Source organism: Trichosurus vulpecula, chromosome 8 (genome assembly GCF_011100635.1).
Source record: "Trichosurus vulpecula isolate mTriVul1 chromosome 8, mTriVul1.pri, whole genome shotgun sequence".
Lineage (NCBI taxonomy): Eukaryota > Metazoa > Chordata > Mammalia > Diprotodontia > Phalangeridae > Trichosurus > Trichosurus vulpecula.
Window position 1 is genome coordinate 176,998,846 of NC_050580.1, and position 109,923 is coordinate 177,108,768.

The 109,923-nt window shown below is 45.6% G+C and overlaps 4 protein-coding genes and 1 long non-coding RNA gene across 7 annotated transcripts; 2 read left to right on the forward strand and 3 right to left on the reverse strand.

Moving 5' to 3' along the window:
- Positions 1-706: 706 nt before the first annotated feature.
- On the forward strand, positions 707-33,974 carry LOC118859071 (myosin-7). Of its 3 annotated transcripts, none has more exons than XM_036769499.1 (40): positions 707-750; positions 3,577-3,637; positions 4,106-4,314; positions 4,705-4,848; positions 6,492-6,648; positions 6,872-6,899; positions 7,344-7,452; positions 7,542-7,634; positions 7,740-7,803; positions 8,009-8,107; positions 8,307-8,410; positions 9,721-9,859; positions 10,585-10,703; positions 10,861-11,010; positions 11,329-11,499; positions 12,266-12,575; positions 12,881-12,948; positions 13,398-13,485; positions 13,733-13,850; positions 14,013-14,136; positions 14,543-14,679; positions 14,929-15,184; positions 16,370-16,612; positions 17,881-18,057; positions 18,640-18,785; positions 20,184-20,274; positions 22,238-22,627; positions 23,280-23,406; positions 23,720-23,838; positions 24,806-25,002; positions 25,811-25,994; positions 26,979-27,144; positions 27,390-27,514; positions 28,366-28,674; positions 29,630-29,833; positions 31,026-31,151; positions 31,255-31,530; positions 32,732-32,827; positions 33,025-33,159; positions 33,731-33,974. In XM_036769499.1, the coding sequence occupies exons 3-40, from the start codon at positions 4,114-4,116 to the stop codon at positions 33,740-33,742; spliced, it is 5,802 nt and encodes a 1,933-aa protein (XP_036625394.1). In that variant the 5' UTR covers positions 707-750; positions 3,577-3,637; positions 4,106-4,113; the 3' UTR covers positions 33,743-33,974. The 3 variants fall into 3 exon arrangements, with proteins under 3 accessions (XP_036625394.1, XP_036625391.1, XP_036625393.1); XM_036769496.1 differs by having other exon boundaries at positions 708-750; positions 33,836-33,974; XM_036769498.1 differs by having other exon boundaries at positions 708-750; positions 33,839-33,974.
- LOC118859072 lies at positions 2,982-14,408 on the reverse strand. The gene is made up of 3 exons (XR_005011039.1): positions 14,257-14,408; positions 3,872-4,049; positions 2,982-3,787 (listed from the first exon to the last, which is right to left on the reverse strand). It is a non-coding gene; the product is annotated as an uncharacterized LOC118859072 (long non-coding RNA).
- Positions 33,975-39,289: 5,315 nt separating the features above from the next.
- MYH6 (myosin heavy chain 6) lies at positions 39,290-85,467 on the forward strand. Its single transcript, XM_036769500.1, has 39 exons — positions 39,290-39,322; positions 40,500-40,538; positions 41,109-41,321; positions 41,964-42,107; positions 43,121-43,277; positions 43,376-43,403; positions 43,667-43,778; positions 44,147-44,239; positions 46,165-46,228; positions 46,812-46,910; positions 47,275-47,378; positions 47,497-47,635; positions 50,079-50,347; positions 51,658-51,828; positions 53,189-53,498; positions 55,320-55,387; positions 55,661-55,748; positions 55,856-55,973; positions 56,136-56,259; positions 56,692-56,828; positions 57,912-58,167; positions 59,118-59,360; positions 59,625-59,801; positions 60,351-60,496; positions 60,818-60,908; positions 66,882-67,271; positions 69,341-69,467; positions 69,616-69,734; positions 70,653-70,849; positions 71,681-71,864; positions 72,849-73,014; positions 73,128-73,252; positions 74,063-74,371; positions 75,595-75,798; positions 78,359-78,484; positions 79,095-79,370; positions 82,203-82,298; positions 83,212-83,346; positions 85,352-85,467. The coding sequence occupies exons 3-39, from the start codon at positions 41,121-41,123 to the stop codon at positions 85,370-85,372; spliced, it is 5,814 nt and encodes a 1,937-aa protein (XP_036625395.1). The 5' UTR covers positions 39,290-39,322; positions 40,500-40,538; positions 41,109-41,120; the 3' UTR covers positions 85,373-85,467.
- A 4,599-nt stretch (positions 85,468-90,066) lies between these two features.
- CMTM5 (CKLF like MARVEL transmembrane domain containing 5) lies at positions 90,067-94,453 on the reverse strand. Its single transcript, XM_036736361.1, has 4 exons — positions 94,219-94,453; positions 91,511-91,663; positions 90,489-90,581; positions 90,067-90,159 (listed from the first exon to the last, which is right to left on the reverse strand). The coding sequence occupies exons 1-4, from the start codon at positions 94,333-94,335 to the stop codon at positions 90,067-90,069; spliced, it is 456 nt and encodes a 151-aa protein (XP_036592256.1). The 5' UTR covers positions 94,336-94,453.
- A 1,715-nt stretch (positions 94,454-96,168) lies between these two features.
- Positions 96,169-98,413, reverse strand: IL25 (interleukin 25). The gene is made up of 2 exons (XM_036736597.1): positions 98,166-98,413; positions 96,169-96,430 (listed from the first exon to the last, which is right to left on the reverse strand). Exons 1-2 carry the CDS (start codon positions 98,411-98,413, stop codon positions 96,169-96,171), a joined length of 510 nt encoding a protein of 169 aa, XP_036592492.1.
- Between the last annotated feature and the right edge of the window lie 11,510 nt (positions 98,414-109,923).

The window sequence follows — 109,923 nt, forward strand, 5'->3', positions numbered from 1 at the left end:
CTCCACAAAAAGAGTTCCTATAAATCTTCATGTATATGTGGGCTCTTTCCCTCCCCAGGGCACATGCCTAACAGCATTATTGGTGGGTCACAGAGTGTGTACATTGGAGCATCTTATGTCCAAATTCTTCTCCAGGATGGCTGGACCACTTCAGAGCTCCACTAGCAGTCTCAACTGGCTTCTGACACTCAGCTCCCCACGCCCAAGTCATGAAGTTGGAAGAAGGGCCCAGGAATGTGGATCAGGGAGGCAGCAGTGGGGATAAAGGGGGGCAGTGACAGAGCTGGGGGCTTGAAAGGGTAGAGATGGCAGGAGGTCCGGGCCTGGAACCCCCAGGGGGAGGTTTTGGGAGGGTCTGCTTGTTCTCTCCCCTTTTTGGTGGGCTCCCTACTCCTGCCAGTTGTGGAATGTGAGGCTTGGCCAGGGAGATATTTTTGCTCCCTTCGGAGCGGCCCCCGCCCTCTGGAACTCAGACCCTGCGAGATCTCCGTGCCATAACAATGACGACCACTTCCAATTGTTTCCTATCCCTGGGGGGGGACGGGCAGGGGGGGAGTAGCTTGGAAAGGGGGGGAGGGGGACTGGGGGAAATGCTTCTGGTGACAACAGCTCTTTCTAAATCCGGCTAGGGACGGGGTGCGGGTGGGGGTGGGAGCACCCTTCGGTTCCATATATAAGGCCCCTGAGACCAGCGCTGCTTCTACATTCTTCTCTCCTTGTCTCTCTCTCTGTCTGACTTGCTAATCTCAGGTAGGAGTGGTGAGCCTGTGACCTCCCTCTGTTGTGCCTGGGACACCATGGATTGGGAGGGGGCAGGAGGTGCTCACAGGGAAGGGATTGGCTTAGAGAGGGATAGATCTAGTTATCCCTGTGGGTCTATGCACCTGTGCAGGTGTACCTGAAAAATGAAAGCAAGTGTATGGAAATATATATAATGGTTATGTGGCGCCCTAGTTGTGATGAGGAGGGCTGTCTGTGTGGGTTTTTGAGGGGATTGTGAGCATATGGAAAGAGGTTTCCAAGCAAGTTATGCACCTTGTAACCTGCATGGTATGTATCAGATACGTAAGGTGTGGGTGAACATGGCACGTGAAATTGTGTTTGTATAAATTTGTGGGTCCATGTCATGATAAATCATATTAGAGAAGGATATTTATGAGCATGTGTCTCTATAGGCATGCCCCTCTCCCCCCCGGCTTAGTGGAAGTAAGGATAGCAAGGAAAATGAGATTTTATATATTTGATACCACTTGTTGAACACCTGAAAGTATGAGACACATAAAAACATATGTCCGGGTATGTATAATGTGTGTCTATGAGCTTGGGTATTACGTGTAAACCTAAGAAGAATCCCACATGCATGCATGGATGGATGGATGACATCAGGTATACACATGCACTCAGGGATACAGGTCTATACTGAGACAGATACATAGATTCAGATGTAGACCTACGTCCCTGAGCACATATGTATACCTGACGACGTCCGCATATGCATGCAAGTGGGATTCACATATAGACGTATTTGTGTGTATAGGTGTACATGCAGTGTATATATATTATATATATATACATGTGTATATATACACATATATGAATGTGTATGTAAATGGAATACTAGTCTTGGAGTTGGAAAGCCTGAATCTCAGAAAAAACACTCAATATATTGTCAGAGGATTTGGGTTTGACTCCCATTTCTGCTCCTTACTACTTATGTGACGTTGGGAAAGTCACCAAACCTTTTTAGGTCTCAGTTTCCTCATCTGAAAAAAGGAGAAGCTTGGATGAGATGATCTTTAAGGTTCTTTCCTGCTCTAAATCCTATGATCCGATGACTTGCGTAGAATTTATGAGCTATACAATCCTGAGCAAATCGCTTAATTTCTCTGCACCTCATTTTCTACATTTGTTTTTTTAAAAGGCTAGTAACTCTTGTATTCCCTGGCTCCCAGCGTTGCGGGTGAAGTGCTTTGTAAACTTTAAAGCAATATAAATAAAGGAGCTATCATGATTATTATTATTATTAACTATATGTAAAGTACTTTCCCCACAGCATCCCAAGGAGCTGAGCATTGTGAATATTTTTGCTCCCTTTCAACAGACAAGGGAACTGGGGGACAAGGTAGTTAAGTGACTTGTCCAAGATCACACAACTAACAAGGGGAAAAGCTGGTATTTGAACTCTTGTTTCCTTACTACAAATCGAGCACTATCTTCTAATTATCATCATGTAAATAAGTCTGCAAGATACATTTGAATCTGCTTTGTGAGCTTGTTGGGAGGGATAGGGTCCAGACCTGTGATTTCCTTGGTGTGGGGAAATCAGAGTGTGGGAACTCCTTTCACTGATGGAGATAGGCAAGAGCATTCATTCCCTAAAGCCATTTGAGGGGTAACCAAGCAGCTAACCTCTAGCAGCAAAGGAAAACAAAGTACAAGATATTTGTTCAGACTGGAGACACCCCCATTAGGGAGATGCGCTGGTGCTTTGGGTCCTGCTAGTTGAGGGTTGAGGCACCTGCTCAGGTTCACGCAGCTAGAATGATTCAAAGGCAGGTATTGAAATCAGGTCTCGCTCCAAGGCAGGCCACATATAATAATAGCCAGCATTTGTATAACACTTTAAAGTTTGCGAAGTGCTTTACGCATGTTAGTTTATTTGATCCTCATAATAATCCTGTGAAGCAGACGCTACTGTTTTTCCCATTTTATAAATGAGGAAACTGAGGCACAGATTGGTTAACTTAGCCAGGGTCCCATAGCTAGTAAGTGTCTAAGGCAGGCTTTGGACTCAGGTCTTCCTGATCCCAAGTCCTGAGCACTAACCACTAGCTATCCCTACACCACACTGCCTTTTCATAGGCGGTACATTGGTGTAACATTTTGGAAGTACAGGAATTCAGAAAGTGTGTGTATGTGTTTGGAATGTGTACATGTGTGTGTACACATGTGTATGTGTGTATGTGTGTGTGTGTGTGTGTAAGAGAGACAGACAGAGAGACAGAGAGGGAGACAGACACAGAGGGAGAGAGACAGAGACAGAGGGAGAGGGAGAGAACCCCTGTAAGGAGATGTGTGTGATGGGTGTGTCTGGCTGGGGATGCATGGTGTGTGGTGTACCCTCTGACTGTATGGATGTATCCATACAATCACTTTCACATGCTCTAGGAGTTTTTCCAGCAGAGTGGGACTGATAACTCTAGTGATTTATGGAAATTAGAGTTATTCATTAAGTCATACTTTCTATAAACTGGGAACAAATGCATGGAAAGGACCTTGGGGCAGGGGTGAGATTATCTCCCAGACTGGTATCTGAAAGAGAGAGGGAAATTAAGACTCAAGGCTTAACCACCTTCAGGACACCAACTTGCTGCTGTTGGGACTAAAACTTTGATCCTGAGGGTAGATGTCTGGGAGAAGGGAGGGGAGAAGGGATCGCATTAGTTCCCGAGGATAACCAGGCTGAAGGACAGTGAGGGGTTGAGCCAGAGAAAGGCAAAGATGATGGGATTTGCCAGGCTGTGGGGTGAGGGGCCTCCTGTTCCCATCCCCTGACATTTCCTTTCTGCTTTCCAGGTCCCCAGCAGACTTGTGCTCCTCCCTCCTCTCCCGTAGACTCTTTTGAGGAGAAGCCAAGGTGAGTGGTTGGGAGAGGGCTATTGAGATGGCAGGCCATGAGAAGAAGGGAGCAGGGGGGTTGAGTTCAGCAGCCCCAGAGCTTGGGGAGTTAGGGAGTTCCAGAGTTCTTACTTCTCCCTGCCTGCTACGGGGGATCTCCGATAGTGACCTGGAAACCATAGAGAGGGCATCAATGGAAGGATAAAATGCAGGAAAGGGAAAGAGACATAGCTAGAAAAATTCTGCAACCCACACAGTTCAGACCCAAAGCACCAGCGCATCTCCCTAATCAGGGTGTCTCCAGTCTGAACAAACGTCCTCTACTTCATTTTCCTTTGCTGCTAGAGGTCAGTTGCTTGGTTGCCTCTTTGTAGAAAAGGTGGGTTGAGGAAACAGGAGTCGTACCATGGGTTATAATCTGGTTGCAGAGACTGGAAAAGAGAAGAAGGAGGAGATAGGGAGATCACTCTGGTTTTTCCCCACTCAGGTATAGCCATGGGTGATGCTGAGATGGCTGCATTTGGGGCAGCCGCCCCCTTCCTTCGCAAGTCGGAGAAGGAGCGGCTAGAGGCACAAACCCGGGCCTTTGACCTCAAGAAGGATGTCTTTGTGCCTGATGACAAGGAAGAGTTTGTCAAAGCCAAAATTCTGTCTCGGGAGGGGAACAAAGTCACCGCTGAGACTGAGCATGGCAAGGTGGGTCGCAGGGCGGGTAGGATGGCCAGAGGCCCTAACGTGGGTAGGCTGTGTTGAATATAACCAAGGTCACACCCCATGAACCCAAAGGTCCCCCATTCTTCCCCTGTCTCAGGGATCTGTACTGCCCCACTTTCATTTGAATAATCCCTAACCTCAAACGTCCCTTCTCCCTTAGAGATCTTGGTTTTCCCTCCCTCCAGCTCCTTGTCATCCACCTTCCTCCAAAATATCTGACCCCAGTCCTCCAACCATCTCCAGTCTCCTCAGCAATCCTTATTCATCCTTTCCCCAGTTAATCTTAACTCCTGATGTTTATCCGAGACTATGGAAAGGATGAATCGGGAAAGTGTAACCTGGTGATGGCAACTGGGGTGGGATCTATTATAGACGGTGACAGTGAAAGAAGACCAGGTCATGCAGCAGAACCCACCCAAGTTTGACAAGATTGAGGATATGGCTATGCTGACCTTCCTGCATGAGCCTGCAGTGCTGTACAACCTCAAGGAGCGCTATGCCTCCTGGATGATCTATGTGAGTGCCCCTTTCCAGAACCAGCCCTCTTGGTTCCCTCTAGAGATATTCTCTGCATACCAACCCCTCTCCACAATGGAAAGTGGCATCATCCTTGGCACTATCATTATTTAATTCTATCTTCGGACTCTCCCACCTGTCCCCTTCCTTCTATCCCACTGTCACCACCACCCTAATTCAGGATCTGATTGTCTCTTGCCCGAACTATTATAATAGTCTCTTTATTAACCTCCCTGCTCTGATATCACTCCCTTTCAACACATCGCTGTCGGATTAATCCTCCTAAAGGACAACTCTGACCACATCACGCCCACATTCCAAAGCTTCAGTAGCTCTACATTACCCCATAAATCCAACCCAAGCTTCTTAGCATTTAAGGCTTTCTACAATCTGGCCACAAGTCTGATTTTTCCAGCTGTATCCCATACTCTAGCCAAATTAAGTTATTCGTGTATTCACAAACCCATCCCATACTTCCTAGGAGGAAAAAGTGTTGGACTTGGGATCCAGAAGATTGGAGTTCAAATTCTATCTCAGACGCTTGCTAGCTGAGTGACCACGGGCAAGTCCCTTGCAACCTTGGATTTCTCACCTATATAATAGAGATAATGGTAGAACCTATTTCAAAAGACCATTACCAAACTCAAATGAGATAATACATACAAATATTTTCAAGCCTTAAATCACTATATAAATATTAGTTATCATCATTGTTAATTATCATTTCCAGCTTCCATGCCTTTGTTTATACAAGCCCAGTTCAAATGTCATCTCCTCCATAAAACTTTCCCTGTTCCCCCAGCAAGAAATTCTCTTCCCTAAAAACAAATCTTACAACACTCCGCAAATCTCTCATGAACTCGTTATGTTCAATTTTGTATTATAGGTATTTGCATGTACCTTTCTTCCCCTACTGGGTTGTGAGCTCTTTGAAGGCAAAGACCGTATCTTATTCATCCTTATATCTATCTGCCTTAGGAGACAGACATAAATGACTTGCACATTGTCAACACCGCATAACTGCTTGCTGAATATGCTGAATTCAGCTGTTTTCATTCTGATCTACATCTTTTGTGCCCTTTGGGACCCAGATATTTCTGTGCTCTATGTCCAGATGCTATTATTCATTTATACTGCATATAATTACCTTTTAGTCCATTCTAACCTCTTAGTAGGCATAATTTTTCCTCGAGTGAACTCAGCATTTTTGCCCCTTTTACTCTCTTTGGATCCTTTTACATATGTGTAACATATGTGTGTGTATGTGTGTGTATAGACAGAGACAGAGATATACAGATACAAAGACATACAGAGATACAGTCACAGAGAGACAGAAAGAAGACTGAGAAACACAGAGACAAAGAGAGACAGAGACATGGAAAGAGAGACCCAAAGAGAGGAGACAGAGACATGCTGAGAGAGACACACAGAGAATCGGACCCAGAGAGAAACAGACAGGGAAACAAACACAGAGGGACAGAGAGGCTAGAAATATAGAGATACAGAAAAAGACAGAGACACACAGTGTTAGAAACAAAAAGAGACTCTGTGTGTGGGTGTATGTTTCCCATTTCTGAATCTATGGGTCTTCTTTTCCCTCCCTGTCTCTGACCCTCCCCTCTGCCCCTCTCTCTTGGCTGCAGACCTACTCTGGCCTCTTCTGTGTCACTGTCAACCCCTACAAGTGGCTGCCAGTATACAACGCAGAGGTGGTCGCTGCCTACAGGGGCAAAAAGAGGAGTGAAGCTCCGCCCCACATCTTCTCCATTTCTGACAATGCCTATCAGTACATGCTGACAGGTAAGAAAACACCTCATGCTTTCCTGAGCCTGGCTCAAAGGAGGACATTCCGATACTCACTTTCTTCTTCTTCAGAAAGAATAGGAAATTGGGAGATAGTGAATCAAAGGCAGGGACGGTATCTGGTTGTGGGGTTAAGGATAGAAAGAATGTCAGAGAGGATGAAGAAGTAGGAGTTACTTCTCCACTCCCTGACTCCCTCCTTCCCTTTTTCTTATGGCAGATAGAGAAAATCAGTCTATCCTCATCACGTGAGTAAAGCTCCTCCCATCTGGCCCTCTCTAGCACCCACCCCTACCATCAAACCCCCAAATCCAGGATCCCAGATCTAATCTTGAACCATTAAAACCTCTTTTTCCCTCTTCCCCCAAATCCACCTCATCCTCCTCTCTCCTTCATCATTCCCCTTCTAGTTTCCCTTCCCTTTAATTCTTCCCTTTTCTTCTACCACTTCTCATTTATTTCTGCCTTTGTGCTCTCCCTCTTCTTCTCTTCCCTTTATCTTTCCTCCCTACCCTCACTCTCTCTACTTCTGTTTCCTCATTTCTTTTCTTTCTCCTCTCTCTCTGGCTCATCTCTTATCTTCTTCTTTCCCTGCCCCCTCGACATTTTGCATTATCTGGTCCCTTGCACACAGTAGGTGTACAATAATCCTTTTCTGGCTGGTCCATTTGACCAATCGGTTGTCCCCACAGTGGAGAATCTGGGGCAGGGAAGACTGTCAACACCAAGAGAGTCATCCAGTATTTTGCAGTCATTGCGGCCATTGGAGACCGAAGCAAGAAGGAGCAGACCCCAGGAAAGGTTGGTTTGTCAGTCTCCCAGGGAGCTACAATTCAGATGAGGAGGGCAAACATCCTTCACTTCTGACTCCTCTCTCTCATTCTCTCTAGGGTACCCTGGAGGACCAGATCATCCAAGCCAACCCTGCCCTAGAGGCTTTTGGCAATGCTAAGACTGTGAGGAATGACAATTCTTCCCGCTTTGTGAGTAGTACCAGCCTCTCAGTTTGGGACTTGGGCAAAGCTGTGAGATGTCTTTTAATCTAAGCCTTCCTCTTAATTCTCACTTTTCTCCCCTCAACTCCACAGGGCAAATTCATTCGAATCCACTTTGGGGCAACAGGGAAGCTAGCATCAGCTGACATTGAGACCTGTGAGTGCCATGAGTTTGTCAGGTCTGACCCCAAGTTCTCTCTCAGCCTGCTCCATCCGTGATGATGTCTCTCTTCCTATCTCCCTTGGTCTTCCTATCCCTGCCTCTCTGTTGCTGTATTTGTCTTCTTTCCCTTCCTCCTCCAGCTATCCTCCTGTCTCTCTCCTTCCATTACCAACCTTTCTCTCTCCTTACCCTCTCTCAGACCTCCTGGAGAAGTCCCGTGTTATCTTCCAGCTCAAAGCAGAGAGAGATTATCACATCTTCTACCAGATCCTGTCCAACAAGAAGCCAGAGCTGTTGGGTAAGTCAAGGTTTTTGAACAAGATACAGCCTCTTCTGAGGCAGTATGTGGTCCCCTCCATTTGTGCTGGGCTTCAGTGTCTATTCCCCAAGCCCAGTGGTGCTTCATTCACCTTCTCTGCTGTGCTGACCTGAACAGGGCTGTTGTGGAAGAGTCAGAGGCTTGCATAGCTTCCTAACTCATTTATCTTTCTCTCTAGACATGCTGCTGATTACCAACAACCCCTATGACTATGCGTTCATCTCTCAGGGAGAGACCACTGTGGCTTCCATAGATGACTCTGAAGAGCTCATGGCCACTGACGTGAGTGAGGGGGTAGAGTAGGGTGGGTACTGGAGTTCCAAAGGATTGGAATAAGTGACGTTAATTCAGTTCCCTCAGATCAGATTGGGGACCAGGACTGAAACATTACCTCTTACAGGGTGCTACCGGATCAGCACTTAGGTGGTGCAGTGGATAAAGTGCTAGCCTTAGAAGCAGGAAGCCCTGAGTTCAAATCCAGCCTCAGATACTTACTTGTGCCCAATCCTAAGCATGCCACTTAACTTGTCTCCTTCAGCTTCATCCTCTGGAAAATGGGGATAATAATTACACATACCTCCCAGGGTTTCTGTAAGGATCAAATGTGTTAACATATAAAAAGCACTTTGTAAATGTTAGGGTACAACATTTGCTAACTATTATCATCAGGTAAATCAGGTTTGCCCTCTGGCCTTAAGCTAATAGGATCACTGGGGCAGCTAGGTGGTGCAGTAGAGCACCAGCCCCGGAGTTGGGAGGACCTGAGTTCAAATCCAGCCTCAGACACTTGACACACGTACTAGCTGTGTAACCTTGGGCAAGTCACTTAACCCCAATTGCCCTGCCTTCCCCCCTCCAAAACAAACAAAAAAAAGATAATAGGATCATTGACTTAGAGTGGGAAAGTAGCCCAAGACCTTAATTTTAAAAAATAAGGAAACTAGGGCCCAGAGGGTTTAAGTGACTTTCCTAAGGTCAATCAGACAGGAAGGGGGCACAGCTGGTCTTCAAACCCAAGTCCTCTGACTCTAAACCGAGGGTTCTTTCCACTGTACCCGACTGCCTTGTCACACCAAGGCATGAGAGGCTGGCCAGGCAGGACCAAGACTAGACCCCTACTCCCCACCCCCCCCATCTAAGCCAGAGGAGTCTGTTTCAGGCTTAGGCAAGTAAGATTAAGAACAAGGATTCTAGTAAGGCAGGGGAGGTCTGGCCAGCAGGCAGGGTACAGAATCTAGGAGACCAGGCTGGGCCTGGAGGTCTAGGCAGGAGAGGTAGAGAGAGGAGAGATTCCAGGTCAGCAAAGCCAAGGTAACAACACTAGTGAAAAGAGCCGTGAGTGTGGATTCTACAGAAGAGATGGAGAAGCTGTTTTCTCTCTGCTTCTGCACTCCTGGCTAGGAAAGAAACACCTAGCCCACGGGGGGAAGTCAGAGGTCTACAGGGGAATCCTGTTCTTGGATGGAACAGGGACGGAGAAGTTAGGCCTATCTCACAGGCCTGATGAACATGCATTTTATCAGCATCTCTGGCCTCCCAGAAATTTGGCCAACCTGTTTTTGAGGGATGTCAAATCCTGTGCCTGTTTACAGAATGCCTTTGATGTGCTGGGCTTCACTTCTGAAGAGAAGAACTCCATGTACAAGCTAACAGGAGCCATTATGCACTTCGGGAACATGAAATTTAAGCAGAAGCAGAGAGAGGAGCAGGCTGAACCGGATGGCACCGAAGGTGAGAAGATGGGCAGCTGAGCCTATGGCAGTAGCCTCCTAATTGGTCTCCTTGATTCAAATCTCTCACCTCTCCAATCTGTCTGCTTTGCTGCTGCCAAAATGATTTTCCTAAACTGTAGGTTTGACTATATCACCTCCTACTTGATAAATGCCAGTGGTTCCCAAACCCCTTGGTTTGGCATTTAAGGCCCCTCACAGACTGGTGCCAAACTACCTTTCCAGACTGATTACCAATTATTTCCCTTCAGCCTCTCTATAACCTAGCAGAAATGAATGAATGACTTTCTTACTGTTCTTCACACATGAGACCACATTCCCTTCCACCACATCTTTACCCAGGCTATCTCCTATGCCTAGAATATACTCCATACTCTTAGACTCCTTAATTTCCTTCAAGATTCAGCCTAAGACTCACTACCAAAGCCTTTCCTGATCTCCACAACTGTGGAGTCTCAGTTTCCTCATCTGTAAAACAGTACCTGCTATTATTAGCAGGTTTGTTGGGAGGATCACATAAAGCATTTTTTCCAGTTTTAAGGAGTTATATAAATGCCACCTATCATATTAGCTATTATTAATATTATAATCCCTGGCACATAGTAGGCATTTAATAAATGCTTTTTGATTGACCGCTTAATGAAGAAATAATAGAGTTGATCTGAAAGTGAGTCAGTTCTCTTACTGTTATCTATCACCATCCATCTCCACTGTCTATCTTTTCAGAGGCTGACAAATCAGCCTACCTTATGGGCCTGAACTCAGCTGACCTCCTGAAGGGGTTGTGCCACCCAAGGGTGAAGGTGGGCAATGAATATGTCACCAAGGGGCAGAATGTCCAGCAGGTTAGTCTTCTCCTAAAGGCAATGAGATCATGCATACTAGTGAGATGGGCTGGGGTGATCTGTTCCTAGGATGATAGACTTGATTTCCCTAAGTCTCGACTATGAATTCTACCTACTCTCTTTACCCTGATCGTTGGTGTCTTTCTCCTACCTCTAGGTGGCATATGCCACTGGTGCTCTTGCCAAGGCCGTCTATGAGAAGATGTTCAACTGGATGGTGACAAGGATCAATGCCACGCTGGAAACCAAGCAGCCGCGCCAGTACTTCATTGGTGTCCTGGACATTGCTGGCTTTGAGATCTTTGATGTGAGTGAGGGGAACCTGGAATGACAGTAGTTATGCCTCCTTCCCTCAGCTATGGGCAAATGGGCAGTACTATTTGTCATCAAGTGGCAAGAAAGGTAGGAGAGGTTGGAGAGAAGAACAGCTTTTTCTAATACAGAAAGTTCTCCATCATCTGGCACTAACAATTTCAGCCCTCCCTACTCCCCAACAAATCAGTTCAGCTCAACAAACACTACCTTTCTATTCTGCTGTGGGCAGGGTCCTGCCCATCTCACATATATGCCATGTTCACTGACTGAGTGACTAACCTGTCCACTCTTCCCCTTCTGTGCCCTTCAGTTCAACAGCTTTGAACAGCTCTGCATCAACTTCACCAATGAGAAACTGCAACAGTTTTTCAATCACCACATGTTCGTGCTGGAGCAGGAGGAATACAAGAAAGAGGGCATTGAGTGGGAGTTCATTGACTTTGGCATGGACCTGCAGGCCTGCATCGACCTCATTGAGAAGGTACCAGTCCTCACCTCCTTGGCCCAGGCCCCCCAGACAGATGGATAGCATCATGTCCGTGCCAAGACATGTAGTCCAAGGACAAGAAGTTAGAATCACAGCATCTTGACCCCTTCTTCTCACTCCTTTTCTTTTAGTCCCTTCTGGAATTACTAGGACCAAGAGAAGCCCTTCCTCTCCATCAGGGTACCTTTTCCCCCATGCCACTGATCCAGTACATTCAGCTGGTCTGACTTCCAGTTATCATCAAAAGAGGAAATTTGGGAGTGAAGCAAGGGGCAGGGAGGGCAGCTCACACTTTTTACCTCCAACAGCTCAAGAAGTTGGAGAATATGGTAGTGGCAAAAAATCATGGTGATGATGATGGTGATGATGATGACGGTGATGATGATGGTGGTGATAACTAGCTGTCACATTCTCACACTTCCACATGGATATCATAGGATTTTGAATAGGAAGAGACGTTAGAGGTCATCATGGTCCAAACTTCTTTTTACAGATGAGAAAACTGAGATTCAGAGAAGTCAGGTGAATTGCCAAAGTCACATAGATAATAAGGAGCAGATCCAAGATTCAAATCTAAGTGTACAACACCAACTTCATTGTTCTACAATGCACTGTCTCCCAGAGATTAAGACCTCCTCTTTCTAAAAAGTCTGTATCGATACCATTCGATATTCACCTTTAGAATAGGAATTCTACCTCCTATCATCCCTTACTTCCTTTCCTTCTTCCCTGCTTCATTTCCTTTCTTCCTTCTCCATAGCCCATGGGCATAATGTCCATCCTAGAGGAGGAGTGCATGTTCCCCAAGGCCACCGACATGACCTTCAAGGCCAAACTCTTCGACAACCACTTGGGCAAGTCCAGCAACTTCCAGAAGCCCCGTAACATCAAAGGGAGGCCGGAGGCCCACTTTGCCCTGATCCACTACGCCGGCACCGTGGACTATAACATCCTGGGCTGGCTGCAGAAGAACAAGGACCCACTCAATGAGACTGTGGTGGCCCTCTACCAGAAGTCTTCTCTCAAGCTGCTCAGCAACCTATTCGCCAACTACGCTGGGGCTGACGCACGTAAGAAGAGTGGGAAACAGGGTCCCCAGAGGACTATTCAGTGGAACCTGAGGAGATGACCCCCAGATATAGAAATAGTGGGTTGTTATAGAAATCCTGGTGTTAAGTTATACTGCAAGAATCACATATCCAGTGGGAAAAATAACGCCAAGATATCAGCATTTGACCTTTGGAGGGAGGGAGTAGTCAGTCCAACAGGCCACCTGGGTGGTGGAACTACAAAGAAATAGTCAATATTCCTCATTCCCTGCCCTTGTCTTTATGCTAAGACTAACTGTCTTCCTTCTTGACTGTCTTCTCTTCAGCTGTTGAGAAGGGCAAAGGCAAAGCCAAGAAGGGCTCTTCTTTCCAGACCGTGTCTGCCCTGCACAGGGTGAGTGTCTCCCTCCAACTCATATCAGATCCATGGCCCTCACACTTCCCTGACAGCTAGGCCCTTCTCTCCTATCAACTTTCTTCTTTTTCGCCCCTTCTTCCTCTCACTTCCCTCCGCACTTGTCTCCTTTGTTTATCGCTATTTTCTCCTCTTTTCTCTTTTCCTACTTCTTTTTCCTACTTCTCCTCTATCTCCTTTGCCTCTCCACATCACCTCTTCCATCTTACCTTCTCTTCACTTTCATTCTCCTTCCTCTTATTCTTTTCCACTTTCCCCTTTTTGTTTCTCCTTTCTCTTTTTCTTTCTCCTCTTCACATGCTTCCATTATTTTCCTTTCCCCTCTCTTTTTTTTTGCCTCCAATCCCCTCCTCTTCTTACAGCTCCTCTTCTCCTTTCTTCTTTCTTTCTCATTTTTCCCCCTCTTCCTCCTTCTGTTCTGACTTCAGGAGAACCTGAACAAACTCATGACCAACCTCCGTTCTACTCATCCCCACTTTGTGCGTTGCATCATTCCCAATGAGACCAAGTCTCCAGGTGAGACCAGGACCTCCAGGGGACCTCAGCCCATTTCTGGGCATGCACTGTCCAAGGACAATCCCTTGCTGAGACAATTCCCAAACCATTATCCTGGAGGGGCATCCTAGAAAAAGGGAGCTCTATTCTCCACCGTCATTCTCCCCCAAATCGCACAATGCTTTCCACCCCCATAGGTCTTCCATAGCCTCTCAGTTTCTCTAGCCCCTCACTCATCTGTCTTTTCTTCTTCTTCTCCTGTTCACAGGTGTGATAGACAACCCCCTGGTAATGCACCAGCTACGCTGTAATGGGGTGCTTGAGGGGATCCGAATCTGTAGGAAGGGATTCCCCAACCGCATTCTCTATGGGGACTTCCGACAGAGGTGGGTAAGGGCCCCCAGGGAAGACACTCGGATCTGGAGGGTGGGGTATGTCAGAGGCGGGGAGGGCTGCTGGTAGAAGATCTTGCTCCCAGGTAGCATCATTCTGCATTTAATCAAGAACCACACAAAGAGTGAGATGGCCATCTCCACCTCTCCCATCAGGTATCGGATCCTGAACCCAGCGGCTATCCCTGAGGGCCAGTTCATCGACAGCAGGAAGGGGGCAGAGAAGCTGCTTGGCTCCCTGGACATTGACCACAACCAGTACAAGTTTGGTCACACCAAGGTGAGGGAGGCAGGGCCACAGAGGAGAAGGTTTGCTGGGAAGAGGGGAGAGGGTCTGAGGTCACAGCTGGGAGAAGAGCAAAGAGAGGGAAAGAGACCCTGCTAGTCTTTTACTACTCACCATGTCTCACTTATTCCACTGGCGCCACCTTATTTCTTCTTTTTCTTCCCAATGCCCCAGTGCTCCTCTGGTGTCTGGGAGAACATACTAGGAAAAAGGAAATCGAATCTCCACCATTAGACTTTGGAATCTCATATATTATATCCTTCACAATGGATACACATCCTCAGCTCCCCTATGCCTTTACCCTTCCTCTCCTAATTTTTGCCTAGGAATATTATCGAAACTTCTCCCATCAAGATAACCTTCACTGCCCCTCTCTATAATGTACATACCTCCTTCTCAGGTGTTTTTCAAAGCTGGGCTGCTGGGTCTTCTGGAGGAGATGAGAGATGAGAGACTTTCCCGTATCATCACCCGGATCCAGGCCCAATCCAGAGGTGTTCTATCTCGTATGGAATTCAAGAAGATCCTGGAAAGAAGGTGAGAAATGTTATGGGAAAGGTTCCCCAGCCTCCACTCCAGTACTGGGCTGTGTCAGCGAAAATGTTTCCACTGGTCTTCAAAAAAGAAGAAATATAGACTCAGCATCCGTAGGGTTGGTGGCAGGGGTGGGCAAGTCCCATTTGTAGGAACTAGAAGGTGTGAAGAGAAGATTTTTCAGGCACCTGAAAAAAAAGGGAGTGGATGTGAGAGGCTTGCCCATTGACTCCTCTGTCCTGGTTTCCACAGAGACTCCTTGTTGATAATTCAGTGGAATATTCGAGCTTTCATGAGTGTCAAGAATTGGCCCTGGATGAAGCTTTTCTTCAAGATTAAGCCATTGCTAAAGAGTGCAGAGACAGAGAAGGAGATGGCCACCATGAAGGAAGAATTTGCGAAGCTCAAGGAAGCCCTGGAGAAGTCAGAGGCAAGACGTAAGGAACTGGAAGAGAAGATGGTGTCTTTGCTGCAGGAGAAAAATGATCTACAGCTACAAGTCCAGGCGGTGAGACCCCAGAGCCCCTCCCTTTTTTTCTTTTTCACTCTCTTTCCTCAATTTCCCTCTCAAGAAAGTTTTCGCTACACCCACAGCAAGATGCCCAATGTCATTGAATCCACCATCTTGGTTCCTTCTCCCTCTAAGAAAAGGTTTCTAGAAGCAACACCTTTAAGGAGCATTAGCAGAGGGTTCTCACTAAGCAGGGAGCAAATGTCCTGACTCCCAAACCCCAAACCTCCATGTCTCCCTTGCTTAGATCCCAATGGGACTGTGCTCTTCTGATAGGTTTATGTATCTGATAATCACATTTTTATTATGTTGAATGCTTTCCAATGCACCTTAACATCCAATTTCTCATTTGATCTTTACAATACCCCTGTAAGAAGAGGTATTATTAGCCCCACTTCTCAGATGGGAAAAGAGAGTTTCCAAGAGATTAAATAACCTGCCTCAGTCACCCAGAAAGTGAGAGGCAGAGCAGGGCCCAGAGCCCAAATCTCTTCATCCCTCACCAGACTCTCCTTTCACCAGTAAAATAATCACCTCTTTAGAGTAGTTGCAGTCTGCTCTGTAAGAGAGCTTACCCACACCGATGAAATCCCAGGTCCATCAAAATGTTGAAGCAGAGTCATTTCTTGAGATTCTTTTCTCTCTTTTCCTTGTCTTCACTCATTTCTCATTCTCTCCTTCTTCCTACCAAGTGGAAAGGAAAAGTAGGACAGAAAAAGAGATAGGGATAGGGATTAGACCTGTATTTTCATTAATACCAATGCAAGTCAGCATCTTCTCTTCTACCTAAAATCTTAGAGAATTGCCTATAACAGAAGATAAGTGATTTGCCCAGGGGCACACAGCCAGCATGTGTCAGAAGCAGCATTTGAACCTGGACTGGACCAGCACTTTATTCACTTCAAGAAATCCCTGTCCCATTTCCTCTCTAGTACTTCCATCCTTCTAAGACACACTGCCCCAGTTCCTGTCTCCTCCTGCCTTCTATGAAAGTTGATATAGGCTGGGAAGCCCCAGGAAAGTCTAGGATCTAAAGACAGAGGTTCTTGTCCATCCTGTCCAGCATATTTCCCCATAAGGACTGTGCCTCTTTCTCCTTCTCTCATCCTCCTCCTAGTTGGAGTGACCCCAGCTCCAACGGGCCTCCAAACTACCCTCAGTCACCCTCACTCTTGCCCTCAGGAACAAGACAACCTGGCAGATGCAGAAGAGCGCTGTGACCAGCTGATCAAAAACAAAATCCAGCTGGAGGCCAAAGTGAAGGAGCAGATGGAACGCCTGGAGGATGAGGAAGAGATGAATGCTGAGCTCACAGCCAAGAAGCGAAAGCTGGAGGATGAGTGCTCAGAGCTCAAGAGGGACATTGATGATCTGGAGCTGACCCTGGCCAAGGTGGAGAAGGAGAAGCACGCAACGGAGAACAAGGTGAGCAGAGGTTCCCATCTAGCTGATGCCAGCCAACGTGGCTGCTAGTGGTACCCAAGTTCACAGGATTTTAAATTCTCCAACTGTCAAAGATTGGAGAATAGCTTCTTTCTATATTTAGTTCCACAGACCTGAAAATAGTTATTATGTTCCCCATTGATCTTCTCTTTTCCAAGCTGACATTGGAACTCATGACAACCCAACAGCGAGGTGGTGTAGTAGATAGAGTGCCAGGTCTGGAGTCAGGAAGACTCATCTTCATGAGTTAAAACCTGGCCTCAGACATTTACTAGCTAGGTGACCCTGGGCAAATCACTTAACCCTGTTTGCCTCAGTTTCCTCATATGTAAAATGAGCTGGAGAAGGAAATGACAAAGTACTCCAGCATCTTTGCCAAGAAAACCCCAAATGGTGTCATGAAGAGTCCGACATGACTAAAAACAGCTAAACAAAAACAAATATATCAATTTAATTTTTTTTCCTTAAGAGTGCCATTTTCCAGCCTAATAAGTCATTTGAAAACCTTCTTTTCAAATTCCTTTTACATTTGCTATCTCCATAACATTGCATGCATTTCTGTCTTCTGAGTTCTCCCATTTCTCTGCATCCTTCATAAAACAGAGTCCAAAACTGGTCAAAGTACCAAAAAACAACTGACCAATTCCCACTTTTTCAAACCATACTCTTCATAGCAAAATTCAATATTATTCTACTTTCACAACAGTTCATGGCATTGACTGTCCACTAGGACAGCTATGATGATCTTCTCTATCCACCAGAATATCTACTTTTTCTAAATGTACATTGACCATGTTCACAGATGTGAAATCAGTAAATACTGATGCCTTCCCCTTCCTAACCCTTCCTTCCTTCTCTTGCCCCCCAGGTCACTAGACTAGGTAGGAGACATTATCATCATCCTACAGGAAATACATTCATATTCCTTCCCAATCTCCATCAAATTCCCTATGAAAATCTGGAGAAAAAATTTAGGAGAGAGAAGCAGAGCTGTTTCCTTCCTGTTCATTGCCTGATTTCTTTAACAACTCTGGGCTCATGGACCTAGCACTTATCATGGTACATTGGGTTTTCCCACATATAAGAAGCTGTCATGATTAACCAGGTTCCACCTCTGATCCCTGTGGTATTTGGGGACAAATGGTCTCTGGAATTGAATCTCTGGGAATTTCCTTTAAATACAACCTCATGGTACTACAAGTGGTGTACCACCAGTGGCCTCATGGCGATTGTGGTTTCTTGGATGCTAGGTCAAGAACTTAACAGAAGAAATGGCTGGGCTGGATGAGATCATTGTCAAGCTGACCAAGGAAAAGAAGGCCCTACAGGAAGCCCACCAGCAAGCACTGGATGACCTACAGGCTGAGGAGGACAAGGTCAACACCCTAACTAAAGCCAAGGTCAAGCTGGAACAGCAAGTGGATGATGTAAGTAGATGGTCTGTTGTGGGACTGGAATACCACATTAGTCTGGGCTTTGCAGGGTGGTGGGTAGGACTAGGGGAGAAGAATCTTTATTTTTCATGATATATTCTCTGGAGAGAAAATAGGGAGAAAAGAGAGAATTGTTCTTTGATCCTAGTCGTTAACCTAATCTCATCAGCATTATCAGAGGTGGGTGAGGGATCTCCATTGTCACCCAGGTTCAAGCCCATTTTTCCTGCCAGTACAGGAGTTTGGGAGGTTAGACGCACTGGGAAGGAATTGAAGTGCTTAATAATTGTATGAGTTTCATTTCAAAAAGGGATTGCTAGGGATCCTAAGTTTTTATATGAAATCTAATCTTCAGTGATCATTCCATATAAATTTGGGGGTTCATCTATAGATCTCTGGTGATGTCTGTCCAATAGAATCATGGTTAGTATCTTTCTAGAACTGGACTTCTCCCAAGTTGCAAATTGTCCCCCCTTGTGATTTCTCAATTCCTGGCGTAATTGACCTCACAAGATTCCCAAGACAGACTCTCCATCTCACTCTGAGTGATTGGCCTATTTTCTTTCTCCATGCCAGCTGGAGGGATCCCTGGAACAGGAGAAGAAGATTCGGATGGACCTAGAGCGGGCAAAGCGAAAGCTAGAAGGTGACCTGAAACTGACTCAGGAGAGCATCATGGACCTGGAAAATGATAAGCAGCAGTTGGATGAGCGGCTGAAAAAGTACAGTGTCCCCTGCCATCTTCCCATCCCTTCCTTAGCTAGGAAAGGTTATTTTTGTTATGGTATCACACAGATAGGCCCAAGCTTCTGCTTTCTGCCTTCTTAAGTGCGTGGGGGGAGCAGGGGATCAGTGAAGCCAACGGCTGTCTTTTTGTTATCCTTGGCCCTTCTGACATGACTAGCCATGCATCTTCTTCTAGTCATAGGTCTCTTTTTATGTCACTTCGTGTGCACTGTTTGGCCTTGATGATTTACTACAGTCTGCTTTTAACCACCCACTATATGTCCCTCTATAGCCCTCTGGGTGAGCCTCAATTTCCATTTTTTAAAAATTGTGGTATTCTAAGATTCCCAACTACCCAACCTCACTAGGGTTCGTTCATAAAAACAATACATTAAAATTGTGTAGCACTCCAAAGTGTTACATGGATGTAAAGCATAATCACTAGTCTTATTAAAATTGTTGTTCAGAACTATGAATGAATGAATAATCTTACTGCACTCTAAAATGAGCAAAAAAGTATGTAGGGCAAATATTGTTCCCATTTTACAGATTAGAAAACTCAGACCAAAAAAGATTAAGTGATATCCAAGATCATAAAATCACAGAACCACAGAATTTTAGAGTTAGAAGAGTACAGGTTATCTAGATTGTTTTCAATGATTTTTTTACAAGGAAATTAGACATCATTTAGTCCAATCCCTCATTATACAGATGATGAAACTGAGGCATAGTTGAAACTCCCCAAGGATTTAAGGGACTTGCTTCAGATTACACTGCTAGTTAATGACAGAACTTTGATTAGAACCCAGGTCTACTGACTCTATGATAGTATCCAATTCTCAATGTATAGAGCTGTAGGTATAAAAGATATAGGTGGGGCAGCTAGGTGGTGCAGTGATTAGAGCACCAGCCCTGGAGTCAGGGGGACCTGAGTCAAATGTGGCCTCAGACACTTGACACACTTAATAGCTGTGTGACCTTGGTCACTTGACCCCAATTGTCCTGTCTTCCCCCCTCCAAAAAAAATAGGTAATTGAGCTGCCTCTGTAGTTACTCCAGTATATCCTAAAGGTATCTGTCACTTCTCCATAAGTTTAGTTATTTCAGTTGTATCCAACACTTCATGACTCCATTTGGGGTTTTCTCGGCAAAGATACTACAGTGGTTTGCCATTTCCTTCTCCAGCTCATTTTACAGATGAGGCAAACAGAGTTAAGTGACTTGCCCAGGGTCACACAGTTAGTATCTGAGGCCAGATGTGAACTCAAGAAGATGGGTCTTCCTGACTTCAGGCCCAACACTCTATCTACTGTGCCACCTAGCATAAGTAGTGAGGTCTTTTCAAGACCTGCCTGCTGTCTCTATCTCTCATCCTCATACCCCCTCTTCCACAGGAAGGACTTTGAACTGAATGCTCTCAATGCAAGAATTGAGGATGAGCAAGCTCTGGGCAGCCAACTGCAGAAGAAACTCAAAGAGCTACAGGTAAGGCCTGGGAATGATACAGGTCCTGAGACACAGAAACCCTTTGTCTAGTTCTTGGCTTCCCCAACCAGTCCTTCCATGACTCTCCCTGCTTATATGATTAGACCTTGTTGGATAAGGTTGAGGACTAGAACTCTGTCATCAACCAATCAAGAAGAAAATGGAAATACACCAACAATCTCATGAAGGATTATCCAGCCCTTTCTTGGCTGAAAAGCAGGAACTTGCTATTCTCCTTAGTCCCAACTGGCACCATCACTACACTGTGTCAAGTTGTGGGTAGGGGAAGCAAGTCAACAGAAAAGGGACATCCAACCCATCAGACAGGGTTCTAATTTGCTTTCAAGTCCAACATTGTGGGAATTCAGAGGATGACAGAACTAGAAGGAAACTTAGAGATCATCTAACCCAAGTCTCCCATTTTTACAACTAAGGCTCAGGAAAGATAAATGATTTTCCAAAAACCATTTGGGTAGTAAGTAACATGTTCAAGAGTTAAACCTCGGTTTACTGACTACCAGTCCAGTGGATCTTTCCACTAGTAGACCATGTTAACTTTCTCCTTTCCTCCCGGGGGCAGTACTATTGCCTGATATTACTAGAACCTCCTTAGGGAGGACATTGAAGTCTGCTTATCCCGCTATGGCAATGAGAAGAAGGGAATTGTAACTCTTGCCAGTCATAGACATTCATACACTTGTACCCTGTTACCTCTCTCCTTTCTCCATCTTCTACTCCTTGGGCCAAAGAAGCCAAGAGGCTTTTCTCCACTGGCTTATATTTCCCAAAATTATAGTCATAGAGTTCTCTCCTTCTTTCTTTTCCATTCTCATCATGACAAATTCAGAATTTGCAAATTGGAAGGCCCTTAAGCAATCACTAAGTCCAACCCCAGCAAAACTTATCTTTCATTTCACTGTTCTCTCACTTGACCTTTATCACCTCTCATAGGATCAGAGATCTCGTTTTCTCTTTCTTCCAAAAATGGCTATAAAAACTCAACATTGGGGTTTGCCTATTCCAACTGGTCTCCATAATAGCATTTGGCCAGCAATAGGATAAAATTAGACCTATTTTCTTGATTTCCAGGAATTAGTGTTGAAAATGATGATTGTTTTTAATACAGGCAAAAGAAAAGCCTTCTCAAGAAGGAGCTGATCCACATTTTCACCTGATAAACCTTAGTTTTAGATGCCTTTGGGCCAAAAATATGTGGAAGCTTGGCCCTCTTGTGAGATAGCCTGTGACGATCAATAGTCATGAACCTCCTTCTGGAATATAGAGGGTTTGAGTTTATTCTCTGAATGAAGACTCTTTCACTAATCAAGAATATGACCTTCCCATATCTCCAAAGGCTAATACTTCCACCTGATTCTTTGACTTTTTAAAAGTCCTAGTTCAGATTGTTGGTCCTTCTGGTCTTCAGTAAGAGACAAATGACTCCCCCCTCCTCATTTGATACACTACAAAAATATTGTAAATTGCAATCGCATACCTTTGAACAAAGGACTTTAACCCACTTCAAGAGCTAGTTTCAATACCTTTCATCCTGTAAGCAGTGTGTTATCCTCCAAAGTCTTTAAAAACAATGAGGGTCCATTTCAAGGTGATTTTGCAGAAGTGTTTAGATCCTATAGAATTTAGGCCTAAGGAATGCTATAGGCAGAGAGGCAATTTGGCAGAGTAGATAGAGTGCTGGATATTAAGGCAGAAAGACCTAGATTCAAATCCCACCTCCAACACATACGAGCTGTGTAAGTCACTTAATGTCTCTGAGCTTTAATTTCCTTGTATATAAAATGAGGATTGGGTTCAATGAGCCCATAAATCCCTTCTAGCTCTAAATTTACGATCCCATATCTTTTAGAACATGACAAATTAGAACTCAGATGCTGACTTGGGAGTTCCATAATGGATGTCTCTGACTCTCTGAGTAAGTAATGGCTCTTCTCTCTGTCCCCAGGCTCGAATTGAGGAGCTGGAGGAGGAGCTGGAAGCAGAGAGGACAGCCAGGGCCAAGGTAGAGAAGCTGCGCTCTGACTTATCCAGGGAACTGGAGGAGATCAGCGAGAGGCTGGAGGAGGCCGGCGGGGCCACTTCTGTCCAGATCGAGATGAACAAGAAGAGGGAGGCTGAATTCCAGAAGATGCGGAGGGACCTGGAAGAGGCCACGCTGCAGCACGAGGCCACAGCGGCCGCCCTGCGTAAGAAGCACGCAGACAGCGTGGCTGAGCTGGGAGAGCAGATCGACAACCTGCAGAGGGTCAAGCAGAAGCTGGAGAAGGAGAAGAGCGAGTTCAAGCTGGAGCTGGATGATGTCACCTCCAACATGGAGCAGATCATCAAGGCCAAGGTGAGAGCTCCACAAAGGAGGCGTGCATGGCCCAGTCTCTCTCCCTCAATTTCCCCTACCTAGCTCCATCTACTCATCACCTCCTCTTTATTTCTCATCTTCTTTCTGGGAACCAATCTTGACATTCACTTTATTATCTACCATATATTTCTTCTCATCCTTCTTTGACCATTTCTTCTTTCCTTGATCATAAGCAGATAGGTGGCACAGTAGATAGAGCATGGGACTTGCACTCAGAAAGACCTGGGTTCAAATCTAGCCTCAGATGCTTACTCGCTGTATGACTCTGGGCAAGTCCCTTGCCCTCTGTCTGCCTCTGTTTCCTAATCTGTAAAGTGAGGATAATTATAGCACCTACCCCATGGGTAATTGTGAGGATCAAATAAGCTCACCTATGTAAAGTGCTTTGTAAACCTGAAAGCCTTATATAAATGCTAGCTACTGGTCTCTCTTTCTTCTTTCATTTTCTTCTCTTTCCCTACTCAGACTTCCCTTTGTCCAGCTGTTTCTTTTGTTCATTGACTCCTTCCCTTAGTGCCTCTTTGGCTATGCTTCCTCCACCTTCCACTCTTCTTTAATGCCTCACCCTGGGAGCCCAAATCTTTGAACCATGTCCCTATCCTCCATTCTCCATTGCCTTCTCCATCCTCAGGCTAACTTGGAGAAGATGTGCCGAACCCTAGAAGACCAAATGAACGAGCATCGCAGCAAGGCAGAGGAGACACAGCGTTCTGTCAATGACCTCACCAGCCAAAGGGCCAAGTTACAGACGGAAAATGGTGAGGTTGGGCTGGGCCGAGCTGGGGTGCTCCACGAGGGGTCAACACCTTCCCCCCCACCCCGCCAACATGAATGGGCTTGGGCCACCTCAGTCCCTAAATCAGTAGCATTGCTAGGTAGGCCCACAAGATCACCACCAGCAGCACTGTCCCCTATGCCCCCAATCCCTCCCCCCCCCACACACACACACACTACAAATCCCTGGTTCAAATCATTCCAGAGATCTGAGACTAAGGGTCAGGACAGGGTTTTTGGATAGGAAAGGGGATTATTGACTTTCAGGAGCTAAACAAGTACTCTTTGCTTCCCCAGGTGAGCTGTCCCGCCAGCTGGATGAGAAGGAGGCTCTGATCTCCCAGCTGACCCGAGGCAAGCTCACCTACACACAGCAAATGGAAGATCTCAAGAGGCAGCTGGAAGAGGAGGTCAAGGTGAGGCTGGGACTTCTCATCCATTTCCAGTCCCTTAAACACTCTTCTGGTGGAGGGCAGAAATTAGCAATCACCTCAGCTCCCCCATTTCCCTCTCACAGCCCCCAAAGTGAGACTTCCCAGACCTCCAAAAAGAATGTATCCCAAGGGATGGATGCTTGACCCCTTCTGTCCATCTTATTCACCAGCTTGAGGCCTCTGTTCCCACTAATTGAGTATGAAGGACTTAGATATGATTTAGGGCAGGGATGACGAACCTGCAGCCTCTAGGCCACATGTGCAGCAGGTTCCCTACACCCGATGCAGAGAAAGAAGGAGAGCTAATAGATAGCTGAGGATGAGAGGAAATGGAGAAAGAGCAAGAACACCCGTGGTGGAACATGAAAATGCAATGCCAGCTCTGGAGTCAAAAGATACAGCTTTGAACCCTGGCTCAACCACTTAGTATGTGATCTTGGCCAAGTTCCATAGTGTCTCTAGGCCTTAACTTCTCTATCTGCAAAATGAGAGGTCTCAAACTAGGATCTTGAAGAGTCTAGAAGCTCTAAATCCTAGAGACAGCATGGAATAGTGGATAGAGTACTGAACTTGGAGTTAGGAAGACCCAGGCTCAAAATGTACCTCAGATACATCCCAGCCGTTTGACCCTGGCAAGCTACTTCATCTCTCTGTGCCTCAGTTTCCTCATCTGTAAAATAAGGGGGTTGGACTCTATGGGCTTTGAGGTCCCTTCCAGCTCTCAACCCATGATCCTATGACACAGAGTAAGTTCTCAGTAAATCCTTGCGGATTTGTTTTAATGTATTGACTAAGGGTAAGGACTAAGGGTAAACTCGGAGAAAAAGTTAATGGCAAGAAAACTGATGGGAAAAAACCGTCATGGGGGATGGAAGATGTGATTTGTCCCACTATCACACCCAGAAATGGTACACATATTCTCTACCTTTTCCACCCACCCTACTCCCAGGCAAAGAATGCCCTGGCACATGCCCTACAGTCAGCCCGCCATGACTGTGACCTCCTGAGGGAGCAGTATGAGGAGGAGACTGAGGCCAAGGCAGAGCTACAGCGTGTGCTGTCCAAAGCCAACTCAGAGGTGGCACAATGGAGGACCAAGTATGAGACAGACGCTATCCAGAGGACTGAAGAGCTGGAGGAGGCCAAGTGAGTCCCTGTGGTCTCCCCAATCCCCTTTGTCACTACGTAGAGCATAAGCAAGGCTCAGATTCAAGGCTTAAGGCTCAGGGGCCAAACCTCTCTTCAAGAAGTTCTTTGGGGGTGGGAGACAAACCTCTTCCCCCATTCCTGCATCTTCTCCTCTCAGGGAAGCTTTTTGCTCGCGTTATGTTTTGGATTTGAATATAAGACGAACAAAAGGTTTGTCTGTGTGCAGAGAGTTACGACATGTGGCAGGGCATTGAAGCCCTGGGAAAGGCTGCATGGCCGGGTATATGAACTCAATGCAGGAAATGTACTTTTCCATCATATTTTTTATCTAGAACTTCATACCAGGTTATAAAGACATCTCTTTTTTGAGTGTGGTGTTGGTGTTCTTTATCTTAAGTGAATGTCGTGGAGGTAGCATGTCAATTTTGTGGGCTCCAGATTGTGCTGGTACCTGTTCTTAGATTATCTGTTCTAAGTTTCTCTAGCATGGGTTCTAGATCACTCCAGTGCTCTTAGCTCCTCTTCCAGTCACTAAGACATTTGCATGTTCTCTAGATCACTCTGATGCCTGGCCAAAGACTGTTTTAGGTTTCTCTAAGAAGGATTCTAAGGCTGCTGGTCTTCAGTCACTGTGCTGTTTATGTGTTGCCCAGATCACTCTAGTACCTAGCCTCGGGCTGCTCTAGGTTTCTCTAACAAGGTTCTGGATTAATCAAATGGCCTTGCAGGCCATAGGAGTGCCCAGAAATCATTTCCCAGATGGTTCATGCTGCTTTGCTTTGCCTCCTACCTCCACCCTGGTCAGGAAGAAGCTGGCCCAGAGGCTACAGGATGCAGAGGAGGCCGTGGAGGCTGTGAATGCCAAGTGCGCATCCCTAGAGAAGACCAAGCACCGACTGCAGAATGAAATTGAGGACCTGATGGTGGATGTGGAACGGTCCAATGCTGCTGCTGCTGCTCTGGACAAGAAACAGAGGAACTTTGACAAGGTGAGGACAGGCAGGATGGAGAGGGACTGCCACAGGGTCTGAGGGCTCATCCGGTCCAAGCTTTAGAGCCTGAAGGGATGTTCAAGACACTTATCACAATGCCTTCATCTTACAGATGAAGAAATTAACTTGCCCAATGTCATGCAGGTATCAGGCGGTAAACCCAGGGTTCAATTATGACTGCTATGACTCCAAGTCCAATCCTTTTACTGGGTGGGCCATTCTACAGATGAAGAAGGAACGAGAGACAAGGGGGTAGAATCTCCACAATGGGGCTAAAGTCAGAGGCAGGTGAACAGAAGGAAGAGAAAGCTGGATAAGAGTAAAAGGGGCCAAAGAAGAGCACAGAGGATCTGAGTGATGCCCAGAGGGTAGAGCCCAGGCATGGAGAAGGAGGCAAAGAGAGACATTTGGGGAGAGGAAGCCAAGGGGATGGGGAGATGGGAGGATAGGCGTGCCAAAGAAGATGAAGGCAAGGAAGGTGAGGATGTAGAAGAGAAATGGGCCAGGAAGTGGGTATGGAAGGAGGCCCCAGGAATAGGGTTGAGGGGAGGGGAGCCTGGAGACTCTGTTGAGTGACTTGGTCCCCATCCCTGGCCCTTGATAAAATTCAGAGAAACTTGGACAAGCTGTGGAGGAAAAGGAGGGGGAAGGGAACTAGGAAAGAAAAATGAGGAGGAAGATTAAAGATAAGGGGAATCCAAGTAGAGAGATGGAGGAGACGAAGAAAGAAGAAAGGGCAAGAAGGAGAAGGAATATGGTATAGGAATAAGGTGAAAAAGAAAGATAGCATTAGAGGGGCTAATGGAAGGGAGCAATTTGTAGTAAAAGGACCAGGAGAAACTCTCCTGGGGATGAAGGAGACAGTGCTGTGGATGGAAATACAAGCCAAAGATCATGGAACCCAGAACCCTTGAAGTGGAGGGAAGCAGCAGGGGGCCAGCCCTGGGAACCTGTCGAGTGATCTGGTCCATCTTTGCCTAGATCCTTGCCGAGTGGAAGCAGAAATATGAGGAGTCTCAGTCGGAGCTAGAATCATCTCAGAAGGAGGCTCGTTCCCTCAGCACCGAGCTCTTCAAGCTGAAGAATGCCTATGAGGAATCCCTGGAGCATCTGGAGACTTTCAAGAGGGAGAACAAGAACCTCCAAGGTGAGTCAGGGAGGGACCAGAGCAAGGAAGGAGGCAGCAGCAGATGTGGTGATGAGCCAGCTGGCCCTGTCACTGTTACCTCCCACCCACTTGTTCAACTGGCGGTTCAGGAAGGAAATGACAATACGTCAGTCACGGCTCTCCTGGGGAATCCTGATGACTCCTGCAGCCAAAGGCTCCCTTCCCTATGGGATTATACCAAGGATCCCAACCCCATAACCAGGTCTTCTGTCTTTGACCTACAGAGGAGATCTCAGACCTGACAGAGCAGTTGGGCTCCAGCGGGAAGAGTATCCACGAGCTGGAGAAGATCCGGAAACAGCTAGAGGCAGAGAAGCTGGAACTGCAGTCAGCCCTGGAGGAAGCAGAGGTGAGAGGCCTGGGCCCCCATAATGCCCTTCCTCTCCTCGTCTCCTGCCTTCCCTCCCCATCAGCTCAGGCCCATTCTCTCTTACCTCTCTTCCTCTATGTCCATCTTCCAAATTCCATCCACCTACTCGTCTTCTCTCCTGTCCTCTTTTCAGTATCTCCCAGATAGATTTTGAGCTTCAAAAGGCCTTAAAGGTCATCTGGTCCAACTCTTTTCTTTGACAGATGAGGAAACTGAATCCCCTAAATAACTGTCCCCAGGCCATCCAGGTAGTAAGTGGCAAGGCTGAGATTCAAACCCAAGGCCTCTGACTCCAAATCCAGGCCTCTTTCTTCTCCCTGACTCATGTTGTACCTGTCTCCTCTGCTTTGTCTCATACTGGCCACCTTCTTTTTACTCTGCCTCTCCTCTGTCTGTGAAGCCCCCATCTCCTTAGGTCTCTGGCTTTCTTCTTCTGTATCACCTCCACGACCCATTCCCTTATTCCTTCTTTCTTCTTTTGACTCAGCCTGTGTTCCTCAGGGAGGAATCAATGCAGATTTGGCAATCTACCTGTGTGGAAGGAACAATACTTGTTCTGCAATATATAGTCTTAGAGAATTAGTTTCCCGGGTCAACGAGGGGTCAAGTGCCTTACTCAGGTTCACTCAGTCGGTGTGTACCAGAGATAGTGTTTGAGCCAAGGCCGTCCTGTCTCAGTCCATCTCAGATCCACTATGCCAGGCTCTCTCCCCTTTCCCTTATGATCGACCTCACTCAGCATCCATAACTCGTCACACCCACCTCTCCATCCCATGTTCCTATGGCCCTAAAAACCACTCACTCTTAGCTCTTCTCCTTCATTCTCCCAGGCCTCCTTGGAGCACGAGGAGGGGAAGATCCTCCGGGCACAGCTGGAGTTCAACCAGATCAAGGCAGAGATTGAACGGAAGTTGGCAGAGAAAGATGAGGAGATGGAGCAGGCCAAGCGCAACCACCTACGGGTGGTGGACTCCCTGCAGACCTCTCTGGATGCTGAGACCCGCAGCCGGAACGAGGCCCTTCGGGTGAAGAAGAAGATGGAGGGAGACCTCAACGAGATGGAGATCCAGCTCAGCCACGCTAATCGCATAGCTGCTGAGGCCCAGAAGCAAGTCAAGACCCTACAGGGCTTGCTTAAGGTATATCAGCGTTCTCAGAGCCAAAGGCATTCTGTGCCCCCCTCCCCCTGCCGATCCCCCCACCACTGTGGAAATGAGTGGTTTGACAGATGTTTAGTGGTTCAGCAAAAAGAGCGGTGGATTTGGAGATGGAGACCCAGATTTAGCTCCTGCCTCCACTACCTAGGGCAAGTCACTTAGCCTCTCCAGGCCTCAGTTTCTCCATATGTAAAACAAAGGGCTTAGAGCAAATAATCATAATGACAATAATTGTTGTTGCTGTTCAGTAGGGGTTTCCTTGGCAAAGATACCAGAGTGGTTTGCGATTTCCTTCTCTAGCTCGTTTTACTGATGAGGACCTGAGACAAATAAGGTTAAGCGACTTGCCCAGGGTCACACAGCTAGTAAGTGTCTGAGATTAGATTTGAACTCAGATCTTCCTTCCTTCAGGCCCAGCACTCTATCCACTATACCACCCAGCCGTCCAATCATAATAATAGCTAATGTTTATATAATACCTACTATGTACCAGGCCCTGTGCCAAGCACTTTACAAATGTGCTATTATTATCCCCACTTTACGGTTGAGGAAACTGAGGCAAATAGAGGTTAAGCAACCTGCCCAAGGTCACACAACTAGTAAGTGTCTGAGGCCTGATTAGAATTCAGGTTTTCCTCGCTCCAGCCCCAGCCCTCTATCCACCAGCTGCTCTAGGTGGCCTCTAAGATCTCTATTGGGTCTAAATCTAGGATCGTATATTGGGAGCAAGTTCTGGTACAAGCTCTAGAACCCTGGTATCTGGAGCAGCAACTCAAAGGTCATAGCAGAAGTATTGGTCACTGCGTGGGGGAATGGGAACCCCAAGTTTTTTAAACCATCATGGATCTCATAGCTGCCCAGGTCAGCCCAGATGGGGTCCCTCTTGGTTGATGCTACTGCCATTATCCTATCTAATGCCGGTTTCTCTCATTCTTAGGACACCCAGATCCAACTGGACGATGCAGTCCGGGCCAATGATGACCTAAAGGAGAACATCGCCATCGTGGAACGCCGTAACAACCTGCTCCAGGCAGAGCTTGAGGAGCTACGGGCCGTGGTGGAGCAGACAGAAAGGGCCCGGAAGCTGGCTGAACAGGAACTCATCGAGACCAGCGAGCGGGTGCAGCTGCTCCACTCCCAGGTGAGAGGGGAACTCCACTGGTCCTTGTATCAGGGGTGTGCTGGCAAACATTTAACAACCGGCTCTCTGAAGAGCACCATACTTTTACATTTAATCTGCATCACTTTCTTAAGTCTGCAAATCAATAAAATAATAAACAAAGCCCTGTTTGTAGTTTGCTGATTTTTGAGGTTTAAATGTTCACTCTTAATTTAACAATTGGCTGTGGAGCCTGAGCGCATTCTAGCACTCCCTGATTGTGATTTTTAATACTACCAGAGAAAGCGGTCTAGAACAAAACCACTTGTTGAGTGTCGTCTCCCGAGTACAGAGCGTAACACAAAATTACAGAATTTTAGAACTGGAAAGGGCCCGGCAGTATCTAGTCTGATTAGAACTCTTCCAAAAAAGAAACCCCACTATACCATCCCCAACAAATGGTCATCCAGCCTATGCTTAAAGACCTCCAATGACAAAAAGCTATCGAATGGACTTAATGGAGCACTCTAAGTGTTAGATAGGTTGTCTGACATCAAGCCTAAATGTGTTTCTTTGTCACTGTCAGCTTCAGTTTCTCCATCTGTGAAATGAAGGCATTGGAATAAGTCCCTTCCAGGACTAGACCCTGTGATCCTTTGACTATATATCTGATTATGCCAGGATTATTCAACTAGGACATTTTGTTTATATCTTTTTTTGGAGGGGGGAAGGCAGGACAATTGGGGTTAAGTGACTTGCCCAAGGTCACACAGCTAGTAAGTGTGTCAAGTGTCTGAGGCTGGATTTGAACACAGGTCCTCCTGACTCCAGGGCCAGGTCTCTACTCATGGATATTTTATTTGTAATGGTAGCATAAGAGGAGTGGAAAGAGGACTGACATTGGAATTGGGAGAACTGTATTCAAATCCCACCTCAGATATTCAGTAGCTGTATGACCATGGGCAAGTCACTTAACTTCTGAGATCCTCACTTTACTCCTCTGTAAAATGGGGATAATAATCCTTGAGCTCACAGTGTTTTGCAAACCTTATAGTACTACATAAATATACTAAAAGATAACTGTAAAAATTACCATTGTTTATGTACTTTTAGATTAAGGAATTGAACTTGGTTCAGTTCATAGTTGGGGTAAACCACCCTTGGACACAGGACAGCCAATCCAGTGAGTCATGTGTGCCTTTTGTTTCCCTCCCCACCCCCACCCCCAATTTAGAACACCAGCTTAATCAACCAGAAGAAGAAGATGGATGCAGACCTGTCTCAGCTCCAGACAGAAGTGGAGGAGGCCGTGCAGGAGTGCAGGAATGCTGAGGAGAAGGCCAAGAAGGCCATCACTGACGTGAGTACACCAGCCCACCGTCTACTCCCAACCAATGTGACTTCATGGCCATTGGTGTGCCCAGGCCTTAAGGAGGCCCCCTCCCTCTATCCCCACACCCCAGGCAGCCATGATGGCTGAGGAGCTGAAGAAGGAGCAGGACACCAGTGCCCACCTGGAGAGGATGAAGAAGAACATGGAGCAGACCATCAAGGACCTGCAGCACCGGCTGGATGAGGCTGAGCAGATTGCCCTCAAGGGCGGCAAGAAGCAGCTGCAAAAGCTCGAGGCCCGGGTGCGGGAGCTGGAGAACGAGCTCGAGTCGGAGCAGAAACGGAACGCCGAGTCGGTCAAGGGCATGAGGAAATGTGAGAGGCGCATCAAGGAGCTCACCTACCAGGTGAGCCAAACAATGACTTTAGAACACTTTTAGTGTTCTGGGCTCCTTTGCTCTAGACCAGTGGTATCAAACTCAAATAGAAATGGGAGCCACTAAACCATACAGAAAGCTCCCTGCAAGCTGCACGTTAACTTAGAAAACCACATATTAACATCATCTATGTCCTACCAATTACATCTTAATTTGATTCCACTGCACTCAAGAATATTGCAGGCTGCATGTAACCTAGGATGTCTGATACCTCTTATTTAGAACCAAGTCCCCTAAGATAAAGTAAACCCTTTTTCCTTGGCCTTCAGCATAGCTAGCTCCTTCCTAGGGCAGAGAAAGCAGCAGCTAATGCCCCAACTCATAGTCATATTCCACATCATCAGTCCCTAGAAAGCCCAACCCTATAAACTCAACCTCATGGTGTAGCATCATGGGACTATGCCCCAAATTCTGGATGAAGATCATCCAACATAGGTCAAGACCACATTTTGGAAGAGGAAGTAAATATAAGGATCCCCTAAAGAGCTCTACAGGTCTCAGGATCCTAGAAACAACACCAAAATACTTTAAATCCTCTGGGCAAGGACCACTTTCAGCTCCAACTCTAAGCTTTCGTTCTCTAGAATCAGTTTCTGGAGAAAGTTCTTTCTTCCTAAAATTAAAATGCCGCAACACCTTTAGAACAAGGACTAGTGGTGCCATTTGTCCAAAGATCTGGAACATACCACTTTCCATGTAGCAATTCCATTTTAGGAATATCTGAGGTTCTAGAACCAAACCCAGCCTTTACCCTAGAGCAAGAGTCCTTAACTGGAGTGTGTGTACTTATTTTTTTTAAATATTTGATAACTGTATGTCAAAATAATTTATTTCCCTTGAATCTTATATATTTCATGCATTTAAAACACTACTCTGAGAAGTGGTTCATAGGCTTCATAAAACTTCCAAAAGGGTCCATGACACTAAAAAAGCTAAGAACCCCATCTCCAGAGCCAAAGCCCAGAACCTTAACTTTTTCACTAGACAAATCTCAGCTCATGCCTGGGTTACTTTTCCGTGAGACTAAGGAGATTACAGTGATAGTGAGTGAAAAGCAGAAAATGGTGGTTCCTAGTGGAGGGTTTAGTGATAAACAGTAAATGGATTAAAAAGAAAAAAAAAGGTCAGTGGGCTCTCCAGTGACTTCTTCTTCATCCCTGTTCCCTGGCAGACAGAGGAAGACAGGAAGAACCTGCTTCGGCTTCAGGATCTGGTGGACAAGTTACAGCTGAAGGTCAAGGCCTATAAGCGGCAGGCAGAGGAAGCGGTGAGTGTCCACTTCATGGGAGTTGGGAAGCCTGGGGAGTGGACACAGGAGATAGGAGTCTGGATCCAGGTAGCCCAATTGAAGCCCAAAATGGAAAAGGAGTTGGTTCCCCAAGCCAAAGATGCTTAGACAACTCCTTCTGTCCTTACTCCACCCCCAATCATTTCTTTCTGATCTTTTCCCTGCCCCTGCCACAGGAGGAACAAGCCAATACCAACCTGTCCAAGTTCCGGAAGGTCCAACACGAGCTTGATGAGGCTGAGGAACGGGCTGACATTGCTGAGTCGCAGGTCAACAAGCTTCGAGCCAAGAGCCGTGACATTGGTGCCAAGGTGAGCCCCTTGTAGGGTACATTGTACCTCCAATGCCTCCATACTCACCATATTAAACACACCCATCCTGGACCCCATTGCTTCTTCAGAAATGGCACCTCCCTCCAGAAGCATCCCTCTATCAGGCACCCTGTACATAGCTCTCCCCACATGGTTTCTCAAACATTAGGTTTTTTGTCCTCTGGGTCTCTCACACATTGGGCTTCACATCCCAACAGACAGAGACTCTTTTCTGAATCTAATCACCACTAACTAGCTGTGTCACCTTCAGTAAGTCATTTCTCAGTGACTGAGCCTCAATTTCCATTTCTATAAAATGAAAAGGTTTGACTAGAAGATTTTTAGAAGTCTCTTCTAGCTCTAAAATTCTATGATTCTATAAATATCATGCCCAGGCATATCATCATCCCTGAAACTGAACCCATTACAACCCTGGAAATTCTTGACCTCTGCCCCTTTGACCCTCACCATATACCCCTCGTGATCCAAACCCTGGAGAACTTTTACACTGATTCCCAAGAGACTCCCACACAACCTTCCTCCATAACCTCCATATCTGTCCTTTCCACAGAGTGCACCATAAGTTCCATCGAAGCCCAGAACCAGACCCTTCTCCCATAATCCTGGTCCCTGGTTTCCTTCCCTCAGAACTGACTCGGACTTTGTTTCCTTTCAGAAGGGCTTGAATGAGGAGTAGCCAGGCCACAATGTCCTGCACTGACCTGGAGGTGCAATTATGGGCCTTCTTAACTCCATGGTCCCTGTACAATAGACCCTGCCTAGGAAATAGAATAAAAAATTCTCCTAGAAGCTAAGACACTGGCTCCTGCCTTTTCTTCTGCGCCACTTTGCCCTAATGTAGAGAATGTGGGGAGACAGGATGAATTATTGGGAAGGAGAAGCTTCAGGGGAATAAGTTAGGAGGCATCCATGTATGGCTATCCACTTGAGTGGATGTCCACTCAAGTAGCTCCCTTCTCCCTATACTTTGGAATCAGACAAGGTGCCCAGGGCTTGGATTCTACTTTACATCCCATGGAGAACAACATGGAATAAGAAGCATCACGAAACAGTGGAATGAGTACTGACTCTGGATTCATAGGAGCTGGGTTCAAATCTCACCTCTAATACCTAAAACCTGTATGACCTTGAGCAAGGTCACTTAACTTTTCTGGGCCTCAGTTTCCTCATCTATTAAAAAACCCCAACTTCCAAGTCTTTTCTAGCTCATGGTCTAAGATCCTATGAACAGACCAAAGAGTCCTCCTGATGTTCCCTTCTGACTGGAGGCCTTGCCAGAAGATGGGACCCATTCTAGAGCCTGAAGAGAATAGGACTGCTCTGGAGTTTGGTCAAAGTCTAGAGAAAGCTTGGTCAAAAGATAAGGTTATCTTAGCTTTGTCATAGCATGGGACTATAGCTCTCGCTCTGAACCTGGGTCAATCATATTGACCTACACCCCATGGAGAAATCAAGCATCTGCTCATTGCGTTCCTTTTTTTTGTCAGATATGAGATAGCCTCTCATATCCATTGCCCTGGTTTACTCCTAAAGACATTGAAAAAGTTATGGGTCTTATAAGCTAGTTCTCCTGAATGAGGGAATAACCTTCTAAGTCCTAGTGAATGTCATTGTAAAGGGCAACAAGGACTTGGAACCCAGATGTGATGGGAGCCATGTTGGCCCCTCACCTATCATGCCATTCTGTCACTTAGTGAGATAATCACTACCCTACTCCACCCCTCCAAGTACCTGCTTAGAGGCCTCCTTTCCTTTCCACTCACCCAGTATTTTCCTCGGGGCATAAGGGGGTCTGCTTCCCCCTCCCCTTGCTAGAAATGAGGAGTCAAATACACAGCCCAGGGGCCAGATGTGGCCCACAACATTCCTGTGTGCAGCCTAAACCAGATTTAAGATGTAATTGGGAAATATTTAACAAAAATAAATAAAAATGCAATAAAACCTAAAATAACATTACATTTTAAAACTAAGTCAATACACAGCCTGCAGGGATCCTTGTTATTGTTTAGTGGCCCCCACTTCTATTTGAGTCTGACCCCCTCAGTCTAGGACCCTGCATCCCTTTTCACACCCTTACTTTCCTGAAGCTCTATACATCTCCTATCCCCACCCTTGCCCCTTCCAGGGCGGAGGGTGTTCTCTTGACCCATGAGGGCCAACACCTCCTGAGAGAGGCAGAAAAGGGGTGTCATAGAATAGAGGAATGGTGGGAGGAGACCTGAGGAGGAAGGAAAGTTGGGTATGCAGTTACGGAGAAGGCTGAGACCACAGACAAAAGGGAGGGGACGAATAGGCCTTGGAAGGAAGCATGTCTGATTCCAGCCCCATAGGATAGGATGGAAAGAAGGTGAAGGTGAAACCTAAAGAAATTCCCTTCTACTACTGCCCTCCAACTCCTAGCCCTAGCTGCGGGGCTGTAAGTCCTCGATCCTGCAGGCAGCACAGTAGCCCTAGGATAGAGTAAAAATATCTTATAGCCCTCCCACCTAAGGAAGAATACTTCATTCGGGTGGGAGCTTCATTGAGAGAGGCTAGAAAAGGCCTTTTTAACCCAAAAGATCCATGGATAGATTTTATGGGGAACTTGGAGAAGAAAAAAATTACATCTTTGTTTTCAATGGGAACAGCCTCTAGCTGAAATTTAGCATTTCTTTTCATTATAACTGTAGGCAACGGGTAGCATAGTAGATAAAGCAGTGGGCCTGGAGTCAGGAAGACCTGTGTTTGAATCCAACCTCAGAAACATGCTGTGCAACCCTGGGCCAGTCACATGATTTCTGTCTGCCTCCGTTTCCTCAACTATAAGATGGAGATAATTATAGCACTTACCTCCCAAGAGTGTTGTGAGATCAAATGAGATAATATTTGTAAAAAGCTCCCAGTGCAGTGTCTGGCACAGAGCAGGCACCCAATAAATTCGTGTATCCTTCCTTTTCCCTCACGAAGACATAGGGCCCATAGGCTTCACCAGACTGCCAAAGGGGACCATGACATAAAAAGATGAGGAATCCCTGGGCAAGCAGAAGTGGGCACGAGTGGAAGGGAAGAGGAAAAAACCAGAGAGACAAAAGTGATACAGAGAATGACCAAGGAAGAGTGACAAAGAGGAGAAAAGAGAAACAGAGGCAGAAAGCAGAAGGAAAATAGATTAGGCTTAGGGAGACGTTCCATGATCCACTCTCTCACAGTCTCTCTCTCTCTCTCTCCCTTCTTTTCCTCTTTTTCTACACTTTCTTTTTTCTTCTAGTCTCCTACTTATCCCCTCTCCCTCTTTCCCGGCATTTCCCCCCACTCCGTCTCTGATTCTCTCCTCGTCTCTTTGTCTCTGTCTCTCTCCACAATGAAGAGGCTAGGAAGTAGGAATGAGACTAGTGAAAATAGGAGAGAGAGATAAAGAGAGAGAGAGAGAGAGAGAGAGAGAGAGAGAGAGAGAGAGAGAGAGGAAAAGCTAACTTTTGTTTAAAATGAAGCATTTTAATAAGAAAGACAAGAAAGAAAGAGAACAAAGACAAAGGAGGAAAGAAGGATGCAAAGATAGGGGAGGTATAAGACAGGGGAGAAGGGGAGAGGAAGAAATGGAAAGGTGAATGGAGATACATGAGGATGATCCAAGAGGTCTGAAAGGTTGGGGGGAGATGGCAAAGGCAAGTACGTAGTCCTGGGTCATATTAGAGGGAAACCTCACACTTTAGAGAAAATCCAAGTCACAGACAGACCTGGAATGGAGAGGCAGACAGAGTCAGAATGAGAAAGAAAAAACAGACGGGAAGATGGAAACCAAGAGAGGCCGGCTGAGTCCCACAGGTGTGGAGACTGGAAGCGGGTCCTGCAGAGAGGAAGCCCCCAATTCCCCCTTACCTGTAGCTTCGAAGTGCTGCTCTCTGGGTCTAGCTCTCATCCTCCTAGTGATTGAGCAGAGCGGGGGAGTGGGTTTGAGAAGATAGGGACTAGGAGGAGGAGGAGGAGGAGGAGGAGGAGGAAGCCTTGATGAAAGGAAAGGGGAAGGGGAGGGGGTGGGAGGGCAGGGACCAGGACTGGAAGAGCAGAGCCTCTGAACTAGTCTAACCCCTCCCCATCCTCTCTCTTTTGTCAGGCACCAGGATCCCATACATCACCCATTCAACCACCACTCCCTATGCCCCTACCCTTATACCTTCATCTAGCCCACCAGCTTTCCCAGGACACAGGGTTCCTTGAGGACACACTCTGCTCTCACTGCCCTGACCTGACCTCGTCTAACCTGGCACTCTCAGCCCCCTTATCATGTACCCAGGCTGATGGGGGCTAAGGACAAGTAGTGACATATAGGGCTCTGGGCAAAACAGAGCCAACTATGACATAAAATGACCCTGAGTCTGCAGAAATAGGGCATTTGGTACATGGGGTGTAGGGGGGTGGTGAAGAGGAATCTGAGGTTCACATCTCCTGATAGTGGAGTGATCTGGGGCTCATGTTGGTTGGCAAAGGGAAGTTGTGAGGGTATGAAGAGATATTCTGGGGGGCATGCCTCTTGTGGAGGTGCATTTCATGTAGACAGCTTTTGGGGAGAAGGGAGTACATAATCCTGGGTAAGGAAAGGGGTCCTGGAGAGCTGGGAATAGCGTGAGAGTGTGACTACAATGGAAAATTCCATTATTCTGGGGTGCTGACCTCGGCTTCCCTCCCTCCCTCTTTCACACTCCTGGAGCTATATTGAGAGGTGGCAGGGGATAGGGGATGAGAGGAGGGGGGAGTCTGGGGAGAGTGTCCTGGCATGGGTTGGAAGGGGGTAGAATTCTGGCTTAGTTCCCTGGACACAATGTCCACTTAGTCACAACAGGCATGGTCTGCTGTGGGCTGACACCCACGGCCTCAATGAGGTAGCCCATCCCAAGGGCATAGACAAGGGTGCTCAAGAGATGTTGGGGGAGCGGTGATGGAAGAGATGTGAGGGCAAACACCCCTGAGGAAAGTAGAGTGGGGACCACAAAGGTATCTTCTTGGTGAGAGGGAGGGAGCAGATATAAAGGTTCCATCACTCTGCCAGCAATGCCGAACTCAAAGCCCAAGTGTTAATCTCAGAGCATGACAGGCTTCCCAGTCATCCCCACTGGCACCTATATCCCCCATCCCACCCCCACCTGCTCCAAGTGAAAGGGAGTCCCTCGTCACCACCCCTACCCTTTAGACCCTAGGATTAACACCTCCAGTCTTTCCTTGCCTACCCCACCTCCCACCAATACCAGGGACCGAGTGACAAGGGACAGGAGGGTGAGGGTGCCTGTGTAATTGTATGCATATGTATGACTGAGCAAATCTAAGTGTGTGACTGAGTATATGTATGAAAATATGTACATGTGGAAATATGGTATATGAGAGAGATGAGTGTATTGATTATGTATTAATATACTGGAAATAGTGATAGTAATAATCACTGTCCAAAGAGATTTGAAGGGGTGGGAGGAAGGGTATGAGATTGCTATTTCCTCCGGCTCCAGAGCTGTCAAATGTCTCCCAGAACCAAGGCACCCCATAGGTGCCAGGGAGACAGATGTAGGATCTCCTTGAAAAGTAGGAGGTGGCATTTGTTTTCCATCCCAAAAGGGGAAACTGAGTCAGAGGGAAGGGCCGGGGGTCTTTCCTACTTCATCTTATCATCCTGGCACCAGTCTAAAGTTTCCTCTCCGGTTGGGGTGGGGGAGAGACAGGGTTCCACGGTTGGAGAGTAGGGGGGATAAGCAACTGAGCAAACAGGGGAGAAGGTGACCCACAATGAGTTTACTTTACCTCACCCACCCTTTGGGTTAAAAATAACCGAGGTAAGGAGCATGGAGGGAGAGAGGACAGCGTTGAAAGAAGGCTGCTGTCTTACCATTATCAGCCCATCAGCCCCTCTGAGGTGAGGAATGCACCCAAGGCCTAAAAAAAGGTCCTAGAGCCAGGGGGCTGGGGCAAAGTACCTTTCATGGGCAAATCTGGGGGCCTGGCTGTCCTGCTGTCACCTCGAGGGCAAAGGGATCAAGGGAGGAACTAGGAGGAGAAAGGGAGGGGGGAGGGTCCCTCACAATGGGTCCTAATTTGGAGAGAGGGAGTGGGGGGGAGGTGGAATATAAAAGAGGGAACTCTGAGGACACAGACGCTGCACAGTCTGCTGTTGGCTTAGGTAAGAGAGGGATGGCTGGTGAGGGATATTCCCTAGATTCCTTCCCTCCACCTTGAGGGGAGGTGGGGAGCGATGACCTCCTTGGGACTGGGGTGTTGGTAGAAGGAGGGAGTGGGATCAGAGGAGAAGGCACCCTCACTCCTTTGGAACCCTCATGCCCACCCACACACCTGGGGAACTCCACTGGAAACTTTCTATCTTTATAAAGTTTCTTGTTGTGGGGAGGAGGGTGGTCAGGACACTGCATCAGAAAATAGTGGCCTTTGGAAGGGTTTTATTTAGAGAGAAATATTACTGAAAAAGTGAAAAAATATTTTTCCCCTCTCTCTCTCTCTCTCTCTCTCTCTCTCTCTCTCTCTCTCCCCCTCCACTTCCATCCCAAACCCCATCCTCATATCACTCTATCTTCCTGCATCACTGTCTCTGTATGTCCTTTCCCTCCCGGTATGTTTTTTTAATTACTATCCTCACTCTTACCCTCCTTTTTCCACCCCATCTGTCTCTATCTTTTTCTTTATTTCTCGCTGGCTCTATGTGCTTCCATCTCCTTGTCTGTATTATCATTTCCATCTCCAATTCCTGTGTTTTCTCACTTTCTCTCTTTTATCTTTTATTCTCTTCTCTCTCTCTCTCTCTCTCTCTCTCTCTCTCTCTCTCTCTCTTTCTCTCTCTCTTCCTCTTATGCTGTCTTCATTCTCTATTATTTTCTCCTTCATTTTCTCTCTCTTCTTCTTCTCTCTTTTTCCCTCTTATTCTATCCTCATTCTCTATTATTTTTCCCTCATTCTCTCTCCCTTCTTCTTTTTCTTCTCTTCTCTTCTCTCTCTCTCTCTCTCTCTCTCTCTCTCTCTCTCTCTCTCTCTCTCCCCCTCCCTCTCCTTCTCCCCTCCCCCATTGACACCTTGGGATCCTTATGTCTCCATCTTTCTATTCTTATTCCTCTTTCTCTCTTCATTCTCCGTTTCACGGTTTCGTTCTTTCTTTCCCTGACCATCTCTTTCTGCTCATCTCTGCATCATGCTTATTATCTTGGTCTTCTCTCTGTCTCTCTCTTCTCTGTCTTTCTGTCTCCCATCTCTCTGTGTCTCTATCTCTGCCTCCCTTCCCCAATCTCTTTGTGTGCCTGTGTCTCTGCCTCTTCTTTTTTTTATCCCTAACTACAAACTTCTATCCCCAGTGTCCAAGATTCTTCTGAATTCTCTAAAGATCTAACCAGGTAAGACCCAATCTTTCTTCTTTCCCCACAGCCACAGACAGCCATATGGTGGAAGCCAGGTGGAGGGGTCTAGGGATCTGCTTTCTGAGTTCCACAAAGACGAATCCAACCCATTGCCTTATCTCATTCCCTAGTCTCATGTTCATACTGTGGCCGCAACCCCCCCTTTAGCTTCAAGCTCAGACTTTAAAGAAAGGGTAATGTAGTAGACCTTTGAAAGAAGAAGAGCTAATACATGGAGGTAGGAACCCAGAGATAAATATGGCATCATGGATGAACTAGAAGGGAGGTGGAAGTCAGTCAACTCCGGGTGAAGGGAATCTCTAAATTCAATACTATCCCTTGAATATCTCAGAACTGAAGTTTCTTGAGACCCTATGTGTGTTTGAGTCCATCACCTCTTGGCCTTGGTGCCACCCGCTCCCCTTCAGGCCACTGAGTCCTTTGTCCTTGGAATGACATTTGGGTCACAGCTATTAGAGTACTTACTAGAGAGCCATCAACCCTCTCTCCTCCCCCTTTCCTGTCACTGAAAACTCTTACAGCTGTGTTCCTTGCCCTGTCCTCTAGTTCTCTGAGAAGATGGATGATGCCAATATGGCTGAGTTTGGAGCTGCTGCCCAATACCTACGCAAGTCTGATAAAGAGAGGCTAGAGGCACAAACCCGGCCCTTCGACATCAGAACAGAGTGCTTTGTGCCCGATGACAAGGAAGAGTTCGTCAAGGCCAAAATTTTGTCCCGAGAGGGGGGCAAGGTCATCGCCGAGACCGAGAATGGCAAGGTAAAAAGGAGGACCAGGAGGACCAAGAACAGAGAGGAGAAGAGAGGGTCCTGGGATGGTTTGCGGGGAGGTATGGATTTAGGATAGGATGGGAGGAGAATAGCTCTAAGGAACCTGGGTTCTGTCGTAAAAACAAAGCCGAGGATCTCACTGACCCACCGTCTAAGGCTTGGGCTGTGAGATTTAAGAATGGATTTGCACTGAGCCTTTCAAACTTTCAACTCTATCCCCCTGACGATCAAGGGCAGATAGTTATGAGTCAGTTAGACGTTGTTAGAGATATGATCTCTGACCAACAGAGCTAGCCCACAAAAATGGTGGTTAATCAGGAAGGTACTGGATTGGAATCAGAAGACATGGGGTCTGCATTCTGGAGGTGGGCACAGAGAAGAGCTAAGGACCTAGGAAGAGCATGAAAAAGGGATAGGAGGCAGGAGAGGTGGGAGAGAGCTGGAGGATGGCAGACAGGGAGGAGACAGGATGATTATGTGAGAGATGAGGCCTGAAGTAGTAAGCTAAGGGAAGAGCCTAAGATGGAAGTCCCTTAGTCACGAACACCGCCCGCTGCCATGCCTGCAAGTGCAGTTGGGGAGGGCAGAAAGGCACCATCAGTGCCACAACTGAGCTCCACTTCCCTGCCAGACGGTGACAGTGAAAGAAGACCAGATCATGCAGCAGAACCCACCCAAGTTCGACAAGATCGAGGACATGGCCATGCTGACGTTCCTGCATGAGCCCGCCGTGCTTTTCAACCTCAAGGAGCGCTATGCAGCCTGGATGATCTATGTGAGTGCCCACAACTGTGGGTGTTAGGGGATCCAGACCAGAGCATTGTGTTACAGTGATAGTCATACCATCACAAGCTAAAAGGTTAAATCATCCTGAAGGAGAACCAAAATGGGACATGATCCCTGTTTCCTGTCTTTCAATATGTCCCAAATTAAGCTCTGGACAGCTGTGGAGGTATTCAAGACATGTGGCAGGGCATCAGCTCCCATCTTATAGAGTGCTAGAAAAACAATCCAGGGGAAATCCAGTCTCCATCTCTAAGCTTAGGATTCCTGGGAGCCTCTGTCAATCACTCCCTCAACACCCTCACCCCCACCCCCACCCCCACACACATATAACACACACACACCCTGCTTAGCCTTCTCACACACACACATATACACACACACCCTGCTTAGCCTTCTCTCTTTCTCACACACACACACATACACACACACACATACACACACACACACACACACGCACACACCCTGCTTAGCCTTCTCTCTCACACATACACATATACACCCTGCTAAGCCTTCACATACACAGACACTCACACACACACACACATACACCCTGCTGAGCCTTCACACACACACACACACACACACACACCTTGCTTAGCCTTCTCACACACACACACTCCCTGCTTAGCCTTCACATACACACACACTCACACACACATACTCCACTTAGCCTTCGAACGCACACACACACACACACACACACACTTTCATCTCCATCAAGTTAGCTGTCTCTTACCTGTTCTAGAAATAGACCTTACACAAACACACACACACACACACACATACCCTGCTTAGCCTACACACACATACACATACACACACACCTTGCTTAGCCTTCACACACACACACACACACACACACACCCCAGAAAAACACGATAGCCATGTTCTGCCTGTTGCCTCCCCCATTTTTGAATCTATGAATCTTCCCTACTTCCCCTTCCTCCACATACCTCTATGCTGTCTCTGACCCTCCCCTCTGCCCCTCTCTCTTGGCTGCAGACCTACTCTGGCCTCTTCTGTGTCACTGTCAACCCCTACAAGTGGCTGCCAGTATACAACGCAGAGGTGGTCGCTGCCTACAGGGGCAAAAAGAGGAGTGAAGCTCCGCCCCACATCTTCTCCATTTCTGACAATGCCTATCAGTACATGCTGACAGGTGAGATACCCCTGAGGAAGGAACCCTCTCTATTCCTTCCAGTTCCTCTCTTATTTCAACATCCTAACCCTATCCCTCCTTCCTATTCTTTTCTTCAGACCGGGAGAATCAGTCCATCCTTATCACGTGAGTCTCCATCATCCGTCTAGCCCAAGCATACCCATTTCCCTCTTGTGGGTGGGTGGGTTTCAGGGAGAAGACCAGAGCACTAGGAGGAAAGAGGGCATCTGTAAGATACTATGGAGGGAGCTAAGTGATGATATGAAGATTTTCAGGCAATCAAGATTATGATCGATGGAATACTGGGATAAGATTGGAAGGGAATGGGGCAGGCTCTGATGAGAAGAGTGGAGAATTACTCAATTCTAATTACCTGCTGTTGCCTCCAGTGGAGAATCTGGGGCAGGAAAGACTGTGAACACAAAACGTGTCATCCAGTACTTTGCCAGCATTGCAGCCATAGGGGATCGTGGCAAGAAGGACAGTGCCAATGCCAACAAGGTACCCATGGGGACACGGGTTCCTGGGGGATCATACAGAATGGCCAAAGACACTAGGACTCCACTACCCAGAGGGAACCACTCAAGACAGGCAGTCCCTTCATTCAAAAGCAAATGATTGGGGTTATACCTCCACCTGCTACAAACTAGATTCCTCTTCCCTTGCAAGAGGTACTGAGAAGGCAGAGAGAGAGAGGCAGGGCCCTGTCTGCCCATCCTCAGCTCTGGCCCCATGACCACCCTGGCCTGGACATTCACCCACCCAACACCTCCCAGCCAAGTCAGATAGGCTCTTCAACCTCACCATCTGCAGACCTAGCCAAAATTGGGAGCATGAAATTTTGCTGGGGGTGTCTCCTCCCTCTACAGGGCACCCTGGAGGATCAAATCATCCAGGCTAACCCCGCCCTGGAAGCCTTTGGCAATGCTAAGACTGTGAGGAACGACAACTCTTCCCGCTTCGTAAGTAATAGTGACTCTCATGACCAAACCTAATAAAGAGGACACCATTGTTACAAAGCAGTGGTTATTCAGTCTGGAACTCAACTTAGAGTCAGGGCATCTCAGCTCAAATATATCATCAGACACTGTCAAGCTTCAAGAACTCAGACCGATGACCTAATTTCTGGGAGCCTCAGTTTCCTCATCTCAATAATAATGTGTACGTATTGACCTCACGGGGTAGCTATAAGGCAAACATTTGGCAAACTTTAAAGCATTATATAAGTATGGGAGAGGCAATCCATTAAGGTAGATGTCAAACTACCCTCGGATCCGGGCAGACCCGGGTTCAAGTCCTGCTGCTTACATAGACTGGCTGTGTGATCCTGGATGAGTCATATTAACTTTCTAGTGTTTTAGGAAACTAAGAATATAAGTTGCAGAAAAGATAGCAACCTGAATTAGTGAGCGGAGTTTCCTCACCTGAGATTTCCGTATACCGATGAAAACACAAGCTCAAGCCCGATCCCACGACGTGTGAATTCTGTTTTGTGATGTATTGGTTTGGGGCTACAATCAGAGATCTATATACGCTCACCCCTGAGGTACCAGGCCCCATACCTTTCCCAACTCAGCCTGGCTATCAATATTTTAGGATCTAGATGAAAACAGAGGAAGGGAAGGTTCTAGGTCACAGCTGAAAAGTGGATAATTGGGAGTTGATTATAAAAGCACATATTTCTCTGGTGACTTTATTTCCTTCTTCTGCCTTAGTTTTTTCTTTTGTTTTTACATCATCTTCATTTCCAAACATATCCCCTCCCTCCTGTCCCCAGAAAGACATTCCTTGTAACAAAAATTTTTAAAAGAAAGAAGAAAAAAGCAATTCAGGAAAATCTATCAACACTTAGGATCATAGATTTATTTTATTTTATTTTTTGAGGCAATTGGGGTTAAGTGACTTGCCCAGGATCACACAGCTACATTAGAACTCAGGTCCTCCTGACTCCAAGGCCAGTGCTCTAGCCACCTAGTTGTCCATAGGTTCATAGATTTAAAGCTGGAGGAGATCTCAGAGGTCTTCTTGGTCCTATCTCTTCAATTTACAGATAAAGAGACTGAGACCAGAGAAATTAGTGACTTAGCTAAAATCAGGACTTGAACCCTGGTTACAAAATGAGGGCTCTTTTCGACCTGCCGTGGTGGCTTCATTAATTTCTCTGCCAGGGTATGCACCATTCCACACCCACAGTCCCCCATCTCTGCAAATAAAGGAGGAAGGTGCATTTTTTTTTCTCAGCTCCTCTCTGTCACCAAGCTTGGTGGTTATAATCACACAACATTCAATTCCACTTTTTTCATTCCTTTCATTTACATTATTGTTCTTGTGCATGGAGTTTTCCTGGTTTTCCTTACTTTATTTTGTATCAGCTCCCATGCTTTTCTGAATATGTCATGCTCCTCATTTCTTATAGCATAACAATACTCTATTATGGACCACAATTTGGTTAGCCATCCCCACCTCACTCCTCCAATGGGCATCTACTTTATGTCTCTTTCTCTGCTACCACAAAAAAGTGTCACTGCAAATGTCTTGGTGCATAGAGGACCTTTTTCTGCCTCTAACCTCCTTGAGATAGACACCTTGAAGTGGAGGTGACTCTGGGTCAGAGTATCTGCACCTCAGTAATGACATTGCTTCCAAAACTCTCCTGCATCAGTTATCACACTGTTCCCGAGGTGGGAGGTGGGTCCAGCTGTTATTGTTTTTTGTGATTTTTACTTGCTCAAGGTCAAACAGTATATGTATGATGAGTACAATCAGGGTTTGTGGGGAGGAAGGAGAGGAAAGTCATAACTAGCCCTCCTGATGATTTCACTTTCCTTTTGCTTCCTCCTCCTCTTCCTCCTCCTCCTTCTCCTTCTCCTCCTCCTCCATCATTCAGGGAAAATTTATCCGGATCCACTTTGGAGCCACAGGAAAGTTGGCATCAGCTGACATAGAGACCTGTGAGTGACAAAATTCCCTCCAAATTCTTCTTCCCATCTTTGTCTCCATCAACCCTGCAGCTTTCCTGAGTCTCTCTCTGTAATTCTCAGGTTCTCTGTCCTCTGGGTCATATACTCTCTAATCCTGCATAATTCTGTGTCTGAGTCTTATCTCTCTCAGCCTATCTAGCTCTGATTCTGTATCATTTTACTAGTATCTCCTAGTGCTTCTACCACTGCTTCTGTATTTCTCTTTATATGTCATCGCCCAGCCTCCTTATCTCTGTATTTCCCAGTGTCTCTCTCTCTCTCTCTCTCTCTCTCTCTCTCTCTCTCTCTCTCTCTCTCTCTCTCTCTCTCTCTCTCTCTCTCTCTCTCTCTCTCCTTCTCTCTCTGTCTCTCTCTCTGTCTCTGTCTCTCTCTCTGTCTCTGTCTCTCTCTCTCTGTCTGTCTCTCTCTGTCTGTCTGTGTGTGTGTCTGTATTACTTTGTCACTCCGTCACCTTCTCTCTGTTCAATCTCCCCATCTGTCTCTCTCTCTCTCTCTTCCCTCCTTTCTTTGTCATGTCTCACTCAGCTTCCTTAACCTCTTTGTCCCCTCTCAGACCTCCTGGAGAAGTCCCGGGTTATCTTCCAGCTAAAAGCAGAAAGAAACTACCATATCTTCTACCAGATCCTATCCAACAAGAAGCCAGAGCTTCTGGGTAAGGCTCAGACCCTGAGTTTTCTCCCCTAATCACTGTACACACACAGATACACCCCATACACATATATTAAGTTCGAGGGAAGGGAGAGTTGAAACTGCCTCTGGGAAGAGAGTGTCTAAATGCCTAGACTGTAATTCACTCACCTGGTGGTTCTTCTCTCTCTATTCTTCATTTTGTTCCCCCCTTACCTCTCGCTTTCCTTGTTCTCTTGCTGCTGCTTCTTCTTCTTCTTCTTCTTCTTCTTCCTCTTCTTCTTTTCTCTCTCTCTCTCGCTCTCTCTCTCTCTCTCTCTCTCTCTCTCTCTCTCTCTTTCTCTGTCTCTCCTCTCTCTTATTTTCATCCTGACACATACCTGGAACAGACATGCTGTTGGTCACCAACAACCCCTATGACTATGCCTTCGTGTCCCAGGGAGAGGTGTCTGTGGCCTCCATCGATGACTCCGAGGAGCTCTTGGCCACTGATGTGAGTTGGTGGGAGCTAGGGTGGGGATGTGGATATAACAAGATGCTGAGACGCTCCACAGCTTTGCTTTGAGATTAAATTGTCCTCCTCTCTCTCTCCCCAACTCCCACCCACGCAGAATGCCTTTGATGTCCTGGGCTTCACAGCAGAGGAGAAAGCTGGGGTCTACAAGCTGACAGGGGCCATCATGCATTATGGGAACATGAAGTTCAAGCAGAAGCAGAGGGAGGAGCAGGCAGAGCCAGATGGCACAGAAGGTGTGAGAGATCAATGGGAGAACACTGAGGGGGGCAGAGGGAAGGATGGAGGGAGGGAGAGAGATATTGAGAGAGGGTGGGGAGAAAGGAGAGGGAGGGATGGAAGGAGGGCAAGAGGGTGATAGAGGAGAGAGAGAGAAACAGAGACAGAGAGGTGGGGGGGGAAGAGAGGGCAAAGAGGGAGAGAAGAAGGAAGGTAGAATGAGAGAGAGAGAAGAGAGGGGGAGGAAGGAAGGAAGGGGGCAAAGAATGGGAGAAGAGGAGAGAGAGAGAGAGATCATGTTTGAGGCGTTGGGTCAAAAAATGAGAACTCCAGGTTCATACATCATTTTCAACTCCAGTTATACTCCTGTTGTGATCATTCCCATTTAATAGCACAAGTGAGCCCAGCCAATTAAAAAAAATGGTGGAGCTCTGCCTAATGTGCCCAGCTTCAGCCCTAGCGCTAGTGCCAAACAGATTTGGTGGTGAGTTCCAAGGATAGAATATGGGAGATAAAGCACTGGGGAATGTTGGTAGAGATGGAGGTACAGAGAGGGCTAGAGGTAAGAGGTGGAAGGGACCTCAGAGGCCTTCTAGTCTAACCCTCTCATTTTACAAATGAGGAACTAAGAGTTCTAAAATGACTCACCCAAAGTCCAAAGTCACTGAGTGGAAGACCCTGGATTAAAACCCAGAACTCAGGACCTTTGACTCTAAATCCACCAGTCTTTCTACAATACCACAATGTCCCCCAAGCGAGACCTCCTATAACCCTCAATGAAAAAGCAGAGGATTCTCTTCTCTAGCTCACTGACTTTCAGCTCCCAACAGGCTCCCCACAAGGACAGTAAGCATCAAACTCTTTCTACACTTCTTTTTAACCAGACCTAGAGGTAAATCTTAATGAGGAAATTCCCTCTACCAAAGCAGATTGGCACCTTTTCTACAACTTAAAGTCTTAGGAAAATGCCTGGGGCTCTTAAAGGTTAAGCTGCTTTTCCAGATTCATACAGCCAATGCATGTCAGTGGCAGAACATGAACCCAGGTCCTGCTTTCTCTTAAATCTAGCTCCCCATCCATCACATAATGCTAGTTCTCAGCTCATACCATAGTAATTACATGTTTACATAGTGCTTTAAGGTTTACAAAGCACATTAGCTATATCATCTCATTTGAGTCTCATAAGCCTAGGAGGCAGGTGCTATTATTATCCCCATTTTTCACATGAGTAAACTGAGGCTGGGGGAGGCTGTGACTTACCCAAGGTGACACAACTATAAAATTCCAAGACAAGATTCAAACTCCAGTCTTTCTGACTCCAAGTCAACATTCTATCCACCATTCTATTTATGCTGTTTAGCATAACCCATGAGATAGTCCTAACTTGGGTTTTCTCAGCCGCCCCATCCATTTTATAGGGGTGACAAAGAGAGTAACCACAAGGTCAGACCATTTATAGAGTTACTTGTTTAACTGAGTATTCATGAAACCAGGCTTCATGAGTTAACAGTTGCTCACAAGCAAGAGGGTGCTAGTAAATGTTTAACAACCAGCTTTCTGGAAAAATGCACGCACAACACACTTTTAAGTTTAATCTGCATTATTAACATTTTTCCATCATCGTCTTATGGCTAGGCAATCAACAATTGATAAATGTCAGATAACAACAGATAAATGTCATTTCTTTGGGAGGGTCAAATGGGTGGGTAGAAGAATCTAACCACAGTTTGGTGCCAGGCAATCAATCTACCAACAGGTACCAACTGAGTACTTCCTGGGTACTCTGCACTGTTAGGCTCTGTGGGATATACTTAAGAAACATAACTCACGGTCTTAGCCCTCAAGCAACTTACAGTTTAGGAAAAAGAAGGAAGGAAACAAGCATTTATTAAGTGCCTACTATGTGCCAGGCCCTGTGCTCAGTACTTTACAAATATCTCATTTGATCCTCGCAACAACCCTGGGAGATAGATGCTATTAGAGAAGACTAATACACAAGGAACATTCGATTCAATTCAGTTCAACAACCATTTTTTAAATGCCTACTGTGTGCCAGGCACTGTGCTAGTTTCTAGGGATATAGAGACAAAAATGAAACGGACCCTGCCTTCAATGCACTTCCATTGTGGAGGGATGGAGAATGGCATGTGATAGGGATTCCAACTAATCAATCATTCAGCATTTATTCAAGGCCTACCCTGTGCCAGTCACTGTGAAGTCAGGAAGAAGAGCATTCTGGGCATGGGGGATAGTCTGTGCAAAGGTAAGGTAGACAATGGAACGCAAGCGGGTCAATTTACTTGGAACTTGAGGGCAAAGGGGAGTGCGTCTGTTTAGCTGGTTCTACATGGGCTTGGCTCAGTATTACCTGACAAATGAGATGAAATCATGATGGTGCGAGTTGGTAGAGGGCTTGGAGGGGTGACGGAGAGCATGCTCAGCTCTTTCTCTTTCCATCAGATGCTGACAAGTCAGCCTACCTCATGGGGCTGAACTCGGCTGATCTGCTGAAGGGACTGTGCCACCCTCGGGTGAAGGTGGGCAATGAGTATGTCACCAAAGGCCAGAATGTCCAGCAGGTGAACTACTCCATTGGGGCCCTGGCCAAATCTGTCTATGAGAAGATGTTCAGCTGGATGGTGGTTCGGATCAATGCTACTCTGGAGACCAAACAGCCACGCCAGTACTTCATTGGTGTCCTTGACATTGCTGGCTTTGAAATCTTTGATGTGAGTTGAGGGGCCTGGGTTGAAGAGGAAGTCTGGTTTAGAGGTGAGCCCAGTAGTGGTGCTGGGTTGAAAGCGGGTCTTCCCTAGGCAAGACACATCTTCTTTTAAGCCCTAATTCAAATCTCATCTCTTCCAAGGAGCCTTTGCCAAGTCAAGTGCTCCAGCCCACATTGATTGCCCTCTTCTCTAAATTCCTATTGTACCAATATTCTACCCTCCACTGCTTAGCCTTGATTGAAACTGACTGCTTTGTTTGGCTCTGTAAATTGTTTCATGTGTTTTAGAATTATCTCCCTAATAGCTGGATTTTTTAGTATATATTATTTCAGTTATCAAACATTTATTTTTCTCCCTCCCCACCAGGGGAAAAAAAACCTTGTAACAAATATGCCTAATCAAACACAACAAATGTCTGTATTCCTATATCCAAAAATGCATGTTTCATTTTGCATATTAGTCCATCACCTGTAGCTCAGGAGGTGCAAGGCTTTCCTCATCATCAATCCTCAGGAATCATGAGTGATCATTCCATTGATCAGGGTTTTAAAATCTTTCAAAATCATTTATCTTTATGATGTTGATGTTATTATATAAGTTGTTCCCCTGGTTCTGCTCACTTCACTGTGCATCAGTTCATACAAATCTTCCCAGGTTTCTCTAAAATCACCTCTTTTTTCATTTCTCACAACACAATAGTATTCCATTATAATCATATACTATAATTTGTTCAACCATTCTCCAATTGAGTTTCTAGTGTTTTGCTGCTATAAAAAGAGTTGCTATAAATATTTTTTCTACATACAATAACTTTTCACCTTTCTTTGATTCCTAATTGAATTGTAAAGTCCCCTAGGACGGGGCCTTCTCTTCTAATCCCTCATGTGTCCTTAATGGCAATGAGCCACAAATAGGCTCCAATACACACTTAAAATCAGAGACTGCCTAGACCAGGAAAAGAGACATTAGACAGGAAGTAGTCCAGTACCTTCCGTTAACAGTGAGACCCAGAGAGGAACAATTTGCCCAAGTTCATCCAGCTAATTAGTGGCAGAGCTAGAACTGGAATCCAGGTCTCTGGACACTCCAAGTGATTCCTCTTTCTAACACAGTGTGTCCGCTGTACTCTGGCTCCACCAACCTACTTATCCAACCTCATCTCATCCTACTCCTCAACACACCGATTCAATTTAATAAACACCATCCCTCCATTCAGCTGAAAAGCCAGTGTCTTCCCTGTCACACATATATACCATGTTCACTGATTGACTTAGTGACTGACCTGTCCACTCTCCCCCTTCTGTGCCCTCCAGTTCAACAGCTTTGAACAGCTCTGCATCAACTTCACCAACGAGAAACTGCAACAGTTTTTCAATCACCACATGTTCGTGCTGGAGCAGGAGGAGTACAAGAAAGAGGGCATTGAGTGGGAGTTCATTGACTTTGGCATGGACCTGCAGGCCTGCATCGACCTCATTGAGAAGGTACCAGTCCTCACCTCCTTGGCCCAGGCCCCCCAGACAGATGGATAGGATCACGTCCATGCCAAGACGTGTAGTCTAAGGACAAGAAGTTAGAATCACAGCTTTATGTCCCCTGCCTCCCTAATACCCAGAAAGAGGAACAAATCCTAGGAAGAGCCAATGCCCATAACTCGGAATATTATGTCCTCTTCCTCCTCCCAAACCACAATGTATTGTCTAAAGGGGGCTTCTTTACTCTTTGATAAATGAACACTAAGCCCATCTTTAGACATAGATACCTAGGTTGGGATCACACCTAGAGAGAAAGGAAAATAAGGAAGCTAGCAGGAATCCTCTGCCTGCTTTGACTCTTTGGGACACTTCACTGCCTTTTGCGTTTTCTCCATGTAGACCAGAGCCACCTACTGAGTAATCACCACCATTGAGTAATCCGTCCTCAACAATCTGAGTAATTTATTGGGAAGTGACTACTTCCCTATATGTTGAGATTGATAAGACGAGCAGATTGAGCAGATGAATCTGTAATGTATAAGTGTATTCTACATAGACTTAGAAGTCTCTAGAACACTCTGTCGCTAGCTGAATTAGTAAAACTTTCAGATAGATAGGAGCCTACCACCAAACCCACTAGTTTATTATTCTTGGGTTGAATTCTTGAGGCCCTTTCTGCCTTTAGACACCCAGAATGTTCGGGGGGTTCTTGGGTAGGAATTTTGCCTATCACATGTACCTTTCATGAAGGAAGAATGCAGAAGGAAGGAAGAAAATCTTCAGGGAAGCACAGGGGCTATAGAAGGAAAAATACTTTTCTCTAACTCTTCTGGGTATGGAATAGATCATCAAGTCTTAATCCCCTCATTTTATAGGTGAGAACACTGAGGCCCAGAGAAGTTATTGCCCAACATCAATCAAATGAAATAATATTCATAAAGCACTTAGCACAGAGCCTGGCCTTCTTTCGCTTCCCAACATCACACAGGTAGTAAGTAGAAGAGCTAGGATTTGAACCTAGGTCCTTTAATTTCTAAATCTAACATTCTCTCCATTGTGTCATGAAATAGGTTTGACCTGAAGTTACTTATATTTAGGTTAAATATTAGGAATCACTTCCTGAACTCGACGTCATTGACCTAATGGCCATCTAACCCCACTTTATCTGCTAACTCGCCCTCAGGTCATGAGCTAGTGGTACAGGTGACCAAAAGAGAATATGAAAGCTCCTGTAGGTCAGTAACAGACCAGGTACTCAAGAGTGGAGTGGACAAGTTAACTTCTAGAGGTTCCTTCCTGTCTGGGGAGTCTATGGCTCTGAGAACACTTGGAGGAAACTCAGCTACTTTCCCTCTTCCCTTCCCCACAGCCAATGGGCATAATGTCCATTCTGGAGGAGGAATGCATGTTCCCCAAAGCCACTGACACGACCTTCAAGGCCAAACTCTACGACAACCACCTGGGCAAATCCAACAACTTCCAGAAACCCCGAAATGTCAAGGGGAAGCAGGAGGCCCACTTCTCCCTAATACACTATGCAGGCACCGTGGATTATAATATCATGGGCTGGCTGGAGAAGAACAAGGACCCACTCAACGAAACCGTGGTGGGCCTCTATCAGAAGTCCTCCCTCAAACTGATGGCAACCCTCTTTTCTTCCTATGCCTCTGCTGATGCTGGTGAGAACCTAGGTCTGGGATTTGATAGTGGCACCTAGGAAACCTTATGGAATTCAGTGTCTGGTTGCCAGGAAATTAAGAGTTCCCAGATCAGAGGGAACCTATTGCTTGGGGGTGGTGAAGAGCTTTAGGAAAGAAGCCTCCAACTCCAAAGAGGGAAGGGGAAAAGATAAAATATATTGGGGAGGGGCAAGGCAAAGGGAAAGATGGGAAGAGAGTGGTGAATGTACTTGGGTGGGAAACTCTCTCCATAGACTAGAGCTAAAAATCTCTCATGATACAGACTAATGCCTCTTGTGCTGGGTAACTGGGAGGGTTGCTTCCTGAGGATTCCTCCTCGGGAAAGAGTCAGAAGTGTCATGTTACTTGTGCATAGCCTAGAGCGAGTAAGAGATGAATGGTGCCTTTCCCAAGGTGCTAGAGGCAAAGGTTAGGGTCCAGGTTAAAAGCATTAGTGCGGTGCCAGAGACCAAGAGAATATGCAAAGCAGGTGAAGAGACACAGTCTGGGACTTGGGTGGAGGAGTCCAAAGCTGGGAGAACAGAGTTCAATACAATTTGTATCACCCAGCTTGTCATGAGCATATTCATGTTTTATGGCAGGCTGGGCAAATGAGTCTAGCCTCAGCTTCTAACTTTCCTTAAGTAAACTGTAGCTTCCAATGGCCACCAGCAGCAACATTATGCTCAGGGCAAAAAGCAATCTCTAGGCTCTACGAATCAAGCAATCAACTAGCATTTATTAAGCACCTACTATGTGCCAGGCACTATGCTAAGTGCTGGGGATAGAAAGAAAGGCAAAAAAAAAAAAAAAAAAACAGTCAGTCCTTGCCCTCAAGGAGCTCAAAGCATGTAAACAACTAAAATCTATACAGGATCAATTGGGAATAATCTCAGAGGAAAGGCACTAACATTAAGGATGATTGGGAAGGAAATTTTGTAGAAGGTGGGATTTTAGCGGAGACTTAAAGGAAGGCAGGAAGGCCAGGAGGCAGAGATGAGAAGGGAGAGCATTCCAGTCAGTGGGGACAACTCAGAATTAGATTAAGAGATGTGTGACATGTATAAACTAAATCGGATTACTGTCTCGGGGGAGAGGAGAGAAGGGAAGGAGGGAAGAATAGAATTTGGAACTCAAAATCTTAAAAAAAAATGCTTTTAATTGTTTTAACAGGTAATTGGGGGAAAATAAAAAAAATTTAAAAAGAGAGCTCTGTGAGAGGAGCAGTAAGGAATGTTACTGGATCAAAGATAACATGGAGGGAATAAGGTGCAAGAAGATTGAAAGATAGGAAATAACCAGATTACAAAGGGCTTTAAGAGTCAAACAGAAGATTTTGTATTTGACGCTGGAGGCAAAGGGGAGCAATCAGAGTTTATTGACTAGAGGAGGTGATAGGGTCAGACCAGCACTTTAGGAAGACTCACTTGGCAATTGAGAGGGGGGTGGACTGGAGTGGGGAGAGATGAGATGGAGACACCAAGCAGCGGGCTGTATTGTAATTGTCCGAGTGTAGGGTAATGAGGACCTGTAGCAAGATGGTCGTAGCATCAGAGGAGAGAAGGGAGCATATATGAGAGATGTTTAGAAGGTATGGGGGGGTAAGAGAGAGTTAAGAGTCAAAGATGTCACCCAGGTGGCAAGCCTGGAGGACTGGGAGGACAAGGGTGTCCTTGACACCAAGAGAAGTTAGGAAGAGGAGAAAGCTTGAGGGAGAGAGGTAATAAAAAAGGAAACATAAGGAGAGAGAGGAGTGGGGGGAGGGGTGGAGGAAGAAAGTATGCCTTCCCTCCCTGACTGATTCTTTCCTCTCTCCAATAGCTGATGCCAAAGGCAAAGGAGGCAAGAAAAAAGGGTCTTCCTTCCAGACAGTGTCAGCCCTCCACAGGGTAAGAAGGGCTGGCCGCTGTGGGTAGAACTGGGAGTCCTGAGGGAAAACTTGGCCAAGCAGTGCAGGGTGAGATGGAACTGAGAGGGAAAGGGCCACTGGGATGAGTTACCTTAGACATGCAAATTCTGCACAGGTCATATGCAAACTCTAGGCTGTTAGCCTTGAGTCAACTCAGCTATAGTTTCAGTGTTGCTGGGGCTAGGCCTCAGGGTGCCCAAGAGATGGCTCTTATCATCTCTAATCCTCCTTGACCACCGCCATCCATCCCCAGGAGAATCTCAACAAGCTAATGGCCAATCTGAAGACCACTCATCCCCACTTTGTGCGATGCATCATCCCCAATGAGAGGAAAGCTCCTGGTGAGTAGTGGGTGGAGAAGGCAATCATAAAAGGTGGGAGGTAGGGAATGCTCTTGCCTACATTTACTCAGAAACATATCTTTTATCCTGTCCTCTGTTGCCTACAGGGGTGATGGACAATCCCTTGGTGATGCACCAGCTACGCTGTAACGGGGTGCTTGAGGGGATCCGAATCTGCAGGAAGGGATTCCCCAACCGCATCCTCTATGGGGACTTCCGACAGAGGTAGGCGAGGGCCCAAAGGGAAGACACTCAGATCTGGAGGGTGGAATAGGTCATTGGTGGGGACGGCTGCTTGTAGAAGATCTGGTTCCCAGGTAACATCATTCTCCATTTAATCAAGAACCACACAGAGAATAAGATGACCGTCTTCACCTCTCCCATCAGGTATCGGATTCTGAACCCGACAGCTATCCCTGAGGGCCAGTTCATTGACAGCAGGAAGGGGGCAGAGAAGCTACTTGGCTCCCTGGACATTGACCACAACCAGTACAAGTTTGGCCACACCAAGGTGAGGGAGGCAGGGCCACAGAGGAGAGGGTTTGTTGGGAATGTGTAGGGACTCCCTGAGGGGAGAGAGTCTGAGGCCACAGCAAGAATGGCAGAGGGAGGGAGAGACCCATCTTGTCCTGTGCAACCTATTATGGTTCCCTCTTCCCTCCAGTTTCACCCCCAGCTCCCTTTTCTCTCTTTTCCTCACCCCCAACATTCCAAGTCCTCCCTCTCTGGGAGGAAAGCTCCTAGTCCATACACTATTCTAGAGGAATCCTAGAAAAGGGGAGATTTAGGTTCCCTCCCATGACTCTGAAATCTCTGTAATGAAATGTCCCAGCTCCACCTATTTTCCTTCCCCAATCCTCTCCTGGGAGCACTGTGATAACTTCCCATGAGGGTACCCCTAACTCTTCCTTCCACATCCCCGACGTGTGAATCTTCTCTCCAGGTGTTCTTCAAGGCTGGGCTGCTGGGGCTGCTGGAAGAGATGAGAGATGAGAGGCTGGCCCGCATCATCACCCGGATTCAGGCTCAGGCCCGGGGCCAGCTGATGAGGATTGAGTTCAAGAAAATTGTGGAGCGAAGGTGAGAAAAGGGAAAGAAGGCAGAGTAAGAGTTGAGAGAGAGGCACTGGGGAACCACTGAACCAGGGGCCCTAATAAGTGGTCTAAGCAGAATTGAAGCTATTATGAATGCTAGATGATACAGTGCATAGAGTGCTAGACTTAGAATCAGAAAGAAATGGGATCTAGTATGCCTCGGATATTCAATGGTCCTAGGCAAGTCATTTAACCTCTCACTGACTCAGTTTTTTTCATCTGTAAAGTGGGGATAATAAGAGCACCTACCTCAAGGTTATTGTGAGGACCAAATGAGACAACTTATACAAAATGCCTTGTAGGTGTTAATGCATTATAAAAATGCTGGCCATTATTACTGGATGGTCTTGGGATAGATACTACGGGTTAGTCATGAACCCTGGAACTACCAAGGACATCGGGAGTCATAGTCATTAGGAAGCGATAGATACCTGGCCCCTTTATGGTCCCATCCTGATACTCCTCTCAGCAGTTATCAAGGAGGCACTTTGCTGCTGCTGAGATATGAGAAGGTTCAGGACAAAGTCTGCCGGGCAAGGGGCCAGTGATAGCCTGTGGTGCTGAGAGGAAGTAAAGTGCTAGACTTTGAGTCAGGAGAGACCTGACTTCAGATCTCATCTCTAACATTTATTAGCTGTGTGACCAGGGGCAAGTCACTTACCCTCTCTGAGACTCAGTCTCCTTCATTGTAAGGTGAGGATAATGACACCTGAGATACCTGCTTTATCGAGGTGTTATGAAGATCAAATGAGATAATGTATGTATGGAAAGCAATTTGCAAGTTTATAGCTGTATGCAAATGTCAGTTACTATCGACAGAGGTAACATGTGTTAAGTAAGTGCCTTGTGCCTAGCACTGTTCTGGGTCCCCTGTGGGCTACAAAGGAAGGGAGAGAATGTGCTCCTGCCCTTGAGAAATTTCCAGTCTTCCTTCCTTCCCTCTCAATGGTAGGAGGTCTCTTGAGACTAAGGAGTCTTAGTAGAAAGTGGAGCCTGGTTCATGGGACTGAAGGACAAAATTAATGGGTTTATGGAACCTCTCCTCCTTACACTGACTTTTCCCTCTTAGGGATGCCCTCCTGGTGATTCAGTGGAACATCCGGGCTTTCATGGGGGTCAAGAATTGGCCCTGGATGAAGCTCTACTTTAAGATTAAGCCTCTGCTGAAGAGTGCAGAGACAGAGAAGGAAATGGCCAACATGAAGGAAGAATTTGGGCGCATCAAAGAGGCCCTGGAGAAGTCAGATGCTCGACGGAAGGAACTGGAGGAAAAGATGGTGTCCCTGCTTCAGGAGAAGAATGACCTTCAGCTACAAGTCCAGGCAGTAAGACCATGTGGTCCTCCTTGATCTTCCCCACACTCCTTACCCTGCCCTCACTTAGGAAACAACCCATTCTCCTACCCAGGAAACCTCCTGGAACAACCTCGGCATTCTAGGTCTTTTTCTAATCCTCCCTCTTGGTCTTTCTTCTCCTTTCGATCTCTTGCTTTGTTTGTTTGTTTTTATTCTGAACTTAACAAACACCTAAATTAAATAGGCATTTCCATATACGTGCTAAAAAAGAAAAATAAAATTACTCATGAAACTGCAGGTATATGTTATGTATAGTTTGTTTATCTTTTAAAATGTATAATAGGTTCAACCTGTTTTTTTTGAAAGCTGTCTTGTTTATTTGTGCTTCTTTCTGGCTTTTCTTCTATTCCCTTCTTTGCATTTTAAAAAAAAACATGCTTCACTAATCCTCTTTTCTTTCATTTCATTTTTTTTTTTTGCTAGCCTTATCCCTGTCCCTTCCTTTTCTACCTTGCCCTCTTACTACCGCCCCCCCCCTCCACTGGGAAAAAAAGAAAGAAAGAAAAAACCCTCAAGGCAAATATGCAGTCAAGCAAAACAAATACCCACCTTGGCTATATCTAAAAAAATTTGCCTTATTCTATACCTTGAATCCATCATCCTTCTGTCAAGTATATAACATGCTTCATCATCAGTCCTCTGGAATCACAGCTGGTCATCGCATTGATCAGAATTTTCAAGTCTTGTTTTTTTTTTTTTATAATTTTGTTATTATTGTATAAATTGTTCTCCTGGTTCTATTCACTTCACTCTGCATCAGTTCATTGAGGTCTTCCCAGGCTTTTCTGAAACTGTCTATGTTGGCTTCTCTTATGGCACTATAACATTCCATTGCTTTCACATGTCGTAATTTGTTTGGCCATTGCCCAGTTGGTAGAGTATCTCTTCAATCTCTCATTTTCTCCATTCTCTGCTCCCAGGAACAAGACAACCTCAACGATGCAGAAGAGCGCTGTGACCAGCTGATCAAAAACAAAATCCAGCTGGAGGCCAAGGTGAAGGAGCAGACGGAGCGCCTGGAGGATGAGGAGGAGATGAATGCTGAGCTCACAGCCAAGAAGCGAAAGCTGGAGGATGAGTGCTCAGAGCTGAAGAAGGACATTGATGATCTGGAGCTGACCCTGGCCAAGGTGGAGAAGGAGAAGCACGCCACAGAGAACAAGGTGAGCAGAGGGACCCCTTCCAGTTCTACCCCTAGACCTCCATGGGACTCCCAGGCCATACTGGCCTCTGCCTTAGGGCCAGGCCACTACTAACACCCACAATCAAATATGCCTTTTCCCCAGGGGTCTATGATGTTAACATGAGCCCTGACATTGCACCTCGCAATGCCTCTTATAGACAATACCTTGGAAACAGTTCATCGGCTTGGGCCTGCTGTCCTTTGACTGAGATGGTGGGTGGGAAATGGGATTCTTATCCCACAGGTGAAAAACCTGACAGAGGAGATGGCTGGGCTGGATGAGATCATTGCCAAGCTGACTAAGGAGAAGAAGGCCCTGCAAGAAGCCCACCAGCAAGCACTGGATGACCTGCAGGCTGAGGAAGACAAGGTCAACACACTGACCAAGTCCAAGGTCAAGCTGGAACAGCAAGTAGATGATGTGAGTAGCTTTGTCCCCATCCCCTTATGTTGCTGAGTTAGCTCTTTCCAGGAGATTCAAGTGGTCTAAGAGAGCAGGCCTTTCATTCTGTATATGACCTTGGGCATGTCAGCCAATCTCCTTGGGCCTTTGGACTAGATGGTCCCTAAAATCTTTCCACTTCAAGATCTACGGGATCCTATGATCTCCGACACCTTGCATACTAACATGCACATAGCAAGATCCTAATAAGTATTTGTTTAATTGAACTAAATAAAATCCACTGATCTTATTCCTGAGGTCACTAGAACTTCTACGTTATCTGAGATTCTTATTCAGATTTTATCCTTGTTTCCTTTGACAACTTGACCTCAAGTCCCAGGTACTTAAGGACAGGAGCCCCACAAACTTTGGGTCTAAGGTTAAGGTTGAGAGAAAAGGATTCTGCACAGTAGATTCTTGGTCTTACTTGGAATAGTCTCTCTCTGATTGTTCATCTGTCTCTATCTCTCTGTCTGTGTCTGTCTTTCTCTCTCTCTGTCTCTCTGTATCTCTCTGTCTCTCTATCAGCTGGAAGGATCCCTGGAACAGGAGAAAAAGGTACGGATGGACCTGGAGCGGGCAAAGAGGAAGCTGGAAGGAGACCTGAAGCTGACCCAGGAGAGCATCATGGATCTGGAGAACGACAAGCAGCAGCTAGAGGAGAAACTCAAGAAGTATGAGCCCATGGTGGGAAGGAGGGAGGACATGTGAGATCTGGTCAGTCAGAGGGCATGTCAGAAGAACAGACCACCCAGCCTCCATTGTGCCCCCATTCTCTCAGAGGCATTGGGGAATGACTAATGTAACCCCTTCCACAGGGCAGATTTATCCCACGCATTTCCCTTCTCCCCATCCACACTCCCTGGAAAAGCTGGCATTGATCATTTACCTCTGGAAGGAAACTGGGTAATTCCAGTGTTCCAGAACAGGGGGAGAGAAGAGGCAGAAGTGAAGGAGGGGGGATGCCCAACACCCACCAACCATCTCTATTTCAGGAAGGAGTTTGACATAAATCAGCTGAACAGCAAAATCGAGGATGAGCAGGCAGTGGCTCTCCAGCTACAGAAGAAACTAAAGGAAAACCAGGTAATTGTCTGGACAACTAGGTAGAGGGCACTGGTGGGAACTGAAGGGTTTGGATACCTTAGAGAAGACACCTGGGACATTCTAGAATATAGAATTATTATATCATATATCATATATCATATCATATCATACACATCTATAATAGGGCAGCTAGGTGGCTCAGTGGATAGAGCGCCAAGCCTAGAGGCAGGAAGATCTGAGTTCAAATCCAGCACTTACTATCCGTGTGACCCTGGGCAAGTCACTTAACTCTATTTGCCTCAGTTTCCTTATCTGTAAAATGAGCTGGAGAAGGAAATGGTATCTTTGCCAAGAAAACCCTAAATAGGCTCTTAAAAAATCAGATATGACTGATAAAAGACTAAACGACAACCAAGAAAACCTCTCATCTAAAGGCAGAAGGACCTCAGAGGGCAGTCCGATGTTACAGATGAGGCCCATGGAGTTTATGTGACTTAACCAAGGTCATACAGGTAGTAAGGGTCGGAGAGGGGATTTAAACGCAGGTTCTAAGACTCCAGAGCGGGGCTCCTTCTATTGTACCACAGGGCCTTCCCTCCTCGAGCAACCTCAAAGTTAACTAACAGAGAGACTCAAGCACTTTCCCCTGAGAGTCTAGTGACTCTCTAGAATGCTAATTATTTCTCAGAAGAGAATAGCTCACTTTCTCTCCAGAACAGCCTCGGATTGGGCTGCTGTGGAAGCAGGGGTGGAGTGGGAATATCTCCTAACAATTAGCCAGTCTCTTCTTCTAAGATTAAAAAGTAGTGTTGCTTTCTTTTTCCTGTTCCCTTTGCTCTAAAGCAAATGATGGGAAAAGCCCCTTCCCTGCTCCCCTCCCCCATCTGTCCCCTTTCCTCCTATACAAAGGAGAGGACTATCACAAAAATAGGTAGGAAGCCTGGGGATCCCTCGTTAAAAAAAATAACTTCATAACCTTTAACAAGAAACAGAGTAAGATAAACATTCAAAACAAAAAGTAAGATCTCACATAGAACCCTTGGTATTTAACAAAGTAGAACCAAAGGTATTAACAACCATGAAAAAATAAACACATTTTCACTGTGTCCCTTTCCAGGTCTACCTAAAATTTTGTTACCTCTGGCTTTGTTTTCTTCTTTTTTAAAAAAAAAAAAAAGATATAGTTATAGTCTATGTATTTGCCGTTCAGGTGCTGTAACATGGCATCATTCTGTCTTTCCATATTTCTTTATGAGCAGCATTATCTTTGTATAAGGAATATATCTGACTACTACTACTGACATCTCATGTACCATTCCGCCCCCCTCCATGAGGTGAATCCTCCCTCCAGAGCACTCACTTACCCAAAGGCACTGCAGCCATCCACAGAGAGGGACTCTGCCATCCACCTGCTGTGGGCTCTGTTGATTTGGCCAGGATTCAATTAAATTTGGCAAATATTTACTAAGCACCTGCTGTGTGCACATCATCACGTAGGGCATGCCTTACTCATAGTAGGGCCAAATATGTGCCAGATGTGGGCAAAATGACAGTCACCCGCTGGCAAGTACATTGACTCCTTGTGGTTAGAAGCCCATTTTATCCTTACCTGGGTACAAAGCTGCCGGAAGTATCCTGGTATGACGGGGAAAGGGCTGGGAGTTAGAGCACTAAGGCAAAAACTGATTATAACAACAACAATAATCTTTGCATTCATATAGCACCTTAAGATTTGCAAAATGCATAATAATAATAATAATAATAGCTGACCTTTATATGGTGCTTACTAAGGGCCAGGCACAGTGCTAAGTGTTTCACAATTATTTTCTCATTTGATTCTCACAACAACCCTTTATTCTGTTATTATGACTCGCATTTGTATAGTTGAGGCAACTGTAGCAGATAGAGGTGAAGTGACTTGCCCAGGGTCATGCAGCTAATAAATATCTGAGGCTAGATTTGAACTCAGGGCTTGCCGATGCCAGGCCCAAGGCTCTCTCCACTGAGCTACCTACCATTATCTCATCTGATCCTACCTCTGAGGTAGATGTTTTTATTATTCCCGTTTTATAGATCAAGAAACTGAGGCTAAGAAAGGGAAGTTACTTGCCCAAGATCACTCTATCCACTCTAGCACCTAGGTGCTTCCAGCCCTGATGCTATAATTTACTGACTAGATGTCCTTGGGCAAGTCATATAACCTCTGTGAACTCTTAATTTCTATAACGTAAGAGTGTTAACATGGAGTGTCCCAAAGGTCTTGGTGCGGTTTTAAGTTGTCATTGTCGTTGGTGGTGAACAGCTTTAAACTGCACCCAGACTTTGTGGACACTCTGTGTTTGTCCTATCACCCTCATAGGCGGTGAACTTATTCAGTGGGATAATGCCAGCAAAACACTTAGTAGCCAGACAATACTGCATAAGGGGCAGCTGTTATTATTTTCCAGTCAAGTCCTGTTGGACACCTCATCGTGGTACGGAGGTGACCCTAGGTACCGGAAGACTATGGCAGCAGAGCACAGGCTCCAGCGGGTCCGATCAAGCAAGAGAGGCTTTGAATATTGGCCCAGCAGCAAGGTGTATCTGGCATTCGAGGACCAGAAGAACGACAGACAGAGAAAGAGAGAGACAGACAGGCAGACAGACAGACAGACAGAGACAGAGAGAGAGACAGAGAGAGAGAGAGCGAGAATGAGAGAGAGAGAGACTCACCCATCACCAGCAAGTTAGCCACCAAGTGCTGGTTGTTTGTGACCATAGCAACTCGTGAGACCACGTACTGAAGCATGTTTGGGGACAGGAGGTTGGAGGGTGTTCTGATCTGCATCCAGGAAGAGAGTCACCACACAAATGAAATTCCAGATTTCTTTAAAGTAGTGCTGATGTAAGCCGGAAGAGAGATTTTGGAAGGGGACAGAGAGACCTATTCTCCTCTTAGCACCCAGGGAAGAGGGCAGGAAGCATTAATATAGCACCTACTATGTACAGGCATCTAAGTGCTTTACAAATGTTATCCCATTTGATCCTCAAAACAACCCTGAGAATTAAGTGCTGTTAGTATCCATATTTGATGGATGGGGAAACTGAGGTAAAGTGACTTGCCCACGGTCAAAAAACCAGTAAGTGTCAGAGTTGGGACCTGAACTCAGGTCTTCCTGACTCCAGGGCAAGGGCTCTATCCACTGCACTACCCAAGAGGGGACACTGCCAACAATCTTTCAGGACTAAGTATGAGCTTGTCCACTGAGTGCCAGCGTAATAAAAACAAATGTCTCGGGCACTTGCTCAAGTTCATAGATCTCTCTCCTGGGAAACGCAGTTCTATTTTAAATGAAATCATAAGGTCATGGGACATAAGAGTTGGAAGGGACTGTAGAGATCCATTCCATTAAACAAAAATAATGACAGCTTGCATTTACATAGCACTTTTAAGGTTTGCAAAGCACTTTACAAATATAATCTCATTTTTTTTAACCTCAAGCAATCCTGAGATAGGTGCTAATATTATCCCCATTTTACAAATGGGGGAACTGAGGCAGGCATAGGTTAAGTGACTTGCCTAGGGTCACACAACTACAAAGGATCTGAGGCAGGATTTTAACTCAGTTCTTTCCCACTCCAGCCCCAGCGCTTGATCCACTCTGCTACCTAGGTGCCTGATCTTTTTTAATGTATTAAGTGCCTGCTATGTGCCAGACACTATGCTAAGCGCTGATGATATAAATACAAAAATGAAACAGATCATTAAGAGGCTTCATTCTGTTAATCATCTATCTAATCTAATCTCCTCCTTCTATCTACCCATCCCCCTCTCCATATTACAGATGAGAAAACTGAGGCCCAGAGAGTGAAAATGATTGACCCAGTCACATGGTTATAAATAGTAAAACTCATATTTGAACCCAGGTCTTTGGGCCCCTGTCTCCACTGCATCCTCCGGGAGTCTCCATCTGTGATTCACTGGCTGGATTTTTTTTTTCTGTAATAGGAAAAAGAGCCTTGTTTGGGTCTCCTCCCTTTGTTTTAATAGCATGATTGTCTTTAGCACTTTTAAGTTTACAAAACCCCTTCCTCACAACTCTGAGGTAGGTTGTACAAGTGTGGTCATTGTCCCCTTTGTATAAATGAGAAAATGGGTGCAGAGAATTTAATTGTGACTTGCCCAGAGTCACAAAACCTAGTGAGTATACGAGCCTGAACTTGAGCCCAGATCATCTATCTTCAAGAGCTATGCTCTTTCCTGTCTCCCCTTGGAAGAAATAGTTCCCGTCATTCGCTCTACGCTGCAAAACAAAAGCATCCTCTTCTCATTTCAATTGAGATGCTCCCCTCTGCTGGGAAGTGGCAAGAGTGGCTCTCATCTCCTGCTACCGGTTTCCATAGCACTGAAAATAAATAAATATGTATGCCCCTGGAAACCTACACCCTGCAGACACACAGGGCCACAGAGTTTAGACACTACCCTAAAGGAAAGGATCATAGCCTACCTTCTGCTTGGCCCCTGCTGCAGCCAAAGAACAAAGTAGTGAGTGGAACAAAAAGAAGTTCTAGGTAGAACAAAAAAACACAGTTTTTAGAGCTAGAAGACCTGAATTTGAGTCAGCGTTCCAGAACTTACTAGTTTTACAAAAATGATTTACCTTTACTGGGCCTCATCTTCTCCATCTGCAGAATGGAGATAATAATACTTGTATTCTCTGCCTTATAGGGGGAAAGTGCTTTGTGAACCTCAAAGCGCTAGGTGAGTGTGAGACGGCCTTTCAGTCAGACACATGGATGAGTGGATAGGCAAACAAGAGAAGTAGGGAAAGACAACGCCCTGCTAAAATACCCATAAAATTAGCTATGCTCCTAGAACTCAACATTAGAAAGTAAATACAATAAAATCTCAAATAACTAGTCAGATCAAGGAATCAGAGGCTGGGAGTGGGGAGGGTGGAGAGCCAATGGTTAGTTGAATTTTCTGGTTAGCTGAGGATAAACAGAAGCCACTTTTTGTTTCAGGTCTTTTCCATGCAGATCTATATAGAATGTACAAGTCCATGGTCCTGCCCTAGAAGCAGAGCATAATGAATCTCATGGAAATTTTCTCTGGTGATTCAGATATTATACTACCTCAGAGTTTTCTCTCTCTCCGAACACAAATTCTCATCATCATAGACTGTAGTCGTAGAAGGCATGAGAAGCTGGGTTGAAGCTATACTAAACTAAGGACATAGCCTAAAAATATTACTTTGTTTTTAACCAAGTCTTTGCTATTTTTTGTCCTTGTTTGATCACTCCCCCTAAAAATGGAGGGCAAAGAGGAAAGAATCAATCATTGAAATTAGGCATTAAAATAAGAGCCACCAGCATAATCTGAATTCCAGATGGAAGGCATGCCATTATCCAATGATTTAGATTCTAGGTGGGAGATTCTAGGTCATGGTATGGCAAAGAGATCATCTCTCAGAGGTCTTGGGTTCATATGCCAGCTCTGATACTGTGCAACCACGGACAAGTCGCTTTACCTCTGTGAGCCTCAGTTTTATTATCTGTAAAATGGGAGCAATCATACCTGTACCATCTACTTCCCAGTACTGTTGGGAGAGGGAAAAGAGGACTTTGTAACCCTAAAAGTGCTATATAAATATGCATGTGTGTGTTTGGTTTTTTCAGGTTCCAGTATTGATAGAGGATTGCCCATGCTATCTAAATGAGATCGGGCTTTATTGTGGCCCTTCGGTTCTAGAGTTAATGTTGTGTTGTTGAAAATCATGTCCCAGGATTTCTCTTGGCCTTGTTTTCTTTCCTTTTATCTTTTTTTGTTTGTTTTTCCCATGGCCTTCTTTTCTAATGTGATGGATCCATTTTTTCTGGCCTCCTCCTAATTCAGTGAGACTTGAAGTCCTTGAGTTAGCTTTTGACCCAAAGTTATCTCCTTTCTTCTCTTCTCAACTAGATTACAGACTTCTCCTTTTGACTACAACACCCAAATCTTCTTTATTCAAATTATCTTCTCTCTGTCCCCAGGCTCGAATTGAGGAGCTGGAGGAGGAGCTGGAAGCAGAGAGGACAGCCAGGGCCAAGGTGGAGAAGCTGCGCTCTGACTTATCCAGGGAACTGGAGGAGATCAGCGAGAGGCTGGAGGAGGCCGGCGGGGCCACTTCTGTCCAGATCGAGATGAACAAGAAGAGGGAGGCTGAATTCCAAAAGATGCGGAGGGACCTGGAAGAGGCCACGCTGCAGCACGAGGCCACAGCGGCCGCCCTGCGTAAGAAGCACGCAGACAGCGTGGCTGAGCTGGGAGAGCAGATCGACAACCTGCAGAGGGTCAAGCAGAAGCTGGAGAAGGAGAAGAGCGAGTTCAAGCTGGAGCTGGATGATGTCACCTCCAACATGGAGCAGATCATCAAGGCCAAGGTGAAGAGGAGGAAGAAGATGGACAGACAGATAGAGACAGACAGATAGACAGAGAAAGAGACAGAGACAAAGACAGAGACAGACAGACAGAGAAAGAGACAGAGATAAAGACAGAGACAGAGAGAGATAGACAGACAGAAAGAGAAAGAGGCAGAGACAAGGACAGAGACAGAGACAAACAGAGAAAGAGAGAGAGAGACAGAGAGAAAGATAGAGAAAGAGACAGAGACAGAGAGATGGAAAAAGAGGCAGAAACAAGGACGGAGAAACAGAGATACAGAGAGACAGAGAAAGAGACAGACAAAGAGACAGAGACAAAGACAGAGACAGAGAGAGAAAGATAGACAGAAAGAGAAAGAGGCAGAGATGAGGATGGAGAGACTCTTCTCAGATTATTTCCTACCACTCTCCGGCCCTAGCTCTCCCTCTGCTATGGTCATGGGCTAAGGCCCACCCCATACTTCACAAACAAGAATCTTCATTCTTTCTGCTCTAGGTGAGCTCATTCGTCAGCTGGAGGAGAAAGAGGCACTGATCTCTCAGCTGACCAGGGGAAAGCTCTCCTATACCCAGCAAATGGAAGCCCTTAAGGGACAGAGAAAGAGAGAGACAGAGAGAGAGACAGAGACAGACAGACAGAGAAAGAGACACAGAGAGAAAGATGAAGGGAGGGAGGAAGGAAGAGAGGGAAGGAGCCCCATTTTCTGGCTTGGTTTCTCTTCTTCATCCCCTCTGGTTGTTTTCTTCTCTTGTCCTCTGTCCTCTTTCAATAATCCAATCAGCATTTAGTAAGTGCCTATAATGCTCCGAGCAGTGTAGCTAGTTGCTGAGGAAACAAAGATTAAAAAAAAGTACTTCCTGTCCTCCAGGAGCTTATGATCAAACAGAAGTGATAGGCATAGCCCTAATAAGTATACTAAAAATAGAATGTAGACAAAATGTTGCAAGAAAATCCTGTAAGAGAGAAATTACCTTGTCCCTCGTTGTCTTTTAGCATGGGCCTGCTAATATGGAAGTCCGATGAAATGATCCCGGAGGTCCCTTCCTTGGCACCTTGTGTCATCGTTGAGTGTTGTCATAAAAAAGTACTAGCTTGGGAGTCAGAGTGGGACTTGAAGTCTTCCTACCTGTGTGACCTTGGGCAAATCATCTACCATCTCGGTGCTTTGGTTTGTTTATCTGCAAAATGAGGGAGTTGGATCACTTCTAAGAGCCCTTCCAGCCTCCTTCCTTCATGTTCCTTTCTCTTTGCTTCCTTTTTCACAAACATCCTCCTCTTTTTTTCCCTCCTTGGTAGCACTGTCCCTCTCTCTGCTAGGACACCTCATCCTTTTTCTTCTATACGTCTGCCTCAATCTCTCCTGCCATTCCTTTCTCTTTTTTCTTCCAGCTATTTATAGAATGCATCCATTTGCATTTCCCTTTTTCCTCTGGAACAGCTCAGCTGGTAGAGTAGCCATAGAGCCTGATTTGATGGAGCATCCTTAGATTGATGGTTTGATTCCAGCTCAAAGGAGGTGCTAACATTCCTTCTCCCAGTGGAATGTGAGCTCTCAGATAGCAGGGACAATTTTGTTTTTGTTTGTTTTTTGGCTTTGTAACTTCTAGCACCTAGCATAGTATCTCGTCCAATTTTTTTTTTAACCTAGACCTGAGATTTTAATCAATCTTAGGACCTTCCTCTACCAAAGCAGATCATCTGCTGCTCTGCAATTTACAGAGTTGCCCTGAGGCATCGAGAGGTTAAATGGTTTGCCCTGGATCACTCATCCTGTGTAGATGGGGTGGTACTTAAACCCAAGTCTTCCTAACTCCAAGGACTGCATCCTATCCACTACGCCCTGGGTCCTCTCCTCTTGTACCTAGTAGGTGCTTAAAAAGTGATCAGTGAATTGAATTCAACTGAACTTATTTCCCTACCTTTCTCTCGTTTTCACTCAGAACTCTTTCATTCTCTCTCTTCATTCAGTTCTTTCTCAATAATTAGATTATTCTACTTGGCTCCCCCCATCCCTAACCCCTGTCATACATGTTCACTGAGCCTTCCTTTCTCCCTATATTACCCACAGGCCAACCTGGAGAAAGTGTCCCGGAGTCTGGAGGACCAGGTGAATGACTACCGGATAAAACTGGAAGAGGCACAGCGTTCCCTCAATGACTTTACCACCCAGAGAGCCAAATTACAGACAGAGAACGGTGAGTGCCCTTCTCTTAGGTCCTTCCCTGCCACTCTTTTTGGATTATTTCCTACCACTCTCTGGCCCTAGCCCTCCCTCTGCTATGGTTATGGGCTAAGGCCCACCCCATACCTCACATACGAGAATCTTCGTTCCTTCTGCTCTAGGTGAGCTCATTCGTCAGCTGGAGGAGAAAGAGGCACTGATCTCTCAGCTGACCAGGGGAAAGCTCTCCTATACCCAGCAAATGGAGGACCTTAAGAGACAGCTGGAAGAGGAGGCCAAGGTAAGTCCAGGGTGGGAAGAGGACTTGGAGACATATGTCAGGTGTTAGCCAAGAGAGAATGGACCTGGAACATGAGGGGTAGGCTCTTGAGGCCACAGGAATACACTAGGTAGTAAAAGCAAAGACTACAAACACACAAGGTCAGGAGACCTGGCATTCTAGTTCTAGCCCTAGTAGCTGTGTGACCTTGGGCAAAGTGGACCTTTCTCCCCTCGGTTTCCCTATCTACAATAATAATGCCTTATATATGCAAGGCATTTTACAACTCATGAAGCACCTTCATATGCATTATCTCGTTTGATCCTGACTGTCACACAGGTAATGAGTTAACCCTGTGTGATAGATGAGGAAATGAAGGCCAAGAGAGGGGTGAAGTGACTTATTCAGAGTTACACAGCCAATAAGCACCAGAGCCAGGATTAGAACCCAAGTCTTCTTACACTCTAGGTAGGAAGATGACATAGTAGGAAAAACACCTAACTTGAGTCTAAAAGCCCTGGGTTTATTCCCTACTCTGCTACTCACCAACTGTATGGCCTTCGCTAAATTTGGTTTTTTTGGAGGCTGTCAGCGTTGAGTGATTTGCCCAGGGTCACAATGTCTGAGTAAGTGTCTGAATCCAGATTTGAACTTGGGTCCTTCTGACTTCAGGGCTGGTGCTCTATTCACCTAGCTGCCTCACAATTGTATGACCTTGAGTAAATCATTTAACCTCTGTTTCCTCATATATAAAATGTGGGAGTTAGAATAAATGCTCTCCAGTGTTTCTGCCAGTTCTAAAATTCTATAGTTCTCTGAGTTTCAGGCTAGGAGTAGAGTTTACAAATTGGGACGGAACTTGGAGGATTTGCATGCTTCTCTCCACTAGAGAAGGTAATCGGGATCTTCCCATCTCTCCCCACTTCTCCTTTCTCACAGGCAAAGAATGCCCTGGCACATGCCCTACAGTCAGCCCGCCATGACTGTGACCTTCTGAGGGAGCAGTATGAGGAAGAGACTGAGGCCAAGGCCGAGCTACAGAGGGTCCTGTCCAAGGCCAACTCAGAAGTGGCACAGTGGAGGACCAAATATGAGACAGATGCCATCCAGAGGACTGAGGAGTTGGAGGAGGCCAAGTGAGTCCTTAGGACCTCCATTAAATCCACCACACTGGTTACCAAATTCCACTGAGCTCTAGACACCAGGGTTCCCAGCAAATGTAATCGTAGTGAGTGAAGTAGACAAGGAAGAAGGAGAACTATAGACGGGTGATTCTGGGAGGTCCCAGCCTCCAGCTGGATGCATCAGTTATGGTCCTGCCATGGCCCATAGACTAAATCTCTCCCAGTCCTCCGAGTGAACTCACCTGCCAGCTCACAGAGAAAAGGCACAAACACCCCATCTTATAGCAGTGGGGAGAGTGTCTGATTAGGGGGAAGGGGCACAAGGCGGGAGAGTGATTACAGGATGAAAGGGAAGAGGAAGTAAGGGGAAAAAATGGAACCCTCAAAAGAAGGGAAAATCCTCTGGAACCATCCTGATCAGGCAATGAATGGTTGGAAAAAGAACCTAACCCCAACCATGTGCCCCTCCCCTTTGGCTGGCCCTAGTCCACTTCCTGTGACGGGCGAGCTTTTGGCCCGGATTATACCTGATGCACTTGTATAAGACGAGCAAAAAGCTTGTTGGTCGGAGGACCCATCGTCGGCCTAGGTAAGTACCCTGGGGGAGGGGCTGGAATCAAGGTAACTCCAGTCCTAGTATTGATCTTAGGCACTTGATCCCTCTAGAATGGGGTTCTCAGTCACTTTGGTTCTAGAGCACTGGTTCTCCATATCTCTGCTGTCTATTCTAGGTTATTGTAGAAAACTGACTTAGATAGGCCTGTAGCCGTAGTAGTTTCCTCAGGGGCTCACACTGCTCCTTCATAGATTTATTTCCATTCTTTTCCCGACTGCCTCCCTCAGGAAGAAATTGGCCCAGAGGCTGCAGGATGCAGAGGAGGCCGTGGAGGCTGTGAATGCCAAGTGTTCATCCCTAGAGAAGACCAAGCACCGACTGCAGAATGAAATTGAGGACCTGATGGTGGATGTGGAACGGTCCAATGCTGCTGCTGCTGCTCTGGACAAGAAACAGAGGAACTTTGACAAGGTGAGGACAGGCAGGATGGAGAGGGACTGCCACAGGGTCTGAGGGCTCATCCAGTCCAAGCTTTAGAGCCTGAAGGGATGTTCAAGACACTTATCACAATGCCTTCATCTTACAGATGAAGAAAGTAACTTGCCCAATGTCATGCAGGTATCAGGCGGTAAACCCAGGGTTCAATTATGACTGCTATGACTCCAAGTCCAATCCTTTTACTGGGTGGGCCATTCTACAGATGAAGAAGGAACGAGAGACAAGGGGGTAGAATCTCCACAATGGGGCTAAAGTCAGAGGCAGGTGAACAGAAGGAAGAGAAAGCTGGATAAGAGTAAAAGGGGCCAAAGAAGAGCATAGAGGATCTGAGTGATGCCCAGAGGGAAGAGCCCAGGCATGGAGAAGGAGGCAAAGAGAGACATTTGGGGAGAGGAAGCCAAGGGGATGGGGAGATGGGAGGATAGGCGTGCCAAAGAAGATGGAGGCAAGGAAGGTGAGGATGTAGAAGAGAAATGGGCCAGGAAGTGGGTATGGAAGGAGGCCCCAGGAATAGGGTTGAGGGGAGGGGAGCCTGGAGACTCTGTTGAGTGACTTGGTCCCCATCCCTGGCCCTTGATAAAATTCAGAGAAACTTGGACAAGCTGTGGAGGAAAAGGAGGGGGAAGGGAACTAGGAAAGAAAAATGAGGAGGAAGATTAAAGATAAGGGGAATCCAAGTAGAGAGATGGAGGAGAGGAAGAAAGAAGAAAGAGCAAGAAGGAGAAGGAATATGGTATAGGAATAAGGTGAAAAAGAAAGATAGCATTAGAGGGGCTAATGGAAGGGAGCAATTTGTAGTAAAAGGACCAGGAGAAACTCTCCTGGGGATGAAGGAGGCAGTGCTGCGGATGGAAATACAAGCCAAAGATCATCGAACCCAGAACCCTTGGGGTGGAGGGAAGGAGCAGGGAGCCAGCCCTGGGAACCTGTCGAGTGATCTGGTCCATCTTTGCCTAGATCCTTGCCGAGTGGAAGCAGAAATATGAGGAGTCTCAATCGGAGCTAGAATCATCTCAGAAGGAGGCTCGTTCCCTCAGCACCGAGCTCTTCAAGCTGAAGAATGCCTATGAGGAATCCCTGGAGCATCTGGAGACTTTCAAGAGGGAGAACAAGAACCTCCAAGGTGAGTCAGCGAGGGACCAGAGCAAGGAAGGAGGCAGCAGCAGCTGGGGAAGGGCATGGGTGTGGAAGGGACACCACAGTCCCTGAGGCTGTCCCATCTCTCCCTTCACTCAGAGGAGATCTCAGACCTGACTGAGCAGCTGGGAGAAGGGGGAAAGAACATCCATGAGCTGGAGAAGATCCGAAAGCAGCTGGAAGTTGAGAAATTGGAGCTTCAGTCAGCTCTGGAGGAAGCGGAGGTGAGAGAGGGGCTGACTTCTTCTGCTTTCTGTCTCTTCCTCCTATCTCTCTATCCAACCCCACTCCCATTCCCAAGGCCACATGGAAACCATTTCAGGCTAACTGCTCAATCCATTGGTTAAAATCTATCTCCTCCTTTGGCTCCAGCCTGGTGGTATTCTCTCCCTTCCTCTCAGATTCCACTTCCTTATACTTTAAGAAAAAGTGTCTCCCTGCCAGTTTCTCCCTTGTCTCTCACCTTGCTGAAGGATGTCCCAGGACAGCTATGTTGAGGTGCCATGTATGGTTGCCTCTAAGAAAAAGGTGACAGATACTTGAGCTAAAGAAAACACCATGAGCCGGGGGCAGGTGGTGATTTAAAAAAAAAAATTTCTATCAGAGGCAATGAAGAACAACTCACTTTATAAAACAAAGATGCTTACAACACACTTCCTAGCCATATCCTCATTTGACAATCACGATATCCCCTGTGGAGGAGATTGGGCTGGTTTTTTTAATCCTTGTTTTACAGATGTGAAAACTGAGGCTCAGAAAAATTAACCTCAGAAAGTCAATGGTAGAAATGGCACTAGAATCCAGGGCTCCTGCTCTCCTAGGATCCCTTCTACCACATCACTTTTTCAGGCGGCATATTCCTCTACTCTTGGCATCACACTCTGCATCTCCTTACCTCTTTATGTCTCTCTTGCTGTCTCCATCAACCTGTAATTCCTTACGTGTGGCCTTGCTGCCTGTCCCTCCCTCCCTTCACATGCCCCTTCGACATTAGAAGTGGGTTTTCAGTTCCTTTCTCTCCTCCATCCTGTCAGGCCTCCTTGGAGCACGAGGAGGGGAAGATCCTCCGGGCACAGCTGGAGTTCAACCAGATCAAGGCAGAGATCGAACGAAAGTTGACAGAGAAGGATGAGGAGATGGAGCAGGCCAAGCGCAACCACCTACGGGTGGTGGACTCCCTGCAGACCTCCCTGGATGCTGAGACCCGAAGCCGGAATGAGGCACTTCGGGTGAAGAAGAAGATGGAGGGAGACCTCAACGAGATGGAGATCCAGCTCAGCCAGGCCAACCGGATGTCCTCTGAGGCCCAGAAGCACTTAAAGATAGCCCAGGCCCATCTAAAGGTAACAGAATGAATGGCTTGGAAGAAAGTGAAACCGAGGCCTCCAGGCAAATGAGGAATGATAATAGCGGGTATTTATTTAGTGCCCTAAGGTTTATCTCATCTGATTATCACTATAACCCCCGGCAGGTAGGTGCTTATAGTGTCCTCTTTTTACAGATAAGGAAACTGAGGCTTTAGAGATTACATAATTTATCGACATCTCACAGCTACTATTTGGTAGAGGCAGGCTGCAGACTGAGGTCTTCTTGTCTCTAAGACCTTTCTTGCCACTTTACCCTCTGGCTGCATTTGTTATCTACACAGTAGGGCAGCAGATTGTGGAAGGTAGCTGAAGGGAAGGGAGCAATAAAGGCTAACGAGATTAACATATAGGTGAATGGATGCTGTCTAGTCAAACTGGAGCTAGAGACGTCAGTAGAGACCTAAGGGGAAAAAGAGATCAAGGCTTGAGTCCTGGGTCTCTATAATATGAAAGGGTTGGACCAATAGCGTCTCAGGTCCCTTCCAGCTCTAACATTTGAGGATTCCGAATATATTCCGGTTCTATCCATTCTGCGTGCTGACTAATTGGCCTTCAGGCTCACTGATAGATGGAGGGATGTGGACCGACTAGGCTGAATTATAAAAGCAGCACTGCAAAACTGAGCGTATGAGAGGCTGGCTAGAAGGTACAAGAGGAGCAAGATCGTAGATTTAGATTTGGAAGAAAACTTAGAAGTCTTTTAGAATTTTAAAGAAATCAACAAGTATCTTTTTTTTCTCTTCCTCCCACCTCCCTATCCCCATGGGAGGAGGGGAAAAGCTCTTGTAACAAATATACGTAATCAAGTAAAACAAATGTTCACTAATACATGAATGTCTTAGAGGTTATTTGAGCCAAACGCCTCATTTCACAGACATTAAACTGAGCCCTAGAGAGGTCCAGTGTCCCACCCATGGTCACAGAAGTAGTAGGTGATAGAGCCTGGATCTCTGCCGCAAAATCCAGCACTGATCCATGATTCCTGTCTCCCCAGGAAATATTGCTTTTCATCCTCAAGCCACAGGCTCCTCTCTCGTAGCAGGCAGAGAGTGGTGGGAGTGGTCAGTAACACAGAGGAGGTTTGGGATGATCTACTCTGTTCTTATTGTTGGTCCTTCATTTTTAAAAGAGGACCAGTGACGTCATGGGTGATGTCTTCAATTGTGTGTGAATTGGATTTAAGTGCCCTCTCCCCATAGGACACCCAGATCCAGCTGGACGACTCCATCCGGGCCAACGACGACCTGAAGGAGAACATCGCCATTGTGGATCGAAGAAACAACCTACTGCAGGCAGAGCTGGAAGAACTTCGGGAGGTGGTGGAGCAGACGGAGAGAGCCCGGAAGCTGGCTGAGCAGGAACTAATTGAGACCAGTGAGCGGGTGCAACTGCTCCACTCCCAGGTGAGAGGCTCACTACGCAGGTGAACACCTGCTGGATATCTTCACTCAGAACTCCCACGACACAGTCTTTTTTGATGAACATCTAGTATCCAGCGGGTTACCTGCTATGGAAAGATGGAAGTTTGAAGTGTTATTCTACCTCCTACCAAACCAGGATCCAGGTAGAAAACATCATGGCGCTGCTCTTTCCTAGAAAGCATCTAATTTAGTGATATGTTCTAGGATAGTTCTTTTGACCCAGTTTTTATAATATCATTATCTAAATAATGGTATTATTAATCTAAAAATATTACCTAAAAATAATATTAATCTAAAAATATTATAATGTCATCATCTAAAAATAATAACTCATAGTTCGTTATGGCTTACAAAGCACTTCCTTCACAACCACCTTGTGAAATAGGTGATATCAGAATCATTATGCCCATTTCGTAGATGGGGGAATGCAGGCTCTGAGAAATTAAATTGATCTGAGTCACAGTTAGGAAATATCAGAATTGAGATTTGAATCCAAGGCACCTGACTTCAGGCCTAATCTTTTTGTTTTCATGAAATACAGTGGAATAGCATCTTATATAAGTATAACAGCATCTTGTTAAGACCTAAAGGTAAGATAAAAATTACATATAGAGAAAATGGAGCTCCCTTCAATCCGCTGATTTTGAATTCCAACTCATCAGAAGGCTGTACAGGTTTGGCAAGAGGTTTGAGCTAGAGCTAAGATTTGAGCAAGGGCTATCTCACAAAGCACTGTCATGCAGAGGCACATATTTGTTGTTTATATCTTCCAGGTAAGGCACTTTTCAGTCTTCCTTCGTGCCCTCACAACTTTCAATTAGCCAGAACTGCTATTACTTTTCTTATTTAAATGGAACCTAACTAAAGGGGGAAATACCTCCCACACAACCCAATGACCACAATCAACTGGTCATCAAGCATTTATTTATTTACTATGTGAAAGAGGTTAAACTATAGGGTTCCCTGAAAGCATTTCCCCCATTCTGAGGCTCCCTGATAATAGGAGGTGCCTGACAAGTGCTTATGCTACAAGTCTCTTCTCAGGCCTGGGTGTGACCTGGAATTTACACACACCCTAGACATCACACCTGGGGGAGAAGGTTGTTAAGAGAAGCAAGGTTGTCAAGAGAAGCAAGGTTTTAAATAAATAAATAAATGAATGAATGAATGAATGAATGAATGAATGAATGAATGAATAAATAAATAAATAAATAAATAAAAAGATAAACAGATAAATAAATAAATACTTACATACATATGTACATACATAGATAAATAGATAGAAAAAAGAAAAATTTTTCAAAAAGAGAGAGAAGCAAGGTTTAGGAAGCCCCAGGAACTTTCACAGCCCAGCTGAGCTCCTGATCACTTGGTTTGGCTGGGCTGAGTAGAGGAGACCCTAGGGAAGGAGACCAGGAGGGAGCCGTTGGGCCACTGGCCAATGGAGCCATCATTCTGGGTCAGTTGTAAGGTTGAATTCATTTAAGTCAAATACATCTATGTTACTACGTAGGTACTACTCCGTAGATTACTGATATTACATCTATGTAGACAGTAATGTAGCTCTCTGCTTAAGACAATCATCTTAGACTTTGGTCCTAGAGAGACGATAGGATGTAGTGGAAAGAGTGCTGGACTTGGACCCAAGAGACCTGACTTCCTGTTCTAACTCTACCACTTACCAGTGCTTTATGACAATGGGAAAGTCAACTAAGTCTCTGAATCTTAATTTTCTCACCTATAAAAGAGGGATAATAATGCTCAAAATCTCTACCTTGAAGGTTTCTTGTTAAAGTCCTTTGTAAACTTTAAAATGCTATTGTTATGAGGAGTTCACCAATCTAGTAACCTGGGAAATAATACCATTTAATCAAAGGCTTAGTCCCTTTCTACATAACAGTAAAGACCAGTCCTTCCTCCTAGTACGAAAGCATCCATTACTCATTCATTAATTCTTTCTGTCACTGTAGCTCAGGACATTTCTATCGGGTTATTTCCATGCAACTGAAGACTAGACCATCTCTCTTTAAGCTTTTCTGTTCACTCCTAAGTCTATCCCTCTGACAATATCAACGTGTTCATACTGAGACTAGAATTTAAAACTCCAGGTTCTCTTCTATGTAAGGTCTTTCTCCAGTGATGAGTCAACTGAAAGAGCTATCTAGAATACTGGTGTCAAACTCAAATAGAAATGGGGCCACCAAATCATCCCAAGAATCCCTGAGAACCACATGTTGACTTGGAAAACCACATATTAACGTTATCTGTGTTTTGTTGTATTTTAATTTATTTTGTTAAATATTTCCTGATTACATTTTAATCTCTTTTGGGTACACTCAGTAGTGTTGGGTAGTATTCCTATTCCTGAGCCACATTCTGCTGTTCAACAATTTTGATCCAGAACACGTCCAAACATTCTCAAAGACTTTTCACAGGAGAGAGGAAGAAAGGCACATGCACATAGAGAAAGAAATGGCCTGAAACTATGTCTTAGTCAGAAAGCCTTGAATCCTCTTCCTTCTTTCTGCTGCCCCTATTCTAGAACACCAGCCTAATCAACCAGAAAAAGAAGATGGAGGCAGACCTGTCTCAACTTCAGTCGGAAGTGGAGGAGTCATTGCAAGAGTGCAGGAATGCAGAGGAAAAGGCCAAGAAGGCCATCACTGATGTGAGTTCCAGCTTTGTCCTCTTGCTCCTATATTTCCTCCTGGTTCTGGGGTAAAGATGCAAAAACAGAAGGACTGAGCCCAAATTACCATAACCCTAGTTTGAATGATCAGAGGGACTGAGGAGAGCTGAATCTAGGTCAGTCAAGTAATTTTGGATAAAAGATCTCACAGCTTGGAAAGACCTCAGAGGTCACCTAGTCCTACCTTTTATTGAATGGGAATCTTCTGTACCATCTCCCCAAAAAAGTAATCATCTATCCTCTACTTCAAGACCTTGAGTCCTGAAGAAACTACTATATCTCCAAAGTCAATCTATATTCCATTTTTGGACATATCTCTTAATTTTTGGGAAATGTTCCCTTAAATTAAGATGAAATGTGACTTTTTAAAGCTTTCATCCACTGTTAACCAGTTTTTCCCAGTGGGGCCATGCAAAATCAAATCTAACCCCAATGCCAAATGACAGCTCTCTCATCCAGTGGGTCTGGGCCTCTAGCTTAACTCCAGGGTGAAACCAAATGCTTTTGGGAGACAGAGGATAAAACATAAAACATTGGTGATCCTTGAGGGAGGGGCTTAGTCAATCACTATGTTCTTCCCATGTCTTAGGCAGCCATGATGGCTGAAGAGCTGAAGAAGGAGCAGGACACCAGTTCCCACTTGGAGAGGATGAAGAAGAACATGGAGCAGACCATCAAGGACCTGCAGCACCGGCTGGATGAGGCTGAGCAGATTGCCCTCAAGGGCGGCAAGAAGCAGCTGCAGAAGCTCGAGGCCCGGGTTCGGGAGCTGGAGAATGAGCTTGAGTCGGAGCAGAAGAGAAATGTTGAGTCAGTCAAGGGCATGAGGAAATGTGAGAGGCGTATTAAGGAGCTCACTTACCAGGTAAGAACACATAGGGAGCTCTAATTCTCAAGATGGCAACTGCAGAACCCCATTAGAGCATCTCCCTGTAGAACACAAGAGTGTTTACCCAATTAGAGCCACATCCAGGTCACTATGACCTAGGAGGCTGAAACTAGAGCTAGGCTTTCAGGAATGTCACCCAACTTAACTCTAGAATCTGCTACTTCATAGAGAAGCCACATATATAACTACTCATAGATATAGCATTTATTAAGTACTTGAGTATCTATTAAGTACTTTCTATGTCCTAGGCACAGTACGAAACTCTAAAAGTTCAAACAAAAGCAAGCAATATAATCCCTACTCTCAAGGAGTTTACATTCTAATGCAGTAAGGCAAACACTTAAAAGGGAAATAGGAAATGAAACGTCCTAGAAGTGTGGTGGAGACCCAGAACTGAGAAAGATAAAGCCAAAGTTGGCTTCTCAATGCCCCACATGGCTCCAGTGGTAGAATCCCTTTCCCATGTGGGGAGGGAGAGAGGATAATGACCAGTTTGGAGATGATGGCGCAAGAGGTCAAGTGCAGAGTACATGACTGGAGATGTTCTGGAAGTACTCTAAAGTCCAGAACTCCACAAATGTTCTAACAGGAAAGGGAAAGTAAGTGTATTTCTCCTTCCTTGACCTATTTTCCTGGTTCACTTCTTAAAGATGCCTATTCACTGAATGGGCATTACCTCACTCTAAAGTGAGTACATGAAAAGGCCTTAGCCTGAAAGGGCCAGGGTCCCCCATTGCATCCTGGATCATCTCCAGTCATCCTGATGAATATCTGGTCACTAGACCCAGATGGCTCTGGAAGAGAAAGTGAGGCTGGTAACCTTGCACAGCCCTCCCTCACTCAAATCAAAGTCAACTGCAAGCCATGTCATCATGTCCCTGATGCCATGGTCCTCTTCGAAAATGAAGGACAAACACAACAGTAATTTTCCCAAGAGCCCTATTAATTAGTATTGCCCCAGGTTTTTGCATGATTCCCATCTTTACCATGAGTTCCTTAGTGCCACATCTGGCTGAGTAACACATCCCACTTTCCACTTGCTTTTCAGAGCAGAAGAGAGGGTCATTGCCAGGTTCAGCCATAATCCAGTAAAAGACAGAAGTTACAGAAAATTCTGAGAGAACCCAAAAAGTTGCTGGGTCAGAAGAAAGAAAGAACTTAGAGAAATAAGATCTAGACTTTCCCTAGGCCTTTTTCTGTGAAATTCAAAGATCCTCACCTTTGTTTCACATAGTCTCACCTCATGCCCTAGAGGCAAAGACAAGGCCTCCTGTTATCCTACTTGATGGGAAAGCACAGAAAAGAAATGGTACTTGCCCAGTGACACACAAGCAGATCAGGGATAATACAGATAAACCTAGGTCTCCAAAATCTCAGCTCAATCAACCTTCTCAGACCCTGCTACGAAGAGTCAATAGACTAGGGGGATGGAAGGAGGGAAACAAAACAGAAAAATCAGAGGGAGAGAAATAGCTTGAGATTCTTCTGATTCAGCCAAAAGCAAAATACATTGTGGTAATATTCATTGCGGTTCTTAGGGGGCTACAGAAGACAGATCCTCTATCTAGAAAAAAGAGATGCCTGGAAATAATGTTGCCTCCATTAGACTCTAGACCAAGGGTTTTTAACCTGGGGTCCATAAACCCTCAAAGGGTCCATGGACAGATTTGCAAAGGGAGGAGACATATGAATTTGTTTAATATTTTGAGATCAGTATTTCAACATTTCCTCTATGATCCTATTTTATATTATACATTTTGAAACATTATTCCAAGAAGTAGTCCATAGGCTTTACCAAACTGCAAAGGGGGTCAAAGATACAAGAGTTTAAGAACCCCTGCTCTAAATCATTTTTATTAATCTCCTCACCATATTTTCTGTTCAAAACTTCTTTCCAGAAAAATATCCATTTAAAAATAGCTATTCTAACCCTGCCCTCAATTCTACTCACATCAAAACTATTCTAGTTGTCCTAGAATCTAGAACTACCTGGAACCTCTACCCAACTTCCTCACATGCCTCAAGAACATTTAATTTGCTGCTTTCATCCCCAAAATTGGAGTATGCTGATAGCCCCATATTGTCGCACCAGCCTACACTTTTGCCTTGGTTCTAGAATCAGACCTAGTTGTCTTCCCAGAGACATTCCACTTCCTTCCATTCTAGACTAAAGCACAGAACTGTGGTACTTTTTTGCTACTGCTTATAGGGGTGGAGAATGGGCAGCCTGAAGGCCACATGTGGCCTTCTAGGTCCTCAGGTATGGCCTTTTGACTGAGTGCAAGTTTTACGGAAGAAATCATTTTATTAAGGGAATTTGTTCTGTGAAGGATGCAAGTATAGATGAGAAAATGAAGACTGACAGAAGGAAATTTTTATGTGATATTATCTGCAAAGCACTTAACACAATGCCTGGCACATTGGTGGTTGTTCAGTTGTTTTTCGGTCATGTCCAATTCTTCATGACCCCTTTTGGGGTTTTCTTAGCAAAGATATTAGAGTTGTTTGCCATTTCGTTCTCCAGCACATTTTACAGATGAGGAAACTGAGACAAACAAGGTTAAGTGACTTGTCAGGGTCACCCAGCTAGTAAGTATCTGAGACCAGATTTGAACTCAGGAAAAAGCATCTTCCTGACTCCAGATCTGGAGCTCTATCTACTGTGACACCTAGCTGGCCCATGCCTAGCACATAGGAGGTGCTATATAAATGTTTATTCCCTTATTCCCTGCCATGAATCTCTGTCTTCACCCCTTCGTTCATGCACATACTCCCCATCCCCTGACCCGCTTCTTTTCCCTGCTGCAGACAGAGGAGGACAGGAAGAATTTGCTCCGTCTCCAGGACCTGGTGGACAAACTGCAGCTGAAGGTCAAGGCCTACAAGAGGCAGGCTGAGGAGGCGGTAAGCAAGGACTGCCCACAGTGGGACTTGGACACAACAGGTTCAATTCAACTCAACTCACGTATTTATCAAACATCTACTGTGTTGAACAAAAGGAGTCATAATAGCTCAGGCTTTATAGGGTTTACAGTTTATAAAATACTTCCCTTGCAGCTATCTTGTTAAGAAAGTAGTACAAATGTCATTTATCCCCTTTTATAGATGAGAAAACTAAGCTCAGACTGTTTAAGCGACTACCCAAGGTCACACTGTTAGTAAGCAGCAGAGCCAGGGTTTAAACCCAGGTCTTCAGAGACCAAGTCAATGCTGTTTCCCCTCTACCTAAGAACGGATATGACATAAAGTATATGTGACTTCAAGAGTGGGGGAATTAGAATTTGAACATACAAAGCGATCCCAGAATAACACAAGGCAGCTTTTGATTGAGAGACAAAAACGTGTAAGCATTATGGGCAGTGTAGGCAGACAGAGATCAGTATGTGGGTGACTGATCAGGAAAGGCTTCTAAGCTGAGGAGGAGAGATCCAAGCTGAGCCTCAAGGGATGGCCTAGAATTTAGACTGGAAGGATTCCCAAGTGAAAGCAACATCATATGTAATGGAGCAGAAGAGGAAATGGTGTATCCAGGGGATTGCCAAGAGACTGGTTGTGCACACAAAAGGTAGGAGGTAAAGTGGGCAGGTAAGATTAAGGAGTTTGGACTTTATTTTGTGTGCGATAGGGGACTACTGAACATTTGAAGCATGAAAGATATGTGATCAAAGATGTCTAGACCAGGGCGAGTGGCCTTCAGTCTGGGCAGTGAACCCAAGTCTTCAGAATGGGAAGGGAGGTGGACCGTCAGGATGGAGATGGCTTAAGCTCTTCTGAGATCTTTCTCCCCCCTCCTATTCTCTTCTTTCCTCCATCACAGGAGGAACAGGCCAATACCAACCTGTCCAAGTTCCGGAAGGTACAACATGAGCTGGATGAGGCTGAGGAACGGGCTGACATCGCTGAGTCTCAGGTCAACAAGCTTCGGGCCAAGAGCCGTGACATTGGTGCCAAGGTGAGCCTACCTCATGGACAGACACCCTCATACCCCACAAAATAAGGCAACAAGAGGGTCTTTCCTCCCACTCTAAGCAATATCCTTACATATCCCGACTCCCCATTCATGAGTCAGAAGCCCAAGGTGCTTAAAGCTTGACCCTTAAGAGGCCTAAGCTTAGGCCATGAGACGCCAATTTGTGATTCCCCAAGATACACTCCCTGAGTCCTTCCCAGCTTCTCATCCTATGAAGGAACATAGGGACCATGACAACTACCCAACAGAGCTGGTCCCAGAAGTTGTAGATAATTCCCATCCATCCTGCACTATCTCCCCTACATTTCTAATTATACAATCTTGCCAGCCAAAGGACCAGCTTCACTAGGGAACTGTTAAGCTAGAGTTATATATTCCAAAATGTCCACAGCCACTATACATGCCCATCTGTCTACCTCTGGCACCTTTTTTTCTCCTCTTGTCCCTTTCTTCAGTACCTACCACTATTCTTTAGCAAAGGTGTAATTAATGACAAGATCATGCATCCAACTTTACAAAATGGTAGCCATGATAAAGCACTGGATTTAGAGTTAAAGGACCTGGATTCAAATCCTAGCTCTACTACTTCCCAGCTGTGTGACTTTGGTCAAGTGACTTAACCTCTCTGAACCTCAGTTTCCTCCTCTGTGTAATGAAGGGAGTCAACCAGATGACCACTAAGATGAACTCTACGTCTATGATCCTATGATTCAGAATTTTAAACCATCACAGGGTCCCCATTCTTTAGTCGCATAATTGACCATCTCTGTGATTTCTAGACTAAATGACTCCAAGCCTCCCCAACTCTGGGGAATAGGCTCTGGCTGTGGCTTCATGCATATCTGCCCCCACTAGCTTCCTATCCACCTCCAGATCTTTTCCAGTAGACCACACATAGTCTTCAGCTCCTCCCCTCATAACTCATGTAATTCTGAAGTCACAGCCTCATATTAGCATAGTCCTGTACAGGTGACTAATGCTCATAACAGAGTAACTCGTGCAGGTTTATAAAGCTACAGGTATAAGATATTTAAAATTGATAGTAGATAGATTCCCCCCCAAAAAATATAGACCTTGTAAACTTGGGACTCTACCCCAAAGATCCTGTGACTCCTCTTAGGGACATCCCATGAGATCCTGAACTTGCCCAGGGAGATTTTCCTCCTCCCACCAAAAAAAAAAGAAAAAAAGAAAAAGAAAAAAAAAGTCCCTTGACCCCGATCTCACAGAGACATCCTTACACACACAAGCCAACAAAGCTATTACCTCTCAGTCCCAGTGAAACCCTCACCACACACACACACACACACAAACACACACACACACACACACTCAAACCTGTTGAGTCCCACACCCTCTGAATTAATAGTTAATAAGAGCAGCTAGATGGCACAGTTTAGAGTTCGAGGCCTGAAGTCAGGAAGACTCATCTTTCTGAGTTCAAATCTAGCCTCAGACACTTATTAGCTATGTAACCCTGAGCAAGTCACTTAACCATGTTTGCCTCAGTTTTTTCATCTGTAAAATGAGCCGGAGAGGGAAATGGCAAACCACTCTAATGTCTTTGCCAAGAAAACCCCAAAAGGGTCACAAAGAGTTCACTGAAAAATAACTAAACCAAAAAACAAAGGCATTTATTTAGCACTTTGTGGTTTGCAAAGCATTTTACAAATGTTATCTCATTGGATCCTCACAATGACCCTATGACTTAGGGGCTATTATTATCCCCATTTAATGAAAGAGGAAAATGAAAGGGATTAAGTGATTTGCCTAGGGTCCCACAGCCAACAAGTGGCAGAGACAGGATTCAAACCCAAGGCCTTCCTGACTCCAGGCTCAGCACACTATGAACTGCACCACCTCATCACCTTAGATACTTACTGAATTCTGGTATACCACATCCCCAAGCCCATCCAAGGACCTTCGGCTGTTATTCTCCCTTCTGCCAGAATCTCTCTCTCACCTCTCCTACTCTCTTCTCCTACAGAAGATGCATGATGAGGAATAAGCCTCCTCCCTGCAATTCAAGCAAGGCCCTCTGTTCTCCTCCATCCCTGGGGTCCAGAATGACCAACACACAATAAACATGTACTTCAGATCCAATGCCTTTGTCCTTTCTGCCTGCTCCCTGTCTTCTCTTCCATTACAAGAGACCCAAGGGTGGGGCAGGTAGGTGGCACAGTGAGTAGAGCACCAGCCCTGGAGTCAGGAGGACCTGAGTTCAAATCCAGCCTCAGACACTTGACACACTATCTGTGTGACCTTGGGCAAGTCACTTAACCCCAATTGCCCTGCTTTCTCCCTTCCAAAAAAAAAAAAAGAGAGAGAGACCTAAAGGTGCCTTTTACTGAAGATGGGGAAGACCCATCCGCTGGGGCAGTGGTGTCAAACTCACATAGAAATGTGGGCCACTAAATCATACATTAGAATCCCTGTAGGCTGCACATTGACTTAGTTTTAAAATGTAATATTACATATATTTTATGGCATTTTATTGATTTTGTTAAATATTTCCCAATTACATTTTAATCTGGTTCAGACCACCCTCAGGAAGGGCTTCATGTAGAAAATGGTACGCAGAGTACATCTCGAAGGAAGAGGGGGATTCTTTGAGTGTGAAGGAGGAAGGAATATGATCTAGGCACAGAACATAGGTAGTACCAAGGTTCAGAGGTGGGAAATGGAGTACTCTATGTGAAGAAAAAAGACAAGTCCAATTTGGCTTGATCATAGAGTGAAAGAGGGGAAATTATATACAATAAGGATGGGAAACGGTTGGGGTCAGGTGCTAACAAGCTGAAGACGCTTAACAGAGGACTTTATATCTTATCTGAGAGGCAATTAGGAGTCATTGAAGTTTATTGAGGATGGGAAAGACATAGTCAGATCTGGACTTAAAGAAAATCACTTTGACAGCTGTGTGAAGGGTGGCTTAGAGAGGAGAGAGACTGGGGGCAAGGAGACCTAATTAGAAGGTGTTGTTTGTGAAAACAGACCCCAAAAATCTGAAATCGTTTTAGAAAGAAATTTATTAGGTCGTTTGGTAGAGGAGACCAAGCCAGAAAGGAGCTATATGGCTCCCTCTCATCCAGGCTCTGGAAGGTTTACGCTATATAGAATTTAGACAAAGGTACCAGCGCATGAACCACGTGTATGTGGGTAAGCAAAGTTGACAAGAGGGCGATTTGAAAGCAAGGATGGTTGAGATAGATATGAGCAACTATAAATTTTCAGTGAAATTTAGGCGAACCCCAAACACAAGCTTGGGGGATCCATCACAAATCCTGGGTGTTGTAACCCCAAACAAGAACGCTTTGGGTGGATCCAGGACCAGGGAGAACCCAAAATGCCTTGTAGCCATCTCCAGCATTCTTAGAGAGTTATGGGGATCAGGAGACATTGTGAGTATTCACAGCCTTTAATTACATAGGGTTGGATTTAAGCAATATAATAATTTTTCCAAACAGTGTAATAAATCATTTTTCCTACAAAAGGCATTGAAATAATCTTAGTGAGAGCTGATGAGTGCCTGAACTAAGATAGTGGATATATCAGTAGAGAGAAAAGGTATGATTCAAGAGATGTTGGGGAGGTAGAACAACAAGATTGCCAAGTAATCACATGCGTATGGGTGAGGAAGAGTGAGGAGACAAAAAGAGTACTGGGCTTATGAACCTCAGAGACTGGAAGACTGATGGTGCCTTCCAAAGTAATAGGAAAGTTTGTTTACTAGCTGTGTGACCTTGGGCAAGTCACTTGAACCCAATTGCCCTGCCTTCGTCCTTCCAAAAAAAATAAGAAATAGGAAAGTTTGGAAGAGGGGTAAGTTTGGGGGAAACGACAGTATTGCTTCTATTTCTACCTTCATTGAATTCATTGCTCATCACCCAAATTCTTCATATTTCTTTCCACCCACATGTTCTCCCTCACAGCCTTCCTACACACACCAAACCAAGCTTTCACCTAGTGTGTTCCTTTCAAACAAGGTATCCCCTTTCTAAAGCTATATGCAGTTATGAATCCCACCCTCAGTGATACCTATGAGGTTAGATAGGTTTCTTTGCCTTGGGAAAGTTCCTTTCTTGAATTTTTTTTTCCTGGGAATTTCTAGACTCTTTAGGGCTATTCTGTTTCCTAACCTTGTAGCCACTCTTAGGTGGCTTAGCTTGGAGAATATACCTGTCAGTTTTTTCCTTCCTCCTTCCTTTTCAGTTTCAATCTCTAAATTTACACAATCTTCAGGCAAATGCTTGTAATTTATGACCCTTTACTGAATCTCTGAGTTGGTGTGAGGTCCAGCTCTCACGAACCCGGTTCAATTTGTATAGTTCTCAGCACCTAAATCTGTGGCTCATACCCCTACCCGGGGTTTTCCTGTGAACATCATAATTTGACTCAATTTTCTGCCCATTCAGGATGCCCCTGTGAACACTGGAATTTGGTTTTTGTCTCTCTAAGGCTAATGGTTCTTAGACCAGGGTCCATGCACTTGTTTTCTTTCCTTTTTTATATGTACTTTGATAACTTTATCTCAGTACAATTAACTTCCTTTATCTTATACATTTAAAAACATTATTCTGAGGAGGGGTTCATCAGTTTCACCAGACTGACAGAGGGGTCCATGACAAAAAAGAAAAAGTTTAAAAATCCTTGCTCCAAATCCCTTCGGCTCTCTTATACAAGAACTCAGGGTAACCAGACATTGGACACAAGATGAATTTTATTTAAATTGGCAGAACACAAAGCACTCATACCTAAGCATTTAAATAGTCAATATAACTTCTCTTCCCCTCCAATGGAGCACCATATTTCCTGAGGACCTACATAGTACTTTAGACTTTGTACTCTGATGTCCTGTCCCCACCATAAGGGTTTTGAAAGTACTTATTGTATTCTAGCACTTGGAGAATCAAGCAACCCTTTCCCTTTTGTGGACCTCCACCTCTCTCAAGGTGTACAGTCCTTATAGTCCTACCCTGGGAGAGAGAACAGGGGTGACACTCTCAACAAGAGGAACTCAGGGCCGCTAGGAAGTCCAGAAATCCCCTGTTTTGCTGGATCTTACTTTTCCTTGAGACCAACACAGTCCTTGTGATTCATTACCAGTGAAGAGATAGATCTGGGCTGGTCCATTCCTTGTCAGCTCCTTCTCTCCTTTCATATATCTCTGTCAGACGAAAGTTCTTTCTCTCTCTGCCTTATCCTTCAGAAGAACTCTCCATTCCCTCTCCAGAATTTGTGGTATCTCCAGTCAGTGGTACCTTCATTTCCCTAGTTTTTTCTGTGTCTCAATCTGGTACCATCGTTGGTACTGTGCACATGTTGGATTCGTAGAGGGACTAGACTACTTGGTTGTACCAGCCTCTCTCCAGGGAACTGAGTCCATGTCTGTATGTAGCCCCTCTGTCCTCTCTCCTTTTGTTTGTACACACAAACACACAAAAACACACACACACACACACACACACCCCTTCTGCAGGAGAGCCCTCTCATTTAAAGGTGAAATCCAAAAAGATGAGCTTTGTCAGCAATGAGGTGTCAACCCATTATTCCTAGTTGTCATGAATGCCAGAAAAAAAGAGACATAGTGCAATAAGGACTCAGGAGAGATGAATCACACTTTTTCTAGAAAATTCACATATTTTCCAGGACATGCAAGAAAGAAAAGGGATATGCTTTTCATGAGATATGTTTGAGTACACCATCTATATTCATTTTTACCATCCCTTGTTCGGAGCACTGTATCTCTGGACAAGAGCCCTTTATACTCATATTTCATTGGTCCAGAAATCCAAATAGTTTTCTCTGATACCATTTTCTTAACCAGCTATTTCACTATCCAAAGTGAACAAAGTTTTCTCTCTCTCTCTCCCTCTTTCCCTCTCTCCCTCTCTCTCTCTCTCTTTCCCTCTGTCCTTCTCTTCCCCTCTCTCTCCCACGCAATTGGTTTTTCTTTCCATATCTGCTTCTTTCTGTAGTATCTGGCTTTACACATCTGTATAAATAATTTTTTCTTTCAACCAATTTTGCAAATCTCTAGACAAATATATTCTCCCTGGTCCCTCCCCGCTTTTACCATCTCTCACACACACACACACACACACAGACACACACACACACACACACACACACACACACACACACACACACACACACACACACGAGTCTTCCAAGGGAAAAAAAACTCTTCTACATTCAGAACTTACCCAGCTTACTGGGACAGAGACAGATTTAGACCCAGGATTTTACACCTTTAATTCGTGAACAATCTTCAGGGGTCTGGAGGGCTTAGCCAGACCCAACACCTTCCCCAACTTGTCTCCTCTCTTCCTTCCCTTCCCACCCAACCTCCAACATCAATCTGCCTCTTTGGTCCAGTGACAACCTGGATCTTACTGCTGGAGAGCTGACTGAATACACATTGGAGATTCTGTGGGCTTCCTGGCCTTGGGGGGAGCCTCAAGGAGCAGGAGTGTTGTCCAACAGGTTTCTGAGGCTTTTAGGAACTACAGGATTCATGACAGAAACCAGAACTTCTGGGATTCACTCACTATTGGTTCCCTGGAAGAAGGTAGCCAGAGAGAGGGCATGAGGACACAGACTAAGGCTCTCCCCTCACATCACCCCTCGTCCATTGAAAGGGGCCGGTAGAGGGGTGGGGAAGAAGAGAATTGATTGGTCCTGAGCTGTAGGAGAGCATGCTCACTCACCCTGGGTGGGGCTGGGTGCCATCTCTGCCTGGTAGATCTTGAAGGCATCATAGACAAAGACAAAAACAACAATAACGCCAAAAACCTGGGGTGGGGGGGGGAGGAAGGCGTAGAGATTTGAGGGTAAGATCAGAGAACTGAGGAGGATAGTGAAGGGAGAGGGAGCGGGTGGAGAGAGGCCATACAACAAGGTAAGAGGCAGTATGCCTCTGACGGGAGGAGGAAGAGGAGCCAGAAGACTTAGGGCCACCCTTCCCAAACATTACCCAGCCCCTGCCCCCCAGGGACAAACAAGGTTTGGGGTCTCAACTAGGGGGCACTCTTTGGGGGACAATGGCAAACAGTGCCTGGTAGAGCAGAGGAGCAGGAGGAGGGCAGATAGACTAGGGGTCTAGGAAGCAAAAAGGCACTCACGAAAGCAGCAATGGCAGGTCCCTCCCGAGAGACTACAGCTGCAAAGGACACAACGAGGAGGATGACGACAGCACTGACACATCGAAGGAAGTCCTGGGAAGCGGAGAAGAGCAGAAGCAGATCAGACAAAAGGGTCGTGAGGGGGACAGTGGCAGGACCAATGTGGATGAAGCTGGGGACCCTGAGGGAGCTCCCAATGTGGCATTTCACCAATGAGCCAACTGGCCATGACTGGGGGTGGATGGGAGGGTGGAGAAGGTGATGGAAAAAGAGTCCAGAAGAGACCTATTGCCACCCCCGCACCAACTTATGGTCTTCTGGGCTACCCTGGTTTGCAAAAGGGCTCAATTTTTTTTGAAAGAAACACGGAGTTACCTTACATAGCTGATCCCTAAATTGGCAGGGTGGAGCAGGAAGGGAGGCAGGGGCAAATCTACTCCGAATTAAGCTTTAGACCCTATGGTACTGGACCTGAGGTTCCTTCCTGAACTCTACTTCCCCTGAGAGTCTGTCTGCAGGGACTGGGCACCTGGGGTAGAGAGTGGGGATGGTGAGAAAACAAAGCAAAAGGATGGGAACGTTGGGAAAAGGAGGAGAAGTAGAATTTTAAGGACTTCCAGCCTCATATGGCTTTCCGAATCTGCCCACTACCTTGCTATGTTGCCTTGGACAAGTCACTTTCCCATCTATTTCCTTATCTATAAAATCTATAGTTCCCTTGGGCACTAAGATTCTATGATTGAATGACTCACATATATGTTGACCGTAAATGAGCTCTGTTTTTTTTTAAGTCAACTGTCTGGGCACTTTTTCTTTATTTTACAAGAAAGAAGGCATTGGCACTTGGCCCCAAATTGGGAAGTTAAAGAGGAGAAGCTGAGTTTAGGTGCAGAGACAGGGAGGGTGGCTAGATCAGAGACTGACCTGGGCAGAAATACCAAGGGAAGATGTTTTGGAGGGGTAGAAGGAAAAAACGGACGGGGTCGGCTAAACCAGAGGGCTGGGAGGAACTGCCTTCTCACCAAACAGGGCCAGTTGAGGCTCTGGAAACGCTGGTAGTACTGGGTAGCATAGAGGAAGATGAAGGCCAGGGTGATGAGGAACTCAAGCAGTGGGGCTGCCATGTAGGCTGAGATGGAGGCAGCAAAGCATATGGTCATGATGAAGGTCAGAGCCTGTAGGGTAGAACTGTCCTGAGTGCCCTGGGAGTGTCCAGAATCTCCTACCCCCCAGCCTCACAACCATCCCAAACTGGGCTTCAGCCTGGCTTTCTCCATCCCAGGGGAGAGACCCATCCTGACAAGAATTGTCAGTACAAATGAAAAGAACACTTTAAAAAAAAAAAGAAAAGCCAAGAAGCAGCTAGGTGGTGCAGTGAATAGAGCACTGGCCCTGGGGTCAGGAGGACCTGAGTTCAAATTCGACCTCAGACACTTGACACTATCTGTGTGACCTTGGGCAAGTCATTTAACCCCAACTGCCTTGCTTTCCCCCCTCCAAAAAAAAAAGCCAAATTCTATGAATTAAAATGCTCCTTTCTCCTTTCCTTGGAGAGAAAGAGGGGCCATGAATGCAGAATGCTGCAGACACAGCCAGGTACCATTACTCTTGGTTAGTTTTGTTTGATTGTTTATCTTTGGTACAAAAGAAGGCTCTTCAGAAGGAAACACAAGCAAGCAGGATAGTACTGGAATTACCATGTCAAATTCAACACAAACTTTTTTTAAAGCTATACATAGCAGAAATTCACAGTTCCCCATACCATTCACTTCTATTTTTTGCATTGGGAAATGTTAGTCTTTATTGGTGTTTGTCAAACTCATAATAATAAAAAAGAAAAAAATTTTAAAAGAAGGTTCATGGGGGTCTGTGGGGAGTATATCTGTAAATGACCATAACGTAAACACAAAAAGCATCAATAAAACTTTTTTTTTTTTGTAATGGGGTTGTCCCTCCTCTCTCTGCCACTACCCACCAATCCCAAGAAGGTGAAACAGAAACCAAGATGTCGAAAACCTTTGTCTTCCCTTCCTACCCCTCCCACTGAGACATTCTGGTGCCTCCAGTGAACAGTGGGTACACAAACCAGACAGATGAGCCAGGTCAGACCAGGTAAGGCTGATGTTTCTAATGGTGATTCCAAGGGCTTTGGGAGAGACAACTCACATGATATAGACAAAAAGAGCCTTGAACTTGAAGTCAGGACAGGGGTTCAAATCCTGATTCTGCCCTGACTTAAATCACCTCAAAAGCCCCTTACGGTTTTAAATCTATGAATTTAGGAGCCCAGCCCTACACCAAAGCTGCTCTCGTTTGCCTGCTCACCAATGCCGAACGTTACTTAGTTCAACACTCCAAGAATCTCTGATTTCATCCCTCCACCAAATCAGATCAAAACTCCTCTATGTGTTTGTAGATAATTCCATAAGTTGGTATGGCAAAAAAAAAAAAATCATCACTTGACAGCCAACCTTCTGGTAAAGAAGCCTCTCTGAGATGAGCTAACCTGGCCCTCAGATGACTAACATACAATCTGCCAGCTGGTCAAAATTCGTATTTCACCAGCTGAGCCTTTGACCAAAGGGTCATTTCTGTAAGCTATGATTTCTATAGATATTCTTTTACCCAGAGCCGTAACTAGGATGTGGATGCTAAAAATCTTACACTGGGTGCCAACACTGAGACAGGTTGCGACGACACTTTTAGTTATTCGGCATCGGCAAAAAAACAAACAAAAAAGCCCTAAATTTTGCACCAAGTTATTGAGAATAATTATATAAAATTGAAAGCTACCAGATGGCAATTTGCTCTTCCCAGCAGCTAGATCTCAGGTAAGTTCCTTTTCATCCCTTTCCACCCTTTTCATCCTCCCCATCCCCCAACCTCTGCTGATGGCCTCCCAACAACAACTTCAAGGTGTCCCAGGTTTCCACAGGTGTTGCTCCCCCTCCGCATTTGACTTAAGGGCACCTGGACGTGTTTTGTTGCCAAAAAAAAAATCTAGTTAGAGTTCTCCCTTTACCAGAGGGCAAATAAAGTCTCTAAATCCACAATAAGCAATGAAATTTCAGGTGAAAATAATCCTTAAAGGGGGATTAATTTTTTACTAAAATGAAACGGACTGTGAGGCTGTGAGTAGACTTTGATTAGGGTGAGGACAGAGAGCCTGAAGATGACAAATGCCTGAAGAAAAAGGGGGAAAGCCAAAGGAAAAGAAGGTTGGCAGGATCAAAGCTCTTCCTTGCTTCACAACTTTGCCTGGAATTAGCCCGGCATGAGAGATTTTTCTTAAGATCCCCTGTCTTACTCTCAATTCGTCCCATTCTCCCCTTGTATTGAAAAAAAAAAAAAAACCTTTCCTTATGTCTGACTTCAATACTTCTTGATGCGGAGGGGAAAGGGGAGAGGGGAGAGGGGAGACGGGACACGGGACACGGGAGACGGGACACGGGAGACGGGACAGGGAGCTCCAGGCAAGAGCGTGGGACAAGTTGACTGATAAGGAGCACCTGGATGAGGCTGAAGTGAGAGATGCACAAGGTGGGAGCAGGAGACAGAGAGAAGGAAGTTAAGTGGAGTTTGAGTGAGTCTGGGAGGGAAGAGGTAAAGCTGGAAGGAAAAGCCCCCTAGGGAGAGTAAGCAGAATCCAGGGAAGAGGGGACAGGGGTAAGGAGGCAAGCGAAGTGAAGAGAGGGGGAGAGGGACGGGACAGGGCAGGGCTGAGGGTTACCAGCTCGACTTCCAGAAGGATGCCTTTGGGGTTGGTGAGAAAGCTCTTGTCGATGGCGAAGCCCTGAAGCCCCAAAGCTCCCCTCTCTTCTGGAGGCTTGTCTCTGGTACTCAGCATCTCTGCAGAGGGGCTGGTGGCTAGGCAGAAGGGTGGTAGACCCGGAACAGCAGATGGAAAGGGCGAAGAGTCTTCCCTCCTGGCCCCAAGAAGGGAACCGGAAATCTGGAATGGGGAGGGGGAAGGAGAGAGGGTGAGGGGAGGAGGGAGAGAAAAAAGGGAAAAGGAAAAATTGAGGAAAAAAGATCACACAGAAAATGAGGGTAAGAGAAAGGCTGAGGAGGAGCAGGAGGAGGAGGCGTGCAGGACTGTCCAGGAAGGGTAGCAAAGGGAGGGGGCTTAAACCGGAATGGTGGGGGAAGTAGAGACGTTCTGGGTGGGTAAGGAAAAAAATTGCTCCAGGCCAGAGTGCTGCTCTCTGTCCCCTGGACTGTGCCTGGAAGATGGACCTAGCAGTGCCAGGGAGATGGGAGAAGGAGGAGGGCCAGGTGGTTAAGGATTGGGGTGGAGAGAAATGCTTAAGCCTTCCCCTTTCCCTCAGCCAACCCCCGCCCCGAAGTAAAGTCAGAGAGACTCAAAGAAAGAAGCATAGAGACAGGCAGGAAAACAGAAACAGACAAGTGGGATCAAAGAGGAAAGGGTTGGAGCACTCCAAAGGCCCTGAACCCTGAAGACTTTTGTGTCATTGAAGAATCAAATGACTTTCTTGCCCCTCCACCCGTCATCATCTCCTCTCCTTCTTTCCTGATCCCTTTGCTCTTCCTCTACTCTATCTCTCGTGGGGAAGGAAACTGGAGCCCAGCCCAGGCTATCCCCCAGGCCCGGGTTGTGGCCTACTGGTGGGACCTGAGGACAAAGGGAGATTGTTGGGGGGTAGGGGAGCAGCACTGGGGAACAAGGAGCCAGCTGTGTTCAGGGCTGGCAGCCTCAATGCGCCTCTGTCTCTCCTCCCTGCCTTGCCAGGGCCAGCCTGACCCCCACCCTGGGTATGTGGGGAGCGGGAGGCACAGAGGTGGGGGGAGAAGGGAAAGGGAGGGATCTTGAAGGGGGCATTCTGCAGGCCCCAGAAAGGGAGATGGAGCGGGGGATAAAACTGGGGATAAAATTGGGGACAGAAAAGGGGAGCTGTACTGTGGGGGGTGGGGATGGGGCGGGGAGAAACCCAAGCTTGGCTGGGGAATAGAGGGTGGGGATAGGGCTGCCAGGGAATGCCAAAAACAACACAGGCTACTTTCATTTCCAAAAATATTTATTTCAACAATCCCCCAAATGTTCTACCAGAACTTCTTCTCCAGAAATGACCAGATTCATTATTCTGTAGCATAACAAGTCAGCTCTCAAATTGCTTAGTACAATAGTTAAGCACTAAATAGACGCTTGTTGGTTTGGAGAAGGGACCAGGACCCTTTGGAACAGTAAGGAGAGGTGGAAAGGGAAGGTAGGGGAACAAAGATTAAAATGGGCAGAGCTTGTCTCCTGCAGTCTTCCCCCCCCCCCCAACAGGCAGTTCAACGTCCTGGGTGTCCGTCAGACCACTAGGCTAGGGTCTCCGGGACTGGGGCTGCAAGGGGACATCTACACAGATACCCACCCAGAAAAATGCAGATTACACCAGAGTGCTCCCACCTTCCTTCCAGGCCAAATGCTCAGCACCCCAACTGAGTTTTTTTCTGTTACCTTCCCGAGAGAGTTTAGTAAGTAGATGGGTTTGGCAAAGGGAAGGCACAGGAGTACCAGGCTTCTGGCCCTGGAACAAGGTGGTTGTGCTAATGATCACAATTAGCTTCGCCTGTGCTCCAAGTTTCCAGGTGAAAAACCTGACGCCCAGAAACTGGTGCTCATCCAGCATTCCCCCAGGCATGGAGCTGGGTCTCCTGGCACCCGACTCTTGGGCTAGGCCATGATCCGAGGCAGGACGCAGACGCAAGCAAAGGAGACAGGGTAGACCTTCTGCTCCAGGTAATAACAGTCACTTCCCGCCTGCTCGCCATGACTGTGACACGGGCGCCGGTAGAAGACAGTCTGGTTGTGCCAAAGTAGCTCAGAGTTCCCACGGGGGTCCATGTTGTAGCCTGAATTCAGGCTGACGCAATGAGGGCACAGGCAGCGGGCATGATACAAGTCCTGGGGAAGCCGGTTTTCATCCCTGTCCAACCTGTTGGGAGAGTAGGTGCCGTGAACCCAAGTGGAAAGAGGCCCAGGAATTCACATTTAGAGGACAGACATGGAGGGACATGAAGAGATGAGGGGACCAAAACAACTCCATAATGCTGTAGTTGGACCCTAGGCCATTCACTATTGTAAGGGGATCCAAGGTATTCTGGATACCACGGAAAGTGGTAGGTGGTGAACAGAGAGACCCCAGTTCTCACCCTGGCTTGCAACCCCACTACAGGGGGCTCTGGCTTCCGGTTGGGTCTACCCCACCAAGCATCCCCTAAAAAGGGCCCCAAACCCCAAATTTATCCTACTAAGGGACTCCATTTCATGGCTTATCTTGTGCCAGGGCTTGGAATTTTATATTAATTGAGCTGTCAAAATAGTTCTGTAACAAATAATGGACAGGCAACATGTTGTAATGTAAAGAACTCTGGACTTCGAGTCAGAAGACCTAGTGCTGAGTCCTAACTCTGTCACAACTATGTCACTGAACCTCGTTTTCTTTATTGTAAGGCAAGTACCCTATAAATCACAAAGCACTATGGAAATTAGACTTATTATTACTATTGTTATAAAAATGTGAATAATTAGGGGACCCACGGGTGATTTTGACCCAGCTCTTAGTTTCAGGACATTCCCTTTTCACTTTCCCCAAACCATTAGGGCTAAGTCAGAGCTCCCTCTGGAGTTCAAGGAATTGGCATGGAGTATGGGAAGAGATTCATTCATTGATCCATCCATCCAGCGAACTTTTATCATATCGGGGTGGGGGATACAAAGTTTACCTGCCACTACGATATTTAACAGTCTAGTGCTGAGGTTCTTAACCATTTTTGTGTCATGGATCCCTTTAGCAATGTGATGAAGCCGATGGACCCCTTCTTGTAATAATGTTTTTAAATGTATAAAATAAAATGCAAATGTAAAAAAATGCATAGGTTTATAAAGGAAATCAATTATATTGAAAAAGAATTACCAAAATATTTTAAAAATCAAATTTATGGCCCTTGGGTAAGAACCCCTGGTCTAGTGAAAGAATAGGACAAAAATATCAATAACATATATTATATGACACTTTAATAAAGATATAGGGAGAAATGATATCAATATGTCAAAGATCAATGACTTTGGCCAATGTCACCACCACTAATGCAGATCACAACTCCCTCATAACTTAGCAGATAGTCATTGAGAGTCTCTGGGTCTGAAAAATTAATCACCCTGTGATCATCCTTGGTAATAAGACTTTTCAAACAGCTAGAATGGTCTTCAAGTCAAGCATTTGAAAGATCTACTGCTTGGTTAGATCTACCAGAGTTGACAATCCTCTAGCATAGTTCTCTGGAAATCAAGGTAACCACCATGACATTATGAGGCATTGGAGTAGGACTTTAATGGAGGCAAAATAATACCTTGGATATATGTATGTATATATATATATATATATATATATATATATATATATATATACACACACATACATACATACATACATATACATATATGTATTTCTTTATGATTAACAAAAAAAGGCAAGGAGAGACTGCCTCAGATAGTGCCTCCATCCCTACAACCCACACACAAACATGCACACACATATACACGAACGCTCATATACATATGCATATTTGTATGTGTGTGAGAGAGAAAGAAATGGAGACTGGGGTCCAGCGGGGATCCATGGGGAAGGGGAGGGCAGTGAGAAGGACAAGAAAGGTCAGTGGACTTACTCATAGCTCCAGGGAGAGATAGCCCTCGAATTGAGAGGCCCATCCCGGCTGGCCCGGCATTGGGAGGGTTCAGCGACCTTGACATTTGGGAGCTGCAGATTTCTAGAGACTTCCAAGAGCGCAGAGGGCATACCGTTCCAGTTCAGCAGCTCCTCAGAAAGGTCCTGCTCTTTGTTGCAACAGCACCTGTGGTGATGATTGCAATCCTTCCGAAACCTCAAGTTCAGAGCCTGGGTCCCTGTGGCCATTACCAGAATTCCAATAAACTGCAGAAATTAGAAAAAGAGGAAGGATAAATGAGGGGAGGGGTCCCCAGGTGTCACCCTGGCTTGCAACCCCCAGGATTGTCCCTCCATTCCAGTTCTCAATCCCCCAAGAGGCCCTCTTTTCTAAGAGTCTGAACTCTAACTCCTCCAGGGCCCCAGAGACCACGTCCCCAGCCCAGAATCATAGAATATTAAAGCGGGAAGAGACTTTATAGATCATCTAATCCAATCCCCTTATCTTATAAATAAGGTCCTTAAGACTCAGGTCACACAGCCAACAGTACATAGTAGGGTTAATTCAGACCCAGATCTCCCAACTCCAGGTCCAGAATTCTTTCCAACGAACCATGCTCTCTCCTCAGCTCAACCCCAGCTTCCCTCCATCTTCCTAAGCCTCCTGACCTGAAGTGTGAGGCCTTTACCTTCCTCTTACTACCCCATTCACTCACCCAATGCATGCTGGATGTAGCAAAGTACTGGACAGAGAGTTGTTGGGAAGAGCAGGTCAGAATGAAGCTGATACCCAGGGACTGCTGGTTTTATTAACCTCTGCTTCATTTGACATGCAAATACGATATTTCCAGGGAGTGGTAAATAATGCTCCTTAAGTAAAGTTGCTGAGGGCCTTAAATTATTTTTTTCATCTCTTCTAGAGCCTTCTTTTTTTTCCTTTTTCTTAATTTAGTCTTTCTTTTTTTTAAATTTATGCGATAAAACAAGCATTTCCATAGCATAGTATAATTTTTAAATGATTGTACATGAAACTGCAAATATATTATGTGTACCAAAAGCAATGCTTTTAAATGAAGACATGAGTTTCCTTATCTGTAAAACTGGAAGGGGAGAGTCTCCAGGAAAGTAAGAATATCTGAAACCATGTCACATGAGAACTGGTTGAAGGAAATGTAGCACGTAAAGCCTGGAGAAGACTTAGGGTGAATTTAATTTCTATCTTCAAATATTTACAACATTAACAACTAAAAGAGATTATGCTTACATAGCAGAACTTGGATTGGAGCAGACCCCATGTCTCATAGCAGTGGCCATTCCATTTGGACTCAGAGAGCAGAATTAAGGATACTGAGTAGAAGTTAAAAAGAGGTACATTTGAGTTAATATAATGAAAAACCTTCCAACAATCAAAACAACCCAAATGCATAATGGGCTGCCTTGTAGAAGGGCTGGTGGGGAATGTATTCCCTAACAATAGATGCTGGATGACCGCTTGTCAGGATGTTATAATTTGCCAGCAGGGGTTCTTAACACAGCAGCCATGAACTTGGATTGTTTGTTTTTATTAGAATTTTGATAACTGCATTTCAATATAATTGGTTTCCTTCATAATTCTGTGTTTTTTATACATTTATGAACATTATTTTGAGAAGGGGCCCATGGGCTTTGACAGACAGCCAAAGCAGTCTATGAACTCTTCCTGGCCCAGAGAGAATTCCTGTTCCAGTACAGGTTGGACCAGATACCATCCGAGGGCCCTTCCATGATTCCATGCCTTTCCTACCTTCAGGGGTATTGCATACATCAGATGAAAACATAAATGTGAAAGCTTTGACCAAGGTGGCAAAGGGAGGAGTAATAAACTTAATTTTCTGGTCATTGGCTGCTCTGGGGCTTAAGTAGTAACATTTTTTTAACTTTTCTAAGAGGGAGGAGGGAACAGCCCTGGAAATGACCTTTAAAGTGCTGCCATCATGGGGATTTCCTCTACCTGGCAAGTTCCCTTCTAAAGACTCTAGCCCAGGACCCTGGTCTTTCCTTAGGGGAACTCACTCATTAAGAAATAAGCATTCTCATGGGGGAGGTGACGTGTACAAATGCTAGTATAACCATAATATAGACAAAGGGTACACAAGATAATTTGGGGAGAGAGGGCACTAGCAGCTGGGGAAAGAGGACAGAATCCAAACAAAGCTTTTGTCTCCCATACCAACCTCCGTAACCTCCATGGCCTCAGAAAGGCCTGAACCATGACCTCCCTGCGTGACCTCCCACCCCAGTAAAGATCTTCCTCTGAAATCTTGGCATCTATTCTGGGAAGGGTCTCTTTTAAGAGAAGCATCCTGTTGGTCAGATAACTCTGTAGTATCTTGGTCCGCATTGTCAAGTATGGTGTACTAGGGATGCCTTTGGTGTTTGGGGCAGACCAGATGCTGCTGAAATCTCTTCCAACCCTCAGATCCTGTGATTATGTGATTCCTCATCTCCAATTTGTGGGAAATTGTGCTACCTCCTCTCCCCATCCAGTGTCCAAAGCTCTCACCTCCATCACCCTCTGCCCTCTCTGACCCCTCTCCCCACTCACCATTTCTATCACTACAGCCCCTAATCTAGTGCACCATGGCCAAGCTGTGGGTGACTTTTCTCATTGCGCAAATAAGGAAATTGAAATGGGGTAAGAGGTAAGACAGGTCATGGAACCCTGGATTCCTGGCTGCCTAGCCCCACCCTGAGGAAGAGTAAGATGGGTGCTAGCCACCCGGGATTTGCCTGTCTCCCCCACCACCTCCACTTCCACTTTTGGGGGTGGAGAGTCTGTGGGTGTAGGGATAGGAAGGAGAATACCCTGATGATAAGGATTCCATGACTCACCAATGGAAAACCTCGGAGTCCCTGGCTGGGATAGATCTGGTCTATCCCCGGAGTCCCTGGCTGGGATAGATCTGATCTGTCTCCTGCCCCTTTCCCATTCTTCTCCCCTACCCCCAGACATCTTCACTCCATTCCCAGATACTACTTTGCAGCAAAGGACTTTATAATAAGTGGAAACTCAGGACTTGACCTGATCCTGGGAGGCCAGTCATCTAGGACCACCTAAGCAGAGGCCTATTAGGAGTAGGACAGAGAATAGGGGGTTCTGAGTCTTTTCCTGCCCTTCTGCCTTCTCTTCCTGAAATTAAAAAAAGAAAAAAACTGAATACCCATAGTGACCAGGAAAGTGTTTATAATCTTGTGGCTTAGCCTCCTCGGGGATAGATTTGCATGTGTTCCATCTTACTTTAAGTGTGTTACCATGGATCTCGGAAAATAAATAGTTGGCTCAGAAAGTTACCCCAAATTGCTGAGTGGGTTGGTCTGGAGCAACAGTGTTTCCCCAAACCGTGGGCAGAGGGACCATCAAGCAGAAGAACAGACTGGAAAAACAGTGATTCTGGGGCACAGGAAAAGCAGCCAAAGCTACAGGATGCTACAGAGGAGTGAGATGTAGGGGACACAGGGATTGTGAGGTAGGAATTAAAGTGGGGAGGGGAGGCTGAGAGAATAGGCCTTGGGAAGAATCCAGCGTGGCTGATAAAATTATCACCCCCCCCCCGGCCCTCTTTCTCTCTCTTTCATCCAGCAGGCATTTGTGGCCTAGTGTAGAGTTTTGGTCTTAGAAGTCACATGATTTGTGCAAACCCCATTTTAAGATATCTGTCAGCTTCAAGGCTATCGGTCTGTCACTTGACTGCTCCGAGCCTCAGTTTCCCTATCTGTAAAACAGGAATGACAGCAACACCTACCTCACCGGAATGTTTATAAGGATTGAATGTTAACTATTACTACTGTCCTCAGTAAAAATATCTATCTACCTCTTCCCTTATCTTAGCATGCCCTCAAGATCCTAGAAGTGGCCACATGACACAGCAAGATGGCATGGTGGATGTCATCCCTGACTTCATATCGGGAGGACCTAGGTTTGAATCCTGTTCTAACTCTTATAATCTGGAGCAAAGCATTTGACTTCTCTAAGTCTCTATTTCCTCATCTGTTCAAAGGAGCTGATAACAGCATCTGCTGCATAAGGTTGTAAGGAATAAGGAGCGGACCTGTGATTTCGTTGGTATAGGACAACAGTGTCAAACTCAAATAGAAATGGGAGCCACTAATCCACACCTAAGGATCCCCGTGGGCTGCATGTTGACTTAGTTTTAAATGTATTGTCATCTATGTTTCATTGCATCTTTATTTTTTCAATATTTCCCAATCGCAATTTAATATTTTATTTCCCAATAACATTTAATCATTGTACTGGGTAGTGTTGTGTACAGCAAGTGACCTATGTGTCTGACAATTCTTGTATAGGGAATTCCCATTTAAGGAAACTCTCTTTACTAATGCTGGTTGGCACCTTCTCTGCCATTTAAGAGTCCTGGAGAGTTGTATCAGGTAGTGGCACTTTAAGGGACTGCCCAGATCACACAGCCCAGGGTGTGGTAAGCATGGGACTTGAACCCTGGTCTGTCTCCCTGGTTTTGATGCCAGCCCTCTTTCCACTCCACCAATGGAATGGATAGAGAGCCTCTTCGTCGGCCTCTCCCTGTGCCATTGTGAGGGTCAACTGAGTTAATGTATATAATATATATATATATGTGTGTATATAAAGTACTTTACAAACTTTAAAGCAATATATAAATGTTTGTTGTCATCGTTATCATTAGCAGTAGCAGCACCAACCCTCCTTGGAGTCAGACCACTGTCCAAGTCTGGCATCTGACATAGTAGCCACATAACCACTTAACCGCTTGGTATCCTGGGCCACTCTAATAGAGACCATCATTTTCAGGCTTTAAGATCATAGATTTCTCTTTTATTAAGGGAGTTGCCATCTGGGGAGTTCCCTATAGTGATTAAATCATAGGACCAGATCAAAGATAGGGGGGAGAAGTATTCTAAATCCATTGTAAGGCCTAAAATGATATAGAAACATTAGTTGTTCTTGACTGTTGTGAAAATAAGTTTAATGTGAAGGTATGTGCAGAACCTATATCGGATTGCATGCTGTCTTGGAGGGAAAGGGGAGAGGAGAGGGCAGGTGAGAAATTTGGAAATCAAAAACTTATAGAACTGAGTGTCATAAACTAAAAATATAAAGAAATTTTACAAAAAGAAAAGAATCATTATTTTTATTACTGGGATTTCCCCTGCCCAGGTGCTATAAGATATTCCTACATACAGCCACGTGGCCAACCCTGCTAAGAATGGGTTTGCTGGCACTACCCTCCCTGGGGAACTTCTAACTCTCTCCAGACCCTCAATTTCCATGGGGCTTTCAGGGGCTTCTAGGGGCACCATCAAAAATTTTGCAGGGAGACAGAGATTCAGAGAAAACATCCCCACCCCGCACCATCCAATCAGAACCTTAAGGCCAGTACGCAGAATCAAACCTTTAAAAGCAGAAGAGATTTGCCAGATCCAGAGCAGCCCCTCCCAAGGAGACTGAGAGGAAAAAGCCCAAAAGGTGGTCCTTGATACATTGCGTTGTCCTGACCCTTCAACTTTAGCTTTGAGCTTGGCATCCAAAGCTGGGGGTGGGACACCTACAAAGCACTCACAGAGTCAAAGAATGTTAGGGTTGGAAAGAACCTCATGGAGCATCTAAGTCAGTCCCAACTAAGGCCCAGAGAGGTTAAATGATTTTTTTCCAAGATCATGTTGTTCTTCTCCAGTCATGTCCAACCCTTTGTGACCCCATTTGGGGTTTTCTTGGCAGTGATTTGCCATTTCCTTCTCCAACTCATTTTACAGATGAGGAAACTGAGGCAAGCAGGATTAAGTGACTTGCCCACAGTCATATGTGACTTATAACTGTCTGAGACCAGATTTGAACTCAGGGAGACAAGTCTTCCTAACTCCAAGCCCAGCGCTCTATCTACTTTGCCACCTAGCTTCCAAGATCATACAGGTAGGAAATTTTGCAGGACTTGGATCTGAATCCAGATTCTCTGACTTCTGATCTAGCAGTATTTTCCACTATGCCAATATGCTTTGGAAGGCATCTGTCCAGACATCTTCCTGAAAAAAAAATCATTCTGAAGACTCCTGGGAGTTCCCAGTCATCTATGACCTATTTGAAGGAGTCCTCCCCCTCCCGCCCCCCCCCTCCCCCCCCCCCCCCCCCCCCGCCACACACACATGCTGGCTAAAGCAGGGGTCTCTATATCTCTGTGGGGGAACTTGAGACCTTTGCTCTATCTCTGTTCCCTCCCTTTATCTCGGCAGGGACTCCCTGGTTGGCACCCTGCCTGCCATGAGAAACATTTTCCAAAGGGTTTTCCTAGGAGGTTGGCCTGCCTTGGAATCCCTGAGTCATTACAACTTCCAGGGAACCCTAGAGTGTGTGTGGGTGAGGTGCATACAGAGCAGCACCTGAGGGGGTGGACGCTTGTTCTCTTTCCAGGCGACAGAAAACCTACCTTAAACCCAAACCAGCATTTGGGGAAGAGACTTGACTTTATACTACACCTGAGATATCAAACTCAAATAGAAAGGGGGCCATTAAACCATGTCTAATGATCCCTGTAGGCAAAATATTGACTTAGAAAACCACATATTAACATTATCTAAGCTCTATTGTATTTTTATCTATTGCGTTAAATATTTTCCAATTACATTTTAATCTGGTTCCAGAAACTTGTGGGTATGTTGCTGACCACCAGGGCCCAATTAGGATTTCTCTGGGTGACAGGGAAGGGTTTAATCATTTATTAAGCGCCTACTATGTGCAAGGCACTATACTAAGCAGATTACAAATATTATCTCATTTGATCCCCACAGCAACTCTCTGGGGTAAGCGCTATTATGATCTCCATGTTACAAGTGAGGAGACAGACAGAGATTAAGTGACTTGGCCAGGGTCACACAGCAAGTGCATTTGAACTCAGGTCTTCCTAACTCTGTGTCACCGCACTTCATCCCCTGCACCATCTAACTGCCTAATCCCAGAATGTCAAGGTTGAAAGGCACCTACCTTTGAGATAATCTAGTCCAGAGGTTCTCAAGCTTTTTAGTTCTGGGACCACTTTACACTCATAAAATTTTTTCAGGATGCCAAAGAGCTTTGGTTTATGTGAGTTATATCTATTATTATTCACCATTTTGAAAATTAAAACTGATGAACTTTTAAAATATTTTAATTCACTAAAAATAATATTAAACTCATTGAATGTTAACATAACTCATTTTTATGGAAATAACTTTATTTCACAAAACAAAAAAATAGTGAGAAGAGTGGCATTCTTTTATATATTTTATATATATATATGTATATATATATAATTTCTGGCTTAATAAAAGACAGCTGGATTCTCATATCTGTTTCTATATTTAATCTGTTGTAATATGTTTTGGTTGAAGTATATGAAAAAAGTCTGGCTTCATACAGATAGGTAGTTGGAAAAGACAGGATATCTTATGAGGCAAATAATGTTATAGTATTATTATGAAAATTGTTTTGACCTCAAAGACCCCTAGAAAGGGTCTCCAGGACTGCCAAGAGTCTTCAAACCACAGTCTGAGAACCGTTGACCTTTATTTTGCAGATGAGGAAACTGAGGCTTCAAGACTTGGCCATGCTCACATAGTATAACAGTTTATGTCACATAGTATAACAGCTTATGTCTAAATAGTACTTCACAGTTTACAAAGTGCTTCACTTGAAGGAAACCCATGAGAAGGTTCATGGAGGTAATATCTCCATTTTACAGATAGAGAAACTGAGGTTCAGAAACATAAATGTCTTCTCCAAAGTCGCACAACTAGTAAGGACCAGACTCCAGGACTCCAATCCAGTTCTTCTTCACATCACACCATGCTTTCGAAGCTATCCACTCTCTTAGTCCAAGCCACCTTTCCACCTTCATCTCACACTACTCCCCCTCCTGTACCCTTTGCTCCAATCAAAATAGAACAGTCACTGCTCCTCAGACAGGTTACCTGAGGTTGCCTGACTACACCCTGGCTCATTCCATTCCCTAGGCCTTGAATGTCAATCCCCTCTGTCTGCTGAAATCCTGCCTAGGCCAAGTTCAAATACCACCTCCTCCTTGCACTTACCCACTTTGTGTTATAATTATTTGTAAATATGATTTCATCTCCCCTTCTAGATCTTAAATCCCTTGAGGGTAGAAGACTGTGTCTTCCGCTGCTTTTAGTCTCCTGAGCATCTAACATATGCCTTGAATATAGAAGGCACTCAGGTGTTAGTTCATGAATGAATGAAGGAAAATAGCTTGACTATAATGGAAAGTGCAGGTTGGGGAAAAAAATGGGAAATGAAGAATTAAGGAGGACCCTGAAAATCAAGCAGTAGGCTTTAGGACATCTGTGTGTGTGTGTGTGTGTGTGTGTGTGTGTGTATGTGTGTAAGTAAAAACCTATAGACCCTTTCTTAGAATAATGCCTTTAAATGCATAAATAAAGTACGTAGGCTTACAAACTATACTACACTTACAACTATACTGAAACACAGCTACTAAAAAAACTTTTAAGTTCACATCATCCATATTAAAAACATACTTTTTAGCTAAGTTATCCACCTTTTCTCAGGTAAGAACTCCTCTGAAGACTAGGTTGGGTTAGTAAGCCAGTGGCATGGGGACAGATGTCTACCATGCCCTCACGCACTCTACAGGTAACCATATATAATAACCATACAGGTTATTGAGTCCCCCATCCATCCGGTCTCAACTACCAAGCCAACCAGATACAAGAACAAATCATCCCACTTCTGACACCAGTCTTGCTTCTCAGACCAGAAATTGCCCTAAATAAGTTCATAAATGCAATTGTATTCTCCTTAGGCTCAACTTGAGGTCTAAGGCAGGAGAGAAGGCTTCTCTCTGCTACCACCCTCACCGCTATCACCATACCCCATGCCCACCAAATACATGCACAATCAGGTGGAGCTAACTTTTTAAACAGGCACTTTTTGTGCCCGGGAACATGGTAGTCTTTCTACCAAAGACACTCATTGTCTTTCTAGTATGCTTTAATGATCCCATGAATCTTGCAAAGGCAGTGGGAAGGTTAAGTCCCCCTAAAACCTGAGCTACAGATCCTTTGGATTAAGTTTTGCCTCTCTAATGAGCACTTCTTAGAAACTTAATATCTTTTCCACTCTTGCCTTGGCAGGAGTCCTACACAAATTTTCTTCTCCCCCTTTACCCCAACTAGTTCGTGATCGTGGTCCACTGAACAGAAACAGGAACAGGCCAAGGCCAAGGCACATTCCAACCAGAGAGGAGACCCTATATTCCTTCCCAGGGCATGGAGGCTCCCCATGAAACTCACTAAATTTCATATTTATTCATTCAGTAAACATTTAAGTGCCTGCTATGTGCTTGGCACTGTGCAACGCAGACACAAAACGAGGCAAAAGATACTCTCTGCCCTCGAGGAGCTCATAGTCTAATGGAGGAAACAAAGCGCCATCAAATATATACAAAGCAAGCTATGTACAATATAAATAGGAAGTGATTGAAAGAGGGAAAACACTGGAGGTTTCCAATAGAAGGTAGGATTTTGGTTGGTTGGTTGCTATCCATTCTCAGAGAGAACCAAAATAAAAGCACTATGTTAGAACCACGTTACAATGCATCTGACTGTGGCTGATCAGACCAATACAAGCTTGGAATGCTCTACCACAGGCTGGGCACAAATAGTCCATGTGAACATTTGAGGTGGATTCTCTAAATCTGTGCATCTCGAATTTCTTTTGAGCTCCTTCAACTCTACTTTGCTCATAAGGCACAACATCTTCTCTGATGTGAGCATGCCATGCTGGGCGGTCCTGTACCAGTGTCTCCCATGTCACACAATCAATTCTAAAGTTTTTAAGAAAGATCTTGAGAGTGTCCTTGTATCTCTTCTTCTTCTGACCACCATGATGTGAGCGCTTGCCCCATGCGAGTTCTCCATAAAATAGTCTTTTAGGCAAGCGTACGTTTGGCATTTGAACAACGTTGCCAGCCCATCGGAGTTTTTGCTCTCTGCAATAGAGTAGGGGTGTCAGCAGGATTTTAGTTGGGATTTACAGGAAACCAGGGAGGTCAGTAGTCAGAGGGGAGGAGGGAGAGTAATACAGGCACAGGGGACAGCCAGAGAAAAAGCCAAGAGACAGCATCTTCCTGGCAGAATAGCCAGGAGGCCCTGGGATCCAAGCAATGTGTCTAGGGTACTCATGATCCCAAAGGCCAAGGGGAGTTATCCTATCATAGGGGAGTAAATTCAGGCCAGGGTGAACTGGAAGTCTGTTCTAAGGAAAAGTAACTTGCCACTGCAAGTATGGGAGAAAAGGTTAGTAGATAACACTATCTGTTTATTTCTATCCTAGGGATGGTCTGGGGAAAGCCCATCCAAACCTAACTCCAGGTCCACCCTGTTCTCAATCTAGCATTTAAGGACATCCCCTAAATTAAACTGCCAAAAAAAAGCCTTTAGTTTCTCTGCCCCAGAATGTACGTAGCTCACTTACATCATAGTGCTACTGAGTTAACTAATTTCCAAGACCCATGACCTACAAAGTGACACAGCACCTTCCATCTCCTGAAGGAGGAAGGACTAGACACATAGCCTAGATTCCACCCCTCAGGTAGTCATCTGTTGAATCCCATATGGGCCAGTTAGCTTCAGCCTGTTTCCCAACCACAGACTTACAACTCTAACCTAGCTAAGTACTACATCAGTGCAAACCCCTCACTACTCCTGGGAAAAGAAAACCCACGCATATACTTTATTCACGAAGAGCCAGGAGGTTCTTCTTCATATAGGAAAGATGATGGCCTTTTTTTTTAAAGCAGGGAAAAAAAATGAGAACTTTAGAGGGGAAGAGAGAAGGTGGAGAGTGAATTGATGATTATAATAATGGCAGAAAAGTGGAGCTCTGTGGATGGACTTGTGGCACCTCCTTTTCCCCCCATATAAAATTTTCATGGAAAAATTTTGGCTTTCCATTCTCAGAACTTCACTCAGGCTCAAAAATAGCTCCCTGTTCTTCCTAAAGACCATATGAGCCCTCTGTACCTGACAATCCCCATTTCTGCTCTGCAGAGGGTGTTGAACAAGGCAGGGCTAGAATATGGGACAAGCCCAGACTGGCTGAGGAATTTGAGTTTGAAAACTGGCCTACTTCCAGTCCTGGAACCATACAGCTGGATCTGTACAAACTCACTACAGCTTTGAATACACTTTGGTTGAGGATCTGTGTATTTTCAGTCTTAAGGAAATTCATTGATTCTGTAGGCCTGTCACCCACACCTGATACATAGCAACTTCCTTCCCTTTAAACAGGATATCTTAACCTGGGATCCATAGATTTGGTTTTTAAAAAATATTTTGATAACTGTATTTCAATAGAATCAGTTTCCTTTGTTCTCCCATATGGTTTTTTTTTCTCTCTGTATGTGTGTTTGTGTGTGTGTATGTGTGTGTGTGTGTATGTTTGTGTATTTAAAAACATGATTCCGAGAAGGGGTCCAGAGGCTTCACCAGACTACCAAAGGGGTCCATGACACAGAAAAGGTTAAGACTTCCTGCTTTAGAATATGGATTTGGTCACACAAACCAAGTTCCACTTTATAAGCCTTGCCACCACAGCATCTGGAAGTGGGTATCACTATCTTGAGGGATGCCATTGGCACAGAAGGAAGCTAGCTCTTTGGGACAACTGGAAAGAAGAGAGGGAAGCAGATGTCAGACTGCAAAGGGAAAGGAAAGAGAAA

Bases quoted from the DNA above. Each gene is read 5' to 3' on its own strand.
- IL25 (XM_036736597.1), bottom strand. From the start codon at position 98,413: ATGGCCACAGGGACCCAGGCTCTGAACTTGAGGTTTCGGAAGGATTGC. The intron at 96,431-98,165 runs GTAAGTCCACTG...CTCTCCCAACAG, and splicing joins ATCTCTCCCTGGAGCTATGA to GTTGGACAGGGATGAAAACC.
- MYH6 (XM_036769500.1), top strand. From the start codon at position 41,121: ATGGATGATGCCAATATGGCTGAGTTTGGAGCTGCTGCCCAATACCTA. The intron at 46,229-46,811 runs GTGAGTGACAAA...GTCCCCTCTCAG, and splicing joins ATCAGCTGACATAGAGACCT to ACCTCCTGGAGAAGTCCCGG. The intron at 75,799-78,358 runs GTGAGAGGCTCA...CCCCTATTCTAG, and splicing joins TGCAACTGCTCCACTCCCAG to AACACCAGCCTAATCAACCA.
- LOC118859071 (XM_036769496.1), top strand. From the start codon at position 4,114: ATGGGTGATGCTGAGATGGCTGCATTTGGGGCAGCCGCCCCCTTCCTT. The intron at 8,411-9,720 runs GTGAGTGAGGGG...GCCTGTTTACAG, and splicing joins AAGAGCTCATGGCCACTGAC to AATGCCTTTGATGTGCTGGG. The intron at 13,851-14,012 runs GTGGGTAAGGGC...CTCTCCCATCAG, and splicing joins TATGGGGACTTCCGACAGAG to GTATCGGATCCTGAACCCAG.
- CMTM5 (XM_036736361.1), bottom strand. From the start codon at position 94,335: ATGCTGAGTACCAGAGACAAGCCTCCAGAAGAGAGGGGAGCTTTGGGG. The intron at 91,664-94,218 runs GTAACCCTCAGC...TCTACCCTACAG, and splicing joins TCCTTCTGGAAGTCGAGCTG to GCTCTGACCTTCATCATGAC. The intron at 90,160-90,488 runs GTGAGTGCCTTT...CCCCCACCCCAG, and splicing joins GACCTGCCATTGCTGCTTTC to GTTTTTGGCGTTATTGTTGT.